The 138,423-nt window shown below is 39.0% G+C and overlaps 1 protein-coding gene and 1 pseudogene across 6 annotated transcripts; both read right to left on the bottom strand.

The window, feature by feature from the left end:
* Positions 1 to 34,122: 34,122 nt before the first annotated feature.
* TMEM38B (transmembrane protein 38B) lies at positions 34,123 to 113,182 on the bottom strand. Of its 6 annotated transcripts, none has more exons than XR_012424486.1 (7): positions 112,949 to 113,182; positions 95,914 to 96,070; positions 82,104 to 82,288; positions 81,190 to 81,277; positions 64,728 to 64,868; positions 59,641 to 59,758; positions 34,123 to 36,070 (listed from the first exon to the last, which is right to left on the bottom strand). XR_012424486.1 is itself a non-coding variant. In XM_015436895.3 (7 exons), exons 3-7 carry the CDS (start codon positions 96,018 to 96,020, stop codon positions 35,855 to 35,857), a joined length of 714 nt encoding a protein of 237 aa, XP_015292381.1. In that variant the 5' UTR covers positions 96,021 to 96,070; positions 97,921 to 98,037; positions 112,949 to 113,182; the 3' UTR covers positions 34,123 to 35,854. The 6 variants fall into 6 exon arrangements, 3 of the variants coding, with proteins under 3 accessions (XP_015292381.1, XP_005581186.1, XP_073873036.1); XR_012424487.1 differs by having other exon boundaries at positions 58,319 to 59,758; XM_015436895.3 differs by lacking the exon at positions 64,728 to 64,868 and adding an exon at positions 97,921 to 98,037.
* On the bottom strand, positions 46,748 to 49,380 carry LOC141408621 (DEP domain-containing protein 1A pseudogene; annotated as a pseudogene).
* Positions 113,183 to 138,423: the final 25,241 nt, after the last annotated feature.

Raw genomic sequence — 138,423 nt, forward strand, 5'->3', positions numbered from 1 at the left:
GATTTTAGGTCTAACATTTAAGTCTCTAATCCACCTTGAATTAATTTTCGTATAAGGAGTAAGGAAAGGATCAAGTTTCAGCTTTCTACTTAAATTCAACAGCCCTTCATGCTAAAAACTCTCAATAAATTTGGTATTGATGGAACATATCTCAAAATAATAAGAGCTATTTATTACAAACCCACAGCCAATATCATATGGAATGGGCAAAAACTGGAAGCATTCCCTTTGAAAACTGGCACAAGACAGGGATGCCCTCTCACACCACTCCTATTCAACATAGTGTTGGAAGTTCTGGCCAGGGCAATCAGGCAAGAGAAAGAAATAAAGGGTATTCAATTAGGAAAAGAAGAAGTCAAATTGTCCCTGTTTGCAGATGACATGATTGTACATTTAGAAAACTCCATCATCTCAGCTCAAAATCTCCTTAAGCTGATAAGCAACTTCAGCAAAGTCTCAGGATACAAAATTAATGTGCAAAAATCACAAACATTCTTATACACCAGTGACAGACAAACAGAGAGCCAAATCATGAATGAACTCCCATTCACAATTGCTTCAAAGAGAATAAAATACCTAGGAATCCAACTTACAAGGGATATGAAGGATCTCTTCAAGGAGAACTACAAACCACTGCTCAGTGAAATAAAAGATACATGGAAGAACATACCATGCTCATGGATAGGAAGAATCAATATGAAAATGGCCATACTGCCCAAGGTTATTTATAGATTCAATGCCATCCCCATTAAGCTACCAATGACTTTCTTCACAGAATTGGAAAAAACTGCTTTAAAGTTCATATGGAACTAAAAAAGAGTCTGCATTGCCAAGACAATCCTAAGCCAACAGAACAAAGCTGGAGGCATCACGCTACCTGACTTCAAACTATACTACAAGGCTACAGTAACCAAAACAGCATGGTACTTGTACCAAAACAGAGATATAGACCAATGGAACAGAACAGAGCCCTCAGAAATAATACCACACATCTACAGCCATCTGATCTTTGACAAACCTGACAAAAACAAGAAATGGGGAAAAGATTCCCTATTTAATAAATGGTGCAGACTACTACTCTTTACTCCTACTTGGGGACCTTAGTAAATGACACTACCATTGTGCCACAGAAAGTAACCATACGTAGGGATCAATTGAAAACAGTAGATGACTTTCAAAAATTACTAGGGGACATTAATTGGATACGACCTGCTCTAGGCATTCTTACCTATGCCATGAGTAATATATTTTGTATCCTTAGAGGAGATCCTAGTCTCACTAACCCTCAGCAATTAACAAAAGAAGCTGAGACAGAGCTGCAACTAATCAAAAAGCAGGTCCATAAATCTCAAATAAATAGACTAAATCAGAGAAGGCTCTATATTTGCTAATTTTCCCAACACAGCATTTGCCTACTGGTGTTATTGTCCAAGAGCAGGACTTAGTAGAATGGCTTTTTCTCCCACATACTGATTCATGGACTCTAACTCCTTATTTGGATCAAATCACTATTGTGATAGGAAATGGGAGAACTTGAATTATTGCATTACATGGATATGATCCTGGAAAAATTATTGTCCCTCTCACGAAGGCACAAATATAGCAAGCTTTTATAAATAGTCTTACTTGGCAAACCCATTTAGCTGACTTTGTGGGTATTCTTGATAAGCATTTTCCTAAAATGAAACTGTTTCAATGTTTGAAATTAACTGATTGGATTCTTCCTAATATTACTAAATTTAAACCAATTGAAGGTGCTGAAAATGTCTTTACAGATGGGTCTAGTAATGGTAAAACTTCTTATTCTGGATCAAAAGGTAAAGTTTTTTAGACGCCCAATACTTCAGCTCAAAAAGCAGAGCTTGTTGCTGTAATTGAGGTATTGACTGCTTTTAATATGCCTCTGGTCTCAATTGCAGGTACAACATTACCCGGAAAGAAGCTAAAGCTATCATCCAGTGGTGCCCAATTTGCCAAATGGTACATTCCTCATCTTTTACAGGAGGAGTTAGTCCTCGAGGATTGGAACCTAATTCTCTTTGGCAAATGGTTATCACGCATGTTCCCTCATTTGGGAGACTAGCTTATGTACATGTATGTGTGGACATCTTTTCTCACTTTGTCTGGGCTACATGCCAATCAGGAGTCTTCTGCCTGTGTTAAATGTCACTTTTTGCAGTGTTTTGCAGTAATGGGCATTCCAGCTTCTATTAAAAGAGATAATGCCCCAGGCTATACTAGCCAATCTCTAGCTACATTTTTCTCTATATGGAATATTAAACACATTACTGGTATCCCATATAATTCTTAAGGACAAGCCATAGTGAAAAGAATGAATCTCCCCCTGAAACAGCAGTTGCAAAAGCAGAGGGGGAAAAAGAGGGACTATGGGATACCATATGCACAATTGAATATAGCATTATTAACTTTAAATTTTTTGAGCCTGCCTAAAGGCCAGATGTTAGGAGCAGCTGAACAGCATCTACAGAAACTAGCTGCAAAGGCAGAAGCAGAACAACTGGTTTGGTGGGAGATCCAATAACAAAAAGTCGGGAAATAGGTAAAATAATAACTTGGGGTACAGATTATGCTTGTGTTTCTCCAGAGCCAAATCAACAGCTGATTTGGATACCATCAAGACACCTGAAACCTTACCGTGAGCCATATGCTGAGGAAGAGATCCCAGGAGGATCGCAAGGACCCCCAGTTGCAGCCATGTTGAGACTGATGCTGAGGAGGATGTCAACTGTCAGGAGCAACACCCGTCAAACACAGCCACCTACTTGGGGACAGATCAAGAAGCTGTCACAGATGGCAGAAGAAAACCTGAGGAAAGCGGGACAACCAGTCTCAATGAGTAATTTAATGGTAGCTATAATAGCAGTGATCACCATTGCCATGAGTATTCCTTCAACAGCAGCTGAAACAGAGAACAATTATACTTATTGGACATGTTTATCAATCTTAGCTGGCAATAATGCCTGGATGTAATCACTCTATGACACAGTTACAAATGCTTTCTGATCTCAGTACTTACCATAATAAATCTGCTCCTATAATTGAGGCATACTGCCCTCAAAAACCTATTTCTAAAAAAAATTGAACCTGGCCAGAAAAGATGAACATCCTTATTTAGGAAGATTGCATTGCAGAGCAGGCAGAGGTGCTGCACAATGATTCCTATGGAATCATTATTAATTGGTCCCCTAAGGGGATGTTTAGCTTGAATTGTACCTCTCAGTCTGTGTGCCAGGGCAGCACTGTGTTCAGCTGGTCTGAACAAAATGGTCAGATGGTAGAAATGATAAGAAATATGGCAAGAGTTCCTATTATCTGGAACCATGGCGGTATAGTGGTACCTCAACCTCAAATGACGTGGCCTGTTGTAGGAGCTAAACATAAGGGTTTGTGGAAACTGTTAATAGCTCTTAATAAGATCAAAATTTGGGAAAGAATAAAAAAGCATCTAGAAGGACACTCTACAAACTTGTCTTTGGATATTGCAAAATTAAAAGAACAAATATTTAAAGCATCCCAGGCACACCTGACTTTAATGTCAGGAAATGGAGAGCTTGAAGGAGCTGCAGACAGATTGGCAGCTAGTAACCCATTAAAATGGATAAAAACACTTGGAAGCTCTGTGATTTCAATGATGATTGGTTATTAATCTGTGTTGTTTGTCTTTGCATAGTCTGCAGATGCGGATCCTGACTCCTGCAAGAAGTAGCTCACCATGACAAAGCTGCCTTTGCTTTATCACTTTCCAAAACAAAGAAGGGGGACATGTTACGAACAGGCCCCAAAATCTGGCCATAAACTGGCTCCAAAACTGGCCATAAACAAAATCTCTGCAGCACTGTGACATGCTCATGATGACCTTAACGCCCACACTGGAAGGCTGTCAGTTTACCGGAATGAGGGCAAGGAACACCTGGCCCACCCAGGGCAGAAAACTGCTTAAGGCGTTCTTAAAGCACAAACAATAGCATGAGTGATCTGTGCCTTAAGGACATGCTCATGCTGTAGATAACTAGCCAGAGCCCATCCCTTTATTTCGGCCCATCCCTTTATTTCTCGTAAGGAATACTTTGAGTAAACCTTATGACTGGCTTGCCGTCAATAAATATGTGGGTAAACCTCTGTTCAGGGCTCTCAGCTCTGAAGGCTGTGAGACCCCTGATTTCCCACTCCACATTCTATATTTCTGTGTAGGTGTCTTTAATTCCTGTAGCACTGCTGGGTTAGTATCTCCCTGACCAAGCTAGTCTCAGCATCCCATCATGGATATTAAGAACAATATCACAGGTGAGGTGTACACCCCTTGCGATATTGAGAGTAATATTATGCTCTCCTGTTCAGAATATTAGGAACAATATCCCAGGAGGTGTGCAAAACCCCCCACAATATTGGCAGTAATATCATCCTTTCCCCTCTGAATATAAGAAACAATATAGCAGGAGGATGTACACCCCCTGTGATATTGGGAGTCATTTCATTTTCTCCCCCTTTGAATATTCAAAATGATATCACGGGGGGGGTGTGTACACCCCCTGCGATATTGCCCCTAGTATCATCGCCTCCCTCCCAGGATATAAGGAACAATATCACAAGGAGGTGTATACCCCCTGCAATATTGGGAGTAATATCTTCCTCTTTCCCACTGGCTATTAGAAACAATGTCACAGAAGGTGTACACCCCCTGCGATATTGGGAGTAAAATCATTCTCTACTTTCCTGGATATTACAAACAATATCACAGAAGGGGAACACCCCTTGAGATATTGGGAGTAATATCATCCTTCCCATACTGTATATTATCAAAAATATCACAAAGGGTTATACACATCTGCAATATTCAAAGTAATATCATCCTCTCCTCCCCGGATATAACAAACGATATCACGGTGGAGTGTTCACTTCCTGAGATATTGACAGGAATATCATCCTCTCCCCATCTAGGTATTATGAAGAATATCTCATGGGAGTGGACACCCTCTGTGATATTGGAAGTAGTATCATTCTCTCCCCACTGGACATTACAAACAATGTCATAGTTGGGTGTACACCCCTGTGATATTGTGAGTAATATCATCCTCTCCCTTCCTGGATATTATGAACAATATCACAGGAAAATGTACACCCCCTGTGATATTGGGAGTAATGTTATTCTCTCCCCCTTAGATAATATGAACAATATCACAGGGGGTTGTACACCTGCTCCAATATGGGGAGTAATATCATCCTCTCCCCTTCTGGATATTATGAGCAATATCACGGGGAAGTAATATCACCCTCTCTCCTTCTGTATATTTTGAACAAAATCACAGGGGGGTGTACACCCCCTGTGATATGCGGAGTAATATTATCCTCTCCTCTTCTGGACATTATGAACAATATCACAGGAGGGTGTATACCCCCTTCAATATGGGGAGTTAAATCCACCTTGTCACACTTAGATATTATGAACAATATCACAGGGGGGGTGTACATCCCCTGCAATATGGGGGGTAATATCGTCCTCTTTTTCCCTGGATATTACAAACAATATCAAAGGGTGGTGTGCACCCCCTGAGATATGGGGAGTAATGTTATTCTTTTCCCCCCTGGATATTATAAACAATGTCACTGGAGGGTGTACATGCCCCATGATATGGGAAGTAATATTTTCCTCTCCCCCCAGATATTATGAACAATATCACTGGAGTGTGTAAACCTCCTGTGATATGGAGAGTAATATCATCTTCTCCCCCCTGGATATTACAAACAATATCATTGGGGGTGTACACCCCCTGTGATTATGGGGAATAATATTTTCTTCTCCTACCCCAGTTGTTATGAACAATATCACAGAAGGGTGTACACCCTCTGCGATATGAGGAGTAATATTATCCTCTCCCCTCCTGGATATTAAGAACAATATCACTGGGAAGTCTACACCCTCTGCAATATGAGGAGTAATATCATTTCCCGCTCCATTGGATATTATGAACAGTATCACAGGGGGGTGTACACCTCTGCTATATGAAGTGTAATATCATCCTTCCCCACCTGAATATTAGGAACAATATCACAAAGGGGTGTACACCTTCTGCAATATGAGAAGTAATATTATCTTCTCTACCCCTGGATATTACAAACAATATCACAGACGTTGTACACACATGGTGTTTACAATATCAAAAATAATATCATCTTTTTCCCTGAATATTATGAACAATATCACAGGGCAGTGCACACTCCCTGTGATATTGTTCATAATATCCAAGGGGAGAGAGGATGATGTTACTTCCAATATTGCAGGGGGTGTATGCCTTCCTTGTAATATTGTTCCTAATATCACAGGGGAGATGTACACCTCCAATATTGGGGGTAATAGAGATATTACCCCCAAAAGCTCAGGAGATGTACACTCCCCCCCTGTGATATTGTTCCTAATATCAAGGTAGGGAGAGAATATTACTCTTAATATCACAGGGTGTGTATACCACTCCTTTTTATAGTTCCTAATATCAATGGGTGAAAGGATGATATAACTTCTAATATCGCAGAGAGTGTACACCCCTTCTGTGATATTGTTTCTAATATCCAAGGGGGCAGAGAAAGATATTACTACCAATATCACAGGGGGTGTACACCCTTTCTGTGATATTGTTTTTAATATTTAGCGGGGAGAGAATGATATTACTCTCAATATCGCAGGGAATGTACACACACTCTATGATATTGTTCCCAATATCCAGCTGGGAAGAGGATGATATTACACCCAATATCTTAGGAGGTGTACACCCCCCTGTAATATTGTTAGTAATATCCAGGTGGGGAGAGGATGATAGTACTCCCAATATCGAAGAGGGTGTATGCCTCCCTTGTGATTTTTTTTATAATATCCAAGGAGGGAGAAGATTATATTACTGTCAATATCGGGGGGGCATACACCCCCATGATATTGTTCCTAATATGCGAGGGTGGAGGAAGGGGATGTTACTCTTACTATTGCAGGAGGTGTAAACCTTTCATGTAATATTGCTTCTATTAATCAGAAGGGAGAGAATGATATTACTCTCAATATCGCAGGAGGTGTAAACCCCCTCTGTAATATTGTTCCAACTGCCTGGGGCGTGGGGGGAGAAGTTGATGTTACTCCCAATATTGCAGGGAATGTACATCGCCCCTGTGATATTGTTTGTAATATCCAGGTTGGAAGAGGGTTATATTATGCTCAATATCGCTGGGAGTGTACACTGCCACTGTAATATTGTTCCTAATATTTAGCGGGGGAGAGGATATTACTCCCAGTATCACAGGGGTTATACACACCCCCTGAGATATTGTTCCTAATATACAGAGGGTGAGAGGATGATATTACTACCAATAGCGCAGGAAGTGTACACCTTCCTCTGATATTGTTCCTAATTTCCATGGGGAGAGAGGAAGATATTATTTCCAATATGGCAGAGGGGGTAAACCCCATCTGCGTTACTGTTTCTAGTATCGAGTGGGGGAGAGGATGATATTATTCTCAATATCAGAGAGGCTGTACAGTTCTTCTGTGATATATTTCAAGATATACAGGGGGCGACAAGATGACATTACTTCCAATATCGCAGGGGGTGTACAACCGCCACCTCGTGATATTGTTTATAATATCCAGAGGGAGAATAATGATATTAATTCCAATATCCCAGGGTTGTATACCCATTTTGTAATATTGTTCCTAATATCCATGGCAGGAGACAACAATATTACCCCCAATAGCGCAGGAGATGTACACCCCCTCTGTGATATTGTTCCTAATATCCAGGGGCAGAGAGGATGACATTACTCCCAGTATCGCAAGGGGTTTACAGATCTCTGTAATAATGTTGCTAGTATCCTATGGGTGAGAGGGTAATATTCCCAATATCGTGGGGCATGTACACCCTCCCTGTGATATTGTTCCTAATATCGAGGGGGCCAGAGGATAATATTATTCCCAATATTGCAGGATGTGTATACCCTCTTTGTGATATTGCTCTTAATATCCAGGGTGGAAGATGACAATATTACTGCCAAAATCGCAGGGGGTTGTATAGGATGATATTATTCCCGACATCTCAGGGGGTGTACACGTCCCTGTGATGCTTTTCCTAGTATCAAGTGAGGAAGAAAATAATATTATTCCCAATATCACAGAGAGTGTACATCCCCCTCGTGTATTGTTCCTAATATTAAAAATGGAGAGTATAATATTACTCACTATATCGCACGGAGTGTAAATCCCACTTGTGATATTGGTATTTTTCAATGTGGGAAATGACGATATTACTGTAAATATCACAGGGGGTTTACACCTACCCTGTGATATTGCTCCCAATATTCAGTGGAAGAGAGAATGATATTAATACCAATATCAAAGGGAGTGTAAACCTCACCTCAGGTTTTTAATATCCAGGCATGCATTATTCCCAATATAGTAGGGAGTGTTCACCCCCCTTTGTTGATATGGTTCCTAATACCCAGGAGGGGAGAGTATGATATTACTCCCAATATCACAGGAGTGTACATTCCCTTTGTGATATTCTTTTTTATATCCAGGAAGTAGAGGATGATGTTACTCCCATCTCATAGGGGGTGTACACACCCCCTGTGATATTTTTCCTAATATCCAGGTTGGAAGGGGATGATACATGATATTGTTCCTAATATCCAGATGGGGAGAAAATAATATTTCTCTCAATGGAGCAGAGAGTGTACTCCCTTTGTGATATTGCTCCTAATATCCTGGAGAAGAGCAAATGATATTATCTCTAATATCACAAGTGGTGTACAACCCCCAGTGAAATTGTTTCTAATATTCAGGGGGTAGAGAATGATATCATTCCCAATATCGCATTTGGTGTACACCTCACCTGTAATATTATTTCTAATATTCAGTAGGGGAGAAAAAGATATCGTTCTTAACATACCTGGAATTGTACACCCTTTCTGTGATATTGTTCCTAATATCCAGAGGGGGAGAGGATGATATTACTCCCAATGCCGAGGAAGTGTACACCTCCCCGGTTATATGGTTCCTAATATTTATGGGGGAAGAGGATGATATTACTCACAGTATCACAGGGAGTGTACACCCCCCGTGATATTGTTTTTAATATCCAGGGGAGAGAGGATGATATTATTCCCAGGATGATATTATTCCCAATACCCCAGAAAGTGTACACACCACTTGTGATATTCTACCTAATATCCAGAGGAGAAGAGGATGATATTACTTTCAATATCACAGGGGCTGTAGACCCCCTTTGTGATATTGTGATATTGTTCTTAATATTTAGGGGCTAGAAGATGATATTACTTCCAATATCGATGGGGGTGTACTGACCCCTGTGATATTGTTTCTAATATCCAGCTGGGGAGAAGTTGATATTACTTCCAATATTGAAGGTGGGGTACACACCCCCTGTGGTATTACTCCTAATATCCAAGGGGTAAAGGATGACATTACTCCCAATATCACAGGGATTGTGCATTCCCTTTGTGATATTGCTCCCAATATTTAGGGGTGAGAGGCTGATACTACTACTAATATCACATCGGGTGTACACCCTTTTGTGATATTTTTCCAAATATCTCAGGAGGGAGAGGAAGATATTCCTCCTAATATCACAGGGGGCATACACCCCCTTGTAATGTTGTTCCTAATATTTAAGGGGGGAAACTATGATATTACTGTCAGTATCACAGGTGGTGTATGATGCCCTGTGATACTCTTCCTAATATCCTGAGGTAGAGAAAATGATATTACTAGCTATATTGAAGAGGGTGTACACTCCTCCGTGATATTGTTCCTAATATCCAGTTGGGGACAGGATGATATTATTCCCAGTATCACAAGAGGTGTACACACTGCCTGTGATATTGTTCCTAATAACCACTGGAAAAGAGGATGATGTTACTTCCAATATGGCAGGTGGTGTACACCTTAAATGTGATACTGTTCCTAATATCCAGGGGGGAGGATGATCCTACTCCCAATATCACAAAAAACCCTGTCTTATAGTTCCTACTCTCCAATGGGGGAGAGGATGCTTTTACTCCCAATATTGCAGAAGGTGTACACCTCCCTTTTGACATTGTTCCTACTATCCAGGTTTGGAGAGGGTGATACTATGCCCATTATTGCAGGGGGTGGACATACCTTCTATGACATTTTTTCTAATATCCAGGTAGGAGAGGATAATGTTACTCCCAATATAGCAAGTGGTGTGCATTCCTGAAAATATTATTTCTAATATCCAAGGGGAGAACAGATGATATTACTTCCAGTATTGCAGGGGGTGTACACTTTTTTGTGCTATTGTTCCTAATATAGAGGTTGAAAGAATATGATATTACTCCCAATATCTCAGGGGGTGCACACATCCCTGTGATATTGTTCCTAATATCCATGTGGGGAGAAAATGATATTACTCCCAATATCACAGGGTGTGTACACCCTCTTTGGGATATTGTTCCTAATATTTAGGGGGGAGAGAATGACACTACTCCCAGTATTGCAGGGGTGTACACCATCCCTATGATATAGTTTCTAATATTTAGGAGGAGAGATGATATTACTCCCAATATTGCAGGGGATATACACCCCTTTTATGATATTGTTCCTAATATCAAAGCAGGGAGACGATGATCTTGCTATCAATATTGCAGAGGGTGTACCCTTCCGCTTGATACTGTTCCTATTTAGAGGGGCAGAGGATGATATAACTCCCAATGTTGCAGGGGCTATACATCCCCCCTGTGATATTGTTTCTAATATTCAGAGGAAGGCAGGATGATACTACTCTCAATATCGCAGGGAGTGTACACCGCTCCTGTGATACTGTTTCTAATTTTCAGGTGGGGAGAGCATGATATTATTTCAATATTGCAGGAGGTGTACCTTCCCCCTGTGATATTGTTCCTAATGTCCAGAGGGGAGAAGGATGATATTATTCCCAATTTCACAGGGGTGTACACACGCTGTGATATTGTGCCTAATATGCCTGGGGGGAGAGGATGATATTACTCCCAATATCTCATAGGGGTACACACTTCCTGTGCTATTGTTTTTAATATCCAGGGAGGAGAGGATGATATTACTCCCAATATCGCAGATGGTGTACACACCCCTGTGATATTATTCCTAATATCCATGGGGGGAACGAATGACATTACTTTTAATATTGCAGGGGGTGTATTCATCAATGTGATATATTGTTCCTAATATCCAGGAGGGGAGAGGATGATATTACTCTAAATATTACGGGGGTGTACACCCACCCTGTGATATTCTTCCTCCTATCCAGGGGGAGAGAGAGAAGATGATATTAATCCCAGAATTGCGGGGGTGTACACCCACCTGTAATATTGTTTCTAATATCCTGGGTGGGAGGAGGATGATACTACTCCCCATACGGCAGGGGATGTGCACCTCCCCTGTGATATTGTGCCTAATAGCCAGGGTGGGAGAAGATGATATTACTCCCCGCATCGCATAAGGTGTAACCAACCCCTGTGATATTGTTCCCAATATGCAGGGAGGGAGAAGATAACATTACTCCCAATATCTCAGAGTGTGTACACTCCCCCTGTGATATTGTTCCTAATATTCAAGGGAGGAGAGGATGATATTACTTCCAATATTGCAGGGAGTGTACGAACCCCTGGCATATTGTTCCTAATAGTCAAATGGGGAGAAGATTATATTACTTTCAATATCACAGAGGATGTACACCCCCCAGGCGATATTGTTTTTAATATTTAGAGGGGTAAAAATGGTATTACCCCATTTTCACAGGGGGTGTACATGCCTTCTGTATATTGTTCCTAACATTCAGAGGAGAAGATGATATTACTCCCAATATTGCAGGGGTTGTACACTCCCCTGTGGTATTGTTTCTTATGTCCATGGGAAGACAGGATGACATTACTTTTAATATTGCAGGGGGTGTACAACTTTTCTGGTGATATTTTTCCTAATATGCAGTTGGGGGAGAAGATAATATTACTTCCAATATTGCAGGGGATGTACAACTCGGTGTGATATTGTTCCTAATATCCACGGTGGGAAAGGATAATATTACACCCAATATTGAAGGAAGTATACACTTCCCCTGTGATATAGTTCTTAATATCCAGGTGGAAATAGGATGCTATTGCTCCCAATATCGCTGTGTGTGTACACACTCTCTGTGATATTGGTCCTAATATCCAGAAGGGAAGAGGTTGATATTACTCCCAATATTGCAGGGGATGTTCACACCCCTTGTGGTATTTTTCCTAATATCCAGAGGGGAGAGTATGAGATGACTCCCAATATCGCAGGGGTGTACAAACTCTTTGGGATATTGTTCCTAATATTTACGAGGAATAAATGATATTACTCCGAATATTGCAGGGGGAGTATGTTAACCCTGTGATATTGTCCTAATATCCAGGGAAGGAGAGGATGATATTACTCACTATATCGAAGAGGATGTACACCCCCCTTGTGATGTTGTTCCTAGCCCAAAGGGGGAGAGGATGATATTATTGTCAATATCGCAGTGAGTGTACACTTATCCTGTGATATTGTTCCTGCTCTTCAGGGGGGACAGAATGATATTACTCCAATAACGCAGGAGGTGTACAACCCTCCTATGATACTGTTCCTAATATCCACAGGGGAAGAAGATGATATTACCCCCTGTGATTTCATCCCTAATATCCAGCGGGTGAGAGGAGGATATTACTCTCAATATCACAGGAAGGTTTCACACATCCCGTGACATTGTTTTTAATATCCATGGAAGAGAGGATGATATTACTCCCAATATCACAGAAGGTGTACACCGCCTGTGATCTTCTTCCTAATATCCAGGGGGGAAGAGGATGATATTATTTTCAATATCATAAAGAATGTGCATATCAATGTAATATTGCTCCTACTATTTAGAGGGTGAGAGGATTATATTACTCCTAATATCGCAGTAGGTGTACACCCATCCTGTGATATTCTTCCTCATATCCAGGTGGAGATAAGATATTATTACTCTTAATATTGCAAGGGGTGTACACGCCCCTGTGATATTGTTCCTAATATCAAGATGGAAGGGGATGCTATTACTACCAATATAGCAGGGGATGTACATCTCCCTTGTGATACTGTTTTTAATATCCAAGTTGGAAGAGGATGATATTATTCCAAATATCACAGAAGGTGTGCACCCACCCCTGTGATATTACTTTTAATATTCATGGAGGAAGAAGAAAATATTACTCCCAATATCACAGTGGGTGTACACCCCCCGTGTAATGTTCCTAATATCCAGAATGAAAAAGAATGATCTTACTCCCAATATCGCAGAGGGTGTGCACTCTCCTTGTGATATAGTTTGTAATATCTGGGGGCAAAGAAGATAATATTACCACCAATATCAGAGGGTGTGTACACCCTTTTGTGATATTGTTCCAAATATCCAGGGGGGAGAAGATAATATTACTCCCAATATAGCAGAAGGTGTACACCCTCGTGAGATATTGTTCCTAATATCCAGGGAGAAGAGGATGACATAACTCCCAATATCACAGGGGGTGTATACACCCTTTGTGATATTGTTCCCAATATTTAGGGGGAAGAGGATTATATCACTCTCAATATCAAAGTGGGTGTACACCACCCCTGTGATATTATTTCTAATATCCAGGTGGAAAGAGGTTGACATTACTTCCAATATTGCTGATGGTGTACACACCTCCTGTGGTATTGTTCCTAATATTTAGGGGGTAGAGAATGACATTACTCCCAATATCTCAGGGAGTGTACACCCACTTTATAATTTTGTACCTAATATTTGAGGGTGAGATGATGATACTACTATCAATATCACAGGGGATATACACCACTCTGTGATATTTTATCTAGCATTCCAGGGAGAGAGGATGATACTATTCCCAATATCACAGGGGATATACACCACCCCTGGGGGGGTACACACTTCCTGTGATATTGTTTTTAATATCCAGGGAAGAGAGGATGATATTACTTCCAATATCGCAGAGGTTGTACACATCCCTGTGATATTCCTCTTAATATCCAGCAGGGGAAAGGATGATATTACTTTCAATATAGCAAAGGGTATACACACCAATGTGATATTGTCCCTAATATCCGAGGGTGTTGATATTACTCCAAATATCCCAGGGGATGTTCATCAACTATTGCGAGATCTGGCCAGTAGCCCACGATGCAACAGAGCTCTCTCTTTGCTCCCAGGTGGATCAACAGGTCAAGAAATAATAGACACACAGAAGATAGTGAAAGCTGGGTCCAGGGGGGTCACAGTCTTCTGGTCCTGTGGTGCCAACAATGCACTGGATATGCCAGCATTTATTATTAAGTTTAGTGAGGGTGGGGGTAGGTTAGTGAAGGATTTAGGGTTATTTGATTGTGAGGTGAGATGGTCACATGGGGATTAAGTAATTCTTTAACATAACATCTGTATGCAGAAGTACAGTATACATAGGTAAGAATTTACAATATAGTGTGTGCATCAGTAATTTCTAACAGAGCCTTAAAACAGAAACACAGTCTATCCATAACCTATGATTAGCAAGATATTAATCAGCAGTAACAGTTGCAGCAAAAGCTGGTTACAGACAATCCATAGGAACAGGACGTGAAGCTAGACAACCGGTTAGAACAGAAATTCTCAGAAGGGAGTATGCTTTAACCTTAAAGAGGCCTAGAAGAGCTGTGGCAAGATGAGAGCGTTTATAGCCCTATCTTATCCATATGGACAGGCATGCCCCCACATGCGTCCGTTTATAGGCTCTCCACGAGGGTCGCATTCCATTCCCAGAGTTATGAACACCTGCTTTTCTGGGTTAGGAATCTTGGTGCTGTGAAACTTCCCTGACTGCACGTCCATTCATAGGCTCTCTGCAGGGGGAAGCACATTAGGTGCTGTTGGCTCATTCAGGCAGTCCAACCTGGCATTGTCTTTACACAATCCTGCATGTAATTTTGTATTTACAATAATCAAGAGCATTTCATCTTTTATTCCGTAGTAACAGTTTCAGGGGGTCTCCCTACAATCAACCCTGTGATAATCTTCCTCATATCCAGGGGGAGAGAAGAGAATATTATTCCCAACATTGCAAAAGGTGTACACCTCCCTGAATGTGATATTGTTCCTAATATCCAGGTGGGGAGAGGATGTTATTACTCCCAATATCGCAGGGGTGTACACCTCCCCTGTGATATTGTTGTTAATATCCAGGTTAAAAGAGGATGATATTACTCCAAATACAGCAGAAAATGTACACCACCTCTGTGATATTGTTCCTAATATCCAGGGAAAGAGAAGATGATATTACTCCCAACATCGCAGAGGGTGTACACCACCCCCATGATATTGTTTATAATATACTGGGGGCAGAAGGTGATATTACTCCCAATATCACAGGTGTGTACACCACCTTTAATATTGTTCCTAATACCAAGTGGTAGACAAGATAATGTTACTCCCAATATCGCAGGGGGTGTAAACCCCCTGATATTTTTCCTAATATCCAGGTAAGGAAAGGTTGATATTACTTCCAATATTCCAGGTGGTGTGCACACTTCCTGTGAAATTGTGCCTAGGGGGTGTACACCCCTCTGTGATATTTTTCCTAATATCCCAGGGGGAAGAGGATGATATTACTTCCAATATCATAAGGGATGTACACCCCTTTTGTGATATTGTTCCTAATATTCAAGGGGGGAGACGATATTATGACTGTCAATATCACAAAGGATGTACACCTCCCTGTGATACTGTTTCTGATATCCCAGGGGGAAAGGATGAAATTCCTCCCAGTGTTGAACAGGGTGTACACCCTCCCATGATATAGTTTCAAATATCCAGGTGGGGACAGGTTGATATTATTCCCAATATCGCAAGAGGTGTACACACCACCTAATATATTGTTCCTAATAACCATGGGAAGAGAATGATGTTACTTCCAATATTGTAGGGGATGTACACCCCAAATGTGATATTGTTCCTAATATTCAGGGGAGAGAGGATGTTATTACCCCCATTATCAGAGGGAGTGTACACCCCCCTGTCATATAGATTCTCCTGTCCAGGGAGAAAGAGGATGATATTACTACCAATAACGCAGGGGGTGTACACCCACCGTGTGATATTGTGCCTAATATCCAGGTTCAGAAAAAGTGATATTACCCCCAATATCACTGAATGTGTACACCCCATCTGTGACATTTTTTCTAATATACAGGGGGGTAAAGAATGACATTAACGTTACTCCCAATATTGCAGAGGCTGTGCACCCCCCTGAGATATTCTTTTTAATATCTGGGGAGGGAGAGGATAATATTACTCCCAATGTAGCAGAGAGTCTACACCTCCTATGTGATATAGATCCTAATATCGAGGTTGAAAGTATATAATATTACTCATAATATCACGGGGTGTACACCCCCTCTGCGATATTGTTTTTAATATCCAGTAAGGGAGATGATATTAATTATGATATTGCAGTGGGTGTACATGCTTCCTGTGATATTGTTCCTAATATACAGGGAAGGAAAGAATGATATTACACCCAATATCACAGGAAGGTTACACCCCGCCTTTGGGATATTGTTCCTATATCGACAATGAAAGAGGATAATATTACTTCGAATATCGCAGGGGGTGTACACCTCCCCTGTTATATTGTTTCTTATATCCATTCGGGGAGAAAATGATATTACTCTCAATCGCACAGAAGGTGTACACCTTTCCTGTGATACTGTTCTTAATATCCAGAGGCATAAAGGATAATATTACACCCAATATCACAGGATGTGTCCACTCCCCGATATTGTTCCTAATATCCAGGGGGTAGAGGATGATATTACGTCTAATATTGCCGTTGGTGTACACTTCCCCTGTGATATTGTTCCTAATATCCAGGTGGGGAGAGAATGATATTACTCTTTATATCACAGGTTGTGTACATTGCTCCTTTAATATAGTTCCTAATACTTAGAAGAGGAGAGGATGATATTACTCCCAGTATCACAAAAGGTGTACATCCCTTCTGTGATATTGTTTCTAATATCAAGTAGGGGAGAGAATTATATTACTACCAATATCGAAGGGGGTGTACACACCCCCTGTCATATTCTTTTTAATATCCAAACGGGAAAAGGTGATATTGCTCTCAATATCACAGAAGGTGTACGTCCCCCGTGTGATGTTCTTCTTAATTATTCATGGGGGGAGAAGATGATACTACTTTCAGTGTCACAATGGGTGTACACATATCTGTGATATTGTTTCTAATATCCAGGGGGAGAGAGGATAATATTACACCCAATATTGAAGGGGTTGTACACCCGCCCTGTGGTATTTTTCCTAATATCCAAGTGGGGAGAGGATATTACTCCCCATATCACAGGGAGTGTACATCCCCCCTGTGATACTGTTTTTAATATCCAGGTTGGGATGCTATTCCTCCCAATATTGCAGTTTGTAAACCCCCCTTGTGATATTGTTCCTAATATTAAAGGATGGAGAAAATCGTATTACTGTCAATATCACAAAAGGGTATACACCACCCCGTGATATTGTTTCTAATCCCCAGGGTGGGAAAAAGAATGATATCACTCCCAATATTGCAGGATGTGTACACCCCCATGTGGTATTGCTCTTAATATCTAGAAGGTGGAGTAATATATTACTCCCAATTTTGCAGGGGTGTACACACCCACCCTGCAGTATTGTTCCTACAGTCCAGTGTGGGGAGAAGGTGATACTACTCCCAATATCACACATGGCGTACCTCCTTCCTGTGGTATTTTTTTCTAATATTCAAATTGGGAAAGGGTTATATTACGCTCAATATCTCAGGGAGTGTACACTCCCCCTGTGATGTTGTTCTAAATTCCAGGGTGAAAGAGGATGACATTACTCTTAGTATTGCAGGGGTTGTACCCACCCCACCCCCCGGGATATTGTTCCTAATATCCAGGGAGCAAGAGGATGCTATTACTCCCAACCCAATAGCCAAGAGGGTGTACACCTTCCTGTGATACTGTTCCTAGTATCCAGTGGGGGAGAAGATGATATTACTACCAATATCGCGGGTGGGGGTGTACACCCACCTGTGATATTGTTTCGAATATTGAGCAGTGGAGAGGATGATATTACTTCCAGTTTCCAAGAAGGTATACACTTCTTCTGTGATATAGTTCCTAATATTTAGGAAAGGAGAGGATGACATTACTTCCAATATCACGGCAGGTGTACACCTTTTCTGCGATATTGTTCCTAATATCCAGGGGGAAAGGATGATATTACTTCCAATATCACAGGAGGTGTACACCCCCCCTTGTGATAATGTTCCTAATATCCAATGGGGGAAACGATTATATTACTGTGAATACCACAAAGGTTGTACACCTCCCCTCCATGATATCGTTCCTAATATCCAGGTTGGGAGAGGTTGTGACATCATATTGCAAAGTTTGTACACCCCTTTGTGATACTGTTCTTAATATCCAATGGGTAAGATGTTATCACTCCCAATATCGCAGGGGTGGTACGCACCCCCTGAAATATTGTTTTTAATATCCAAGGGGAAAGAGGATGATATTACTCCCAATAGCCCTGCAGCTGCACCCTCCTCCCATGATATTGTTTTTTATATTCACAGGGGGAGAGGTTGATATTACTCCCAAGAGCAGAGGCTGTGCACACCACCATTGTGATATTGTTCCTATTATCCAGGGGTGGAAGAGGATGATATTACTCCCAATATCGCAGTGGTTGTACACCCCCTGCATGATATTGTTCCTAATATCCAGGGAAAGAGAGGGTGACATTACATTCAATATCGCAGGGGGTGTACACCCCCTCCCATAATATTGTTCTTAATACCCAGGGAAAAAGAATATATTATTGTAAATATCGCAGAAAGTGTACAACCCCCTGTGAAATTGTTTTTAATATTCAGGGTGGAGAAGATGATATTACTCCCAGTATCACAGAGGATGTACACACACCCCTGCAATATTCTTCCTAACATACAGGGAAGGAAAGGATGCTATTACTTACAACATCCAAGGGGTTATACACATCCCTGTGACTTGTAATTAATAATCAAGGTAAGGGAGAGTGGATGTTATTACTTTCAATATTGCAAGGGGTGTACACCACCCCAAAGATATTGTTCCTAATATTTAGGTAAGGACAGGATGACATTAATTTCAATATTGCAGCGGGTGTAAACCACCTCTGTGATATTGTTGCTAATATCCGGGGGGAAATGATATTACCCCCAATAACACCGGGGGTGTACACCCCACCTGTAATATTACACTTAATATTCAAAAAGAGAGACGAGGATAATATTAGTGCCAAAATTGTGGGGTGTGTACACCCCACCTGCTATATGGTTTGTAATATCAAGTGGTGGAGAGGGAGGTGATGTTATTCCCAATATCGCAGGGTAAATTCCACCCACCGCCATATGGGGAGTAATATCACCCCCCTCTCCCCACCCAGAGTATTACAAGCCATATGCCAGGGGGCTGTCCGCTCCCTGCCATATGCAGAGTAATATCACGCCTCTCCCCCTCCATGGGTATTACGAGCCATATGCCAGGGGGGTGTCCACCCCCCACCATATGGGGAGTAATATCACCCCCCTCTCACCCCTGGGTATTACAAGCCATATGGCAGAGAAGTGTACACCTCTCACCATATGGGGAGTAATATCACTCCCTCTCCCCTTCTGGGTATTACAAGCCATATGCCAGGGGGGTGTCCACTCCCCTCCGTATGGAGAGTAATATCACCCCTCTCTCCCCACCCTGGTTATTGTGAGCCATATGGCAGGGGGGGTGCCTACATCCCTGCCATATGGGGAGTAATGTCACCCTTCTCTCCCCCTAGATATTATGTGCCATATTAAAAGGGGGTATCCACCCCCCACCACATGAGCAATAATACCCCCTGGATAAGACGCATGTCTACACAGCGTGTTTACAATATTTAGAATAATATCATATTTCTCTTTTTAAATTACAAACATTATCACAGGAAAGTGTACAGCAACCTGCGATATTGGGAGTAATATTATTCTCTCCCTTCCTTAGATACTAGGAAAAATATCACAAAAGGTGTGTACACCCCCTGTGATATTGGGAGTAATATCATTCTCCCCATGACTCGATATTAGGAACAATATCACGGGGAATTGTACACTCCCTGCGATATTATTAGTAATATTATTCTCTCCCCTGCTGGATACTATGAACAATATCACAGGGGTTATACATCCCTTTGATATTAAGAGTAATGTCATCTTCTCCCCCCTGGATATTACAAACAATATTACAGGGGGGTGTACATTCCCTGCGATATTGGGAGTAATATTATTGTCTTCCCTACAGAATATTATGAAGAATATCACAGGGATGTGGACACGCCCTGCAATATTGGGAGTAATTTTATCCTCTTCCCCCACCGATATTTCCAACAATTTCAGAGGAAGGTGTCCACCCCCTGCGATATTGGCATTTATATCATCCTCTTCTCTCCTGGATATTGTGAATAATATCACAGGGGGCTGTACACCTTCTGCAATATTAGGAGTATTATTATCCTCTTCCCTTTTGGATATTACAAACAATATTATACGAGTGTTGTACACCCTTTGTGATATTGGGAGTAATATCATTCTATTCCTCCTGGATATTAGAAACAATATTACATGGAGTGGTGTACGGCCCCCGTGATATTGGGCATACTATTATGCTCTTCCCGCTTGGATATTAGGAACAATATCACAAGGAGTTGTACACTTCCTGCAATATTGGAAGTAATATCATCCTCTCTAACACTGGATGTCATGAATAATATCCAAAAAGGGTTTACACTTCCTGCGATATTGGGAGTAGTATAATCCTCTCCCCCCATGAATATTAGGAACAACATCACAAAGAAGGTGTTCACCCTTTGCAATATTCAGAATAATATCACCCTCTCCCTTTCTGTATCTTAGAAACAATATCGCAGAAGAGGTGTACACCCGCTGCAATATTGAAAGTGATATCTTACTCTCCTATCCTAGATATAATAAACAATATCACGGGGGGGTGTACCACTCGTGTGATATTGAAAGTAGTATCATCCTCTCCCCACTTGGATATTAGGAACAATATCACAGCAGGGTGTACACCCCATGCGATATTGAGAGTCATATCAGCCACTCCTCTCGATATTAGGAAAAATATCACAGGGGGTGTACACATGCGGGGTGTACATTTCCTGTGCTATTGGAAGTAATATCACCTTCTCCCCTACTTGATATTAGGAACAGTATCTAGGCGGGGGGGGTGTAAACTCTTCTCGATATTGGAAGTAATATCATCCTCTACTACTCTGAAGATTAGGAACAATATCAAAGTGGGGTTGTACCCCTCCTGCGATATTGGGCGTAATATCATCCTCTCCCAGCCTGGATATTAGAAACAATATCACAGGGAGGCTGTACACCCCATGAGACATTGGGAGTAATATCATATCTTCCCGCTTTGGATAACAGGAAAAATATCACGGGGGGAACTGTACATTCCGTGCGATATTGGGATTAATACTATCTTCTTCCAAACTGGACATTAAGAACAATATCACAGGGAGGATATACATTCCCAGTGATATTGGGAGTAATTCATCCTCTCTTCCCGTAGATAATAGAAACAATATTTCAAAAATGGCGTACACACCCTGCGATGTTGGAAGTAATATCCTCTGCTTTCCTGGATATTAGAAACAATATTAGAGGGTGGGTGTAAACCCCCTGTGATATTGAGAGTAATATCCTCTCCCCTCCTGAATATTACAAACAAAATTACAGGAGGGTTTACACCCCCTGCAATATTGGGAGTAATATCATTCTCTTTCTTCCTGGATATTACAAACAATACCACAGGAGGGTGTACACCCCCTGTGATATTGGAAGTAGTATTATCTTCCCCCACTCCTTGATATTACAAACAATATCACAGAGGAGTGGACATTCCCTATGATATTGGGAGTAATATCATTTTCTCTCCCTCAGATATTACGGACATTATCACAGGGGGGTGCACACACAAGGTGTGTATGATATTGGAATTGATACCATCCTCTCCCCTTCCCTTCCATCTGTACACCCCATTCGATATTAGGAGTAATATTATCCTCTCCCTCCTGGGTATTACGAACAATATCACAGGGGAGTGTACACCCCCTGCAATATTGGGAGAAATATCGTCCTCTTTTCTTCTGGGCATTACAAACTATAACACAGGGGATGTACACCCCCTGCGATATTTGCAGTAATATCATCCTCTTCCTCTCTGGATATTACAAATAACGTCACAGGAGGGTGTAAGTTCCCTGGGATATTGGGAGTAATATTATCCTCTTTCTCCTTGGATATTATGAACAATATCATAGGGAGTGTACACCTGCAGCAATATTGGGAATAATATCATCCACTACCATCCTGGATATTGTGAACAATGTAACAGGCGGGTTTACACCTGCTGCGGTATTGGGAGTAATATCATCCTTTTCCCGACTGGATATTATGAACAATATCACAGGGAAGTGTACACCCCTTCGATGTTGGGAGTAATGTCTTCATCTTCCTCCCTGGATATTACGAACAATATCACAGGGGAATGAATACAGAAAGCGATATTGGGAGTAATATTATCCTCTCTTCCATTGAATATCACAGGGCCGGTGTACACCCTCTGCGTTATTAGGAGTAATTTTATCCTCTTCCCCCTTGGATATTTCGAACAATATCACAGGAATGTGACCACACCCTGTGACATTGGCATTTATATCAACCTCTTCACCCCTGGATATTACGAACAATATCACAAGGGGGAGTACACCCCTTGCGATATTAGGAGTAATATCATCCTTTTCTCTCTTGAAAATTACAAACCATATTACAGGGGTGGTGTACACTCCTTGCGATATTGAAAGTAATATAATCCTCTCCCTTCTGGATATTCGGAACAATATCACAGGGAGGGGCTTACACCCCCTGCGATGTTGGGATTAATATTATCCTCTCCCCATTTGGATATTAGGAACAAAATCACAAGGGGGTACACACTTCCTGTGATATTGGAAGTAATATCATCCTCTCCTACCCTAGATATCAGGTACAACATTGCAAGAGGTGTGTACACCTTCTCTGATATTGGTAGCAATATCATCGTCTTTACCTCTGGATACTAGGAAAAATACCACAAAAAAGCTGGTCACCCCCAGGGATATTGGGAGTAATATCACCTTCTCTTCTCTATATATTAGGAAAAATATCACAGGGGTGGTGGACACCTGCTGTGATATTGAGAGTAATATCATCCTCTCCCTCCCTAGATGTTAAAAACAATATCATGGGGGGTGGAGGTGTAAATCCCCTCTTCTTTTCGGAGTAATATCATTTTTCCCCCTCCCGGATATTAGAAACCATATCTCATGGGGGTGTACACCCCCTGCAATATTGGGAGTAATATCACCCTCTCCCCATTTGGATGTTAAGAACAATATGACAGGGGGGTATCAACCCCCTGCAATATTGGGATTAATATCATCCTCTCCACCCCTGAATATTAGGAACAATATCACGGGGGTGTACACTCTCTGTGATATTGGGGGTAATATTGTCCTTTCCATTCCTGGATATTAGGAACAATATCACAGGGGAATTGTACTCTCTCTGCGATTTTGGAAGTAATGTTATCCTCTCCCCAGTCTGGATATTAGGAATAATATCACAGAAGGGGTGTACACTTTCTGCGATATTAGGAGTCATATTACTTAGGAACAATATCACAGGAAGGTTATACACTCCCTGCAATATTGGGAGTAACATCATTTTCTCCCCCCCCCCACCCCGCTGAATATTAGGAACAATATCATGGGGGCGTGTACACCCCTTTCCATATTGGGTTTAATATACCCCTGGATATTAGGAACAATATCACCAAAGGGGTGTACACCCCCTGAGACATTGGGAGTAATATCCTCTTCCCCCCTGGATATTAGGAACAACATCAAAAGGGGACTGTACAACCCCCGCGATATTTGGGTAATATCATCCTCTTCCCTTCTGAATATTAGCAGCAATATCACAGGGAGATGTACACTCCCTGCGAAATTGAGAGAGATATCGCAGATATAACTGGATATTAGGAACAATATCTCGGGGGGGTAAACACCTTCTGCAATATTGGGAGTAATGTCATCTTTCTTCACTCTGGATAGTAGGAAAAATATCACAGTGCGGGGGTTGACCAGTTATGATATTGGGAGTAATATCATCCTCTCTCTTCCTGGATATTAGGTACAATAACACAAGGGGGTTGTATCCCCCTGCGATATTGGGAGTAATATCATTCTTTTTCCCCCTGGTGATATGAGCCATATCACACTGTGATATTACTATCAATATCGCAGAGGGTGTACACTCCCACTTTGATATTGTTCCTGCTATTTAGGAGGGCAGAGGATGATATTACTCCCAATATTGTAGTGGCTGTTCATCCCCCCATGATATTGTTTCTAATATCCAGAGAAAGGGAGGATGATTGCTCTCAGTATCGCAGGGGGTGTACACCCCTCCTATGATACTGTTTCTAATATTCAGGTGGGGAGAGCATGATATTACTCCAATAATGCAGGAAGTGACATTTCCCCTGTGATATTGTTTCTAATATCCAGAGGGGAGAAAGATGATATTACTCCCAATTTCACAGGGAGTGTACACACACTGTGATATTGTCCCTAATATGCCTGGGGGGAGAGGATGATATTACTCCCAATATCGCATAGGGGTACACACTTCCTGTGCTATTGTTTTTAATATCCAGAGAGGAGAGGATATTACTCCCAGTATCGCAGACGGTGTACACAACCCTGTGACATTCTTCCTAATATCCATGGGGGAAAAGAATAATATTAATTTCAATATCCCAGGGAGTGTACTCATCAATGTGATATTGTTCCTAATATCCAGGAGGGGAGAGGATGATATTATTCCAAATATCACAGGGGGTGTACACCCAACCTGTGATATTCTCTCTCGTATCCAGAGGGAGAGAGAGAAGATATTACTCTCAATATTGCAGGGGTGTACACCCACTTGTAATATTGTTCCTAATATCCAGGGTGGGAGAGGATGATATTACTCTCAATATAGCAGAAGGTGTACACAATCCCTGCAAAATTGTTTTCAATAAGCAGGGAGGGAGAAGATAATATTACTCCCAATATCTCAGGGTGTGTACGCCCACCGTGTGATATTGTTCCTAACATTCAAGGGGGAAGATGATGATATTACTTTCAATATCACAGGCAGCATACAAACTTCTGTGATACTGTTACTAATATTCAAATGGGGAGGGGGGATATTACTCCCAATATCGCAGAGGATGTACACCCCCCAGTGATATTGTTTTTAGAATTTAGGTGGTAGAAAATGATATTACCCCCAATATCCCAGCGGGTGGACATGCCCTCCGTGATATTGTTTCTAATATCCAGGGGGGAAGAAGATGATATTATTCCCAATATTGCAGGAGTTGTACGCCCCCTTGTGATATTGTTTTTTATATCCAGGGCAAGAGAGGATGACGTTACTTTTAATATTGCAGGGGGTGTACATCCCCCCCATGATATTGTTCCTAATATGCAGGCAGGGGAGAAGATATTACTCCCAATATCGCAGGGGGTGTACAACCCCATGCAATACTGTTCCTAATAGTATATTAGAGGATATTACACCTAATATTGAAGGGCGTGTACACTTCCCCTGTTATATGGTTCTTAATATCCGAGTGAAAATAGGATGACTTTACTCCCAATATCGCAGTGTGTGTACGCATGCTCTGTAATGTTGGTCCTAATATCCAGAAGAAAAGAGGTTGGCATTACTCTCAGTATTGCATGGGGTGTTCACACCCCTTTTGGTGTTGTTCCTAATATCCAGAGGGGAGAATATGAGATGATTCCCAATATCGCAGAGGGCTTGCACCCCGCTGTGATACTCACCCTAATATCCAGGAGGGAAGAGGATGATATTACTTTTAATATCACAAAAGGTGTACACATCAATGTACTATTTACTGTTCCTAATATCCGGGGGAGGAGAGGATTATATTACTCCTAATATCGCAGTAGGTGTACACTCACCCTGTGATATTCTTCCACATATCCAGGTGGAGATGTTATTATTCTTAATATTGCAAGGGGTGTACACCCCCCTGTGATATTGTTCCTAATATCAGGGTGGAAAGGGATGCTATTACTCCCAATATGGCAGAGGGTGTACACCTCCCTTGTGATACTGTTTTTAATATCCAAGTTAGGAGAGAATGATATTATTCCAAATATCGCAGAAGGTGTACACCACCCCTGTGGTATTCTTTTTAATATCCAAAGAAGAAGAAGATAATATTACTCCCAATATCGCAAGGGGTGTACATCCCCCCTTTAATATTGTCCCCAATATCCAGAATGGAAGAGGATGATCTTACTCCCAGTATCACAGAGTACCCCCTTTGTGATATTGTTCATAATATCCGGGGGCAGAGAATGTGATATTACCACCAATATCGCAGGGTGTGTACACCTTTTTGCGATAGTGTTCCAAATATCCAGGGTGGGGGAAGATAATATTACTCCCAATATCAGAGGGGGTGTACACCCTCGTGAGATATTGTTCCTGATACACAGGGAGGAGAGGATGACGTTACTCCCAATATCGCAGGGGGTGTACACACACTTTGTGATACTGTTCCTAATATTTAGGGGGGAGAAGATATTACTCTCAATATCGAAGTGGGTCTATACCCCCCGTGATATTGTTTCTCATATCCAGATGGAAAGAGGTTGACATACTGCCAATATTGCAGGTGGTGTACACACTCCCTGTCGTATTGTCCCTAATATTTAGGGGGTAGAGAATGACATTATTCCCAATATCACAGGGGGTGTACACCCACTTTATAATATTGTTCCTATTATTTAGGGGTGAGAGGATGATACTACTACCAATATCTCAGGGTGTATACACCCGTCTGTGATATTGTGTCTAGTATCCTAGGGGAAGAGGATATTATTCCCAATATCGCAGGGTATGTACACCCCTCCATGATATTGTCCCTAATATCCAGGGGGGAAGAGGATGGTATTACTCCCAGTATCACAGGGAGTACACACTTCCTGTGATACTGTTTTTAACATCCAGGGAAGAGAGTATGATATTACTCCCAATATTGCAGAGGTTGTACACACCCCTGTGATATTCCTCACATGGGATGAAACTATGTTTGATATTACTTTCAACATTTCAGGGGGTGTACACACCAATGTGATATTGTTCCTAATATCCGGGGGTGTGGCTATTACTTCAAATATCAGAGGGGGTGCTCACCAACCCTGTGATAATCTTCCTCATATCCAGGGGGAGAGAAGAGGATATTATTCCCAACATTGCAAAAAGTGTACACCCCACTGTAATATTGTGATATTGTTCCTAATATCCAGGTGGGGAGAGTATAGTATTACTCCCAATATCAGAGGGCTGTACATCTCTGCTGTGATATTGTTTTTAATATCCAGGTTAAAAGAGGATGATATTACTCCAAATATCACAGAAGGTGTACACCACCTCTGTGATATTGTTCCTAACATCCAGGGAAAGAGAAGATGATATTACTCCCAACATCACACAGAGTGTACACCCCCCTCGTTATATTGTTCATAATATCCAGGGGGGAGTGAAGGTGATATCACTCCCAATATCGCAGGGTGTGTACACCACCTTTGACATTGTTCCTAATATCAAGTGGTGGAGAAGATGATATTACCCAAAATATAGCAGGGAGTGTACACCCCCTGACATTTTTTCCTAATAGTCAGGTAAGGAAAGGTTGATATTACTTGCAATATTCCAGGTGGTGTGCACACTTTCTGTGAAATTTTTGCTAATATCTAGGTGGTAGAAGTTGACATTACTCCCAATATCCCAGGGGTGTACACCCCCTTTGCGGTATTGTTTCTAATATTTAGGGTGAAAGGATACTACTACCAGTATCACACGGCGTGTACACCCACCCCTCTTTGATAGTCTTCCTAATATCCCGGGGGGAGAGAGAATATTACTTCCAATATCATAGGGGGCGTACACCCCCTTGTGATATTGTTCCTAATATTCAAGGGGGGGAGATGATATTACTGTCAATATTGCAAAACATGTACACCTTTCTGTGATATTGTTTCTAATATCCTGGGGTGGGGGGGAGAATGATACTCCTCCCAAAATTGAAGAGGTTCTACACTCCCCCTTTGATATTATTTCTAATATCCAGGTAGGGACAGGATGATATTATTCCCAATATCGCAGGCGTACACAATGCCTGAGATATTGATCCTAATAACCATGGAAAGAGAGGATGATGTTACTTCCAATAAGGCAGGGGGTTTTCCCCCCCCAATGTGATATTGTTCCTAATATTCAGGGGGAAGAGGATGATCCTATCCCCAATCACAGGGGGTATACACCCCCCTGTCATATTGCTCCTACTGTCCAGGGAGAAAGAGGATATTACTACCAATATCGCAGCAGGTGTATACCCCCCTTGTGATATTGCTCCTAATGTCCAGGTTCGGAGAAAGTTATTAGCCCCAATATCGCAGGTTGTGAACACCCCATCTGTGATATTTTTTCTAATATACAGATACTTGTGATACTGCTCCTAATATCCAGAACGTAGAGGAATATATTACTCCCAATATCGCAGATATTGTTCCTACAGTCCAGGAAGGGGGAAGAAGATGATATCACTCCCAATATCACACAGGGTGTACACTCCCCTGTGATATTATTCCTAATATCCAGGGTGAAAGAGGATGACTTTATTCTTTTTTTTTTTTTGAGAAGGAGTCTCGCTCTGTCGCCCTGGCTGGAGTGCAGTGGCACCATCTCTGCTCACTGCAAGCTCCGCCTCCCGGATTCACGCCATTCTCCTGCCACAGCCTCCCAAGTAGCTGGGACTACAGGCGCTCGCCACCACACCCGGCTAATTTTTTGTATTTTTTAGTAGAGACGGGTTTCACTGTGTTAGCCAGGATGGTCTCGATCTCCTGACCTTGTGATCCGCCCGCCTCAGCCTCCGAAAGTGCTGGGATTACAGGAGTGAGCCACCGCACCCGGCCGAGGATGACTTTACTCTTAATATCGCAGGGGTTGTACACAGCTTCCCCCGCCCCACCCCGGGATATTGTTCCTACTATCCAGGGAGCAAGAGGATGATATTACTCCCAATAGTGAAGGGGTGTACACCTTCCTGTGATATTGTTCCTAATATCCGGGGGGGAAGAAGATGGTATTACTCCTAAAATTGCAGGGGCTGTACACCCCTGCTCCACGATACTGTTCCTAACATTGAGCAGTGACGAGGATGATGTTATTCCCAATTTCCGAGAAGGTGTACACTTCTTCTGTGATATGGTTTCTAATATTTAGGAAAGGAGAGGATTATATTACTTCCAATAGGTGTATTTCTGTGATATTTTTCCTAATATCAATGGGGGAAAAGGATGATATTACTCCCAATATCACAGGAGGTGTACATCTTCCTTGTGATATTGTTCCTAATATCCAATGGGGGAGACAATGATATTACTGTGAATGCCACAAGGAGTATTCCTTCTGAAACTATTCCAAAAAAAAAATGAGAATGAGGGACTCCTCCCTTACTCATTCTATGAGGCAAGCATCATTCTGATACCAAAACCCACCATAGACAAAACAAAAAAGAAAACTTTACATCAATATCTGTGATGAACATAGATACAAAAATCCTCAACAAAACACTAGCGATTGGAATCCAGCAGCACATCAAAAAGCTAATCCACCACAATCAAGTAGGCTTTATTCCACAGACGCAAGGTTGGTTCAGTATAAACAAATCAATAAATGTGATTCGTCACATAAACAGAACTTTAAAAACACATGATCGTCTAAATAGACACAGAAAAGGCTTTCAATAAAATTCAGTATAACTTCATGCTAAAAATCCTCAACAAACTAGGCATCAAAAAAACACCTCAAAATAACAAAAGCCATCTATGACAAACCCACAGCCAACATCACACTAACAGACAAAAGCTAGAAGCATTCCCCTTGAGAACCAAACAAGACAAGGATGCTTGCTCTCACCATTCCTATTCAACATAGTACTGGAAGTCCTAGCCAGAGCAATCAGGCAAAAGAAAGAAATAAAAGACATTTGAATAGGGAAAGAAGCCAAACTATCTCTCTTTGCAGATGATATGATTTTATACCTAGAAAACCTCAGAGTCTCTGCCCAAAGGCTCCTAGATCTGATAAACAATTTCAGGAAAGTTTCAGGAAACAAAATCGATGTACAAAACTCAGTGGCATTTCTATATGACAATAACGTCCAAGTGAGAGCCAAATCAAGAATTCAATCCCATTTGCAATAGCCACAAAATAACAATAATAAATAATACCTAGGAATACAGCTAATCAGGAAGGCAAAAGATGTCTACAGTGAGAATTACAAAACACTGCTGAAAGAAATCAGAGACAACACAAATGGAAAAACATTCCATGATCATGGATAGGAAGAATCAATATGGTAAAATAGCCATGTTGCCCAGAGCAATTTGCAGATTCAATGCTATTCCTATCAAACTACCAACAACATTTTTCACAGCATTAGAAAAAAGTATTCTAAAATTCATATGGAACCAAAAGAGAGCCCAAATAGCCAAAGCAATCCTAAGCAAAAACAACAAACCTGGAGGCATCACACTATCCAATTTCAAACTATACTACAAAGCTATAGTAACCAAAACAGCATGATACTAGTACAAAAACAGACACACAGACCAATGGAACACATTGGAGAACTCAGAAATAAAGGTGCACACCTACATCCATCTAATCCTAGACAAAGTTGACAAAAACAAACAACAGGGAAAGGACTCCCTATTTAATAAATGGTGTCAGGATAACTGGTTAGCCATATCCTAAAGATTAAAACTGGACTCCTTCCTTCTACCACATACAAAACTCAACTCAAGGTGGACTAAAGAAGTAAACGTAAAACTGAAAACTATAAAAACTCTGGAAGATAATCTAGGAAACACCATTCTGGACATCTGCCTTGGGAAACAAAAGAAATTATCAAGAGAGTAAACAGACAACCTACAGAATGAGAAAAAATATCTGCAAACTATGCATCTGACAAAGGTCTAACATTCAGAATCTACAAGGAACTTAAATTGACAAGCAAAAAACAAACAACCCCATTAAAAAATGGCCAAAGGGTTGGGTGGGCGGTGGCTCACACCTGTAATCCCAGCACTTTGGGAGGCCGAGGTGGGTGGATTGCTTGAGCCCAGGAGTTCAAGACCAGCCTGGGCAACATGGCGAAACCATGTCTCTACTAAAAATACAAAAATTAGCCAGGCATGGTGGTGCATGCCTGTAATTGCAGCTACTCAGGAGGCTGAGGCCCAAGAATCACTTGAACTCAAGAGGCAGAAGTTGCAGTGAGCAAAAATTGTGCCACTGCACCACTGCACTACAGCCTGGGCCACAGAGTATGACTCAGTCTAAAAAAAAGGGGGGGGAGGGGTGGTGGCAAAGAACATCAACACTTTTCAAAAGAAGACATACACGTGGCAACAAGCATATGAAAAAATGCCCAACATCACTAACCATTAGAGAAATAGAAATCAAACCCATAGTGAGATACCATCTCACATCAGTCAGAAAGGCAATTATTGGATGGGCATGCTGGCTCACGCCTGTAATCACAGCACTTTGGGAGGCCGAGGTGGGTGAATCATCTGAGGTCAGGAGTTCGAGACCAGCCTGGCCAACATGGTGAAACCCCGTTTCTATTAAAAATACAAAATTAGCCAGGGGTGGTGACACACCCTCTAATCCCAGCTATTTGGGAGGCTGAGGCAGGAGAATTGCTTGAACCTGGGAGGCGGAGGTTGCAGTGAGCAGAGATTGTGCCATTGCATTCCAGCCTGGGTGACAGAGTGTGACTCCATTTCAAAAAAAAAAAGGCAATTATTAAAAAGTAAAAAAATAACAGATGCTGGTGAGGCTGCAGAGAAAAGAGAACACTTATACACTGCTGGTAGGAATGTATATTACTTCATTGTGGAAAGCAGTTTGGAGATTTCTCAAAGAACTTATAACTACCATTCAATCCAGCAATCTCATTACTGGGCATATGCCCAAAGGAATCTAAATCATTCACCAAAATGTTCACCAAAAACTTATACAAAAATATTCAGAGTAGCTTATTCAGAAAACTCCAAACAAGAAACAGTACTGATGTGCACCAATAGGATAAAAACTGTGGTATACCCATATAGTAAAACTACTAAGCAATTATAAAGGAATGAACTACTGATAAATGCAACAAGATGGATGATTTCAAAGACATTATGCTGAGTTGTAAAAAAGTCTACACAAAAGAAAACATATTGTATGACTCAGTTTTATTAAGTTGAGTTGTAGGGGAGTTAACTGGAAAGGAACTTTCAGAAGTGCTAGTAACATGTCTAAGCAGAAGTTTAGGTTATAAATTTGTATACATTTTTCAAAACTCATGGTATGTACACTTACTATTTGTGCATTTTATTGTATGCAAACCTTACCTCAAGAAACAAAAACTGTAAAAAATAGTTTAAGAGGTATGGTCTGTTACAAACTACAGAGTAAAATTGTTCTTAAAAAGAAAAATAAATTCAATTATTTGGGGGGAATATATGCTTCAAATCAAGTATATGAAGGATCAGTATGGACCTTACACTTATCCACAAGTCTACATAGTTTGCTCCCTCATGTCCTTCGGGTCTCTGTGAAAATGCAATTTTAATAGAAAGGCCTAGCAGTCCTGTAACAAACAATCCCATTCCCCTCACTTTCTATCCCTATGTCCTATTTAATATTTACTTGTAACTTTTATTACCACTACAAGAACACATTTGTTTATTATGTCTCTCCACCACCGGAATATAAACTCCAAGGGAGAAAGCATTTTTCTTGTTTTCTGTTATCTTCAGAGCCTGGGACAATGATTGACCCATCACTGGTACTCAATATTTGTTGAATAAACAACTGAATGAATATTACCAAGGATGTGAATTGCACCTGGGGCAAACACTATAAAGGGCTTTACCATGGGAAAGGGAGAGCATTCTGAACACATTATTCCATTTACAACATGCAATGTTCCACTCAATTATCATCAACTTGTGATGTGGATTTTAATGGAAATGTGTCCGGGCTTTAAGGGACAAAAAAAAAAATATATATATATATACACACACACACACACACACACACACACACACTAACCAGAGTCTCCCTTCTTCTCTCATCTCTCTACCTTTTGGTCTCTACCCACAGGGAGGCTATCATTTCCACTGAAACCCGCCTACTCCACATATCTTGTCTCTCTCCAGCCCTTACTTGATACTCCCTCAGTAAGGAAGAGTGACGAATCTGATAAATCACTTTGATATTCATTTGGCCATGTTTTACTTGAGAGTGAGATCACCGAGGGAAGCTTGCTCATGTTCTTGCCAGCTTTTTGTCTTTTTTTTTTTTTTTTTTTTAAGGAGACCTATTAGGACTTGACTTTCTCAGTGCCACCTCTGATTAGCTGTGTGAGGCAGGTCTATAGGCCTTATTCACACTTCACATTGGGTAAGGAGTCTAACCTTTGCAAATCCAAGTCAAGACTCTACAGGTGACCTGAACAGATTCAGGATGGGGGTTTCAGGCCTAAGTCATGTTCTCCCGTACATTGTTTTACATTAAGAGCCTTGAATTGAGGATTATAGGATACTTGCATAGATTAATAAAGTTTCTACCAATGTCCCATTTGGACAGTAATCACTGAATATATACCATATTAGTCAAAACACTAGATGAGTTCTGAAACTCTACCTCAAGAAAAATATAAAAGAAACATAAAAATAATGTAATACTCCATTGGTGCTAAATAACTTATTTTAATAAATTTGTCTTTAATACAAGTGTAAAACAAGAGTCCTTTCATTTCAACTATAGTTAAACCCAAACTTTAAAACCAGTCAATAATTAACAATGTATTAATTTTGAAAAGTTTTTAACTGTAAGAGTATCAAATATAATACAGAGCTCTTAAATACTTAATGCTTTCTGTCACAATATTAAAAATAAACTTAACATTCCAAGACTATGAAAAGTGCCCCCTCCCAATGTTTTTGAACAAGTAAAAGTATAGTACCTGCTGGTGTTTACATTTGTTAAAAATTTAAAATAACAACAACAACTTGAATGTGATTTGAGTACTTCTAAACCATCCAAAATACCTGATACGGGTAGTAGGTTCATGGTTTTGGTAAAAGAAACTAGGTCAGAGTTTTAATGTTATAACTGGACTTTTAAATCATAAAGAAAGAAAATCTGATGTCATTTAGTATCTTTTCTTGTTTATTTTTAATTTTGCTAAGAAGGAACCAGATTTTATATCATCATTCTTCATCTGAATGGACTGCCATATGAAGTTCTGGTTTCTCCGTTTCTTCTTGGTTAGCTGGTTACTACCAAATGCCTGAGGACAATTCTCAGAGCATTTCCACATGAAGGTGATTAGTTTTCATTTAAAATAAAATTAATAACACATGTACATGTAGATGAAAATATAACAAAACCATATGAAAGCTTGTCAGAGACATTCAACTAGAAACTAAAACGGTAGCCACTAGAAAGAAGACATAGTGGAAAAATTTTTAAACTGAGATACTTTTTGTTGAATAATTACAGTAACTACTACCAATATATTCAGACCAATGAAGATTAGAAAGAACATGCAAAATGCTGAGAAAAGTAATTTCCCCTACAATTAAAACAAACGTGTTTTAATGAGAGATAAAAAAATCAGTCAAGCTCTTAAAATGAAAATTACAAAACAAAACATGGGATTAACAATTTATTAAAAATTACACCCTTGATTTTCTTGAGGGAAAAAAACAGTAGTTTTTTTTATAACAAGGGCATGAGAAAGACTTCAGATTAAGACTCATACTCTGTTCTAAATGAAAAGTAGTAAAATTACTTCTAGTAGAAAATATCTGCTATGGAAAAAAACTTTCAGGTATTTTCCATTTGATGTAGGTATTAATAAAAAATATGATGTTTATATCTAAAATATAAAGCAGCAATTTATTTTCATTTATAATATAAAGTGTTTTAGGAAAAGTTTACTCTTCTCAGTGTTCAAAACAAAATGGCAATTGTTTTCCATACCCAGCAATTTTAATGATAATGTAAAGTAAAAATTTAATCCTGCTGAACTAAAGCTCAATAGATTCAAATTTTAAAAATATGAAAATATCTACATTTTTAAAAGTTTAAAATTTTTGTTACTTTGCAATGACAGATCTGCTTTTTCTAACATTGAAAAAATTTTGCCTTCTTTTATTAATATAAAACTATTCAAATAATCACAACACAATCCCTTATACCAGAAAAGCATAATCACATGATACACTCATAACACTCAAGAATTACAATCCAGAAAGGGGAAGTCTTCCTCAAACAAAGAATTTCTTTCTTTCTGTCACCTCCATTCCATATATATAGTCTTCATTTCACATCACATACATAGAAAAATTATCACAATCTAACAGGTAGATAAGAAAAAAATTTTTTTTGGCCTTGTAGAGCTCATCAAGTAAATTTATTCATTCTTCTTAGTATGTTTCTTTTTAACATTATCTGAAGCAACATCTACAGGCTTTGAGGCCAATGAACCAACACCATTGGAAGGTGATTTTGCTTCACTTTTCTTCTCACATGATGAAAACGGCTGCTGCCAGCCAAAGAGCATCCGACTCAATGTATCCTCAAAAGGAGCAAATGTCATAGTAGAAGTCTGTGTAGTCATCATGGTTATCTGGGGGAAAAAAGTTCAATTTTGAATTTAAATACAAATGCTTTTTGTTTCTCAAGAGAGAAAAACAAAGGAAAAAAATCAAAATGCATTAATGTAAACTGCAGGAAAAGCAATTTAAGCTACATTCTGGTAAAATCTCTGTTCTCCACGAGATTATACTTAATGGAAAAGAACACAACTCATTAAAAATAATACAAGGTACCATATTTTGGGGTGCCAAATGATCAGAATAACCACTTTCACAAAAATGCATTTAGTATTCAAAGGAAGTAAGATAAAATATCAACATTACCATGCACTTGTGTCAGAGCTAAGATAAGTGCTTTACATTGTCATTCTCTTTCATTTTAACCCAACAACTACTCTATTATTATCCTTATCAGTGAGATGTGGAACCAAGGCTCTGAGAGGTTAAATAACTTGCCCAAAGTCACAAAGCTAATAAGTGGTAAAGAAGTTTGCAATATCCAGATTTTGAGTTCAATTACTAAATAAACTGACTATCATCATCTAAAGTCACAGACTTTTAGTGAATTGCAGAATTCCACCCTCAACAGATTGTAGAAAGTCTCTATCCCCCAATTTTTTCCATATATATTTTTATATAAAGGAACCAAGACCTCAAAGGGTAGAGAGTGCTCCCATTCCTTTATGTGGCAAAATGCACAGTGTTCACAGATGTTTAGATACACTCAAGAAATTAGACTGATGCCAACATAAATCTGGGAGGAGAACTTTCAAGTCTAGAATAGCTCCAAAGAATCCAGGAATTTCCCCAAGAGTCAATTCCTCCAGAATACAGATAATGACTCAAACTAGAAATTTTGGGTATCAAATTTCCAAAGAAGACCCCTACATAACCTACCTGCTTGGGGAAAATGGTATCAAGAATAAATTCTTACTAGTTGCAATACAGTAGGGGGAGTTGGAAGAAAAGTATATGTTCATTACAAAAGGAATAGGTACGTTAAATGCATACTATGCAATAGTTAGACTAGAAAAGAAAAAGCAAAAAATTCTTAGAACATACTGTTAGGTGAAAATGAGACACAAAACAAGAGCCAGAGTGTACTATAATTTATATAAATTAAAAACACATCGACACACAACATTGTGAGAGTACTAAAGATCACCGAAATGTATATTTTAAAACAGCTAATTTTATGTGAATTTGAACTCAATTAAAAAAATTTTTTTAAATACAAGCCCATGGACTTCAGGCCAGTCATGATTAAATAGCTTCTATCAGGACTCAGTCTCTCACCAAAATCAACAAAAGACAGAAGTACATAAAGTAACTGCTAAAAGACACTGACAAACAACTGAAATAGGCAGAACCTGATGGTGCTACTATCCAAGAGAAAAAAAGCTGAGCAGACACTTTAGCAGCCAGCTGCTTGGTACTGGGAAGATAAGTTGGAACTCAAGGTCAGACAAGGTGAAATTGCCCAGGGATATACTTCAGGCTTAAAGTAAGACCCCAAAAGGGTTACACTGTAGAAGGGCAAACTGAAATGCAATACAGCACTAAGTCTAAAACTAACAATATGATTAAAATATTCTGCTTGTGCATTAACATTAACAATTGTCTTCCAGAAGATGTTAAATGTAGTCCCTGCCCTCAAGGAGCTTACCTACTAGTCAGAGATAGGCAAGTAAATCAGTAATTGCCAAACAGTAAAGAAGAGTAAGGGCAGTAATGGAGATTTCCCAGGAACATTTAAACAATGGATATAGATCTGGAAATCGTTTATCACACAAGTGAAAGGTAAACGCATAAATATGAGTGTACACACCTGGAGAGAATGTAAAATGAGGAGTCTAAATATAACATTAACCTCCAAGTTTATGCCATTATTGGGTAAGATCTAAGGACTTTTTTATATTAAATTATTCCTTAGAATAAACAGTTACAATGAGATACACTAGCATAATCACCTTGGTCATAGCTTGACTTAAGGAACTGCAAATAAAAGATAATAGAAGTCAAATAAAAAACAATGGTCTACTGTCAGGAAAACAGCAATGTCTTTTTTTTTTTTTTTTTTTTTTTTTTTTACAAAATCCAAAAGAGAAGAGTGTCAGGATTTAAAATATTTTCTGAGAACATGAACTATAATAAGTATTTTTCAAAGTCGAGTGTTTTAATAGAATCTCCACTCCCAAAAGACTCATCACTCAGTTGAGAAGTATTGCTGGCATCAGAAATTACTGCTGAGATAGACATATGAGGTTCAAGGACAAAATTCTGTGAATTCAGCCTCTTATCAGACCTTGATTTAACAAGGTGACAAATATAATTGTGACAAATAGAATAAATCCTTATTCTTTTACAAATAAAATATAAAACTGTCTCCTTATTTAGCAAACTATTAAAATAAAAAGCATATTACCTAAAATAAACAGTATTTGGCTTCATAGTCTCTTACTTAAAAAGGAGAGGAAACAAAAGAAAATAGAAGCCCTAAAAATATTTTGGTATTTTCAACATATCCTAAAATATAAATTAATTCAGGTAAAGAAATTGTTTATATGCTATCTCAAGTTACACCATTTCAAAATGTCCAGTAAAATGTGACACACAATATAAGTACAAATGGCACTTACATCTACTTTTATATTCTCTGTAGTGCTTAGCATTGAGAATACACTGAATGAATAAATATAACATCTACTTCATAGCATTAATTCAAAGGATACCTTAATATATCTATATAAGAAAAATTTGCACAATTAATCTCTCTTTTCATCCAGAACATACTTCTTCCTGTCTCTACCTGCCCAAATTCAAATAATCCTTTGCAGTGCAACTTGTGTCTATTCCAATAGGCCCTTATCAGTGTCTTCCAATGAAAGTCACTTGGCCCTAAAATGAATCCCTAATGGCACATGGCATATTCAAGTAGGTTTTCTGATCACTCTATGCTTTCTCCATAGATTATATCATTCCCTCAGACTTTGCTAATTATTAACGTGAATGATTCAAATAAATTAAAATCATAGGGTTTATATTTTTACAAATGTAAAAAAAGCTAGGCGAATGAACTGTTCATTTTCGGTATATATCTTTAAGTGTGCAATAATTAGAGACCTGTGAAAGAGCATTTTGACCATTTACTAGTGAACAAATACATATTAAAAATCAACTATATACACTAGACTCAATGCTAACGATGCAGTGATGAATACTGCAAACTTAGTACCTCTCCTCATAAAGTTTAAAAAGTTGAGTTAGCATATCTCATGTTCCTTTTTAGACAATAGTATCTTAAGAATAGGGTTTGGGTCTTATTCAATGTTTATATAATCACTTATATCCCCCAAAGCACCTAAGAACAGTGTCCCTCATTCATGTATCCAACAATACATTATACCTTATTCAATGCATCAATGAATAAAATATATACATTACACCTTATTCAATGTATATATGATCATTTGGATCCCCAAAAGGGCCTAAGAACAGTGTCTGTCATTCATGTATTAAACAACACATTACCTGAAGACACTTCTCATCAGTATTCAGCACATCTACACTCCTTAAAACCATCTCCTCCTCCTTAAAACTCTCATCAACCACTCCTTTTCCATTTCCCATTCTAGATTTCCCTTCTCTAAATATTAGAGAACTTTAAGGCTCTGTCCTCACTCCTGTCTCATTCCATGCTTGTCTTCCTATAACTGCCTCCCTAAATTAGCTTATAAATTGCAATAAACAATAAACACAATTGCAATAAAAATAACATGGTTTTTTACAGAGCTAGACAAATTGCTATTAAAGTTCATACCAATAAACAAGAATAGCTAAAAATATATTGAAAAAACACAAACATAGAAGAAATCCAGAAAACACTGAAAAAGAACATTTGCAGGAGTGCCTGATTCTCCACAGCCTCATCAACAGAATGTGTAGCCAGACTTTCAAACTTTTAGTTTGTGGGAAGGTTGCTTGAGTCCAAGTTTGAGACCAGCCTGGGCAATAGAGTGAAACCAAAATTGTACAAAAAATACAAAAATTAGCCAGGCATGGTGGCACACACCTGTAGTCCCAACTACACTCAGGTGGCTGAGGTGGGAAGATTGCTTGGGCCTGGGAAGTCAAGGCTGCAGTGAGCCATGATCATGCCACTTCACTCCAGCCTGAGCGACAGAGCAAGACCCTGTCTCAAAAGTAAAATAAAATAAAAATTTAAAATTTTGTGCCAGTTTGATGAATGATAAATGGTATCTCAAGTGTTATTTTAATTAATGTTTCTCAAGTACGAGTTCTACATTTTTCAATATGTTTGAGGAACATTTCCCGATCTTTTCTGTGTGAACTGTCTGTTGATAACTTTAACTTTTCCATCAGGTTTTGGTCCTTTATCCCTTAATTTTTAAGAGGCTGTTATATATCAGGCATACCAGCCCTCTGATATATGTTGTAAGTATTTTATCACAGTTATTTGATAGCTATATTTTGACTTTGTCCACAGTGGCTTTTGCCATGCAACTTTAAAAAACAATTTATGGAGTCAAATTTATCAATCTTTTCTTTATACTGAAGGAAGAACCAAGTACACCCCAAAGTAAACAGAAGGAAGGATATAATAAAGACCTGAAATTAATGAAATCTAAAACAGAAAAACCAATGAAACCAAAAGCTGGGTCTTTGACACAAATCCATGAAATTGACGAACCTCTAGGCAGAGTGCTTTTAAAAGAGAGAAAAAGAAAACACAGATTACCAATATCAGGAATGAAAGGAGAGACATTACCACAAATTCCACAGACATTAAAGGGATAACAAAAAACTATTATGAACAATTTCATGCCAACAATAAAAAACTTAAGTGAAATGGCAAATTCCTTAATAAATACAACTTAGTAAAACAGACACAAGTAAATCTGCATAGCCCTGTATCTATGTAAGAAACTGTTATCAAAAACCTTCCTTTAAAGAAAATTCTAGGCCCAAATGACTTCATTAGTGAATCTATCAAACATTTACCAATAAATAATATCAAACCTACATAAATTCAGAGAATACAGAAATTCTTTTCCATTTATTTAAAAAGTCCAGTTTTATGTTAGTACAAAAAAGAGAAAAAAATTACAGAGAAAACTACAAACCAATATCCATTAACACACAGGAAAAAAAAATCCTTGAAAATATTTTAAAAAATGGATTCAGTAATATCCATGACTGATAAACACATCATGACTAAATGGGGTTTATCACAGAAATGAAAGATTTATGTAACATTTTAATAATCAATCAATGTAATCCACTATACTAACAGAATATAGGAGAAAACCCCTATGATTATTTTAACTGATACAGAACAAAGCATTTGACAAAATCCCACACCCATTCATGATAAACTTTCAGCAAACTAGAAATAAAAGAGAACTTCCTCAACCTCATAAAGGACATCTATAAGATGCTTAATAGCTAACATCATATTTAAGGTAAAAGGCTGAATGTTTTTCCACTAAGGTCACAAACAAAACAAAGATGTCTACTCTCACCATTTTTCTTTCACATTGTACAGGCCATTCTAGCCAATACAATAAGGCAAGGAAAAAAAAAAAAAAAACCAAATTGAAAAGGAAAAAGTAAAACTATCTTTATCATAGACAAGACCATATATATAGACAATGCTAAGGAATCTACACAGAAGCTACCAGAACCAACAGGCAAATTTAGCAAGGTCACAGGATACAAGAACAATGTGTAAGAATTAACTATATATTTAAATACAAGCAACGTAAAATTCCAAATTGAAATTTGAAAAACTACTATTTCTAAAGGCATCCAAAAATATGAACTACTTCAGGATAAATTTAAATTTAACAAGATACATTTAAAACAATGAAAACCACTAAATAGTACTCCAAAAATTTAAAGAAGGCCTAAATACATGGAGAAACATGTATCAACAGACTAAATCTTTTTAAGACCTGACTTCTTCTCTATAGACACAATCTCAAAAACAATTCCAGAAGGCCTTTTTTCCATAGAAAGTGACAACTTAATCAGAAAACTTATTTAGAAATATAAAAGATGTAGACTATCCTAAGAAATAGTGAAAAAAGAATAAAGTTGGAGAAACTGTACTACTTGATTTTAAGACTTACTATAAAGTTATGGTAATTAAAACAGTTTAGTATTGGCTAGAGATAGACATATAAATCAATAGAACAGAATATACTCCAGAAATAGAACCACATAGGTCAAGCCAACTGATTTTCAACAAAGGTGGCAAGATCATTCAATGAGGGAAAGAACTGTCTTTTCAACAGTGTTGTAACAACTTCATATTCATATGGAAAAAAAAAAAAAAAACACCTGACCCTTACCTCATAGGACTCGTAAAACTTATTTTGAAATGGTTCACAGATTCTAAAAGTAAAAAGGATGAGTTCATGTCCTTTGTAGGAACATGGATGAAGCTGGAAACCATCAATCGCAAAGACAGAAAACCAAACACTGCATGTTTTCACTCATAGGTGGGAATTGAACAATGAGAACAACTGGACACAGGGTGGGGAACACCACACACCAGGGCCTGTTGTGGGGTGGGGGGAGGGGGGAGGGATAACATTAGGAGATATACCTAATGTAAATGACGAGTTAATGGGTGCAGCACACCAACATGGCATATGTATACATATGTAAAAAACCTGCATGTTGTGCACATGTACCCTAGAATTTAAAGTATAATTTAAAAAAAAAAAGAAAAAAAATCAAAAATTATAAAACTTTTAGAAGAAATAGGTGAAAACTCTTCAAAACCTTGAGGAATAAAATAATTTCTTAAATAGGACACAAAAAGAAGGACCATGAAAGGAAAATCTAGTAAAGTAAACTTCATCAAAATTTAAAACTTCAGCTCTTCTAAAGACAACACTAAAGAAATAAAAAGGAACAGCATAAACTGGGAGAAAATTATTTGCAATACATATACCTCACCAAGGATTGACATCCTGAATATACAGAGAACTGTTACAACTCAATAATAATACAATTTTTAATAGACAAAATATTTAAATAGACACTATTCAAAAGATGATATATGAATGGCCAGTAAACACATGAAAAGACGCTCAAGTCTCTAGCCACCAGAGAAATGCAAAATAAAACTACAATGCGATATCACCTCATACTTATAAAATGCTAAAATTAAAATGACTGATAATACCAAATAATTAATAAGGATCTAGGACAATCAGAAGTCTCATACATTGCTGGTGGGAAAGTAAAATGATACAACCATTTTGAAAAATAGTGTGGCAGTTTCTTAAAAAGATAAACATATGCTTTTCAGATGACCTAGCAATTCTACTCCTAGTTATTAAGTGAAATGAAAATACATATCTGGCCAGGCACAGTGGCTCATGCCTGTAATTCCAGCACTTTGGAAGGCCGAGGCAGGCGGATCATGAGGTCAGGAGATCGAGACCATCCTGGCTAACATGGTGAAACTCCTTCTCCACTAAAAATACAAAAAATTAGCCAGGCATGGTGGCACACACCTATATTCCCAGCTACTTGAGAGGCTGAGGCAGGAGAATCACTTGAACCCTGGAGGCGGAGGTTGCAGTGAGCCAAGATTACACCACTGCACTCCAGCCTGGGCAACAGAGCAAGACTCTGTCTCAAAAAAATACAAAAAAGAAGACAAAGAAAATACATGTCTATGTATAGACATATATGTACACATATTCCTAGCAGCTTTATTTATAACAACCTTATTCAAATAATCAAAAGCTGGAAATACACCAAAACCCATCAACAGATAACTGGAAAAACAAATTGTGGTACCTAATATTGTTGCGGGAAGTCAGGGACCCCGAACGGAGGGACCAGCTGAAGCCGCAGCAGAAGAATATAAATTGTGAAGATTTCATGGACATTTATTAGTTCCCCAAATTAATACTTTTATAATTTCTTATGCCTATCTTTACTGTAATCTCTGAACATAAATTGTGAAGATTTCATGGACACTTATCACTTCCCCAATGAATATCCTTGTGATTTCCTATGCCTGTCTTTACTTTAATCTCTTAATCCCGTCATCTTCTTTGTAAACTGAGGAGGATGAATGTCGCCTCACAACCCCGTGATTGTATCAACCGCACAAATTGTTTGTAGAACATGTGTGTTTGAACAATATGAAATCTGGGCATCTTAAAATTCACTGATGGCTCCAGTAATGGCAATGCTGGCTATGTAGGTCCTACCAGACAAGCTTATTTCTACACCACTGCACTCCAGCCTGGGCAACACAGCAAGACTCTGTCTCAAAAAAAATAAGAAGACAAAGAAAATACATGTCTATGTATAGACATATATGCACACATATTCATAGCAGCTTTATTTATAACAACCTTATTCAAATAATCAAAAGCTGGAAATACACCAAAACCCATCAATAGATAACTGGAAAAACAAACTGTGGTACCTAATACTACTTAGGAATATGTAATTATATGGGTAAATCTCAAAAACAAAATGAGTACATACTATATGACTCTATATGAAACTACAGAAAAGACAACTCTAATCTGTAGTGATATAAAGTGGATAAATGGTATACTGGGGCTATGGATAGTGGCTGGGATTTATCAGAGCAAGGTACAAGGGAATGCTCCGAAGTGATAGAAATGTTTCATACACTGACTGTGGTAGTGGTTACACAGGTATACAAATTTGTCAAAACTCATCAAAATGTACTCCTAGACTGATTGTACTTTATTATCCATGAATACAGTTTATTATGCATCAATTATACTTCTAAAAAGTTGACTTTTAAAAATTTTTAAAGGAGCTCATTTCTAATAATTTCATAAATAAATATTAAACGCTACTTTGCTAAAGCATTTTTCAAAATTGTTACAAAACCCAAAATAATTTTAATATCAATTTGCAATATAACCCACATTTTACATATCTATAAACAAAGAAAGTTTTAGCATACTAACGCCTTAGAAAGAATTCAATTTGGTCCAATAATTTTATAGCCAGAGTTTCTAGGATAAAGTCATATTTATAATTCTCTGTCCAGATTTTTAATAAAAATCAGTAATGTTAAATGGAACACTATCATTTTATAGAGAAATAGTATGAAATTATATTGAGAAATTAGAATAGTCATTAAACATTAAGATTTTATTACAACCCAGGCATTATATATTTCTTTACACTTAAGGAATAGATATCAAACAATCTTGGAGTAAAAAATAGAAGGCAACTTGCTTCAAGTTTGTACCAAGTCAATCAAGCAGAAACCTGAAGAACCTTGTTTTAAGATGAGAGGCATTTATACTTGGCAGGCATTTTCTTCCAATGAAAAAATAAAGTCAATGTGCCACTACCTTGACACTTATAAACATGTTTAAAAAAAGCATTGAGGACATTGATTCTCACAGTTGGCTGAATACTGGAATCACCTAGATTAAAAAAAATACTAATCCCTATACAACATCCCTAAAATTCAGATTTAATTAGTGTAAGTTAGGCCCTAGGCATATAGGCTGTTTTAAAACTCCTCGGGTGAGTCTAATGTGCACTAATTTGAAAATCACTAGCTTAGAGACCTGTTCCATCATCATAGAAGTCAGTCGTGAGCTGAATGATTATATATGCCCTGATTTCAGTGGGTAGTGTTGTTATTTTAAGCATCTGATAAGTGTATCTCCCTTGATTAAAAATAAATACCTTATAGAAGAGATTATATGTTTTATTTATCATTGTCTCCACATATCTGGAACAATGAAGGCACATAGCAGTTGCTAAATAAGTATCTTTTGAATGAATATATGATTGCCTTATACTTCTTTTATATCCCCATCTTGTAATAGACTATGCAAATTAGAATTCAAAATATATATATTGAACAAATTAATGACTGAAGCAATTGGGGATAATATTTAAGGCAAAACCAAATCTGATAAAATATACACATATTTTAAAAACACACACATATATATAAGTAGATCAAAAGTGGAAAAAGGATATACAAAAGAGTGCAACATTTGGCAGCTGAGAATTATTTCATTGAGTTTTCAAATATTCTTCACATTCTTATACTTAGAAACAAAGAAGTAACCCCAAATAACTAATTCATTAGCTAATATCTCAGAACTTGTACATATGCAGATAAATTTTCTTTTAAAAACAGAATTACAGTTTAATCTTGATGAACACAGCTCAGGTTTCAAAATTCAAGTAAATAAAATTTTAGTACACATCATGATAGTCTTACTGCATAGCTGCGTTAAAAACAAAAAGTGGCCGGGCGCGGTGGCTCAAGCCTGTAATCCCAGCACTTTGGGAGGCCGAGGCGGGCGGATCACGAGGTCAGGAGATCGAGACCATCCTGGCTAACACGGTGAAACCCCGTCTCTACTAAAAATACAAAAAACTAGCCGGGCGCCGTGGCGGGCGCCTGTAGTCCCAGCTACTCGGGAGGCTGAGGCAGGAGAATGGCGTAAACCCGGGAGGCGGAGCTTGCAGTGAGCTGAGATCCGGCCACTGCACTCCAGCCTGGGTGACAGAGCAAGACTCCGTCTCAAAAAAAAAAAAAAAAAAAAAAAAAAAAAAAAAGTATTTGGTATCACCTATTGTTATGTGCTCTCAGTTGAGATCTAGTTAGTTTCCTAGGAGTCTCACATTGATAAACAACTATTTTGGTACTTCCTTACATAATGTGTTTATTTAGAAATACCTTATTAATAACAGACTTCCTTTTGATTAGCTACATTCTCAGATATGGCTTCATTTATAAAAGTTCCACAACTATTACATGATTTTTAATTCAGTTAGTATCTTAGACTACAGAACTTCGGTTTTCTTAAAATCAGCATTGGTTGCTTGATTGTAGGTTTGTCACCAAAAAGTGCTGCTTCACTCTCCGTGGTTGGAAATCTTTTCTGATGTATCAAGGGATATTCATTCTGAAACTGTTTTAGCTTTTTTCTTTTCTCCTTTAGAGGTAAATTCTTGTTTTTAATAATATTTTCTAAAAGTTCTGCAATTGCAGCTTGAGAGGTAGAAACTTTTTGCTCATCAAAGTCCTGAGCACTAATCTGCTTACAGTATGAATAAGTTGGCAAACGAACAAACAGTCCATCTCCAGGATTTTCAATATGTCCCTTTTTTAAGTAGTCAAGATGTTTTTCCGCTGCAGTCTGTAAGTAAGAGGGTACTTGAAGAATTTCCTGATGATGATCCGGTAAGAAAGAAACTAATCTTCCAGCAAGAAGCTCATCAAGATCCACTTCTTTAGCACAGCATAGCACACACCAAGAAAAGGTATGTATCCTCAGTGATCTTGTGCCCAATGCATCATGAAGTTTAGGCATATCAACATTTTGACTCATTTGGGAAATCATACGCATTAAAAGTTGAAGCTTTCTATAAATTGCTGGGGGAAGTAACAAACAACATAACTGTACAGCATCGATGGCAACCCTCTCTAAATGACGTTGCAGGAAACTCTGTGTGCCAGTCAACACAGAAGAAGCTGGAAGTAAAGAATTTTCTGAAAATTCTATTGAACTTTTGCAGAGTCTTTTATTGATTGTGGCACTAGACTCTCCAAGTTCACTTTCCATAGCTGTTTGCACACTTTTGCTGCCTTGTCCAACATTTGCTTTCATGATAATTTCAGCCACTGGTGTATTGATATAACTATTCCTTCTTGTACTACTTCTTAAAAGCAAACTCTGAGACCTACAAAGCTGTTTTGACTTGCATTTCCCATGACACAACTTCTCTTGGTCTTGAGCAGTCAAAGTAGTGGTTCTCTTAAAACCAGCACAGAATGGCTTTTGAATATTTTCCTCTGAATGAAGATTCAACAGGAATTCCTCTTTGGGCTTAGACTCTAAAAACAGTTTATTATTTTGTCCTTCTATGTTTGGAAAAGATAGATGAAACACACTGGATGCCTCTTATTTGAATTCCCTGACACATCTACAATACCTTCCAAAGAACAACAGCTTGGTTTGCTGTTAGAGGATAGATCATGCATACCACTTAACCCTATTAAATTATGACAGCTTCCTCCCATTATGTCATTAGCACTCACTCTTCTGTTTCTTAAATTAACTAGCTGCATTTTCTTAGCAAATCTTTCTTGAAATCCTGGATTGCTTATCTGTAGTCTCTCAGAATAATCTGATTCTTCTTTTTTCTCTATGAAGCAGACTGAGAAGAAGGTACTCAGTTGATTTGAAGGAATTCAAATTGTTTAAGTGAAGGAATTTTTAAGACTGTGGATCATCTTGGATTCTATGTATCCCACTGGATCTATCTGAAACTATCACATAGCCACAAATAACCAAAATGTTCACAAATAATTTGTAATATTCAAAAGTAAGTAGAGGTTCAGGGAGATCTAGAAAATAATCTGTGATTGTTCTGAACACATCTTGTTCAAATCCAACATTAGTTGAATTATTCATATCATCAGTTCTTGGCCAATCTGCCAGGCCTCATGGCAGATAATACCCAGTGAGGGAGGTCATCCGATTTGTTTTGTAGTATGACTACCCCATGTTTACTTGTATTGGCCATGTTGTACATTACATATTGGGGAATTACTTGTTTTGGATTTATGACTTCTTCTAGGGATGGCACACCTAAAATGGTTTGCAGGTAGATCAGAATAACATATCTCGAAATTTCTTAAACATCTTCCTGGCTTAGTTCTCTATTATCAACTGCATTTTCTTGATCTTCACTGATTATTTCATGCTTTATTTTCTCAGCATTTTCCTCAGATAAATGTATTCCATGCTTTTTAGGAGTTCTACGAGATAAGTTTCATCATTTAAAAATGCTATCTTTATCTTTGGAAAAGTTCTCTATGTTGTTTTTTCTCAATTCTGGATGCCTTCGTGGCAGAGTTTTAAGTGGCGAAGTAGCAGGAAATCTGAAGAGCTGCTTATTATCGTCAACATTTTCTGATCCCCACCTGCCTTTGATATCTTCAATTACATGATTCTTAAGAAATATCCTCAACAGTTGGATAGTCTGTTGACTTGTAACTTTGGGACCAAAATTGCTATTATTTCTTAATAGGTCACAAAGCCAATCCACTGCTTCTCCTGCTGTGAAACAATTGCCATATTTTTTAAAGTGTTGTCTATGTTTTCTTAGAGGCATTCCTGCTCGAAAAGATGTGGTAACTTCATTCCATAAGTAGCAGAATCCATTTAAGATGGCCATACCAGGAAGATCTGAATTCTAGCTCTGCCACTTGCTGTAGATGTGACTTTAGAAGGCCTCTAACGTCTGTGAGCCTCAGTGTCCACATTGGTAAAGTAGGACTAATAACACATGCCTGCCTGAAGGGCATTCCAGCTTGGTGGCCCAATAAGGCCCAAGAGGCACACCCAGACTCTCCATAGGTCTGTCAGCGCCCGGTGGCGTCCATGGCGGCGAAGGCAACACTCAGGCCCAGTGGCCCGGGCAGTGACGAGTCTCAGCACAACCATCAGCCCCGCCGCCAATTTGAATAGCATCTGCTAAAGCATTTTTTAAAGCGATCCTGATAAAGTTGGGCCCTGTACCATACCTTGGGAAACACTGCTGTTGGTTATACCTAGAAACAGAGTGAACAGGTCACAAGGTACGTGAATTTTCACCCTCGTCAGATATTGCCAAAATGCTCTCCCAAGTTTTATTCCTGTTTATACTCCCTCCAAATCCCTTTAAAATAGTTTATACTCTTCATCTTCACTTTTTTATTCACCTCAGTTGATTACAATCATTTTTCTATCCCTTACCAGTCCACTGAAATTGCTTTTACTAAGGTCACCAAATATCTCTTAATTTCAAAACCCAACAGCCTCTTTTCAGTTTTAGTCATTCTTTACCATTTCTTCTGCTTTATTTCACAACAGCTCTATTTCACAATTACTCCTTATAGAGCCAATTTTTATTTTTAAATATTTTTAAAACATTGATGTAGATGTGGTGAAAAGGGAACACGTTTACACTGCTGGTGGGAATATAAACTAGTACAACCACTATGGAAAACAGTATGGAGATTCTTCAAAGAACTAAAAGTAGAACTACCATTTGATCCAGTAATCCCACAACTGGGTACCTCCACAGAGCAAAAGAAGTCATTATATGGAAAAGACACTTGCAAACTCATGTTTATAGCAGCACAATTAGCAATTGCAAAAATATGAAACCAGCCTAAATGCCCATCAAGCAACAAGTGGATAAAGAAAAGGTGGTACGTATACACCAAGGAATTCTAATCAGCCATAAAAAGGAACAAAATAATTGGATTTGCAGCAACCTGGATGGAGCTGAAGACCATTATTCTAAGTGAAGTAACTCAGAAATGAAAAACCAAATATCGTATGTTCTCACTTATAAGTGGGAGCTAAGCTGTGAGGATGCAAAGGCATAAGAATGATACAATGAACTTTGAGGACTTGAGGGGAAGGGTGGGAGAGAGATGAAGGACAAAAGACTACACATTGGGTATAGTATACACTGCTTAGGTGTACCAAAATCTCAGAAATTACCACTAAAGAACTTATCCATGTAACCAAAAAAACACCTGTTCTCCAAAAACTATTGAAATAAAATTTAAAAGATAAAAAAAATGATTAAGATTATGAAATATATTATCAGTTTCAATAAACTCTAAATGGGATTTGGGCAAATGAATTAGTTTAAAATGAACATTCTATTTAGAAACTGGTGGATATACTTTCTAATTAGGAAAATGTTGAGAAATATTATAAAAGAAGTTCAGCATTGTATGTTTTCCTATTTTTAAATATCTTTATTATTATTACATTGCAGTATGGTGTTTAAGTTTGGGTGTTAAAATATAGAACTTTACATCCAGGAACAATTGTAAGAAAAATTATCATTTTTATTCCACAAATTAGGTCATGAACAAAAGCTGATCCTGTAACTCAAGAAAATGTAAGATATCAGTGCTATTTATTTATTCTTACCAAACCCACAATATACATTCATTTTCTTTAAAGATTAAAGTTAGAAACTCGAAAATAATACAGCTCCCACCCATTCAGCAAACTAGGAGTAGAAAGGAATTAACTTCCTACTCTGCTAAAAGGCATCTAGGAAAAACCCATAGCCAACATTATGCTTAATAGTGAAATACCAAATGCTTTCTCTCTAAGACGAAGAAAAAGACAAGAATGTTCATTCTCTCCATTTCTATCAACACTATACTGGAGGTTCTAGCCAGGATAACTGGGCAAGAAAATTAAAGACATGCAGATTGAAAAGTAAAGAGTAAAATCATCTCTATTTGCAGATGACATGATCCTGCATATAGAAAATCCTAAGGAATCTATCTTCTATTTTATTATTTATTTATTTATTTTATTATTATTATTTTTTGAGATGGAGTCTGGCTCTGTTGCCCAGGCTGGAGTGCAGTGGCACAATCTTGGCTCACTGAAACCTCCGTTTTTGTATTTTTAGTAGAGACAGGATTTCATCATGTTGGCCAGACTGGTCTCAAACTCCTGACCTCAAGTGATCTGCCAACCTTGGCTTCTCAAAGTCCTAGGATTACAGGCATGACCCACCATGCCCAGCCAGGAATCTACCTTTTAAAACATTTATTAGAACTAATAAATGAGTTCAGCAAGGTTGCAGGATACAAAATCAATATACAAATATCAATTGTATTTCTACATATTTGTAATAAACAACCTGGAAGTGATATTTTAAAACAATTGTATTTAGCATAAAATCAAAAAAGAATAAAATACTTAGGAATAAATTTAACAAAAAAAGTGTAAGACGTGTATATTGAAAACAAAGATGGCCAAACTAAATCAAAAGAACTCCTGTGTTGATGAATTGGAAACCTTACTGTTAAGATGGCAATTATTCTCAAATCAATTTACAGATTTAAAGCAATCCCTATCAAAATAAGTGCTGGCTTCTTTGCAGAAATTGTAAAGTTGATCCCAAAGTTCATATGGCAATGCTAGTGACCCAGAATAGTCAAACAATTCTGAAAAAGAATAACACACAAATTCACAGGTGTCACACTTTTTTTTATTATTTATTTTTCTTTATTCTTCAACTTTCATTTAAGATCAGGGGTACATGTACAGGATGTGCAGGTTTGTTACACAGCTAAATGTGTGCCATGGTGGACTGCTGCACAGATCATTCCATAACATAGGTATTAAGCCCAGCATTCATTAGCTATTCTTCCTGATGCTCTCCCTCCCTCCACCTCCCCCTGACAGGCCCCAGTGTATGTTAGGGAGGAGGTCTCTCCTTTTCAATATTTTGGACTAGATTCAGTAGAATGGTACCAGCAATTCTTGGTACCTCTGGTAGAATTCAGCTGTGAATTCATCTGGTCCTGGGCTTTTTTTGGTTGGTAGGCTATTTATTACTGCCTCAATTTAATAACTCCTTACTGGTCTATTTGGGGATTCAACTTCTTCCTGGTTCAGTCTTGCAAGGGTGTATGTGTCCAGGAACTTATCCATTTCTTCTAGATTTTCTAGTTTATTTGCACAGAGGTGTTTCTATTATTCTCTGTTTATAGTATAGTTTATAGTATACTGTTCTTTATACAGACGGTTGTTTGTATTTCTGTGGGGTCAGTGGTGATATCCCCCTTATCATTTCTGATTGTGTTGGATTCTTCTCTGTTTTTCTTTATTAGTCTAGCCAGCAGTCTATTTATAAATGTTTTCCAAAAACCAGCTCATGGATTTGTTGATTTTTTTTTTTTTAAGGGTTTTTCATGTCTCTATCTCCTTCAGTTCAGCTCTGATCTTGATTATTTCTTGTCTTCTGCTAGCTTTGGGGTTTCCTCTTTGTTCTCCAGTTCTTTCAGTTGAGGTGATAGGTTGTTAACTTGAGATCTTTCTAGGTTTTTATGTGGGCATTTAGTGCTGTAAATTTCCCTCTTAACACTGCCTTAGCTGCATCCCAGAGATTCTGGTATGCTGTCTCTTTGTTCTCATTAGTTTCAAAGAACTTCTTGATTTCTGCCTTAATTTCATTATTTACCCAAGAGTCATTCAGGAGCAGGTTGTTCAATTTCCATGTAGTTGTCTGGTTTTGAGTGCATTTATTAATCTTGAGTTCTAATTTGATTGTGCTGTGGTCTAAGAGACTGTTATTATTTCAGTTCTTTTACATTTGCTGAGGAGTGTTTTACTTCCAATTATGTGGTCAATTTTATATTAAGTGTGTGTGGCAATGAGAAGAATATACATTCTGTTGTTTTTGAGCAGAGAGTTCTGTAGCTATCTATCAGGTCTGCTTGATCCAGAGCTGAGGTCAGGTCCTAAATATCTCTGTTAATTTTCTGTCTCAATGATCTGTCTAATATTGTCAGTAGGGTGTTAAAGTCTCCCACTATTATTGTGTGGAAGTCTAGGTCTCTTTGTAGATCTCTAAGAACTTGCTTTATGAATCTGGGTGCTCCTGTATTGGGTTTACATATATTTAGAATAGTTAGCTCCTCTTGTTGAATTAAACCCTTTACCATTATGTAATGCACTTGTCATTTTTTATCTTCATTGGTTTTAAAGTGTGTTTTGTCTGAAACTAGGATTGCAATCCTGCCTTTTTTCTCTGTTTTCCATTTGCTTGGTAAATTCTCCTCCATCCCTTTATTTTGAGCCTATGTGTGTCTTTGCGCAGAACATGGGTCTCTTGAAGACAGAATACTGATGGGTCTTGGCTGTTTATCCAGCCTGCCATTCTGTGTCTTTAAATTGGGGCATCTAGCCCATTTATATTTAAGGTTAGTATTGTTGTTATATGAATTTGATCCTATCATCATGATGCTAGCTGGTTATCTGCAGACTTGTTTACGTGGTTGCTTCACAGTGTTACTGGTCTGTGCTTCAGTGTGTTTTTGTAGTGGCTGGTAATGGTTTTGCCTTTCCATATTTAGTGCTTCCTTCAGGACCTCTTGCAAGGCAGGCCTGGTGGTGATAAATTCTCTCAGCATTTGCTTGTCTGAAAAGGATCTTATTTCTCCTTCAATTATGAAGCTTATTTTGGCTGGACATGAAATTCTGGTTTGGAAATTCTTTCCTTTAAGAATATTGAATATTGGCCCCCAGTCTCTTCTGGCTTGTAGGGTTTCCACTGAAAGGTCTGCTGTTAGTCTGCTGGGCTTCCCTTTGATGCTGACCTGGTCTGTCTCTCTGGCTGCCCTTAACATGTTTTCTTTCATTTCAACCTTGGAGAATCTGATGATTATGCATCTTGGGGTTGATCTTCTCGTGGAGTATCTTACTGGGGTTCCCTGGATTTCCTAAACTTGAATGTTCGCTTGTCTTGTTAGGTGGGGGAAGTTCTCCTGGATGATATCCTGAAGTATGTTTTCCAGCTTCGTTCCATTCTCCTCGTGTCTTTCAAGTACTCCAATCACAGGTTAAGTCTCTTTACATAATCCCCTATTTCTCAGAGGTTTTGTTCATTCTTTTTCACTATTTTTTCTCAATTTTTGTCTACCTGTCTCATTTCAGAAAGATAGTCTTCAAGCTCTGAGCTGCTTTCCTCTGCTTCAGGTATTCTGCTGTTGATACTTGTGACTGCATTGTGAAGTTCTCATGTTGTGTTTTTCAGTTCCATCGGGTCAATTATGTTCCTCTCTAAACTGACTATTCTGGCTATCATCTCCTTTATTATCATGATTCTTAGCTTCTTTGCATTGGGTTAGAACATGCTCCTTTAGCTCAGTGAAGTTCATTATTACTCACCTTCTGAAGCCTACTTTTGTCAAGTCAGGCATCTCAGCCTCAGCCTAGTTCCATGCCCTTGCTGCAGAGATGTTGCCATCATTTGGGGAAGAAAAGACACTCTGGCTTTTTGAGTTTTCACCATTTTTGCGTTCTTTCTCATCTTTGTGGGTTTATCTACCTTTGATCTTTGAGGTTGCTGACTTTCGAATGGGATTTTTATGGGGTCTTTTTTGTTTATGTTGTTGTTGTTTTCTGTTTGTTTTTAACAGTCAGGCCAGTCTATCATAGGGCTGCTGTGGTTTGCTGAGGGTCCACTCCAGACCCTAGATACCTTGGTTTTTCCCAAACCTGGAGGTATCATCAGTGAAGGCTATGAAACAGCAAAGATGGCAGTCAGCTCCTTCTCTGGAAGCTCTGCCCCAGGTGGGTACTGACCTGCTGCCGGACCGAATGCACCTGTAGGAGGTGGCTGGAGATCCCTATTGGGAGGTCTCGCCCAGTCAGGAGGAACAGAATCAGGGACCTGCTTTACAAAGCAGTCTGGCTGCTTTTTGGTAGAGAAGGTGTGCTGCACTGGAGGGGACCTTCCTTGTCCAAACCATTTGGGCACTCCAAAGCCAGCAGCCTAGAATGGATGAGTCAACTGAGTCACAGAGATGGTGACTGGCCCTCCCTCCGGGAGTTCCATCCCAGGGAGAGATGGAGAACCCTGGCTGGAATGGATGAAGTCCCTGCAGGGAGGTCCTGTCCAGTGAAGAGGAATGGATCAGGGTCCGGCTTAAAAAAGCAGTCTGGTAACGATCTAGTAAAGCAGCTGTGTTGCACTGTGGGGAAACCCTTTCTCATCTGTAACATTTGTATTCTCCAAAGCCAGCAGACTACAGTGGCTAAGTCTGCCAAACCACAGAGACGGTGGCCGCTCCTCCCCCTAAGAGCTACGTCCCAATAGAACCCTTTTGAAGTGGCTGAAGGCCCCACAGGAAGGTCCCGCCCAGTGAGGAGGAATGAATCAGGGTCCTGCTTAAAGAAGCAGTCTGGCCATGATCTACCAAGGGAGCTGTCCTGCATTGTGGAGGACCCTTCCTCATCTGGACTGTTCATATTCTCCAAAGCCGGCAGGCTGGAACGGCTAAGTCTACCAAACCGCATAGATGCCAGCCGCCCCTCCCCCCAGGAACTCAGACCTGTCTCAGGCAGATTCCAGCACGTTGCCGATGGCAGGCTGGAACCCAAGCCAGTGGGTCTTAGATTGTGAGGTGCCATGGAAGTGAGGCCTGCAGCACGATGCTGCTTGGTTCCCTGGATTCAGCCCCCTTCCTAGGAATATGTACGGATGGATTTCCTCACTTGCTGGGGACCCCAGGGCCACAGTATGTAAACTCCTGTGTCTCTGTGTGCGCCTGAGTGGCTGCTCTGCCAAAACTCCACACAGCTCTGTGCATCAGACCCAAGACCCTGGTGACATGGGTTCACGAGGGGATCTCCTGATCCACGGGTTGCAAAGGTCCATGAGAGAAGCGTGGATCCCTGGGCAAGTTGCATAATCACTCACTGCTTCCCTTGGCTGGCAGTGGGGGTTCCTTTGGCTCCATGCTGTTCCCAGCTGTAGGAAGTGGTTGGAGATCCCTATCGAGAGGTCTCACCCAGTCAGGAGGAACAGAATGAGGGACCCGCTTAAAAAAGCAGTCTGGCTGCTTTTTGGTAGAGGAGGTGTGCTGCACTGGAGGGGACCTTCCTTGTCCAAACCATTTGGGCATTCCAAAGCCCAAGGTCCCTTACCCTACATGAGCTGTTTGCCTAGACAGTCCCACTGCAAGGTGGGTATTTCAGTTGAAGGTGCTGAATTCACTTGCCCCTTTTCACTCCTTTCCATGAGTGCCATGGACCACAGCTGCTTCTAATCAGCCATCTTGGATCCTACCACAGTCACACGTCTTGATTTCAAAACTAACTACAATGCTACAACAATTAAGACATAGTAGTAATAGCACAAGGACGGGCACACATATGGATGGAATAACATTGAGAATCCAGAAATAAACCCTCAAATTTACAGTCAACTGATTTTTGACAAGATTGTAAAGGCAATTCACAAAGGAAAAGAATTGTTTTTACAATAAATAGTGCTGGAACAACTAGATATCCACATGAAAAAACTTGGACTGTTCATCATACCATACACAAAACTTAATTCAAAACAGATCATAAAAACCAAATACAAGAGCTAAAACTATAAAACTCTTGAAGAAGATATAGAGGTAAATCTTTATGATCTTAGATTTGGCAATGGTTTCCTAGTTATGACATACAAAGAACACATAATAAAAGAGAAAATAGGTAAATTGGACTCATAAAAAAAAGTGTTGTTGGGTTTTTTTTGTTTGTATTTTTTTTTTCTGTTCAGAGAACAGTCTTTCTCTGTTGCCCAGGCTTGAGTGCAGTGGCACAATCTCGTCTCACTGCAACCTCTGTCTCCCTGGTTCAAGTGATTCTACTGCCTCAGCCTCCTGAGTAGCTTGGATTATAGGCACCCACAACTAATTTTTATATATTTATATTTTTAGTAGAGACGGGGTTTCACCATGTTGGCTAGCCTGGTCTCAAACTCCTGACCTCAGGTGATCTGCCCACCTCAGCCTCCCAAAGTGCTGGGATTACAGGCGTGAGCCACTGAGTCTGGCCTTCATCAAAATTTTACCAATTTGTGCTTCTAAGGGCACTATCAGTGAAGAAAAAACCTTACAGAATGGAAAAAATATCTGCAAATCATTAAGTCTGATAGGGTTCTAGTATCCAAAATATGAAAAGAATTTTACAACTCAACATTAAAACAAAATATAAATTAAAAATGAGCAAATAATCTGACTAGATATTTTTTCCAAAGAAGATATACAAATACCTAACAAGCACAAAAAAGATACTCAGCATCATTAGTCATCAGGAAAATGTACATCAAAACCACAATGGGATGCCACTTCACACCCACTAGGGTGCCTGTAACAAAAAATACAATACTATGCACTAGTAATGGTGTGGTGAAATTGGAAATCTCATACATTGCTGATGGGAATATAAAAAGATAAAGCTACTTTGTAAAACAATCTGTCAGTTCCTCAAAAGGATAAACAGAATTAACATATGGCCTAAAAATTCCATTCATAGATGATATACTCAAGAGAAATGAATCACATGTCCACACAAAAATATTTACATGAGTGTTCACAGCTTATTATTCATTTTAGCCAAAAAGTGAGACAATCAAACTATCCATCAACTGATGAGTGGATAAATAAAATGGCCTATAGCTGGAAGTATTGGGGAAAATGTGAAATGACTTCTAAAGAATACAATGTTTCTTTTTTGGAGTGATAAAAATGTTCTAATACTGATTTGTAGTGATAATTGCACAACTCCATGAATACACTAAAAAAACTATTCAATTGTACACTTTAAGTGAACTGTATGATATATGATATGGCTTGGCTCAAACCATACATCACTCATATCTCCACACTCAAATCTCACTTTGAATTGTACAAGGGAGGGGCCAGATGAAGGTGACTCAATCATGAGGGTCTTTCCCGTGCTGTTCTTGGGATAGTGAGTAAGTCTCACGAAATCTGATGGTTTTATAAATGGGAGTTCCCCTGCATAAGCTCTCTTGCCTGCTGCCATGTCAGATGTGCCTTGGCTCCTCCTCCGTCTTCCGCCATGATGGTGAGGCCTCCCCAGTCATGTGGAAATGTGAGTCCATTAAACTTCTTTTTCTTTATAAATTACCCAGTATCAGGTATGTCTTTATTAGCAGCATGAGAACAGACTAACACAGTATGGAAAATATATCTCTATAAGGCCGTTAGAAAAAATATATACAGCTCAAAATTTGAGGACTGGAAGAGACTACATGTGAAGACATTTTGCCTCCAATATTTGTTACTTGATTACAGCCACAGACCATCTCCATTTCAGAGACTACTGAAACAAAAATGAATGATTCATACAGTGACTTCATTCTAAGACACATATTAGCTATCCTGTTTTCCTTTTAAAAATCCCAAAGATAAGTTTTTAGCCAAAAATATCGAATCTAAAATAGAGGTGGCCATAAAATTTTCTAGACTTAAATAACAATTTTATTATAAAATCAATTGTCTATTTGTGAACAGGGAACAATACTTATTCATGGTATGAATAGTCAGAATTAGCCTCATGATACAGCTGCAAATAAAATTCATAAGATACGTCACATACAGTGACAGAAAGACATGCATCCTCTCTAATCCTCAACAACTGTACAATGAAGACGAGAAAATTAGGATTCAGCGACATAAGTGGCTTGCCTACTCAAGGATTAGCCAGCAAAGCTGGGATTTGAACCCAAGACTGCCTGTCTCTAACCTATCTTCAAGAAGGAATAAAGCTTCCACCCAGGCAATATTAATAGAAAAGAATGACCACAAATATGTCCTATATAAAATATTTGAAATGTTAGAGCTTAAAGGAAACTCAGAGAATATCTATCTCAAGTATCTCATTTTACAAATGAGACACTATCATCTTTGCAGTCTCTGATCAGCATTGGCTATTTCTACTACTCTCTCTTCTCCAATATACTACTAGGCTATCTGCAAGTGTTTCCTGATAGCCCTAGCATAAAGCAAATAAGAAATCACAGAAAAGTTAAGTTTCAGAAAGTCATGGATGTACTGAGTAAACCTCCCCAAATTCTTCCTCTTAGATAATAACAATAAATAAATGTTTCTCTTACTTGCCCAGTATGCAGAATTGTATCAAAGGGGAATGGTTATACAGGATTTGTAATAATTATAGGTACTTTGAATTCTTACCTTTGTGGCCACAATAAAGATGGTATAAAGGAACATAAGATTATGCTTTGATATTGCCAGATGCTGGGTGTGCTGGAATGTGAAGATAACTGACCCCAGAAGGGTTACCTTGGAAGGGCTGAAAATAAAACACATTTTAAATCAGCAAGTAAGAAATATGACATATCTCCATCGTTTTCAAAGAGTGCTCTGCAAAACATTAACTTAGTGGGTTATTAATAGATGTAATGCAAAGATGAGTTTTGTTAATACACTTTAAAAAGTGTTGAAAATGCTGAGTTATACAAAGTTAAATACCTTTTTTCACATCATAAACTACAGATTTTAGAATAACCATACATATTCTGACTCTCCAACAAAAAGAGTACATTTCTACATGCAATATTTCTGAAACATATTTGGCCATATAACAATTTTTTCATAAAGGATTTCAAAGTTCCACATTGTACAGCATGATTTGGAATTAGTCATTAAAAACCTTACAGTGCTAAAAAGCTCACAGAGTGGAGTCAAGGAAAAGAAAGGCCAGATTTTTAGCATTTGCCCATTTCCATGATGTAAATACTCCCATCATGGCCAATGTCAGGCTGCTGCATGGAAGAGGAGAGATGTACACAACTGGTTCTCATAAAACGATAAAAGCCATCTCCAGCCTATCATTTAGCTAACTCCAGCACAGCATATTAGTTTTAGCTAATATATTAATGCTTAGATTGTAAAGTCTAAAATAAGATGCTAATTTACCAAATAAGAAGCATTACTTTATGTTATATATTTGCCGCATATTTAAAGTATATTTCAGTAACGAATCATTGCCTAGCTCTCTATCTTACAAGTAAAAAAGATAAATGGTAAACTCTAAGAATGCCACACTGCAAAACAGGACAAATCTAAAGGTTCCTATAAGTCATTTTATTACTTTATTTATTTAATTATTACAAGCAAAGGACTGAGTTCAAAACAGGGTGAAGTTTGGACAACAGACCAAACCTGAATTACTTTCCTGTGGCTACTGTAATAAATTACAACAAATTCAGTGGCTTGAAACAGAAAAATGTAAAATCAGTATCACTCAGTTAAAATCAAAGTGTCAGTAGGGCCATACTACCTCTAGAGACTCTAAGAAAGAATCCACTCTGTCTTTTTCCGGTTCTGGATCTTGCTTAACAATATGATTGAGTAACAGTCATGTTTTATTTTATTGTTTTATTTTATTTTATTGTTTTCTTCTTTTTTTTTTCTTTAGTCCCCATATCTGTTCCATCCAAACACTGTTGAAGAAAGAAACAGATCTGCGGGACCACCAAATGCACTGCCAACAGTCATGTTTTGGAACAGTAGTCTAAATCTTTTTGATTGTACATCCCTATTGGTTAAAAAAAAAAAAAGTTTTACAGCATTCCCAAATTATGGCTATCAATTAATTTGGAAATTATATATAACTGTACACAAAATTAAAAATTTAAAAGGATAAGATAAAAACATGGAATTATATCTGTTTTAAGGTTATTTTGTTTCTCTTTCTTTCTCACTGTTTGTTTTCTGCACCACGGTGGCTCATTATGAGCATTGCCTTGGCATACACATCTACCATTTTGGATTGTATTATCTTAAGGGTTGAATCTAAGGAATAAGGATTTCATAGACAATGCATTGGGGCAAGGCATTGGAGAAGGTCTTAAATTTAGGAAAAAGTCCATTTTAAATTGGAGTATGAGATTTGTTTAAAAGATTAGAATGCATTTAGAAAATCCTTATGCTTACTATATTAGTTTCCTCTGAAACTAGCAAACAAGTTATCTGCTTCCAAAATGCAATGATGAAATAAGCACTGAATAACAGTTAAAGATATTGCCATTCCAAAAGGGAGAAAAGAGGAGGAAAAAGGTTCAACAGTCCCAAGCCATTTTGAAATCCAGAAGGGCAAATTCCATTAGGATTCAAGGCCTGGGAATAATCTTCTGTGGCTTGAACCTCTACGTTGGTGGTTCTGGCCTCTGCACCTGAATCCAGCCTATGGGCCTGGCCTCAGGCCTCTGGGCCTGTAGCTCCTACCATGAAGTCATTTTTCCTTTTCCTTCCTTTTTTAAGCATATGTTTGCAGGTGAGCAGTTTTATCAGCCTGATTCTGGTCTGCAGAATTTTAAAAGTCTGACAGCCTTCTTTCATTTAATCCTGTTTTTCTCCTTTCAGTCCAAGCTGGCAGTGTTCCTTCTGATTTAATATTTCCAAATCCCCATTGGGTCTCCTGTGTATGCACACCAATCCATGTCACTAGGCAAAGAGAGTCTTCCACAGATCTTTCTTGGATAACCTCCTCTCTATCCCTGGCTTCTGCTATAATGATTGAATGGATCCATGAGTCAAACATCCAATCCCTTCAACACTAGGAAAAGTTGTTCAGTCACACCCTCACTTCTCTCCAGAGTGAATCTCAGTTTTATCAACTTTGCAGTCTCAATAGGCTGAAAATTTCCCAAATGATAGAGTCCTGGTTTTGAGGGGTTTTATTTGTTTGTTTGGTTAGTAGCATTCATTCCCTCAATTTAACTCTTTCCTCTTGCACTCTACTATAAGCATCAGGAAGAAACCAGGCTGTACCTGGAACACTTTGCCTGGAAATTTCCTCAGCAAAAATATCCACGTTTACTGATTACAAGTTATGGTTTCCACACAACTGTGGCAAACAATTGTGCAGCTAAGTTTCCACCACTATATAACAAGGATAACCTTTCTCCAGTTCCCAATATCAGGTTCCTCATTTCCTTCCAAGTCTTCACCAGCACTTTTAACAACATTCCTACCAACATTTTGCTTCTAACAATATATGTATTCTCTAAGACTATATATTTATAGACTCTCTCTAATATGGCTCCTCACTTCCTTCAGATCCCTCACCAGAAGTGCCTTTAACATCCATAGTTGTACTGCACACTTCAAAATTCCTCTAGCCTCCACCAATTATCTAATCCCAGGTGTCTGTTACAGCAGCACACCACATCGTGTATCAAAATCTCTATTACTTTCCTGTGGCTACTGTAATAAATTACAATAAATTCAGTGGCTTAAAACAGAGAAATTTAAAATCAGTATCACTCAGTCAAAATCAAAGTGTCAGTAGTGCCACACTACCTCTGGAGACACTAGGAAAGAATCCATTCCTTGTCTTTTTCAGCTTCTGGGAGCTACCAGCATTCCTTGGCTTGTGGCTATATCATTCTAATCTCTGAGATGTGTGGTCAAATCTCCCTCTGTTTTCCTCTTATAAGGATATATGTGACTGCATTCAGTCCCACCAGAAATCCACGACGATCTCTTCATCTCAAGATTTTTAATTTGCAAATATGGAAAGAGTGTGTTCCCATATTGGTAACATTTCAGGTTCCAGGGGTTGAAAACTATTAGAACTTTAGAAACCATTATTCAGTTTTACTGCATTTATTTACTGTAAAAATATGTTTATGCAGAAAAATACAGAAATATACTGACACATTAACAGAAATTGTCACTAAACAATGTATTAGAAGTTTCTTTTATGTTAATATTTTCCCAAATTTTCCACAATACGTATATTTTACTTCTTAAAACTTGGGGTAGAGAAGGAAAAGAAGGAAAACACTCTAAAAGAGTTACTGTGGGGCCAAGGGACAACTTGACTTTGTTTTTGGCAGGACTAGATTTTTTTATTAAATGAACTGGCAGCAATAAGCAATATGAAGGCAATTAAGAAACAATTCCACATACTAGCATTTAAAGAATACCTACGGGTCAGGTGTGGTGGCTTATGCTTGTAATTCCAGCACTTTGGGAGGCTGAAGAGGGTGGATGGCTTGATCCCAGGAGTTTGAGACCAGCCTGGCCAACATGGTGAAACCCTGTCTCTACTAAAAATACAAAAACTAGCTGGGTGTGGTGGTGTGCACCTGTAATCCCAGCTACTCGGGATGCTGAGGCAGGAGAATCACTAGAACCCAGGAGGCAGAGGGTGCAGTGAGCCAACATCACACCCCTGCACTCCAGCCCAGGTGACAGAGCAAGACTCTGTCTCAAAAAAAAAAAAAAAAAAAAAAAAAAAGTTTAATAAGATCTAATTAAATAGAAAGCTATCTGATGTTCATACATTGGAAGACTTAAAACTGGACAGGCACGGTGGCTCATGCCCATAATCCCAACATTTTGGGAGGTCACGGTAGGCAGATCACTTGATGTCAGGAGTTCAAGACCAGCCTGGCCAACATGGTGAAACCCTGTCTCTACTAAAAATACAAAAATTAGCCTGGTGTGGTGGCATGCACCTGTAATCCCAGTTACTTAGGAGGCTGAGGCAGGAGAATCACTTGAACCCAGGAGGTAGAGGTTGCAGTGAGTTGAAATCATGCCACTGTACTCCAGCCTAGGGGACACAGTGAGACTCTGTCTAAAAAAAGAAAAAGGAACACTTAATATTGTTATAAGAGAGCAACAATTCCCAAAGCGATCTACGGGGTCAATGTTATCTCTATCAAAATTCCATCACTGTTTTTGTTTTTTGTTTGATTACTTTTTTTTTGTTTTGCAGAAATGGAAAAAATTACCTAGGATTTTTAAGGAAGCCTCATGTTCACATGAAATTGCTAGGGACCCTGAATGGCCAAAACAATCTTGGGAAAAAAAAAAAAAAAGAACCAAGTTAAAGGACACACACTGCCCAATTTGGAACTTAACTAAAAAGCTACAGTAATCAAAACGGTATGGTACTAGCACAATGATAAACATATAGACAATGGAATAGAACAGACAGTCTAGAAATAAACCCATACATCTATGTTCAACTGATTTTCTACTAGGGTGCCAAGTCTATTCAGTGGGAAAATAATTCAATAAATGGTGCTGGGACAACTATATATCCACATACAAAAGAATGAAGGTGAACCCCTAATTCATATGATATATAAAAATTAACTCAGGCCAGGGACAGTGACTCATGCCTATAATCCTAGCACTTTGGGAGACCTAGGCAGGAGTATCGCTTGCATCCAGTAGTTTGAGACTAGCCTGGGTGACATAGTAAGACTCCATCTCTACAAAAAATAAAAGATAAAAATTACCTGGGTGTGGCAATATATGCCTGTAGTCCCAGCTACTCAGGAGGCTGAGATGGGGGCATTGCTTGAGGCTGGGAAGTTGAGGCTGCAGTGAGCTGTGACAGTGCCACTGCACTCAGCCTGGGTGACGGAGTGAGATCTTGTCTCAAAAAAAGAAAAGAAATTAACTCAAATGGATCTGTGAGCTTCTTTTAAGATAACTCTTTAAAGAAAACACAGGGGAAAATCTTCATGACCTTAGATTTGGCAATGGATTCTTAGTGATGTCAAAAGCATAAGAAACAAGAAAATAGAGTGATGTTAGCAAGGTGGCCAACTACAAGTTCCTAGCCCTGCCCTCCACCCCAAAACAAACAAACAAAACAATAAATAACAACTACATTTTGATGAAAATAACTAAAGGAGAGTACCAGAATACAGCAAAGGAGCAGAAGCAACTCCATAGAGCACAAAAACACAGTATGGCCACATAGAGAAGGGAAGAAAAGTCCTTGTCTCCACCACTACTTCCCCTGAGAGGGTCAGCTTGAAACCAGGAGGGACTTCTCCCTTCCAAGAAAAGGTAAACAACAGAACCCCAACAACCATCATCACTACCATGAACACCCACAGTCTTCACCACTGTGGACTTCTGCAGCCCTCATAGGTACTGAACCCAGCTGAGGGAATTGCCCAGAGTCCATATGGCTGTGCTCACCCCAAAGAAGAATCCTACACCTCCCTCATCTTCTATAGCCCTACCTGCTACTGTGCTATACCATTTTGAAAGCAGAGCCTCTCTGGGAGTGCATCCTGCTCTGTACATAAATAGTTACTGTACCCTTCCATCCCTGAGGTTTTGTTGTCACTGTAAAAAGCCTGTCTAGTGACCTGCCATCCTCAAGCCTACCTGCTACAATGCCCTACCCTTGGGGTCAAGCTGCTATGGAGCCATTCCATCCCCTATATCCCAGTTGTTTCTGTGTCCTACTCCTCAGGGTCTAAGCTAATGCAGCACTTCACCTTCTGAGAAATAAGGGCTTTGGCCAAGCAGAGCAGTCACACCTCTGGCACCTGAGCCAAAGCAGCACCAGAGCTGACATGGCACCCCACCTCCCAGGCAACCTGTGCACTGGTCTAGCCAAGCAGTTGATCCCCGTTGGCAACTGAAACAGGCAGGGCCCCGTATCCCGGGGAAATAAGAGCATTGGTTGAGTTGAACCACCCTGTCTTCCAGGTGGAACAGATGCAACACCCTATCCATAGAACCAGACTAGTCCCCAGAGTCTACACTGCTGAAGCATCCCACCTCCTCAGACAGTAGAGTCATCCTTGTGCTACTCCTTGCCCTCCAGGGCCCAAGACACAGCTGTGCTCCACCATTACCGGGTAACTATTGTTGCTGCACCTGGCCTCACAAAACTTAGGCCTCTGCTGTGTACTACCAGCCTAGGGTCCAGAGTCCCCACTGCAGAGTGCCTCATGCCCCAGGGCCTGAGTTTCTGGTGTGTACTCTTGACTCTGGGACTCTTGCTCCCTGGGGCTCAGGCCGTTGGAGCACCCCTTCTTCTCCAGAACTATGCCAGTTCTGTGCCCTGCCCCCAGGATCAGAGTCACAGCTACGTCCCTGCCCCATGAGAACAAGCTGCTGTGGTAAACCTCAGCGTCACAGACCCTAATTTTGTGGCTAATCTGCATCTACTCAGACCTCATAGAGTAAATGTGCAGCCCAAGTCCCAGGTGCTACAGTAGTTTCAATGACCCTGAGCTCAGCACACTGTATCCACAGCTAATCCAAGCATGCACCCTGCAGCCCAGCACTGCTGTGACTGCCTGTGGGCCATGTCAGATCAGACACCAAAAAGGATCCCCTCAGTTAGGATCGCTCCCATTGTTGGGAAAACAAGAACTCGAGGACCCCAAAGTCCTTGCAACTGAGGATCCTAACAACTCATGCTGCCAGTACTGCTGCAACAAACTCTTAAAGCTTAAGCTACTTAGGCACCCAAAGTCATCAATGACACTGATTATAGTTAAAGAAGCTGCACAGAAACTACCAGTGTGCCCACTCAGAATAAGAGCCACCATACCCTGTCCAATTGGTACATACAGGTGAAAGCCTTTCCCTATGAAAACCACTATGTAAAGTTTGGAAGAGGTGATTGTTCCACCAGATGTGCAGATATAAATGCTGGGTAGGACACAAAATACAAAAAAGCAAGGAAATGTGACACCACAAAAGAAACACAGTAATTCTCCAGTAACTGACCCCAAAGAAATGAAAAGTTATAAACTGCCTAAAAAAGAATTCAAAATAATGATCTTAAGGAAACTCAGTGAGACACAAGAGAATACAGACAGATAATTCAACAAAACCAGGAAAATGATTAGAGATCTGAATGAGAAACTCAACGGAGACAGAAATCATTTAAAAACAACCAATCAAAACTCCTGAAGCTGAAGAATCCAATGAATGAAATAAAAAAAAAAAAATAGAGCTTCAACAGCAGATTAGAAAAGTAGAAAAAGAATTTGTGACTTCAGAAGAAGTTTTTGAAATCAGCCAGTCAGGAGAAAAAAAGGAAAAAGAATGAAAAAGAGTAAAGAAAGCCTATGGGACTTATGGGACACCATCTGGCAAACAAATTTTCACATTATGAAAGCCACGGAAGCAGAGGAGACAGTAAAAGGACAGAAAGCTTATTTAATAAAATAATCCACATATGTAATCCCAGCATTCTGGAAGGCCAAAATGAGAGGGTCGCTTGAGGCCAGGAGTTCAGAACAAGCCAGGGCAACACAGTGAGACCCTATCTCTACCAAAAACAAATGTGTTTTAGTTAGCCAGGCATGGTGGAACAATCTCTAATACCAGCTATTTTTGAGAGGCTGAGGTGGGGAAGATCATTTGACCCAAGGAGTTCAAGGTTGCAGTGAGCTATGTCCAAGACACTGCACTCCAGCTTGGGCAACAGGGCAAGACTCTGTCTCTAAAAAAATTTTTTTTTAATAAATCAAATTTGCTGAAAACTTCCCAAGTCTTAGTTGAAACACTGATATCCAGATCCAGGAAGCTCAAAAGTCCCCAAACAGGTTCAACCCAAAGACATCTTTACCAAGATGCATAATCACCAAATTGTCAAAAGTAAAAGGCAAGGAGAAAATTCTAAAAACATCAAGAGAAAACTGACATGTCACATACAAGGGAATCTCCATTAGATAATCAGTACACTTCTCAACAGAAATCTTACAGGTCAAGAGAAAATGGGATGACATATTCAGACAGCTGAAAGAAAACAAGTGTCAGCCAAAAATACTATACCCAGCAAAGCTATTCTTCAGATATTAAGGTTACATAAAGACCTTCCCAGATAAGAAAAAGCTGAGGGAATTCATCACCACTAGACCAGCCTTACAAGAAATGCTCACGAGTGCCACAACTGAAAGCAAAGGGACAACAATTACTATCAAGAAAGTATGTGAAAGTATATAATTCACCAGTAGATAACTTCGAAATCAAACTCAGAATACCATAGTGCTGTAATGGTGCTATATAAATCTTTCAATCTTGTAGTATAAACATAAAAAACCAAAATGGTCAAAAACAGCTATAATTCAAAGTTAAGGAACACACAAAAGATAAAGTAAATTAAGGCAACAAAAATATAAATGAAGAATAGGGAAAATATCTAGAGTACTTTTATGTGAATAAAGTTAAGCTGTTACCAGCTTGAAATAGTCTGCTTTAACTACAAGATTCTTAAAGTCAGCCCAATGGTAACCACACAAAAAAAATACAGTGAATATGCAAATTAGAAAGAGAAATGAAATAGACCTAGGTAAATAACAAGAGGAAGAAAGGAACAAAGGATCTACAAAACAAACAGAAAACAATTAACAAAATGGCAGGAGAAAAGTCCTTTCCTAGGATGAACGTAAACGGATTAAATTCCCTAAAAAAGATACATAATGGTTGAACTGATTTAAAAAAAAAAAAGATCCAACTATATATGCTGTCTACAAGGAACTCACTTTAGCTTTAAGGACGCACACAAACTGAAAGTAAAGGAATGAAAAATATATTCCATGCAAATGATAACCAAAAAAGAGCAGAGGTGAGTATACATACAGCAGATAAAACAGACGTCAAGTCAAAAACTTTCAGAAAAGACAAAGAGGGTCAGTATTTAATGGCAAAAAAGTCCATTCATCAAGAGAACATAATAATTGTAAATATGTATGTGCACAACATTGGACGAACTAAATATATGAAGCAAATATTAATAGACAGGAAGGGATGAAACAGCAATACAATAATAAACATCTATAGAATGTTCCATCCAACAACAGCAAAATACACATTCTTCTCTAGTGCACATGAAACATTCTTTAGGATAGACCACATGTTAGGCTGCAAAACAAGTCCTAACAAATGTAATAACATTAAAATCACATCGTGTCATTTTGATCACAACAGTATCAAACTAGAAATCAACAACAGGAACAATTTTGGAAAATTCAAAAATACGTGAAAATTACACAGGATGCTCCAGGGCAACCAATGGGTCAAAGAAGAAATCAAAAAGGAAATTTAAAAATATTATGAAACAAATGATAGTGGAAACAAAACATACCAATACTTACATGATGCAGCAAAAGTGGGTCTAAGAGGGAAGTTTATAGCAATAAATACCCACATTAAAAAAGAAATATTTCAAATAAATAACTAACATTATGTATCAAGGAAATAAAAAAAGAACAAAGAAAACCGAAAATTAGCACTAGGAAGGAAAAAATACAGAAATAAATCAAATAGAAAAAACATAGGGGAAAAAAATCAATCAAACTGAGTTAGTTTTTTGAAAATCTAAACAAAATTGACAAATGCTTAGCTACACTAAGCAAAACAAGATAGAAGACTTAAATAAAACCAGAAATAAAAGTAGAGACATTTCAACAGACACCAAAGAAATAAAAATAATAATAAGCGACTACTATGAACAATTACATGCCAACAAACTGGATAACCTAGAGTAAGCGAATAAATTCCTAAAAAATATAACCAACCAAGATTAAAGCAGGAAGAAGTAGAAAGCCTGCACAGGTCAATTACAAACAGAGACTGGAATATAAACTTAAAGTCTCCCAAGGGACTAAAAAGCCCAGAACTAGATGGCTTCACAGCTGACTTCTACCAACTTTCAAAAAAGAATTAATACCAGTACTTCTTAAACTCTTCCAAGGAAATAGAGCTAGAGGGAATGTGCCTAACACATTTTCAGAGGCCAACATCAGCTCATGCCTAATCCAAAGACGCCACAAAAAAAAAAAAAAAAAAAAAGAAAGAAAGAAAAAGAAAACTACAGGCCAATCTCTCTGATGTAAAAAATATTAGTAAACCGAATTCAAATAGCCAAGATAGGAGAACTACCTAAGTGTACATCAACAGATGGCTGTTTGTGTTACTATAAAGAAATACATGAGGCCCAGAGCTGAGCAGAACTAATAGAAATCTACAGTACTCTCCACCCCAAATCAAGAGAATATATATTCTTCTCAGCACCATATAGCACTTATCCTAAAATTGACCACATAATTGGAAGTAAAACACTCCTCAGCAAATGTAAAAGAACAGAAATCACAACAAACTGCCTCTCAGACCACAGTGCAATCAAATTAGAACTCAGGATTAAGACACTCACTGAAAATCGCACAACTACATGGAGACTGAACAACCTGCTGCTGAATGACTACTGGGTAAATAATGAAATGAAGGCAGAAATAAAAATGTTCTTTGAACAGTCCATGCTCATGGATAGGAAGAATCAATATTATGAAAATGGCCATACGGCCCGAGGTAATTTATAGATTCAATCTATAATTTATATATCAAGCTACCAATGACTTTCTTCACAGAATTCGAAAAAACAATTTGAACGTTCGTATGGAACCAAAAAAGAGCCCACATTGCCAAGACAGTCCTAAGCAAAAAGAACAAAGCTGGAGGCATCAAGCTACCTGACTTCAAACTATACTACAAGGTTACAGTAACCAAAACAGCATGGTACTGGTACCAAAACAGAGATATAGACCAATGGAACAGAACAGAGGCCTCAGAAATAACACCACACAGCTACAACCATCTGATCTTTGACAAATCTGACAAAAACAAGAAATGGGGAAAGAATTCCCTGTTTAATAAATGGTGCTGGGAAAACTAACTAGCTATATGTAGAAAGCTGAAACTGGATCCCTTCCTTACACCTTATACAAAAATTAATTCAAGATGGATTAAAGACTGAAATGTTAGACCTAAAACCATAAAAACCTTATAAGAAAACCTAGGCAATATCATCCAGGACATAGGTATGGGCATAGACTTCATGACTAAAACACCAAAAGCAATGGCAACAAAACCCAAAATAAACACATGGGATCTAATTAAACTAAAGAGCCTCTGCACAGCAAAAGAAACTACCATCAGAGTGAACAGGCAACCTACAGAATGGGAGAAAATGTTTGCAATCTACCAATCTGACAAAGGGCTAATATCCGGAATCTACAAAGCACTTAAACAAATTTACAAGAAAAAAATCAAACAACCCCATCAAAAAGTGGGCAAAGGATATGAACAGACACTTCTCAAAAGAAGACATTTCTGCACCCAACAAACACATGAAAAAATGCTTATCATCAATGGTCATCAGAGAAATGCAAATCAAAACCACAATGAGATACCATCTCAAACCAGTTAGAATGGCCATCATTAAAAAGTCAGGAAACAACAGGTGCTGGAGAGGATGTGGAGAAATAGGAACACTTTTACACTGTTGGTGGGAGTGCAAACTAGTTCAACCATTGTGGAAGACAGTGTGACAATTCATCAAGGATCTAGAACTAGAAATACCATTTGACCCAGCCATCCCACTACTGGGTATATACCCAAAGGATTATAAATCATGCTACTATAAAGACACATGCACATATATGTTTATTGCGGCACTATTCACAATAGCAAAGACTTGGAACCAACCCAAATGTCCATCAATAACAGACTGGATAAAGAAAATGTGGCACATACACACCATGGAATACTATGCAGCCATAAAAGAGTATGAGTTCATGTCCTTTGTAGGGACATGGACGAAGCTGGAAACCATCATTCTGAGCAAGCTATTGCAAGGACAGAAAACCAAACACCGCATGTTCTCACTCATAGGTGGGAAATGAACAATGAGAACACTTGGACACAGGGCGGGGAACATCACACACTGGGGCCTGTCGTGGGGTAGGGGGATGGGGGAGGGATAGTATTAAGAGAAAAACCTAATGTAAATGATGAGTTAATGGGTGCAGCACACCAACATAACACATGTATACATATGTAACAAACCTCAACGTTGTGCACATGTACCCTAGAACTTAAAGTATGATAATAAAAAAAAAAAAAGGTGTTCTTTGAAAACAATGAGAACAAAGCTACAATTTACCAGAATCTCTGGGGCACATTTAAAGTAGTTTGTAGAGGGAAATGTAGAGCACTAAATGCCCACAAGAGAAAGCAGGCAAGATCTAAAATCAACACCCTAACATCTCAATTGAAAGAACTAGAGAAGCAAGAGCAAACAAATTCAAAAGCTAGCAGAAGGCAAAAAATAACTAAGATCAGAGCAGAACTGAAGAAGATAGAGACACAAAAAATCAATGAATCCAGGAGCTGTTTTTTCTTTAAAGATAACAAAATAGACCGCTAGCAAGACTAATAAAGAAGAAAAGAGAGAAGAATCAAATAGACGAAATAAAAAATGATAAAGGGGATATCAACACCGATCCCACAGAAATAGAAATTACCATCAGAGAATACTATAAACACCTCTACTTAAATAAACTAGAATTTCTAGAAGAAACAGATAAATTCCTGGACACATACACCCTCCCAAGACTAAACCAGGAAGAAGTTGAATCTCTGAATAGACCAATAACAGGTTCTGAAATTGAGGCAATAATTAATAGGCTACTAACCAAAAAAAGCCCAGGACCAGACAGATTCACAGCTGAATTCTACTGGAAGTACAAACAGGAGCTAGTACCATTTCTTCTGAAACTATTCCAATCAATAGAAAAAGAGGGAATACTCTCTAACTCATTTTATGAGGCCAGCATCATCCTGATACCAAAGGCTGGCAGAGACACAACAAAAAAAAAAAGAGACTTTCAGGCCAGTATCCCTGATGAACACTGATGCAAAAATCGTCAATAAAATACTGGCAAATTGAATCCAGCAGCACATCAAAAAGTTTATCCACCACGATCAAGTTGGCTTCATCCCTGGGATGTAAGGCTGGTTCAACATATGCAAATCAATAAATGTAATCCATCACATAAACAGAGCCAACGACCAAAACCACGTGATTATCTCAATAGATGCAGAAAAAGCCTTAGACAAAATTCAACTAACTTTCATGCTAAAAACTCTCAATAAACTAGGTATTGTTGAAACGTATCTCAAAATAACAAGAGCTATTTATGACAAACCCACAGCCAGTATCATACTGAATGGGCAAAAACTGGAAGCATTCCCTTTGAAAACCTGCACAAGACAAGGATGCCCTCTCTCACCACTCCTATTCAACATAGTTATTGGAAGCTCTGGTCAGGGCAAAGAGGCAAGAGAAAGAAATAAAGCGTATTCAAATAGGAAGAGAGGAAGTCAAACTGTCTCTGTTTGCAGATGACATGATTGTATATTTAGAAAACCCCATCTTCTCAGCCCAAAATCTCCTTAAGCTGATAAGCAACTTCAGCAAAGTCTCAGGATACAAAACCAATGTGCAAAAATCACAAGCATTCCTATACACCAAGAACAGACAAACAGAGAGCCAAATCATGAATGAACTCCCATTCACAATTGCTTCAAAGAGAATAAAATACCTAAGAATCCAACTTACAAGGGATGTGAAGGACCTCTTTAAGGAGAACTACAAACCACTACTCAACAAAATAAAAGAGGACACAAACAAATGGAAGAACATTCCATGCTCATGGATAGGCAGAATCAATATCGTGAAAATGGCCATACTGCCCAAGGTAATTTATAGATTCAATGCTATCCCCATCAAGCTACCACTGACTTTTTTCACAGAGTTGGAAAAAACTACTTTAAAGTTTATATGGAACCAAAAAAAGGGCCTGTATAGCCGAGACAATCTTTAGCAAAAAGAACAAAGCTGGAGGCATCAAGCTACCTGACTTCAAACTATAAGGCTACAGTATGGTACTGGTGCCAAAACAGAGAGATAGACCAATGGAACAGAACAGAGGCCTCAGAAATAACACCACACAGCTACAACCATCTGATCTTTGACAAACCTGACAAAAAAAAGCAATGGGGAAAGAATTCCCTATTTAATAAATGGTGCTGGGAAAACTGGCTAGCCATAAATAGAAAGCTGAAACTGCATCCCTTCCTTACACCTTATACAAAAATTAATTCAAGATGGATTAAAGACTGAAATGTTAGACCTAAAACCGTAAAAACCCTAGAAGAAAACCTAGGCAATATCATCCAGGACATAGGCATGGGCAAAGACTTCATGACTAAAACACCAACAGCGATGGCAACAAAACCCAAAATAAACACACGGGATCTAATTAAACTAAAGAGCCTCTGCACAGCAAAAGAAACTACCATCAGAGTGAACAGGCAACCTACAGAATGGGAGAAAATGTTTGCAATCTACCAATCTGACAAAGGGCTAATATCCAGAATCTACAAAGAACTTAAACAATTGTACAAGAAAAAAGCAAACAACCACAACAAAAAGTGGGCAAAGGATATGAACAGACACTTCTCAAAAGAAGACATTTAGGCAGCCAACAGACATATGAAAAAATGCTCATTATCACTGGTCATCAGAGAAATGCAAATCAAAACCACAATGAGATACCATCTCATACCACTTAGAACGGCGATCATTAAGAAGTCAGGAAACAACAGATGCTGGAGAGGATGTGGAGAAACAGGAATACTTTTACACTGTTGGTGGGAATGTAAACTAGTTCAACCATTGTGGAAGACAGTGTGGTGATTCCTCAAGGATCTAGAACTAGAAATACCATTTGACCCAGCCATCCCACTACTGGGTATATACCCAAAGGATTATAAATCATGCTACTATAAAGATACATGCACACATTTGTTTATTGCAGCACTATTCACAATAGCAAAGACTTGGAACCAACCCAAATGTCCATCAATAATAGACTGGATAAAGAAAATGTGGCACATATGCACCATGGAATACTAGACAGCCATAAAAAAGGATGAGTTCATGTCTTTACAGGGACATGGATGAAGCTGTAAGCCATTATTTTCAGCAAACTATCACGAGAACAGAAAACCAAACACTGTATGTTCTCACTCATAAGTAGAAGTTGAACAATGAGAACACATGGACACAGGGAGAGAAGCTTCACACACCAGGGCCTGTTGGGGGTTGGGGGGCTGGGGGAGAAGTAGCGTTAGGAGAAATACCTAATGTAAATGACAAGTTGATAGGTGCAGCAAACCAACATGGCACATGTATACCTATGTAACAAACCTGCATGTTGTACACATGTACCCTAGAACTTAAAGTATAATATCAATAATTTTTTAAAAAAGAAATATGTGAGGCTTGGCAATTTATAAAGAAAAGTGGCTTAATTGGCTCACAGTTCTGCAGGAGGTAAAAGCGTAGCACCAAAATCTGCCCAGCTTCTAGTGAGAACCTTAGGAAACTCACAACCATGGCAGAAGACAAAAAGGGAGCACATCACATGGTGAGACTGGGAACAAGAGAACAAGGAGGGAAAGGAACCAGACTTTTAAACAACTAGATCTTGTGAGAACTCAGTGAACAAGAACTCACTTATCACAAGAGGATGGTGCTAAATCATTCATGAGGGATCCACCCCCGTGATCTAATCACCTCCCACCAGCCCCCACCTCCAACACTGGGAATCACATTTCAACATGAGAGCTGAAGGAGACAAAGACCAAACCATATCAACGGATGAATGGATAAAGAAACTGTGATATATACAGGTTGAGCACCCCTAATCCAAAAATCTGAAATTCTAAATCTTCTAAAATACAAAACTTTAGGAGTACCAACATGATCAAAAGAAATACTCATTGGAACATTTTGGTCTTCAGGTTTTTGAATTTGGGACGCTCAACCAAGTAAGTATATAATACAAATATTCCAAAATCCAAAAATATCTGAAATCCACAACACTTCTGGTCCTAACCACTTCAAAGAAGAGATAGTCACCTTGTATATACAATGGAATACTATTTAGCCTTATAAAGGGAGATCCTGCCATTTGCCACAACATGGATGAATCTAGAGGACACTATGCTGAATGAAATAAATCAGACACAGAAAGAAAATTACTGCATGATCTCACTTATACATGGGATCTCGGGGAAAGAAAAGTCAAATATACAAGGACAGAGAATAAAACAGCAATTACCAATGGGCAGGGCTGGGGGAGGAAATGCAAAATATAGGTCAATGGATACAAAGGAGCACACATGTACGATGAACAAGTCTAAAGATCTAATGTATAACACAAGGACTACAGCTAATTATAGTGTAATGTATTCAGGATTTTTGTTAAATGGGTAGACTTTTAACAAAGTCTATGTATGGCTGCTCTTGCTGCATACATAAAAATGAGAAACTACGTGAGATGATGGATATGAAGCAGTACAATGTTCTCAGTAGTCTATGAAAAATTGAAAATATAATTGCTGGTACAACCAGTAAAAATAATAATTCAAAGAGGTATAGCTAATAAGCCAAAAAGTAAATTAAAGTGGAATTCCTACAAATATTATCTTGGAATCAAGAGAAGGCAAAAAGAAGGACTAGAGGAAACAATAAATAATAAAATCATAGACTTAAATGCAACCATATCCATAAATATGTTATTTGAATATAACTTATATATAGTCATATATTTTATTACCCCAAGTTACAAATTAATTGGACTAAACCCTCCAATTAAAAGGTAGAGATTGCAACAGCCTCCCATAGTACTAGGATTACAGACATGAGCCACTGTACCTGGCCTCTTTCTATTACTTATTTATTTATTTTTTAAGTGAACCGTAAAACAGCCTCAGTCAGATCCTTCAGGAAATATTCCAGAAGAAGGCACTGTTATTATAGGAGACGAAAGCTCCATGTGCATTATTGCCCCTAAGACCTTCAAGTGGGACAAGATGTGGAGGTGGAAGATGATGATATGGATGATCCTGACCCTGTGTAGGCCAAGGCTAATGTGTGTGTTTGTGTCTTCATTTTTAACAAAAAAAAGCTTAAACAGTAAAAAACAAATCTTAAAAATAGAAAAACACTTATAGAATAAGAATACAAAGAAAGAAAATACTTTTTTACAACTGTATAATGTGTTTGTGTTTAAGCTAAGTGTTACTACGAAAGCTTCAAAAAGTTTTTAAAAATTTAAAGTTTATCAAGTAAAAATATTAGTTAGGTAGAAGGAATAAGATCTAGTATTTGGTAGCATAATAGTACAATATAGTTAGCAATAATTTATTGTACGTTTCAAAATAACTAAAAGAGTGGAATCAGAATGTTCCTAATACAAAGAAATGATAAATGCTTGAAGTGATGGATATCCCAATTACCCTGACGTCATTACACATTGTATGCCTGGCTGAAAATATCACATGTACCCCATAAATATGTACAATTATGTATCCATAATACTTAAAAATAAAAAATTTTAAAAATAAGTAAAGGGAATGTTTTAAAAAAGAAAAAAGTTACCATAAGACAAGGTTAGTTTATTATTAAAGAAAAATTTTTTCTATACATTTAGTGTTGCCTAAGTGTACAGTGTTTATAAAGTCTACAGTAGTGTATACTAATGTCCTAGGTCTTCACTTACCATTTGCTCAATGGCTCACAGAGAGCAACTTCCAGTCCTGCCACCTTCATTCTTGGTAAGTACCCTCTACAGGTGTATCATTTTTTATCTTTCAGACCATATTTTTATCACACCTTTTCTGTTTAGATATATTTAGATATACAAATACCTACCACTATGTTACAATTGTCAATAGTATTCACTACAGTAACATGCTGTAAAGGTTTGTAGCCTAAGAGAAATGGGCTAAACCATATAGCCTAGGTGTGTAGTAGACTATACCATCTAGGTTTATGTAAGTACACTTGATAACATTCACACAATGATGAAATGACACATTTCTTAGAACATATCTCCATTGTTAAGCAACACATGACTATATACATAAGCACAAACCATCATAATGAACCAGTGATCTATCTCACTTGACCCAGTTGTTGATAATTCATATAGTCATCTAGTATGTATTATCTACTATGTGCTAGGTGCTTGGGACACAAGAGCATTCAAAAGAGACAAAAATCTCTGTCCCTGGCATTTTATATTCTTTGAAAGGTGGGGAGAGGAGCCAAGGGGAGGGGAGAATAAATATAATGATTAAGTAAATTATATAACACGTTAGAAGGTGATAAATGTAGAAAAAAGTAAAATAGAAGGCGGTGTTGCAATTTTAAGCAGGGTAGTCTTCACTGAGAAGGAAGCATTGAGAAAATACTTTGAGCAAAGTAGATAAGGGAGTTAGCCATCTAAGAAAAATCATTCTAGGTAGTGATAAAAGCTAGTGCTAAACCAGACCACACTTGACTTGCTCAAGCATGGAGTAAAGCGAGCAAGGGAGATAATACCAAGAGATGAAATCAAAGCAAACTGGAAAGGAGGAAAGGCACATTTGGAGGGCCTTATAGGCCATTTGGAGGATGCAAGGTTTCTGAACAAAGTAGAAACATAATTTCATTTTGGTTATAAAAGCCCAAAAAAATGTTTTATGGAAGGTGCTTCAAGGCATATAATCAAAATGAGAAAAATCTCCCCTGAATATCAAGAATATCTTATTTATAACTTATCATTAATCAAAGCCTCCTTTGTTCTATTTCTAAACTATTTCATTCAAATTTAAAGGGGTATTTTCCAAGTTAAATATCCTGAAATTTGTTAGTTCACACAAATGTACTTCATCACTCGTACTGCCTTTAGACTTTCTTTTTTTTTTTTTTTGGAGACAGAGTCTTGCTCTGTCACCCAGGCTGGAATACAGTGGTACGATCTCGGCTCACTGCAACCTCCACCTCCCAGGTTCAAGTGATTCTCGTACCTCAGCCTCCTGAGTAGCTGGGATTATAGGTATATGCCATCATGCCCAGTAAGTTTTTGTATTTTTAGTAGAGACGGGGTTTCACCATGTTGCCCAGGTTGGTATCGAACTCCTGAGCTCAGGCGATCTGCCTGCCTCGGCGTCCCAAAGTGCTAGGATTACAGGCATGTGCCACTGTGCCCAGCCCTCAACCTTCATTTTTAATTCATTATAATCTATTTTTAATCCAATTTAAATTAGAAAATGAGCTTATTTTTACATGAAGTCTTTCCTCACCTTCCTTCTTATAGCCACCATTCTCTAAGTCTTTTCCTTCTTGAATTATGGGAACAGTAACTATATTTCTCTACTTCATTTTTAGGTACATCAGAAACATATCTGTGACTTATTTAAGACTGAGTCTGGGCCAGGTGCAGTGGCTCAAGCCTACAATCCCAGCACTTTGGGAGGTCAAGGTGGGTGGATCACCTGAGGGCAGGAGTTTGAGGTCAGCCTGGCCAACATGGTGAAACCCCATCTCTACTAAAAATACAAAACTTAGCCGGGCATAGTGGGGCACGCCCGTAATCCCAGCTACTTAGGAGGCTGAGGCAGAAGAACTGCTTGAACCTGGGTGGCGGAGGTTGCAGTGAGCCAAGACCATGCCATTGCACTCTGGCCTGGCATGTGAAACTCCGACTCAAAAAACAAAAAAGACTGAGTCCAGCCTGGCACAGTGGCTCATGCCTGTAATCCCTGACCCTTGGGAGGCCAAGGAAGGAAGATCACTTGAGGCAAAAGTTAAGACCAGCCTGGGCAACATAGCAAGACCCCATCTCTACAAAAATAAAAATAATGGCTGGGTATGGTGCTTCACATCTGTAATCCCAGCACTTTTGGAGGCCAAGGTACAAGGATCGTTTGAGCCCAGGAATTCAAGAGCAGCCAAGGCAACATAGTGAGATGAGACCCTGTATCCACAAAAATTTTAAAAAGTAGCAAGGCATGGTGGCAGATGCCTGTAGTCCCAACTTCTCAGGAGGCTGAGATGGAAGGATCACTTGAACCTAAGAGATCAAGACTGCAGTGACATACCACTGCACTCCAGCCTGGGTGACAAAATAAGACCCTGTCTCAAAAAAAAAAAAAAATACAAATACAAAAATTAGCCAGGCATGATAGCACACACCTGTAGTCCCAACTAGTAATACTTGGGAGGCTGAAGTGAGAGGATTGTTGGAGCCTAAGAGGTCTAGGCTGCAGTCAGCTATGACTACACGATTGCACTCCAGCCTGAACAACAGAAAGAGAATCTGTCTCTTTAAAAAATTAATTAATAAGACTAAGTCAGTGTCTTCAGAGAATAGATTATCTTAAATAGATGCAAAAGGCAGTTTGTATCACACAATGGGTTATTTCTATAATCTTTCTCTTATTTTTATCTGTAATTAAGCCCAACTGACATTTTTTAAAGCCACTCAAAGGGCTTTATAACGTATTGATTTGATCCCACAAACTTGACATTTTACTATCAGAACTATGTATATAGCCTGAAATCTGGATGATGTCATAGTCATTAATGAAAATGCCAAAAGCCTATCACCTATTCATTTCCATCCAGAGTAGTCTATTCCTACATAGCTTTCACTTCATAAATATATACTCTTCCCACAATTCTACAATTATCTAGAGGTTTTTGTTTGGTTTTGTTTTCTAAAGAGAGAAACCCACAGAGAAGGAAAACATATATTTTAAACTACATTTGAGAAAGCAGACTTTTTAAAAGAATAAAATTTGCTAGTTCTCTTCCCATTATCATTACTATTTATTTTTTCAGCTATATTCCACCCACATTTAAAGTCCCTAAAATGTTCTTAAAAAGAAATTTGGTGGCCGGGCGCGGTGGCTCACGCCTGTAACCCCAGCACTTCGGGAGGCTGAGACGGGCCGATCACGAGGTCAGGAGATTGAGACCACCCTGGCTAACACGGTGAAATCCCTTCTCTACTGAAAATACAAAAAAATTAGCCGGGCACGGTGGTGGGCGCCTGTAGTCCCAGCTATTCCGGAGGCTGAGGCAGAAGAATGGCGTGAACCCCGGAGGCGGAGCTTGCAGTGAGTGGAAATCGCGCCACTAAACTCCAGCCTGGGCGACAGAGTGAGACTCCGTCTCAAAAAAATAAAAAATAAAAAAAAGAAATTTGGTAAGATCTAAGGATAAACATCTAGGTCTCAGTATAATTTATACCAACTTACTATGACATCTTCAGCCATTCATCACCTTCTGGTTTCCAATCTCCTTTTACCAACCTCTCAAAATTCGTTATAATGGTACCACCTGCACCTAAAAATATGAAAATAAAACAAAAACATTTAGCCAAATTTTCTTGAAAAACATATTTAAAGGGAGCCATAATTCTATCACCTGATAAAAAAATTCCAAGAGGATTCCCAAAATATAATTCTTGGGAAGAAGAAAAAAGTTGCCTTGTATATTTAGGGTACCAAAACAACTGCAATTCTTCTCTTTCACCAGCATGGCAAGTGTCTATTGTACTGTAATTAAGGTTAAACTGGGGCCTCGGGCACAAAGATATGGTTAGAGGTTTGTTTCAGAACTGAAAAATAAAATCCTCTGCTTTATACATTTCCTTTCCTGATATGACCAGTTTTAGGTGCAGTATATTGTAAAAAGAAGTTAGAGAGATGTGTTCAATTCCTACATACAAAACAAAAAGGCAAATGATGCAAAGTTCAGTGATCATGAACCCATAGTCAATCATATTTACTATTTCTAGTAATTCTGAATGAAAAAAACACAGAAAAGACAGAGCAGTATTTTTTGTCCACATGTACCACATAATTTCTTATGTAAACTTATTTTATTTACAGTGGCACTATACTTTAATTAACTATAAATCTTTCTGGTTCTGGGGATCTTAAACCAATCATAAAAATTTTCTATCATAAGACGATCTCAAAATAATGGCTTATGACTAGTACTAGTTTTGAATTAACTTTACTAGCCAACAGAAACAAGGTTTTTACCTTCCAAAAAGTGTCTGTTATTAAAGTATGTGATCCATTAATATAACTAGAGAACTGTTCAGTAATGGTATTAATAATACACCAATAAGAGAATATTTATGAACACATATTGTTAATATTACCTCGGGCCCATCCAATAGCTATCATGACGATCCAGCCATTTTTGTAATAGCTATTAGCATGTGTGACTCCACCTACTATTTTCCAAGTTCTGGTCACTTCCTTCATTCCTGAAGCCAGCAGTTGAACAGGTAGATATGAATAGCCCTGGCAAACTAGGTCATACGGGCAAAAAAATGTAATATACCTGAAAATAAAATGTACACATTTTAATATATGAATGGAATCAGAAGAACAGAAATTAAAATCCAACCTAACAGCAGTAACAATTTGGCAAAACACAACAAATGAAATTTTCCATATAAACATTTAACTTGATTTCAATAAAAGCACAACTTGGGTAGGGAGTCAATATTTTAAATCACATGAAACATATGTCATCTGCCAAAAAGTCATGATCAGAGGAGAATGTAAATTGTGGACTTCTGAATACTTTATAGATAATATGAAATATTTAGTGAGTTCTTAATTTGTGCCTATATTGTTCTAGAAGCTAAGTGCTGAATCCAGTAACAAAACAAATGCATCATCATTTCCAGGGATAGGGAATCCTACACAGTGTCTTTGTCCTCTGGGAAAATGAATTAGAGAAAGGGCCCTTTGGTAACAGCAAGGGCTACATTTCAATCCCAACTAACATATTCACCTGTGCCCCACTGTGCAGGACATAAACTACAATCTATACAAAGGTACATGACAGCTCACAAGAAGGCAGATTAATATTAAGTAAAAACACATTTCTACACAACTGAAAGAATATGAAGCTTGTTCTTTAATTTAGTTCACTAAGCTTAAGTTTTAACCAAATTAAATTGTGATGAAAAATAATTCAACCCATCTCTGGTAAATTATTTTTTTAAACTTCATTTGTTCTAAGCATCTGTTCAAATACTAGCAGTAAGATCTATCGGAAAACATACTGCTTTTTTCTCGCCATTCTCCAAATACTCTGGCAGACAATTTTGTGCTTAAAGTAGAACATATCTTCTTTCTACTGGGATGAATAAAAGACATGGCATGAAAGAATATCATACCTCTTTTAAAAGAAGCTATTAATCCTATTGTAATTCATGATTTATAAAGTCAGAATTCTTCAATGTTCATGAAATATGAAATGCTTGCCAAAATACTGCTTCAGCGACTAAATAAAAAGATACAATAGTCTGTTTAGCCTAAAGCACCCTTTCTTCTTTATCTCCACTTACCAATTCCTTCCTATTCTTCAAGGTGCCACTCAAATATTACCATAGTCATTGACTTTGGGATTCTTGTTTTATTTCATCATCTCAGCTGAGATCACATTCTGATGGCTCTGTAAAACTAAACCAATTGGTTCCTATGCCTAAAAATAGCTCTTTATACATTTTTCTTTATAGTATAAAATAAAGGCTATAATGCTCATAATGAACTATAATAGTTCTCAGATGACAGGAATCATTCATGTTACCCTCTAACCTAAAATTCAGCATGACGAAAAGTAGCCCTGAATTAAATCATTTATTAGCAATCAATCTAGAGACAAAATACAAAATATAGCAAATCAAAGCATTACTTGATAATTAAAAGTTTGAGAAAAAAGAATAAACTATCTGAGAGTAGTAAAAAGATTTCTGAAAACCATTTGTATGGCTTTAAAATTTTACATGTTCATATAAGAATTTTAAAAACAACCAGTATGATTTAAAATTTTTACACATTCATAGAATATTTGAAAAGTCTCTGTATACTTCTCTCTTTGAATATAGAACTAAATTTCTAAGAAGTTGGTTAGGTAATGGGGGAAAGTATACACATTTAATTTTTAAATGTATTTTTAATAAAACAAAAATATTTTTGTATCTATTACAGATTACATTAAGGGGGATTTGTTTTCACCTTAGCAGTAATTAGCACCCAAAAGTAAAATATTAAAAAAAAACAACCAAAAGAATATTACAAATGACCCATTTTCATTCCTTACACTAAGCCTGACTTTAACATGAGTTAAAAACTTATACTATTACAATAGCAATCTTGGACTTTTATATTCAACTATGAGACATCATAGTATAACACAAAAAAATTTGCAATTATTGCAACTCTTCATTTAATCAGATCTTTCTAAAGCACAACTACAATAAGCTAACATTTTAAATAAAAAAACTACTTTCATTTGAGAGTTAAGTAGCCACAGGGCAAAAGAACAATTGTTTATTGTGCTCAGTAGACTTACAAGTAAACATATCAGACTAATGGCACCCTCAACAACCATTCCTGCTCTCTAACAAATTAGCTTTTTAAAATTCTTTTAATAGATCCCTCAACCAACACTTATTAGGTAATAACCTTGTAACCCCTTCTGTAAACATAATTTCACCTTTAACTAAAATTATCACATCTAAGGTAACTTTAACTTGTAAAGTGCCTAAAGAAAACGCATCGCAAAAAGAGAGAAGAAGTGAAATGAGAAAACAATTGACTTATCATACATTTAACTTGTAGAGGTTAAGTTAATGGAGAGAAAAAAGTAACGAAAACATAAAAGTCTCAAACGGGATACAAACAAGATCCTAGACCACTAACAAATGAAATCTCAACCAGTTTAAGAAAAAATGAGAGTAGAATTTAGGTTAATACAAAAAGTTAGGCAGAGAGAAGCTTCCCAGGCTTAGTCACTGAGAACTCTGTTTTCACTCTACTATCAATTCCACTCCTCTATGGAAGACAATATCACTTAACTAAGACAAAACACAATGATAAATTAAATACAGTTCATGTTAGTCCAATATGACAGCTTTGTTCTTGCTCTTATCACCCCAACAAATTGCCAATTTTTTGTACATGCTTTGAAAAGTATAGACAGAATGACACCCATAAAATGATACCTTTTTGTTGTATTTTTCCTCATCTAAATGTAGTCTCGGTTACACAAATGTGCCATATGTAAGTAATTGATACTTGCAGTTTTAAGAAAAATGTACTAGGAAACAAAAATAAACATACTAAAAAATTATAAAATATTTATTTCCCCCGGAAACAGCTTTTCAAAACAAATAAAACCTATGAAAGTGTACACTGTCTTCCAAACAATACTATGACATACCAAGTTATTGTTTCTCTTTGCCAGTAGATGGTGCTGATTTCCAGATGTATACACTATGAGCTACTGTACTAAAGATTACCTTGCTTGCTTGTTTAAAAACATTTCTAACATCATTTTATCTCTCAAATTAAAATCAAATGGGCCAGGCACGGTGGCTCACACCTGTAATCTCAGCAGTTTGGGAGGCCAAGGCAGCCGGATCATAAGGTCAGGAGTTCAAGATCAGCCTGACAAAACATAGAGAAACCCATCTCTACTAAAAAATACAAAAATTAGTCAGCATGGCAGCGGGTGCCTATAATCCCAGCTACTTGGGAGGCTGAGGCAGGAGAATCACTTGAACCCAGGAGGCAGAGGTTGCAGTGAGCCGAGATCGTGCCATTGCACTCCAGCCTGGACAACAAGAGCAAGACTCGTCTCAAAAAAACAACACCTCAAATGAAGCAAAGATTACAAATTTGTTCTAAATATGAAAACTTTATAAAAGAAAATAGTAAAATACACTATGTCTTTAAGCCATAAATTTTTTATATTTAAGGATCTCTGAAGACAAAGATAACATTCCTGTTTCCAGAGCACAAAACAATATACTGTGTAAGTAAAGATTAAAGGACTAGATACCCCAGATTGGAATCCCAGCTTCAACTACTCAGTAACTGTGACACCTCAGGCAAGTTAGTAACCCCTCCATGTCTCAATCACATGCTTTTTAACATGTAATTGAATAAAATAATACCTACATCACAGGGTTCTTGTCAGGTTTAAGTGAGATAATGTAAGTAAAACACTTAGAAAACTGAGACCCATTGTGCACATGTACCCTAGAACTTAAAGTATAATAATAATTTTTAAAAATGAAAAAAAAAGAAAACTGAGACACAGTAAATGCTGTGTAAGTACTTGCTATTATTGTTGTTTTGTAATGCCTAACAAAATACCTAGAACCAATAAAACTGCCATCAACAAAAGAATAAAATACAGATATTAATATAATGGACTATATAGCAGGGGGAAGGTATGTTCTACAGCTACATACAAACACACAGATGAATCTTAGTAACATAATATTGAATACAAATCTTAGCTTTTTTATGTAGTTTTAGCATGTTTATATCCATAAACAATATATTTTTCTTTTTTTTTTTTGAGACGGAGTCTCGCTCTGTCGCCCAGGCTGGAGTGCAGTGGCCGGATCTCAGCTCACTGCAAGCTCCGCCTCCCGGGTTTACGCCATTCTCCTGCCTCAGCCTCCCGAGTAGCTGGGACTACAGGCGCCCGCCACCTTGCCTGGCTAGTTTTTTGTATTTTTAGTAGAGACGGGGTTTCACCATGTTAGCCAGGATGGTCTCGATCTCCTGACCTTGTGATCCGCCCGTCTCGGCCTCCCAAAGTGCTGGGATTACAGGCTTGAGCCACCGCGCCCGGCCAATCATATGTATTTTTCTGTTTAAGTTCTATTCCTGAGATTTTTTCTTATTGTGTGTGGTTATAATTACTAATTTTCACCAGTATTTACCATAACAGAATTAATGTGCCATAATTTATCGATTCATTTCTCTGCTGACAGAGTTGTTCCTAGTTTTCCCTATTATAAACAGTGTTTCTAAAAACATTCTTGCATATATCTGTACATAAGCAACATTTTCTCTTGTTTTATGCTTAAGAGATTTATTTTAGGAAAGTGATTCTTAAACTCTATTGGATAATGCCATTATGTTAACATCTGTATTTTTTCTTCTGTGGATGAGCATTTTTATTGCTTCTAGTTATTTCACTGGACATCACGAAGTTGAAGATAACCTCTGAAGGTGGAAGAAAAGAGATGGAATGGGAGGAGACCACAGAAGGGACATAAAAACTAATGGTAAGGGTTCTGAGAAGATGGTAGTGGCTGCATACATTTTGATCTCTTCAAATTCCCATAAAAACATACAGAGAAATAAGACAGGAAAACCAAAATCCCTTGCACAATAGTTGACTCTTGAACAACATGGGGGTTAGGGATGCCAACCCCTATGCAGTCAACAATCCACACATAACTTCTGACTCTCCAAAATCTGACTATTAATATCTTACTGTTGACCAGAAGCCTTACCAATAATACGAACAGGTGATTAACATATATTTTTTATATTATATGTATAACTTTTTCACTGTCACCTATCTGTCCCAGATGTATTCTTATAATTAAGCCACAGAAAATGTTATTAAGAAAATTTTAAGAGGTAATGTATTTATTATTCATTAAGTGGAAGCAGATCATCATAAAAGTCTCCATTCTTCTTCATCTTCACAAAGAGTAGGCTGACGAGGAGGAGGGGTTGGTCTTGCTATCTCAGGGGTGGCAGAGGCAGAAGAAAACTGCATATAAATGGATCCACACAGTTCAAATTCATGTTGTTCAAGGGTCAACTGTACTTACAACAAAACTATGTAACAAGATATCCCCTCAAATCCCAAAATGCAAGTGGATAGAGAAAAATCACCAACATCCACAACACTGTACTACTTGGCAGAAAGAAGAAAGCAACAAGGTGGCAACTGATGAACTTAAGACCAAAATAATACCAAAACAGCTAATGGATATTCACTGGAAAGCAGAGCAGACTAATTTGGAAACACACACAAACACACACACACACAAATGCTACAACTGACAGGGGTTCTGGCATCTCTAATACCAGATAAGACAAAGAGTCCATGATAAGAAGTTCTGAAAGGGTTGGAATAATTTAGTCCCTCTGAGCTTCAAGCTTTTGAAACTGATCCACCAGGGCTCTCTTCTATAACAAGCCCCACACTGAGAAGAAACTGAGAAGAATCGAACCTGAGCTCCCCACAATGAGAAGAAACTGGGAAGAATCAAACCTGAGCAGAATAGAAGAAAGAAAAGGCCCAGACCAAGCCAAGGAAGGCAAGAGACCCAAGAAATATCAAAAAGCAGGTCCTCATCTTTTGAACACTACATAAAAACAAAAGCAGGAGCTCTGTGAAGTCAAAAAAATATTTCCACCACATTCTGCAAGTTTATGAAAGCCAATTTCATATAAAAATGACCAAAAGTATCATGATCAAATCCTATACAAAGTTATTACAAGAAAAAAATAAGCAGAATAAATCCTTACAGACAATGTAAGCACTCAGGAAAATGTCCCCACAAAACAGATCAAAACTGTAAACTATTTCAAAACAAGCTAAAGACATTAAGAAAGTCATGTAAGACATAAAAGAACACACATAAGAATAAGCAAAACTGAGAACCAAAGATTCAACACTCAGGAGAAAAAAAGAGATAAAAGAAAAAAAAATCACTTCCAAAATAAAAAACAAACCAGAAAACACAAAGAGAAATAAACATAACAGACAGTGTCTTCAAAGAAACAGCAGGTGAAAAGAGAAAAGAGAAAAACAGATGAAAAGCAGGTTAATTTTTTTAGAAATACAGATTTTTTAAAAATCCTTGAAGAAAGGCAAAGAAGAGCCAATATACCAATAATAAGAGTTCGTAACCAATGCAAAGGAAGAATACAAACACTAGTATTACTTTCTCAATTAAAAAAAAAAGTGTAGGTACCAAAAAGAACACACCATGTACAAGTGAATACTGTTGCACAACAACCAACACCAAGATATTTTATTTAAATGACTGGACTTTAATGAAAAAATAAATCTTTAGGGATCTAGAAAAAAAAAGATCTTAAAAGAGAAAGAAAATTAAAAGATCACCAGACTTTCACAGCAGTGCTTTAAGCCAGAAGAAAATGGAGTAATATATATTTAAAATGACAGTGTAAAATAGTACATTTATTGTTAAAATGGGAGAATGAATAGAATATATGCAATAATAATTTCTGTAATCATTTCCTTGGTAGTCTTTGAACATTACTCTAAGACTACTGTGTGCATAATACAGAAAAAAATCAGTAATGTTAGAATATATTAATTGAATCACATCCTATGTCCTTAAGAATCCAAATTCTTAGGGTACAAGAAAGGAGACATATATGTAATAGGGAAAAAATAAATAAAAGCTATATGGTCCTGAATTTGAATTAGAAATATGAATATGAACTCATGAGTTATTTTATCTTCATTTTTCCTAGCTCTGTTCACTAAAAAGGCGGAGACATAATGATCAACCCAGTAACAATGAGCAGATGAAGTCTCTAGCACTCAAGTCGTGGTATTGAAATGCCATTGTTCACCAAAAGAAACCAGAACATCTTAGAGAAACAAGTGATTCCAGAAGAAAAGCACAAGATGAATCTTACAACACCAGGTAGAAAGTAAGCTAATTCAAAATCTGTCTCAGGAGTCAACCTAAAGAGGCTTCCACTGGCTGAAGATGGGATAATTTGAGCTTCAATATGAAAATAACTGAAATTTTATTAAAACCAATGAAATACGGTTAGTCCATGGGCTCGTAATTATTTTCTTTAAGCTAGTATCTTTAGAGGATGACAGAGATCTAGTTCATTACACTGAAAATTGGTAAATGAAGGGAAAGAAGCAAGCATTACCTTTCCAGTATGAACTGTATAGCTGGTTTCCAAATAGATGATAAATAGGAAGTATCTATTTGTATTTTGGGATCTTTGGGATATCACTTTTCTGGGCAGAAACCTCTGTGGCTGGTGGCACCCTTGACCAAGCTCTTGTCCTGCATCCAGGAAGAATGAAGTACGCAGACAAGTGGAGGGTGAGCAAGACAAAGAGAACCTTTGTTTAGTGTTAGAGCAGCTCAGAGAAGACCCACAGTGGGTAGCTCCTCTTTGTAGGCAGGTCATCCTGTTGAGTGTGTAGCTCTCAGCAAAGAGGAGGGTGGGTGGCTCTTCTCTGCAAGCAGGTCCTCCCATTGTCTCTGCAGCTCTTAGCAGGGAGGAGGCTCCTCTCTGTGGTTTGCAGGCAGGTCATCCCATCAAGTGCTCGGCTCTCAACAGAGAGGGTAGCTCCTCTCTGCAGCTGGTCATCCCCACATCTGCAGCTCTCAGCAAAGAGGAGGCCCTGCAGAGAGGGTGGGGCTACTGCCTACTCCTGGCTCCCAAGAGCACAGGGGTGCCTGAGTTGCAGCCATGACTTGGGCAGCTACACTTGCACCTGGGGAGCTCCAGCCCCACCAACTTGGAAGGGGCAGGGCTCCCACATGTCCCCAGCTCCCTCCGCTCCGTGGGGCATGGCACTGGGCTGAGTCTCCTCACTGTCTAGGGTGGGTGCTCCAGGTCCTCACAGGGCCTGGGCTGGCATCCGGGGCAGGGGTAACATTGCCGTGCAAGCTCTCTTTGTGGCCCCAAAGCTCAGGGGCGACCTGAAGCTCCCCCTCGGCCCATGCAGGAACCAGCCTGGCCCAGTCCCATCATGGAGGCCCCAAGGGTGGCTGGTGGGCTGTGGGGGATGGGGGGCTGTCCACCTTCTCCCTGTGCCCTCCCTGAAGCAGCTGGCATGATGGCAGCAGCCACACCAGATGGCCTGCGGCTGTTATCATTTATAGTAATATTCCAACTAATAAATAAGAAGAAAAGATAAAACTAGACTATCTTCACTTTGCAATTCCTAATAGACACTACGTGTAAAAGGGTGCTAATGTCACAAAACAGGACCTCTTAGAAGTCTTGCTAAAGGAATCTAGCCTAATCTGATTTGGATTCTGCATCAATCTTCCAACTGTAAGGAAACACAAAGAACAGAAGAATATAATGATCTATACCATGATTATGCAATCAGCAAACTCTGGACTATGGAAAACTTTACGGATTGACTGGCTCTGGTTCTTCAACAGATAAAGTTTAAGGAAAAGAAAGAAATGAAGGCATAACTTTTTTTTTTTTTTAATTAAGAAACATACGAAATTTTTAAATAGGCATGACTAAACTATAGTATCTAAGGATAAACATTGAGTTATAAAATTATTAAAATATTCAAAGAAGTGATTACCATAAAAGTCAAGATACTGGTATGTTATCATAATGGTTATCTAAAGTAGGAAGTGGGTCGGGCACAGTGACTCACGCCTGTAATCCCAGCACCTTGGGAGGCCAATGCAGGCGGGTCACTTGAGCTCAGGAATTCGAGACCAGCATGGCCAACATGGTGAAACCTCAGCTGTACTAAAAATACAAAAATTAGTTGGGCATAGTGTCATGCACTTGTAGTCCCAGCTACTCAGGAGGCTGAGGCAGGAGAACTGCTTGAACCCGGGAGGCAGAGATTGCAGTGAGCCAAGAGCCACTCCACTCCGACCTGGGCGACAGAGCAAGACTCCATCTCCAAAAAAAAGACAGAGAAGGGGGTTATGATTGGAATGGGACACACAGAAAGCACTTCTAAGATAAGTGGAGATTGCAGTGAGCCAAGAGCCACTCCACTCCGACCTGGGCAACAGAGCAAGACTCCATCTCCAAAAAAAAAGAGAGAGAAGGGGGTCTGCATTTATTTACTTGTACACCACATGCAGTTTACATCTTCCTTAACTACTCTCCTTCCCAGGTAAATTCCAATTATATTCGACATCCAGCTAAGCGGGCCCATCGCTTCTCACCTCTATCCTAGTCGGTATGTTCAGCAAATATTTATTGAGTGCTTACTGTGGGCAAAACATTGTACTGGATAATTGAGGAGAAAAATAGATAATTCCCTTATTCAGTAAATGTCTACTGAGCACAATCTAGTGAATCATTACAGTATGGCCTCATTGTTTTGTTTGAGGTGTATTATTCATAACAATATTTTATACCATTCATATCTTAATACAATTATAGAACCCAACATACTACCAAAGATAAGTAATTGTGTGGTTATATGCCATTTAAAAGTATCCAGTGTTTGATCCCATTATTACAAATAATGAAAAAATGATTTGTTTTAATCTGTAATAAACTGATTTATTGTGCAGTGACTGTAATATACTAGAGTTATATTAAATTGTTTACTCAGCCTTACGAAACACATACTAGGAAATAACCCCCAAAATAAGTATTTAACTTTGCATTAGATATAAAGGAGACTGGGTGCTATAATTAGATTATTTAAAGGCAGATAGTTGTTATCCCAACTGATTTAGTATGTTCTGTAATTGAGAATATGTTCACCAAATTTTACTTTTTAGTGATTTATATGTACATTTTATAGGGGACATGTTCTACGTATACTGAATAAAAAACTTTTATAGTAAAAAAAAAAAAAAATAGCCAATGTGGGAAACATAGTGTGAGACCTCATCTCAACAAATATAAAAATTTTAAAAATGAGCCAGGGGCCAGGCATGGTGGCTCACTCTCTGATGGGCTATTATTCCAGTACAGTTAAAACAACATTTTTTTTAAAAAATCAACAGATAACATGTTGGATAGCAATAATTCTAAGAGGAAAAATAAAGAAACATGATGTGATAGTCATGGAAGAGGAGGTGCTACTTTAGTCAGTGAAGGCCTCTCTGATAAAACAAAATATGACACTTCTGAGGAAAAAAGATTACAAAGAGAAGAAAGCAAGTACAAAGGCACTGAGGTTGAAGAATACCTTACATTTGAACATTCAAGAAATTGCAAAGCTCTAGCAAAGCTCATGTGACTAGAGAAAAGTGAGCAAGAATAGAGTTGTAAAACATTACATGAAAGAAAGTGAAAGAGAATATTTTGTAGGATTTTACAGGCCATGGTAAAAGTTTGGGATATTGTTCTTTTTTATTTTTTATACTTTAAGTTCTAGGGTACATGTGCACAACATGCAGGTTTGTTACATATGTATACATGTGCCATTTTGGCGTGCTACACCCATTAACTCGTCATTTACATTAGGTATATCTCCTAATGCTATCCCTCCCATCTCCCCCAACTCCACAACAGGCCCCAGTGTGTGATGTTCCCCTTCCTGCGTCCAAGTGTTCTCATTGTTCAATTCCCACCTATGAGTGAGAACGTGTGGTGTTTGGTTTTTTTGTCCTTGTGATCGTTCTTAATAAGATAAGAAATTACTGAGCACATAAGTGACATGTTCTAATTTAAGTTGTCCCTCAGTATCTGTGGGGGACTGGTTTCAGGATTCTCCCTCAAAATCTGTGAATGTGAGAGTCCCTATATAAAGTAGCAGAGTATTTGCACATAACCTACACACATCCTCCGCTATATTTGAAATCATCTCTAGATCATTTATAATACCTAATACAGTGTAAATACTATATAAATTGTTGTTACACATTTTTTTATTTGCATTATTTTTATTCTTGCATTATTTTTTATTGGATTTTTTCCCAAATATTTCTGATCTGCAGCTGGTTGAATTCAAGCATGCAAAACCCATGGGTATAGAAGGCCAACTGTAATAATTTTGTCTGCTCTGTGAAGAATAAAGAATAGACTCAAAGGGATAATCAAAGGAGCAGCAAGACCACTTAGGAAGCTCCTGCAATCATCCAGAAGGTTAGTATTATAGGAACAGAAACAGAAATAACAGAAAGTATCAAATTCTGGATATCTTCCTTTTTGTATAGTTGCAGCATCTATACACATCAAAAAATTCTTCCAAAATGCTAATAACTTTGAAAAATATTGTTATAGAAATAAAAGTCTTTGGGAAAGTTTTTTAAAACACATAGCAACTGGAACACTACACTTTAAGAGACGGTTAAACAAATCTGTGAGAGATAGTGGCTATAAAGTGGGAAGACTCTAAAGTTAAAAACTTTGTGTTTTGATTCTAGCTCAACCACTTACTAGACAAGAAAATTATAGCAGCATTCCCTATGCCTCAATTTTATCATTTGTCAAATGGAAATAATAATAGCTACCTTACGGTACTCCTGTGATTAAATATGACAATGAATATAAAGAGCTTAACTGACATATGGTAACAACTCAACACTGCCATAGGTTCCCAGGATTACTTTTTCCCATAGTTATTATTTGTAATATCCCATATTCATTTTAAAATTATCACAATAAAAATGAACTGTAAGTGTTCCCGTTATATATTTAATGATATGGTTTTTAATAGAAAACACAGTTTCTGCTTTATATATAAAAAAGCACTATAATTTGTATTACAGATTTTTTTAAACTTGATGGATCAATCCTCTTAAGGATAACAAATTTGGATGTGCAAGAATTCAAAGCAATTCCGGGTAACATTTTTTTCTTCACTTCAAAATTATAAAATTTAAAGATCTCATAAAATCAACAGAGTATGAGAAGAATAATATGAGCCATAACTGTTTGGACTTTTTGGTTAGTTTCAGTTGGTCACATACATGATTTTATCATGTTGGATACCTGCATGTATCAGTTAGGTTCACAAGATAAACTCTAGGGCCAAATACTTAATGCCCTTTCATATTGGAAATGCTTCTATTAAAGACACATAAGAGGCTGGGCATGGTGGCTCATGCCTGTAATCTCAGCACTTTGGGAGGCTGAGACGGGCAGACCACTTGAGGTCAGGAGTTTGAGAATAGCCTGGCCAACATGGTGAAACCCCGTCTCTACTAAAAATACAAAAATTAGCCAGACGTGGTGGTGCATGCCTGTAATCTCAGTCACTCGGGAGGCTGAGACAGGAGAATCACTTGAATCCAGGAGGTGGAGGTTGCAGTGAGCCTGTAATAAGGGTTAAAAACAAAACAAACAAACAAAAAAAAACAAGTTTTCCTCTGCTTAGCAGCTCACTTCAAGGACAGTTATAAGATAACACTGTCCAAAAAGCCAAGGCCAAAGGAATGGGCTCCAGACACCCCTACCCCCTCCAGAGCAAGGTTAAGAAAAAAAAAAGAGAAAGACAAATTCCTTTACTGTTACTCCTTTCCCTTGCGTCTTAAGCATAACTATGTTTTACAAATATCTGTATTTAGCCAGTTCTTGTTTTTCTTTTGACACAGCTACAAGGCCACCAGCTATGTAAGGCCACAAGTTATACACTATATGATTAACTACTTTTGTTTTGCTCTTATAAGCCCACTTATAAAAACCTCGCTCTGTCTTTGTTCAAGGCCTAGCTTTTTGGAAGTAAATCCACTGAGCCGGTGCATACCTCAAAATAAATATCCTCCTGTATTCACCCATTCTGGTCTCTCTAATCCTCTGCATCCCTCAACAAGCCAAGAGTGCGCCACTGCACTTGCAGTCTTGCACATAGCAAGACTATGCTCAAAAAAAAAAAAAAAAAAGTACATAAGACAATGGCAGACAATAATTGCTTCTGGGAGAAGATAAGGGGAGACGAAAAAGAAAGAGACATACTTTGCACTTAAAGACTTTGGCATGGCTGGGCATGGTGGCTCACGCCTGTAATCCCAGCACTTTGGGAGGCCAAGGCAGGCAGATCACCTGAGGTCAGGAGTTCAAGACCAGCCTGGCCAACATGGTGAAACCCCGTCTCTACAAAAATACAAAAATTAGCTGGGCATGGGGGCTGGTACCTGTAATCCCAGCTACTCCAAAGGTTGAGGTGGAAGAATCACTTGAACCCAGGAGGTAGAGGCTGTAGTGAGCTGAGATCATGCCACTGCACTTCAGCCTGGGCAACAGAGCGAGACTCCATCTCAAAAAAAAACAAACAAAACAAAACAAAACAAAACAAAACAAAACAAAAAAAACCTTTGGCATTATTTGGGTTCCTCCCTTGCAGATGCATTAACTTCTCAAGCACATAAAATATTGTTCAAAGAAAAAAAAATTCATTTTACTAACAATTTACAACACAATTGTTTAAATGTCACATAGGTCACCATAATGGCAGCTTACCAGATTGAAGATGCCAGTAATATGTTAGTGTTGTTTGCGAGAAACTTCAATGGAGGCTCTGCAAGCAGTAGACAGGATAAAATTCCTCCACCAAAGCAGTGGAGCATAGCAGTAAACCAGCTTGAAATAGGATTCTTCCATGCCAGTGCAGCTGCTCCTGAAATGGTAAAGTAAAATATGGTCTGCGATCATTATATATTTATTAAACAAGCCCCAAAGTACAAGTTGCACTAAACAAATAAACTTCTTAAATTCATAATTTTCAACAACTATTATTCATAGTTGTACCAATCAAAATCATTAAAAACCATATCTTTTATTCTTTAAAGCAAGACTGGAAACATTTTGTTAATGGGTGATTTTTGGCACTTTGGCACCTTTAAAATATGCTGTTCTGTTTAGGCTGTCATTGCCAGTTTCCTAGTAATGGATTATTATAAACAATATTCTCACTTATTGTCTCCTTTCATCCCAAACCCTAAAGTAAGTACTCCCAGACAGTATGTCAAAGTGATTAAATAAGAAAAATTTATAATCTTAAGTATATTAGAAAATAAAGAAGCTGAAATAAACAAACTAAGCTTTCAACATGACAGGTGAGAAACAGAGTAACAAAATAAACCTAAAGGTGAAAGGTTTCTTAGGAATATATATTTATACTACCTCAACATGAGTCTTAACTAATTACTTATTAATTGTAGAGGGAAATAATAACTTCTGAGTGGGGGAAACCTTGCAGACATCACTGTAAATAACATCAAATGACTGCTGATATGATGCACTGAGAACACATCATCACTTCTGTGGTATCTCTTTTTTTTTTTTTTTTAAGACAGAGTCTCGCTCTGTTCCCCAGGCTGGAGTGCAGTGGTACGATCTTGGCTCACCACAACCTCCACCTCCTGAGTTCAAGCAATTCTCCTGCCTCAGCCTCCTGAGTAGCTGGGACTACAGGTGCCTGCCACCATGCCCAGCTAATTTTTGTATTTTTGGTAGAGACGGGGTTTCACTATGTTGGCCAGGCTGGTCTCGAACTCCTGACCTCATGATCCACCCACCTCAGCCTCCCAAAGTGCTGGAATTATAAGCATGAGCCACTGAGCCCGGCCACTTCTATGGTATTTCTAACAAAAATATACAACCTGAACTAATTGAATCAGACAAACCCAAACTGAGGGCTCCTGAGAAAACAAAAACAAAAAACAAACAACAACAACTGGCTTATATTTTTTAAATGTCAAAAACACCCAAAAAAAGGCCAATAAAACATTCTACATATGAACAATGTCTTTAACTCAAATTGTATTTATTTATTTACTTAATTACTTATTTATTTATTTTTGAGACAGGGTCTCGCTCTGTCGCCCAGGCTGGAGTGCAGTGGAGTGATCTCGGCTCACTGTAACCTCAGCATCCTGAATTCAAGCGAGTCTCGTGCCTCAGTCTCCCAAGTCGCTTGGATTACAGGCAGGTGCCACCATGTCAGGCTAATTTCTGTATTTTTAGTAGAGACAGGGTTCTGCCATGTTGGCCAGGCTGGTCTGGAACTCCTGGGCCTCAAGTGATTCACCCGCCTCAGCCTCCCAAAGTGCTGGGATTACAGGCGTGAGCCACCACACCTGGCTTCCAACTCAAATCATTTTATTTTTAATGTACTGGCATTTAGAAGAGAAAAAAAAAATTTCTCTGTCCTACATTAAGATGTTTGAAATATGCTATCAATAGAATGATTTTCCCCAAAATTCTTAGCAACATTTGTCACACTGAGACCTAAATCTAATTCCAAATATAAGATGTTTAAAATGCAAATAATTACATATGAACTTTAATATCAAAATACTTTCAGCCAGGCATGGTGGCTCACACCTGTAATCACAACACTTTGGTTTGGGAGGCCGAGCTGGCAGGATTGCTTGAGTCCAGGAGGTCAAGACCAGCTTGAGCAACATAGCAAGACCCCCCATCTCTACAAAATATAAAAAATTAGCCAGGCTTGATAGTACACACCTGTAGTCCCAGCTACTCAGGAGGCTAAAGTGGAAGAATCACTTGAGCCCAGGAGTTCCAGGCTGCAGTGAGCCATGACAGTGCCAATGCACTCAGCCTGGACACCAGAGTGAGACCCTGTATCGAAAATAAATAAATAAATAAATACCTTCATCATGAAATGAAAGCTACAAAGAAAAATAAAGTCATGCTCTACTTCCATAAATGCACTTAAAATCACATCTACATAATAATCCCAAATTCTGGCAAAATGAATCATTAAACTATGCTTAAAACAGTTTTATGAACTTACAGTTATAACAAAACTTAGAAATATATTTTGTTAATGCACTACATACATGACTTCTTTATTTTGTTGTACTCAGTCTATTTTAGTTCTCGAGTGTGTCCCTGTTTTTAAGAACTAGTTGCATTGTAGTTATTTTCAAAACAGTTGACATTCAACTTGCTAGGGGCTGACATAACTTCTAGAAAGAAGCATGGGAATGTTCTAACCTTCTCAAAGCTTCAACTCTACATATTAAGTATTTTTAAATTGCATATTAGTTTACTTTTGATTTAGTCTTTCCCCTTTATAGATTTATCTTCTTTTTAAAAAGAGAGAAAAATGAACAACCCATATGCCTCAAGTATGCTTTTTCATCAAAATTATTTAAAAATAATCACGTAGGCAACAGAGGCTTACAGATTATCTATGACACAATTCAAGGAGTTTTAGATCAAGCTGGGGGGATGTTTTTGGTTTTTACATTTTTAAAATTTTTTCAGGGACAGGGTCTCACTATGTCGGCCAGGCTGGTCTCAAACTCCCGGCCTCAAGTGATCTTCCTGCCTCAGCTCCCAAAGTGCTGGGATTATAGTGTGAGCCACTGCGCCCAGCCTTAGATCAAGTTTGAATCATAGTGGACCAGGTAGATCCACATACTCACCTTGTAGTTATTCCCCAGTTCCTTAATGAGTAATTAGAACCGACATACTTGGCAACTGATTCAATGCCCATATAGATTCTTTGATTTATGGCATGAGGATCAATATGGTAGAATGGATCACATAGAAGCCCTAGAGATTCCTCTCCTCACCAACAAAGTAACCAAAAACAATACCACAAAAATTGGTGCCAAAACCAAAGATGAAAAGGTGGCTATCACATTCTACTAACTTAACTGTTTGATCTAAATATAAGACAGATGGATCTTGGAGAATAGCTAGGAATTATAAACACAGAAAGGTCATGACTGTAATTGCAGCTAGTATTCAAGATGTAGTATTTTTACGGGGTCAAATCAACACAATTCTTACAACTTGGAAGCAAATGCTTTTTTCTTCCTATTAATTTGCAAAAAATCCCAGAAGCACTTTGTGCTTTGTTCAACCATTACAGTCTTGCTTCAGGTCTATGTTAACACTCTTGCTCTCTAAAATAGTCCAGAGATTTTGATCACATTGAGAGATCACACATCACACTGATCTGCACTGATGACATTATACTGGCTGGGTCTGATGAGTGGCAAGTAGCAAGTACTTTAGTTATCTTAATAAGATATATGCAAACCAGAAAGTAGGAAGTTCAAACCCTGCTCCTGGGTTTCTGTTCAGTCCGGAGATAGAAAACACTATTATTTAAATAGAACTCAGTAGGTATAAAATTGTTCACTAGGTTACTGAAAAGGCAAAAAGTAAATACTATGTTATCACAGAGTTCAGTTCCAGAAAGCAGTTACTACTCTGGGGGAGCAAAAATAGACTGAAATTATTAAAATTTAGAAACTTGGTAGAGGAACTCTTTAGAGCCCAAACTGAGACCCCTGTGGAGGAAACACTGCTCAGGTGGTGTTCTAGACAGCTCATTTATTACACAAATAAAATACTGAGTTTAAGTTCTTATCCCAAGCTACCTAGCCCATTACTGATACACTCTAAACTATATGCAGGTCTCCTGACTTTATGAGCTCTTTCTACTACAACATACTTCCTGATTAATATTTTTTGACAGGTCACCCAAATATTCTAACTTTTCTTTCACTTAAAAAATATTAAATAAATTTAAGCAAAATTCTTTAAACTCATAGAAGTAAATTATGAACTGTCATTTCTGAAACATACTGGAGTCAAACCTGGCTTTCTTTTTTCTTTTTTCTTTTTTTTTAAGATAGGGTCTAGTTCTGTCACCCAGGCTGGAGTGCAGTGGCATGATCTCGGCTCACTGCAAACCTCCACCTCCAAGTTCAAGCAATTCTTGTGCCTTAGCCTCCTGAGTAGCTGGGATTACAGGCGCGTGCCACCATGCCCTGTCAATTTTTGTATTTTTAGTAGAGGCAGGGTTTCACCATGTTGGCCAGGCTGGTCTCGAACTCCTGGACTCAAGAGATCCACCCGCCACAGCCTCCCAAAGTGCTGGGATTACAGGCATGAACCCCTGCACATGGCCTTTGGTGCTTCAAATCATGTAACAAAGGGGCAAAGCTTTGGGGAGGGTCATAAATGTTCTCTATTTATCTGCATATTGATTGTGGGTGTGTCTGAAAATCCATTGAGCCGGACATTGATAACTTTTGCACTTTTCCCTGTTTTTACATGGAGATTCATAAAGACATTGCAAAACTGGGCTGCCACCACTGCTGCCACCTTTCCAGGATGCCCAGAACTGATAAATTCTAGATCTATAAACTTGCATCTCCCACAAATTAGAGGAAAGGAACAATGACAAACTTTATTCCAGGATTTAATTCATAGAAATGACAGAAATCATTGGAGAAAATAACCATGTCAAATGATACCTTATTGAGAAATTGCTAATTATTGAAACCAAGAATATTAAATGGGTATGCAAAGGTAAGGCACAGAATAGTAAGAAATTTTGGAATTAACCAGATCTGGAGTCAAGAACTAGCTCCATAACTATAAACTATATGACTTAAGGAAGGTTATTTTATCCCTTTAAACTACTCCTCATCTATAAAATGAGTTAAATAATACCTACCTTACAGGAATACATGAGGAACAGAATATACTGAAATGTTCTCCCAGTATCTAAAATCAATCATGCCTACTATTACTGTGTAGAAGGCGCGGTGGCTCACGCCTGTAATCCCAGCACTTTGGGAGGCCGAGGCGGACAGATCACAAGGTCAGGAGATCGAGACCACGGTGAAACCCCGTCTCTACTAAAATACAAAAAATTAGCCGGGCGCGGTGGCGGGCGTCTGTAGTCCCAGCTACTTAGGAGGCGCCTGTCGTCCCAGCTACTCATTCCCAGCTACGCAGGAGAATGGCGTGAACCCGGGAGGCGGAGCTTGCAGTGAGCCGAGATCGCGCCACTGCACTCCAGCCTGGGCGACAGAGCGAGACTCCGTCTCAAAAAAAAAAAAAGAAAAGAAAAGAAAAGGTAGTGCAACCTTATGTGACACTATCAAAAATAAAGAAAAAGCACCAATAAGTCTCTTTAGCGCTATAACAGCATCTTTCATTGTGGTATCCTCAACATCTAATATAATGCCCAATACAGAGTTTCAATGAATATTTGCTAAAATTAATTATGCATGATTTGAGAGAGGCTAGCAGAATAGTCACATCAGAATTTAGAGTAAAACAATACATTTTGTGTGTAACAGAAATTACTGTAGTCAGGAAGTCTTATACAAAACGGTGGTTTGATGTGAATGTTGGATTGAAAATGTATTTATTTTAATGAAGACTTAAGAGACATTTAAAATGTAAGATAAGATAGATTAAAATTAATGATGTAAACTTTCCATTAAAATGGTTTCTCACTAGCAACCACCAAAACAGCATATTCCAACTTCCTAATAAAATGCCCAGGAGACGGAGAAAAGAAAAAACAGCACCAAGATGGCCGAATAGGAATAGCTCCAGCCTCCAGCTCCCAGTGTGAGTGACACAGAAGACGGGTGATTTCTGCATTTCCAACTGAGGTACCAGGTTCATCTCACTGGGGTGTGTTGGACTGTGGAGGCAGGACAGTGGGCGTAGCCCAACAAGTGAGAGCCAAAGCGGGGCGAGGCATCGCCTCACCAGGGAAGCACAAGAGGGAAGGGAATTCCCTTCCCTAGCCAAGGGAAACTGTGACACACAACACCTGGAAAATCGGGTTGCTCCCACCCTAATACTACGCTCTACCAAGGGTCTTAGCAAAGGGCACATCAGGAGATTATATCCTACACCTGGCTCGGAGGGTCCGGCGCCCACGGAGCCTCCCTCATTGCTAGCACAGCAGTCTGAGATCTAACTGCAAGGTGGCAGGGAGGCTGGGGGAGGGGCGCCCGCCGTTAGTGAGGCTTAAGTAGGTAAACAAAGCCTCCAGGAAGCTGGAACTGGGTGGGGCCCACCAAAGCTCAAGGAGGCTGGCCTGCCTCTGTAGACTCCACCTCTGGGGACAGGGCATTGCCAAACAAAAGGCAATAGAAACCTCTGCAATTGTAAATGTCCCTGTCTGACAGCTTTGAAGAAAGTAGTGGTTTTCCCAGCACGGAGTTTGAGATCTGAGAACGGACAGATTGTTGAGTCTCAGGACTCAAGTGGGTCCCTGACCGCTGAGTAGCCTAACTGGGAGACATCCCCCACTAGTGGCAGACTCACACCTCACACCTCACATGGCCGGGTACACCTCTGAGATGAAGCTTCCAGAGGACCAATCAGACAGCAACATTTGCTGTTCAGCAATATTCACTCTTCTGCAGCCTCCATTGCTGATACCCAGGCAAACAGGGTCTGGAGTGGACCTGGAGCAAACTCCAACAGACCTGCAGCTGAGGGTCCTGACTGTTAGAAGGAAAAATAACAAACAGAAAGGACATCCACACCAAAACCCCATCTGTATGTCACAATCATCAAAGACCAAAGGTACATAAAACCACAAAGATGGGGAAAAGCAGCACAGAAAAGCTGGAAATTCTAAAAATCGCAGCACGTCTCCCCCTCCAAAGGAACACAGCTCCTCGCCAGCATTGGAACAAAGCTGGACAGAGAATGACCTTGACGAGTTGAGAGAAGAAGACTTCAAACAATCAAACTTCTCCGAGCTAAAGGAGGAATTATGAATCCAGCGCAAAGAAACTACAAACCTTGAAAAAAGATTTGACGAATGGCTAACTAGAATAACCAATGCAGAGAAGTCCATAAACGAACTGATAGAGATGAAAACCATGACATGAGAACTACGTGACAAATGCACAAGCTTCAGTAACCGAATCGATCAACTGGAAGAAAGGGTATCAGTGATTGAAGATCAAATGAATGAAATGAAATGAGAAGAGAAGTTTAGAGGAAAAAGAGTAAAAATAAATGAACAAAGCCTCCAAGAAATATGGGACTATGTGAAAAGACCAAATCTACGCCTGATTGGTGTACCTGAAAGTGGCGGGGAGAACGGAACCAAGTTGGAAAACACTCTGCAGGATATCATCCAGGAGAATTTTCCCAACCTAGCAAGGCAGGCCAACATTCAAATTCAGGAAACACAGCGAACGCCACAAAGATACTCCTTGAGAAGTACAACTCCAAGGCACATAATTGTCAGATTCACCAAAGTTGAAATGAAGCAAAAAATGTTAAGGGCAGCCAGAGAGAAAGGTTGGGTTACCCACAAAGGGAAGCCCATCAGACTAACAGCGGATCTCTCAGCAGAAACTCTACAAGCCAAAAGAGAGTACGGGCCAATATTCAACATTCTTAAGAATTTTCAACCCAGAATTTCATATCCAGCCAAACTAAGTTTCGTGAGTAAAGGAGAAATAAAATCCTTTGCAGAGAAGCAAATGCTTAGAGATTTTGTCACCACCTGGCCTGCCCTACAAGAGCTCCTGAAGGAAGCACTAAACATGGAAAGGAACAACCGGTACCAGCCACTGCAAAAACATGCCAAAATGTAAAGACCATCGATGCTAGGAAGAAACTGCATCAACTAACAAGCAAAATAACCAGCTAACATCATAATGACAGGATCAAATTCACACATAACAATATTAACCTTAAATGTAAATGGGCTAAATGCTCCAATTAAAACACACAGGTTGGCAAATTGGAAAAAGAGTCAAGACCCATCAATTTGCCGTATCCAGGAAACCCATCTCACGTGCAGACACACATAGGCTCAAAATAAAGGGATGGAAGAGGATTTACCAAGCAAATGGAAAACAAAAAAAGGCAGGGATTACAATCCTAGTCTCTGACAAAACAGACTTTAAACCAACAAAGATCAAAAGAGACAAACAAGGCCATTACATAATGGTAAAGGGATCAATTCAACAAGAAGAGCTAACTATCCTAAATATATATGCACCCAATACAGGAGCACCCAGATTCATAAAGCAAGTCCTTAGAGACTTACAAAGAGACTTAGACTCCCACACAGTAATACTGGGAGACTTTAACACCCCACTGTCAACATTAGACAGATCAACAAGACAGAAAGTTAACAAGGATATCCAGGGATTGAACTCAACTCTGCAGCAAGCAGACCTAATAGACATCTACAGAACTCTCCACCCTAAATCAACAGAATATACATTCTTCTCAGCAACACGTCACACTTATTCCAAAATTGACCACATAGTTGGAAGTAAAGCACACCTCAGCAAATGTCAAAGAACAGAAATTACAACAAACTGTCTCTCAGACCACAGTGCAATCAAACTAGAACTCAGGATTAAGAAACTCAATCAAAACCGCTCAACTACATGGAATCTGAACAACCTGCTCCTGAATGACTACTGGGCACGTAACAAAATGAAGGCAGAAATAAAGATGTTCTCTGAAACCAATGAGAACAAAGATACAACATACCAGAATCTCTGGGACACAATTAAAGCAGTGTGTAGTGGGAAATTTATAGCACTAAATGCCCACAAGAGAAAGCAGGAAAGATCTAAAATTGACACCCTAACATCACAATTAAAAGAACTGGAGAAGCAAGAGCAAACACATTCAAAAGCTAGCAGAAGGCAAGAAATAACTAAGATCAGAGCAGAACTGAAGAAGATAGAGACACAAAAAACCCTTCAAAAAAAATCAATGAATCCAGGAGCTGGTTTTTTGAAAAGATCAACAAAATTGATAGACCGCCAGCAAGACTAATAAAGAAGAAAAGAGAGAAGAATCAAATAGACTCAACAAAAAAATGATAAAGGGGATATAACCACCGACCCCAAAGCAATACAAACTACCATCAGAGAATACTATAAACACCTCTATGCAAATAAACTAGAAAACCTAGAAGAAATGGATAAATTCCTGGACACATACACTCTCCCAAGACTAAACCAGGAAGAAGTTGAATCCCTGAACAGACCAATAACAGGCTCTGAAATTGAGGCAGTAATTAACAGCCTACCAACCAAAAAAAAGTCCAGGACCAGACTGATTCACAGCTGAATTCTACCAGAGGTACAAGGAGAAGCTGGTACCATTCCTTCTGAAATTATTCCAATCAATAGAAAAAGAGGAAATCCTCCCTAACTCATTTTATGATACCAACATCATCCTGATACCAAAGCCTGGCAGAGACACAACAAAAAAAGAGAATTTTAGATCAATATCCCTGATGAACATCAATGCAAAAATCCTCAATAAAATACTGGCAACCCGATTCTAGCAGCATATCAAAAAGCTTATCCACCATGATCAAGTGGGCTTCATTCCTGGGATGCAAGGCTGGTTCAACATACGCAAATCAATAAACGTAATCCATCATATAAACAGAACCAAAGACAAAAACTACATGATTATCTCAATAGATGCAGAGAAGGCCTTTGACAAAATTCAACAGCCCTTCATGCTAAAAACTCTCAATAAATTCGGTATTGATGGAACATATCTCAAAATAATAAGAGCTATTTATGGCAAACCCACAGCCAATATCATACTGAATGGGCAAAAACTGGAAGCATTCCCCTTGAAAACTGGCACAAGACAGGGATGCCCTCTCACCACTCTTATTCAACAGTGTTGGAAGTTCTGGCCAGGGAAATCAGGCAAGAGAAAGAAATAAAGGGTATTCAGTTAGGAAAAGAGGAAGTCAAATTGTCCCTGTTTGCAGATGACATGAGGGTATATTTAGAAAACCCCATCATCTCAGCCCAAAATCTCCTTAAGCTGATAAGCAACTTCAGCAAAGTCTCAGGATACAAAATCAATGTGCAAAAGTCACTAGCATTCTTATACACCAATAACAGACAGACAGAGAGCCAAATCATGAGTGAACTCCCATTCACAATTGCTTCAAAGAGAATATAATACCTAGGAATCCAACTTACAAGGGATGTGAAGGACCTCTTCAAGGAGAACTACAAACCACTGCTCAACGAAATAAAAGAGGACACAAACAAATGGAATAACATTCCACGCTCGTGGATAGGAAGAATCAATATCGTGAAAATGGCCATACTGCCCAAGGTAATTTATAAATTCAATGCCATCCCCATTAAGCTACCAATGACTTTCTTCACAGAATTGGAAAAAACTGCTTTAAAGTTCATATGGAACCAAAAAAGAGCCCACGTTGCCAAGACAGTCCCAAGTCAAAAGAACAAAGCTGGAGGCATCACACTGCCTGACTTCAAACTATACTACAAGGCTACAGTAACCAAAACAGCACGGTACTGGTACCAAAGCAGAGATATAGACCAATGGAACACAACAGAGCTCTCAGAAATAATACCACACATCTACAACCATCTGATCTTTGACAAACCTGACAAAAACAAGAAATGGGGAAAGGATTCTCTATTTAATAAATGGTGCTGGGAAAACTAGCTAGCTATATGTAGAAAGCTGAAACTGGATCCCTTCCTTACACCGTATATAAAAATTAATTCAAGATGGATTAGAGACATAAATGTTAGACCTAAAACCATACAAACCCTAGAAGAAAACCAAGGCAATACCATTCAGGATATAGGCATGGGCAAGGACTTCATGTCTAAAACACCAAAAGCAATGGTAACAAAAGCCAAAATTGACAAATGGGATCTAATTAAACTAAAGAGCTTCTGCACAGCAAAAGAAACTACCATCAGAGTGAACAGGTAACCTACAGAATGGGAGAAAATGTTTGCAATCTACTCATCTGACAAAGGGCTAATATCCAGAACCTACAAAGAACTCAAACACATTTACAAGAAAAAAAAAAAAACATCAAAAAGTGGGCAAAGGATATGAACAGACACTTCTCAAAAGAAGACATTTATGCAGCCAACAGACACATGAAAAAATGCTCATCATCACTAGCCATTAGAGAAATGCAAATCAAAACCACAATGAGATACCATCTCACACCAGTTAGAATGGCCATCATTAAAAAGTCAGGAAACAACAGGTGCTGGAGAGGATGTGGAGAAATAGGAACACTTTTACACTGTTGGTGGGAGGGTAAACTAGTTCAACCATTGTGGAAGACAGTGTGACGATTCATCAAGGATCTAGAACTAAAAATACCATTTGACCCAGCCATCCCACTACTGGGTATATACCCAAAGGATTATAAATCATGCTACTATAAAGACACATGCACACGTATGTTTATTGCGGCACTATTCACAATAGCAAAGACTTGGAATCAACCCAATTGTCCATCAGTGACAGATTGGATTAAGAAAATGTGGCACATATGCACCATGGAATACTATTCAGCCATAAAAAAAGGATGATTTCATGTCCTTTGTAGGGACATGGATGCAGCTGGAAACGATCATTCTGAGCAAACTATCACAAGAACAGAAAACCAAACACCGCATGTTCTCACTCATAGGTGGGAATTGAACAATGAGAACACTTGGACACAGGAAGGGGAACATCTCACGCCGGGGCCTCTTGTGGGGTAGGGGGAGAGGGGAGCAATAGCATTAGGACATATACCTAATGTAAATGACGAGTTAATGGGTGCAGCACACCAACATGGCACATGTATACATATGTAACAAACCTGCACATTGTGCACATGTGCCCTAGAACTTAAAGTATAATAAAAAAGAACAAACAAACAAACAAACAAGAAAACTTACACTATTAGCCCAGACTGAAAACTATAGCCAATCACACGCCAGGGTTCAGGAGGATTCACATGTTTGTTCACAAGACAAATGGAAGTAAACAAAGAAAAAATTAATCCCACTTGTTACATTACCTGATGTCTTTTATGTCTTTGCTTATGAAGCAAAAGTTACAGAGAAGGGTGGAGGAGTATTATCTTTCCTGGGATTTTAAAGCCTAAAACCTGAACCAAACAAAAATGGGATGCAGTCCTTCACACCTTAGGCAGAAAAGAGTTAATCCCCTTTCTCATTTTTCCTCCGGTGGCATTTTTTAAGATCTAGGCAGACAGTACAAATGATCCGATATAAATGGTGGGAAAGTAGGGGGTGAGGTACTGGCAGTGGTAGAGTACATACCAAAACAAAGTCTCAAGGAGTAACACGTCTGAGAGGGTAAAGATATGAAGAACTCCGGTAGTAGTATATATATGAATTATAGTTTACTGTAGGTGTGAGTTCTAGAGAATCAATCACTGGGGGGACAGGAAAAAGTTGCCAATTAAGTAACGCATACATATTCTACATAAAAATCTAAAAGAAATGGTGTTGGAATAGGAGGAATACACACATATTAGCTTCAGTTCTGAATATGAAAAAGGAATGCTGACCACATAAATAGAGAGTAATACAAGCTACTCACTCCATCTACTGACAGCCTGAACAAATGTATCTTATTCAAAATGAGTTAGAAGAAAAAAAGACATATATGGGGTGTAAAAAAATTACTATAGGACATAAAGTGATTAAGATTCAGAAGATTCAAGTGAAATAGATAACATTTAAGAATTAGCTACTAGAGAATCCAGAGAAATTTTCTACAATATAATGTAAACATTTACTCCAATAGATTTGGAAGTCTAAAAGAAATAGATGATTCCTGAGAGAGATATAAATTACCAAAACGACTTAAGTCTGGATTGGAAAAAAAATAAGATTTACCCATTAAAATATACCAAGAAACATAAAACTACATAGTTGAAGTCTACCAAATATCAAAGAACAAGCAATACCTATTAAATAAACCATCCCAAGCTTAAAAAATGGAAAGCTTCCCATTCTATTTTACAAAAACAGCATAACCTTGGGCCCAAACTGAGGGTCACACAATAAAATAACCTAATAGGCTCATTTCTATTATAAACATAAATGCAAAAATTTTACATGAAGTACTGCCAAATCAAAATCCCTAATGAATTAAAATAATGTATCAAGTAGTTTAGTCCAAGAATATAAGGATGATTCATCATTTTTAAAAAATGTAATACTGTAATTCACTATATTACATTTTTAAATGGGAAACACAATATGATCTCAATAGATTTTGAAAAAAAAAAAATAGCACTTGATAAACTATGTCACCTTCACCAGATGGTATAAAGATATAGGGATAATCCTAGAAAGTTGGGAATAAAGAAAAACTTCCTTAAAAGTGTCCTTCATAAAAACCTATAGCAAACATCACTCTTGAGAAAACTTTAAAAGCTTTCTCTTTAAATTCAGGAATATCAGGAGTAAGACAAAGTCACCCACTATCATTAGTATTCAACAAAACACACTTCAATATAAAGAGGCTAGAAAAAAAAATAGAACTCGGGTTCTTGGCTACAAGCAACAAAAACCAACAAACTTAAGCCATAAATAATTCATTGGAAGGATTTCAGTAGCTCACAGAAAAAAAATAAATAAATAAAAATAAGAGGCTAATGAAAACAAACAAGAACTAAGGACACTCAAGAGGTCTATGCAGGAGGGATGATCTTAGTAAAGGTCGAGAGCAGAACCAGTTCAGTGAGCTTAGAGCCTACTCTGTTGAGACCACTGAGTTCCAACTGTTCTATCCAGCCATGATCATACTTGCAAAGGAACATCTATACAACAGAAAATACTGCAGATAGATTAAGAACCTATACTTTTTTAGAACTATAGAATTTTAAAAAAAAAAAAGATCAAGGAGGAGTATTTTTATAACCTTAGGCCTGAGAAAGCCCTTCTTAAAATACACAAATCCCAATAGTGACATAGGAGAAAAAAATTAATAGATTTTTTATGAAAAAGTAAAAATACTATGAAATTGTTTAAACTTCTGCCATAAAAGACAATATAAACAAAGCTAAAAGATAGCAAGAGTTATGCGGAAAAAGGACTACGGACATAAACAGAATTAATATCCATGATCCACAAAGAGAGTCAACAGAAGACAACAGCCTACAGCCCAATAAGAAAATGGACAAAAAAAAATCAAGCAATTTACAGGAAATACAAATGACCAATAAGAGGCACAAACTCATCAGTACCATGACAAATGTAAATGAAAAATTGTTTTCTGATCATCAGAATGGCAAGATATTGAAGACCAATAATAGAACTGTCAAAGGAAATGGGCAGTCTAACACACTTCAGGTAAAAGGCTAAACAGGTACACTGTTCACTCTTGCGTCTGAATTCTATCATTTTTACCTCTTTACAAGTACTGGTACTGTCTGATACTATATTAGTATTCAATAATCACGTGGTTCTCAATTTTTGGAATCTCAGGAGCCCTCTACATCCCTAAAAATTAGCAAACAGATTAATGGTTGCCAAGGATGGGGGACAGCTTACACAAAAGTGCAGGAAGGAATTTGGGGTGGGTGAGGAAACTGTTCAGTATCTTGATTGTGATGGTGGTTAAATGACTGTATGTGTCTGTCCAAAAACACAGAACTTTGTATTAAAAATGGTGAATAGACTCTATGTAAATTATATCTTTTAAACAATCTGACTTAAATTCTTTGAGAACCCCAAAGGGTTTTATGTTGGTTACAAGTATCAATACTTAGCATCTTAGGAATTATAACTGAGAAAATTTTGAATAGTTGTGGAGGCTAAAGCAACTCCAACATCCGCCATGTTGACTTATGATTAACCCCAGTTCTGGGATTGCTTCTAAGATTTATATTTATCTACTGTTCCTTGTGTAAAAGTATATACTTACCAATCTTGCCCTTAGGTCAAACAACCTTAACGCTATTTCACTTACCATAAATTCTGCCCTTAAGCAACTGTCCTACACATCCCTGGTTGGGGGTTGGGGGTCGGGTAATGGGGGTGATCCACCATCTTCTTGGGGCCACCCAAGACATGGCTTCTGTTCTTAAGTCCCTTTCAAAGGTTTCTTTCTGAGAAACTGAATTCCTCAGCCTCTCAGCTTCCTTAGCCTTTGCGGGTAGGACTGCATAGACCTGTCCACTATGCAACAATTGTTTTCCATGTTTTCATTTTTTAAAAAGTACATGTATTAAATGTTAACATAAATAATGTGTTCTTTCAGCCTGGCCAACATGGCGAAACCCCGTCTCAACTACTAAAAATACAAAAATTAGCCGAACGTGGTGGCAGGCGACTATAATCCCAGCTACTCGGGAGGCTGAGGCAGGGAGCATTGCTTGAACCCGGGAGGCAGAGGTTGCAGCAGGGAGCCAAGATCGCGCCACTGCGCTTCTGCCTGGGCGACAGAGAGGCTCTGTCTCAAAAACAGTAATAATAATTATTATAATGTATTCCTTATGAAAAATAACTTTTCTAAAACAAAAAACATTTAGTGAGAAGAATCACACTGTTGTACATTTTAACAAATGTCTGGCTTCAAATAGAAAACTGTTAGATTCTCATATCTACTTCCTTATGTTACAGTATCACAACTCAGCCTCTGGAAAACTCCACTGTACACTTTTGGAAAAATGAGAGTGACAAAGGTAACATCTGCATATTATTATAAAAGTAATTTTAAACTGGTAGTGTCAGAGAATCCCATGGGTCCCTGGACCACAATTTGAACATCTGATTCAGCCTATACCAAAAAAAATTTTTTTTAATCAAATTCTGAACATGTAGTAGCAACAAAACTTTTTTTTCAAATCAAGGAAATAATATCTTATGCAGATAATGTGTTCTACTTTAATACAGTAATACCATCCTTACCCAGGTCAAAATTTGTATCGATGATTTAAACTGAGCTACAAACTTCAACGTAAATGAAAAATATTTCTGAGGTCTAATGAGTTTTTAAAACCAGTAAGCAGTCCATAAAAAAGGTACAGCATCATCCTCCAGATCTCACTCATCAACTATCTGTAGGGCAAGGCGACGAAAGACAGCAAGAACACAAAGAAAGTAGGCAAAGAAATGCCTGACCTCAAAGAAAGAAGAGGTCCATACAACTAAAAGGACAGTAGAATGACTACAAAAGTAAAGCAGTATTAGAGCAAACGCACCCTGGTGTAAAATCCAATAAAATACAACTACTGTCCCTTGATCGCATTGCTGAAAGAACTCAAAATGCTGTTTCAAGGATATATCCCCGTTCTGCAGATAGTCAAGCTATGCCAGGTAACTCTTACTTGTACTGTGTTCGTAGTGACTGGGAAAAGGGGAACGCACTCGCTTCTCACATGCTAGGCAGGATGTCAGGACACTGCGTGAAGGGGAATCCTGGTCTGGCTACAGGAGGCTTTTTGTTTCAGTGCTTGTACAACTTTCGTAACTGGAGAGTAGTCCGCAACCATCTATTACTCCAAGAGACTAAGTCAGAAACCTGCTGTCTCCTCCCGTGACTTTCAAACACTGTGCGAGCGAGTGGCGGTACGGCCAGGAGGCCGCGCAAGCCCTGGGCTGGCGCGGGTAACTATGGTTCCGAAACGCGGCGGCGGCTTCTGTCAGTCCTGGGACTTCTGCTGGCGGTTGGCAGGGTCCACCCCGCTCGTCCCGGCTGCGGGGTCGCGGACCCCAGGTCACGCCTCCTTTGACAAGTACTAGAGCCTCCGTCCTCCCCGGCCCGTTTCCCCATCTGCACTCAGGAAGTCGGACCTACCGGCCCTTGGCGCCCCTCCAACTCTACCATCGAACTGTCTGGGCTAGCGGCCACTCAGCCGCCCACCCGACTTAGACGGTCCTCGCCGTCAGGGGCACTCTGAGGGGCCCGGCCCGCGGCGCCCCGCACTCACCCGGCTGACGTTTCACCGCCATCACTGACACTAGATAGTGCGCGATGTCAAAAAAGGGAAACATGGACGTGCGGGAGAAGGCCAAAGCCAAGTCGTCCCATGGAGAGTCCATAACGACCACCGACCGCGGCAACCGAAGCAGCCCCGGCGACTGGTTCCCCGCGCGCGCGCACAGTGAAGGGTAGCAGAGCGGACACCCACAGCCGGCAGCACCTCCGCGCCGGCTCCAGCCCTGCGCGTGCGCCCTGGCGCCGGGGTGGGGGGGGGGCGGGGCGGGGCCGCTCGTCGCGGGAGCCGCATGCTCACTGGCGCCAGGCGGGTGGGCGGGGCGAGCGGGTTCCCGGCAGCTGCAGCAGGCTCGGCCTGGGTTCTCCTAATGAGGGTCCAGCGTCTTCCCCATCCTGGGCGCGGCGCAGGACCTGAAGAGCATGCAAATGAACAAAACACGGTCCTCAAGGGGAGACGCTCAGAGTTGGATTTATTTCTGTAAATTGATGTCATTCACCTAACATTTATCGAGCAACCACAGTGCAAGTCACACTGACTTACTGGAGATATAAAAATAAAACAGTAATATCCTGCCCTCAAGAACTATGCCTTCCCTGAAAGATATTTTTTATAAAAAGAGATAAAACGCACATAATGGTACAAAAGCAGGTACTGAGAGGTAAAGCTGCGGTGCGAGAGCAGTTCCGAGACGAAGATTACAATTCTAGGAAGTGGGTAAAGTGACATGTGAGCCGGACTTTAAAAGTTAAGTGAGAAGCAAAAGCTAGGTGGGAGATGGAGGCGGGTGTTTTGGGTTGACTACGAAGTGAGAAATGAGGTTGGGAAAAGTCCCCGAATGGCAGACAAAGCCAGGCAGTTTGGCTCCAGAGGTTAAATTCTTGATCAATCAATATGTTATGCGCAGAGCCAGAATCCCTTCTCCTAATCATTACGCTAACCGGTTTGTTTGGTGGAGGATGAGGTTGTGGAGGTGCAACCAAGCAACAAGATTAAGAATAGATTGATGAGAAGCGACTGACAACGGAAAATCGGAGGGTATTCACTGGTCCAACCAAAAGGTAGTGGAGGCTGTGGCAGCAGAAATTGAGACCAATTGTGGGAAACATGGGTAGAAGCAAAATACCGTCAGTGAGTGTCAGTCTGTACAGGCCGGAAAGGCAGCATTTGTCAAAGAAAATGAGGAACAGGAGGGTAGGAGGATTGTGGTTGCATTCTGATAAATAGGAAACAAGAAGGAGTAGGTTTGGGTAAGAAAAAAACTAGCTTGGCACACTTTTATTTGATGTGTGAACAGAACATGCTGGCACCAGGAAATTGGAGAAACGTGATTAGCTGCTAGGTAGGCGAGGCAGCTTCACAGGAGTATGCACTACAAGAGGAGAATTTTTTTATCTGAATATTTATTCATTAATTTTAATTCATTTAACAAAATGTTTTTTGCGTGCCTACTATGTAGCCAGCATTTTGCTGGATGTCAGAAGTACTGCCCTAACACTAAGTGTTTAAAACGCAAGAAAATTGTAGTAAATCTCTACACTTCATTACTTATCAAGAAAGAATAGATTTGTTCAAATATTTTCACTTGTGGTTTTCTAAGCAAGCACTTCCTGTAGAGAAAAGTCTTTAGACCGGTAGCACACTTTCTAGCAAAACTAAGGGGGAAAAAAAAACACCTGTGAATATTTATACTTTCCTGTTTAAGTCTGTTCTTTCCATACTTTTTACACAGTCCCTTATTTTTGGAATTTTAGTTTTGTGAATTTAGGCTCAGAGTTTGGATATTACTTCTTTTTTCTTTTGTTTCCTTTTTTTTTTTTTTTTTTTTTTTTTTTTTTGCTATGTAGTCTCACTCTGTCGCCAGGCTGGAGTGCAGTGGCGCAATCTCGGCTCACTGCAACCCCCAACTCGCTGATTCAAGCGATTCTCCTGCCTCAGCCTCCCGAGTAGCTGGTTACAGGCACACGCCACCACGTTTTTTTGTATTTTTAGTAGAGACGGGGTTTCTTCATGTTGGCCAGGATGGTTTGGAACTCCTGACCTCGTGATCCGCCCACCTTGGTCTTCTAACGTGCTGGGATTACAGGCGTGAGCCACCACGCCCGGCCTGGATATTATTTCTTTAAATATTTTACATTTTAACAGTCTTTAATTTTGAAAAATATATGGTTAGTCTTTGGGCTTAAAAAAATACTTAATATGATGTAATCCTTAAGACATCACTGAGTTATGTGTCTTTACCGGTGTTATTCTGGGGTACCATTAAATCCATTATTAACACCGATAGGGCAAAAGTGAATAATCACTGATTAAAAAAAAAAAAAAAATCAGAGGTTTTATGAAGAAAGTAAATCAAGCACTTTACTTCCTTAAACAGAATAATTCCAATAGAAAGGAATTAATTATCTCAGATCTACAGATAATTTGAAAATTGTTGCATTTCAAAACAGTAAGAATAAACTTGGTCCTATCTGCCTAGAGCCTAAAGAAATTTCCTTATAAAGTTCTAGGGGAAATTGAATGCTAATCTCACAAAAAGACAAGTTCCATCTACATTTAAATGTGCTCACCATATTTGCTTCTGGTCAGTGGTTGACTTATGTAGTCTACGAGCATCATAGGAGGAAATGGAGGATGGAAAGACCCCTTTCCTTCTTACCTTTAAATTACCATGCTATTGAACTTTTTGAAGTACCTTAAAGTCCACAATTAGGAAGTTTTATATTAAAGGGACCAATTGCATTTTAATTACCAATTACCTTTAAATTGGTAAGAAGGAAAGGCAAGATTTGGGAAAATTACATGTGAAAATTCAAAGTCTTTCTGACTTTTGGAAGGGGTATACAAAATTACATAATTATTGGTGACAAAGTGAATCCGAATTACAAAGTATAGCTTATTCATTAGGAAGCCAAACTGGTCTAATTGTATTAATATCCGAAAAAGAGTTTCGTGGGGTGTTTTTTCGTTTTGTTTTGTTTGTTTGTTTGTTTGTTTGTTTGTTTGTTTGAGACTGAGTTGCGCTCTTGTTGCCCAGGCTGGAGTGCAGTGGTGCGATCATGACTCACTGCAAACCCCACCTCCCAGGTTCAAGCAATTCTCCTGCCTCAGCCTCCAGAGTAGCTGGGATTACAGGCGCCCACCACCACACCTGGCTAATTTTTTGCATTTTTAGTAGAGACAGGTTTTTACCATGTTGGCCAGGCTACCCAGGCTGGTTGAACTCCTGAACTCAGGTGATCCACCCGCCTCAGCCTCCCAGTGTGCTGGGATTACATGCATGAGCCACCACGCTCGGCCTGAAAAAGAGTTTTGACTAAATCTGTTGGAGGCACTTTTTAGTTAAAAAATAGTGAATCTAATTTTTATAAGCCAGGTTTTGCAGCACCAGCATGATGAACATTTGGGGCTAAACAATACTTTGTCATGGTGGATTGTGCTTGCATTGTATGACGTTTAGCAGCATCACTGGTACTAGATGTCAGAGCCACGTGCATGCACACACACACACTCTCTCCACTTGTGACAATCAAAAACGTCTCAGCTTTGCCAAATGTCTTCTGGGGCGGGGGCAGGGGTTGGGGGGCACAAGATCACCCCTGGTTCAGAACTAGTGTTGTAAATGAATAAATGCTTTCTTCAGCAATATAAGCCTCTATTAATACAAACAATATGGTCATGTCACTAATGTTAATTATCTCTTTAATTCTAGAAAAATCCATATAACCCTTCTTAGTCTCAGTTTACACATCCATCTTCCTGGGTCAAACTGACAATATCCTGAAACCCAGTGTCATACATGCAATCCTAGCTGTTTCTTCCCTGTAATACTGCTTTCTACCCACTAAGTGGCATGCCTTTCACTTTGGGAAATCTATAATAATAACTTTTTATTTTTTATTAATACATCATACTTGCACATATTTATGGGGTACATGTGATATTTTGATATATGCATACAACGTGTTATGATCAAATCAGGGCATTTAGCCTATCCACCACCTCGAACATTTATCATTTCTTTGTGTTGGGAACACTTCAAATCATCTTTTTTGTTTTTCTCTTTTGAATCTTAAAGGACTATGAATCAGATCATCTCTTCTAGCCATTTTGAAATAAACAATATATTATTGTTAACTATAGTCACCCTACCATGCTATTGAACTTGTTAAATTACCTTAGAGTCCACGATATGGAAGTTTCATATTAAAGGAACCAATTGCACTCCTAAACCTTAGTATCTTGGTCAGGCATGTTCATTCTAAAGTTATTTTGATAAGCACTTGATAGCCACACTGTATCAAATGATAGTGATATGTGACATTTAAGACAAAGTATATGTAATTTGAATTCAACCTTTTTAACTATTCAGGATTATCAAGGAGAATTAGCTAGAGAGCACCAATTGCCCTCAAAATACCCGCTGAGTTCAATCAGTATAATTAGATGCCAGTGCATGAGACTGAAGTAAAACCAATTTAAGTATACACTCAACTCTTTAGACTCAGCATGTATCTAATAATAGTGCCTTTGATATTGTGTCTTGGAAAAGCTGACATGGCTCACTCACTTATTGCACTGGAAACTAAAATCCTTTTCTATAATCGTCATTTGTACCACTAATATAAACTAGTAAACTAAAAATGTTCTCCGTGTATAACAAGTACAAACCTACCTGATTAAAAGCCTGATGTTATTATGGGAATATCTCTAACTTTCTTCAGCGTAAGGACCACCAAAACTGTAGTCACCCACCAATGCCATAGCTGTCAGTTATCTGTGGTCATTAACACTTAAGTTCAACATATTCCTCTTCAACATCTCTGTTCAAGAGTAACAGGTACCATTAAATCATAGAATAAACGAGTTTCGGAAGTTGAATGGACCCCCCAAAAAATAGTAACATGGAGTACAAGTAATAGAAAACCGTTTTGTGCAGCTTAAGCAAAATGAATAACTTGCCAAAAATCTACTAGGGAATCTCATGAAAGCCAAGAAAAGTTGAGCTCAAGAAGAGCAAGAAGCAGAGCATTTCTGGGCCCAGCAGCAACAGGTGGGTGTGCACTTCTCTCAGTCACTGATGATACTCAATGCCAACATCTCTTTGTCTCTGGGTCCCCCTATTGAATGTTGTCAGGAGGGAGACCCTGTCCTGACCTGGGACAGCTGTACACTCCTGGTTAATCGCTTCTGATGAGAGGCTGGGTCATGTGATTCAGATCTGAAGCATCCCTCCATATCAGAGGCAATTTCCTGAAAAAGGAGGGAGCGGCTAGTCACAGTGGTTCGACCTGTAATCCCAGGACTTTGAGAGGCCAAGGCAGGAGGATCGCTTGAGCCCAGGAGTTTGAGACCACCCTGAGGAACATAGTGAGACACTGTCTCAAAAAAAATAAAGAGAAAGGAGGGAGCTAGGCAGACATCCCAAGAGATGTCTAGTATAATCATTTTCTTTAACCCATTTGTTTTATTTTTTAATTTTTTTTTTAATTTGAGAGCAAGTCTTGCTCTGCTGCCCAAGCTGGAGTGCAGTGTGGCGTGATCTCAGCTCACTGTAACCTCTGCCTCCTGGGTTCAAGCAATTCCGTGCCTCTGCCTCCCGAGTAGCTGAGATTACAGGCACCTGCCATCACGCCTGGCTAATTTTTGTATTTTTAGTAGAGATGGGGTTTCACCATGTTGTCCAGGCTGGTCTCCAACTCCTGACCTCAAGTGATCCGCCCACCTCGGCCTCCCAAAGTGCTAGGATTACAGGTGTGAGTCACAGCACTTGGCCAACCCATTTATTTTAAAGTAGGAAACTAAGTGCTAGAAAGGTCACCACCAGCAGTGACAGACCAAAATTTGTTACTATTCTGTTACAATCAGTCTTCCTATGTACTCCTACTAGGTTTTCTCCTGTCCAACAGAACCCAAATACTTCTTTTAAAGTTTTCCTTTACGGATAGATTCAGCATCCCTACAGCAATGAAAAGGTTACCCACCGGATAAGGGCCAGGAAGACCAATTAGTAATCATTAGTAACCTCATACCATTCTTTGACATTATCTCAGCAGATCCCATTGCTTTGTTGTCATTTAAGATTTCTTTTTCTTTTTCTTTTTTTTTTTTTTGAAACGGAGTCTCGCTCTGTTGCTCTGGCTGGAGTGCAGTGGTGGGATCTTGGCTCACTGCAACCTCTGCCTTCCGGGTTCAAGTGATTCTCCTGCCTCAGCCTCCCAGATAGCTGGGATTACAGGTGCCTGCCGCCATTCCCAGCTAACTTAAGATATTTTTAAAATAAAATAAAAAGTCCAGTCCAGCTACAACATCCATCTTACATGCAATACAGAACTTCTTTCCTCCCATTTGCTCAGGACTGCCTGTCTCAGAGACTTTGATGGGGGAATGGGCATGGTGGAGCCCTCCAACCTTTCTTCATCTTCTGTTCCTTTCATCTTCTGTGTCTTCTAGGGTTAGAGCAGTGAGGAGGGAAATTAGAGAAAAGGAAGAGAAGACTTTCTAGTTGGCAAATGTTGGTCATAGTTTTTGTTTTTTGGTTTCTTGGTCTTGGTTTGCTTTTGGCTATTGATATTCTTCTCTATGGCAGGCTCTCAATGCAGACTCATGCATGGGGTGTATTTGTGGGTTTCCCAATGATGCCATGGAGCTCACATAGCAAGATCTCCTAACCTCTACAGTTATGGCAGACACCATTGGTTGAATCACCCAGCACACGTATTCAACTCTGTGTATCAGGTTAAAACATTAGATATAGTTTGTTCAGCCTCTCAGCAAGGCGTGAACTTGTGTTAGGATATTGGCAAATAAAACTTCAGGGGACCTAGGTTGACATGCTTCTGAAAACAAAGTAAGGAAAAACAAAGTTGGAAGACTGACACCGTCCAGCCTCAATATTTACTACAAAGCTACAGTGATAATCAAGACATATGATATTGGTGAAAAAATAAAAAAATAGATCAATGAAAATATGTGGCTTCTCTGATAAAAGGGACCTATGCCCTTGACATTGGCCCTTCTCCTTGTCTTTCTGCCTAGAGCTGGGGCAGCCATGTTGTGACCATGAGAGAAAATAGCAGATCATCAAAATTATCAATTATCCTTCTCAGACTTCCTGTTATGTGAAAAAATAATTTCTTATCTGTTTAAACAGAGTCTGAATTGGCTCAGGGAAAGTTAGCACCTCTTTCTTCACGGGAAGAGGAGTAGGAAAGCAAAGCCTCTAGCCTACTGAATTCCCTTCCATGAATTTCCCTTCAAATTCTTGACCTCTTACATTGTTGAAAGTGAAGTTCTCTGGACCAGTTGTTATATTTTATTAAGTCCTGCATAGACAGGGCTTAATTGTCTTTTCAGAATGTAGAAGTAACATCTTTTGTCTTAGGGGCTCTAATGGAATTTCACGATAAATTAGCATCTTGTTATACTAGACGACAGGCAAAGGAAGGAGATTAGAAAACGGGGTGGATGATGCTGGGTGTGGTAGTTGATGCTTACAATCCCAGCACTTTGGGAGGCCAAGGTGGGAGGATATCTTGAGGATAGAAGTTTGAGACCAGCCTGGGCAACATAATGAGACCCCATCTCCACAAAATTTTAAAAAAAAATAGCCCGGGGTGGTGAGGTGCACCGGGTCCCAGCTACTCGAGAGGCTTAGGCAGAAGGATCACTTGAGCCCAGGAGTTTGAGGCTACCGTAAGTTATGATCGTACCACTGCACACCAGCCTGGGCAACACAGCAAGACTCTGTCTCAAAAAAGAATGAGATGGATGGGTGAGGTTTGAAAGGAAGTGCACATGGCTGCAGCTGGGAACCTACAAAGTGTCAGTTATCTGAATAGATGGGTTGATCAAACCAAAACACTAGCAATGAGAATACACCATGTACTTGATGTATGGGCAAATAAAAAGAATCATACCCAGGGATTTATAAATGTGTCCAAATACCAGAGCATGCATGGTCAGGAGGGTCCATAAATACAGAGAGAGCAAATACAGTTGCAGGTGGATTAACAATCACAGAGAGAAATTATTCCAATGTAAGCTGTTTCCATGTGACAATTGACAATAAATACAGACTTCATTGGTTGAGTCCAAACTTGTCTAGCTTTCATACAGAATGTGTCTACATTACATATATTTTCAGGACTATTGTTAAAGATAATGGTCAATTAGTGGAATTGTATATGTATGGATAGAATGTATAGTCCAAGGACTGTTTCAATCACTGTATGTGCTTTAAATAACCATAAATCACGTAAGATATAAAATCCGTAAAATGTAAAAATCTACCAGTATTCTATTTTTTATCTATGAAGCTGGATATTCTTATAGTTTTGCATACAAAAATTGGTAATGCTTCCTCAATCCAAAATAAACTAAGGAGAATATTTTTACTATTAATAACAGCAGAGCTTTTCATAGGCATTATGATTATCTAAGAAGGGGATAATATCCCACAGTAATTTAACCTTGGAAACAATTTTTTCCCTGCAAGTAGTTCATAAAACTGGAAATTCATCTTGGAGAACCCCATGTAAAACCTTTCTGATCTCTGCTGTTTCAACTGGACTATCAGGTTATTTATAGTGTTTATTCACTCAGTAAATATGTATCCCATTTTTCAGATAGGAACCATCAGATTATGATAGCAAAGGTTTTTCTTCCACTTCTTTTCTTTTTTCTTTATATTTTACTTTAAGTTCTGGGATACATGTGCAGGACGTGCAGGTTTGTTACATAGGCATACATGTGCCATGGTGGTTTGCTGCACTTATCAACCCACCATCTAAGTTTTAAGCCCCACTTGCATTAGGTATTTGTCCTAATGCTCTCCCTCCCCTAGCCCCCCACCCCCCAACAGGCCCTGGTGTGTGATGTTCCCCTCCCTGTGTCTATGTGTTCTCATTGTTCAATTCCCACTTATGAGTGAGAACATGTGGTGTTGGTTTTTCTGTTCCTGTATTAGTTTGCTGAGAATGATGGCTTCCAGCTTCATCCACATCCCTGCAAAGGACATGAACTCATTCTTTTTTATGACTGCATCTTCCACCTCTTTGGCTACTTTTCTGTTAGGCTTAACTAGCCGCTAGCAGTATATCAAATTACATCCTTGACTACATCTTGAGTTCGTTTGAGAAATATTCTCATCTTGGGAGGCAGTGTAGTATGGTGGTAACATAAAAACATACAGGCCTTAAAGTCAGACACTCCACTCATTGTGTAACTTCACAGAAAGTAGTTGCTAGGCTGGGTGCGGTGGCTGGCTGAGCGCAGTGGCTCACACCTGTAATCCCAGCACTTTGGGAGGCCAAGGCGGGCGGATCGTGAGGTCAAGAGATCAAGACCATTCTGGCCAAAAAGGTGAAACCCCGTCTCCACCAAAAATACAAAAGTTAGCTGGGCATGGTGGCACACGCCTATAATCCCAGCTACTCGGGAGGCTGAGGCAGGAGAATCGTTTGAACCCGGGAGGCAGAAGTTGCAGTGAGCTGAGATCATGCCACTGCACTCAAGCCTGGCAACAGAATGAGACTCCATCTCAAAAAAGAAAAAGTTGCTAAATCTCTATAAGCCTGTGTCTTCATCTTTAACATAAGAATAACAGTACTTACTTCACAGTGTTGTTTTCAAAATTAAGAGATCAGGTACATAAATTGCTTTCACAAGTGCCTGCCACAAGGTAAGTGCTTAATAAATCTTAACTATTACTCTTCTTCTAGACTATTCAGATCTCCAGATCTCTTAGTAGGAATTTGGAAGTTCCTTTCCTACTGCTTTCTTTATTATTATTATTATTATTATTATACTTTAAGTTCTAGGGTACATGTGCATAACGTGCAGGTTTGTTACATATGTATACTTGTGCCATGTTGGTGTGCTTTCTTAACTACTAACATTGTATAGAATATATTGATTTTAGAGGCTCAGTGATTAAGACTGCAGGTGATGAGGCCAGACATCCTCAGTCAAAGCCTGGCCCTGCTAGTTGCTAGTTGAAGTACTTTAGGCAAGTTTCTTTGTACGTGTTTTCTCATTCATAGGATGACAAAAATAAAAATCTGGACTTCATGGGTTTTTTTGTAAATATTAAATATATCAACACACGTAAAGAACAGTGTCCAGCACACAGAAAGCCCTCAATAAAGGTTGGTTATTATTATTCAAAATTTATTTTCCAAATATCGTAATGACTTTTTGAATAATTTTCTCTTGTCATGAATAGAATTTAATTTGGATCTAATTTCATAAAAATTACCTACTGCATAAAAGCAGTCAAATTTGTGTTCTAGTGTGCTGATCTGTTTGACCTAATTGAAATGAACAGAATTATCAGTGTGCAATAAAAAAGGTTAGGTTACAGACTTCAGAAAGTTAAGAAAAATTGCAACATTCCAAGAAAAATGTGTGGGAATTTTTTCTTTCTTTTTCTCCCTTTTGGTTTGTGTTTTGTTTTTTAGTTTTATATCCTTTTTTAAGTATTATATATGTATAATAACATATGCCCAAGTAGAAATAACAGTAATGCTTCCTTTAATATACAAAGATGATGTTATTGCTTTGACTAAAGCCATGTTCTCGAGTTTTTCTAGTCTGTTTTCACATCCTCCCAGCTACAAGTCCTCTATATTGAAATATACTAGTTCAGTTTGGAATAGTTTTCAATAGGGCCTCTCTGGTCCTCTAAATTCACCTAAGCTTGAGATGCCAAAATAAAAATACCGTTAGCCAGGACATGGTCTAAATAAAGGCTGGGAATGTTCCCTACTAGACTGAGGTTAGGACAACTGGGCTGACAGCTGCTGCAAATCCATAATCAGAAGAGAGGCTGAAGATAAAATTAGATAAAAGGAGGTTGAGACTGGCTAATTAGACTGGGTGGTTGGCAAGTTTGGTCAGTCAGATCATAGCTCAGACTAAGGAATCCAACCTAAGGACAGATGAGGTATAGTCAGCTGGCATCAATGTTACCAGAGCAAAAAGGTTAGGTGAGAAAAATTCAATGAGGTAAGAAGACACGTCAGGGACATTGTGGATGACCAGCCACATAAACCTATTGATGCCAGCACTGGCAGAGGCCAAACAAGGATTTCTCCCAGGCAGGTGAAGAGTTGCATCAAAAAAGATTTGCCATCCAAAAGACACTTTCTCACAAAAAGCCCTAATCAGAGAACAAAACACTGATAAATAGGATTACATTAACATTGAAAAATTCCAGTTACCAAAAGACACTTTAAGAGAGTAAAAAGGGGCCTGGCGCAGTGGCTCCCTCCTGTAATCCCAGCACTTTGAGAGGCCGAGGCAGGTGGATCCCTTGAGCCCAGGAGTTCGAGACCAGCCTAAGCAACATGGCAAAACCTGGTCTCTACAAAAAAAAAAAAAAAAAAAAAAAAATTAGCCAGGCATATTGGTGCTTGCCTGTAATCCCAGCTACTGGGAAAGCTGAGGTGGGAGGATCGCTTGAGCCCAGGCTATCGAGGCTGCAATGAGCTGAGATCACACCACTGCACTCCAGCCTGGGTGACGGAGTGAGACCGTATCTCAAAAAAAAAAAAAAAAAAAAAAGAGTAAAAAGGCAAGAAAAGAAGATACTTGTTATATGCACACACACATACCCAAACACACACACATATCCATCTCCAACAATAGACTCTTACCAGAAAATATAAAGAACTTGTATAAATCAATAAATGAAATGCAACTAATTTTTTAAGAAAGTTCAATACAAAAATAGTCAAAAGCCTTTACAGGTAATTCAGAAAAGAGGATATCTAAATAATCAGTAAACTTCTGAAGACGTGCTTAATTTCAATAGTCATCATGGAAATACTAATGAAAATGTTAAATAAACAACAGTAAGATATGCTTATAAAAACGGCTAAAATGAAAAAAAAAAAAAGGTAATACCAAGTGCTGGTGAGGATGCTAGGCAACTTGAACTGTCTCACACCGTTGGTGAGAATATAAACTGGTATAACCACTTTGGAAAACTAGTGATATATGTTAAAAGTGAACACATACATGTCCTCAGACCCAGCAATTCCACTTCTAAAGGGGGCATATGTTCACCAAAAACATCTACACAAGTGTTCATAGCAGCAATATTTATAATAGCCCCAACACAAATGTTCCATTAAAAGTAGTACAAATGAATAAATCTTGGTTTAGACTTGCAATATATGTACAATTTTCTCTATAGCAATTAGGATGAATAAAATAATGCTACCTGCATCAAAATCAATAAATCGGACAAATGTGGTATTAAAAGAAGCCAGAGACTTAAAAAAAATACGTTCTGCGTGATTCCATTTATATAGAGTTCAAAAACAGGCAAAACCAACTTATGAAATTAGAAGTCCAGATCATGTTTGCTGTTGGATGCAGGAAAGGGGTTCTGGAGTTTGGGTTCTGTTTTGTGGGCTTGGGGTGTTCACTTTGTGAAAATTCATAGAGCTGCATTTTTATGGTTTGTGTACCATAAAATTTTTTATGGTTTGTGTACCATAAAATTTCAATAGGCCTGGCGCAGTGGCTCATGCCTGTAATCCCAGCACTCTGGGAGGCAGAGGCAGGCAGATCACATGAGGCCAGGAGTTGGGGACCAGCCTGGGCAATATAGCAAAACCCCATATCTACTAAAGATACAAAAAATTAGCTGGGTGTGGTGGCACGCGCATGTAATCGCAGCTACTCAGGAGGCTGAGGTGGGAGAACTGACTGAGCCCAGGAGGTTGAGGCTGCAGTGAGCAGAGATCGTGCCACTGCTCTCCAGCCTGGGCGACAGAGTGAGACTGTCTCAAAAAAAAAAAAAAAAAATTCAATAAAGTGGGTAAAATGATATCTTCTAACAAATATACAAGGCAACTTGGGACCTAGTAAGCGGTTTGGCTCTGTTTAGGTTTTCTGTCTCTCCAGAGACGTGGGAGTAGCATGGTGAACTAACGGATAAGAGCCTAGCCGAGCCGAGCCTAGCCTAACTCACGTAAGTGTTTGTCAGAGGCATTGCTGTGTCATCAGCTCAGTCAGAGGTTCCTTCTGGAACCCTGAGACATAACAGCTAAACTGTATACAATTTCCTTAATCCCATGCTTCCCTGAGGTCTGTTTTTCAAAGAATTACTTCCAGGGCAGATGAAGTTAATAACTCCAGGTTAATCATCCAAGATCATCTTTAGGTGCCAGTAATCTAAGGACTTAAAAATGATTGGCTTTTCATGTCATTTACTTCTTCATTTATTTATTTTTAAATTCAGAGGTAGAGCTGCTTAAAAAGCAGATAGAGTGGCAGATTCCATGTCTACTGTGGGGCTCAATTATATGCCTCTGCATACTACAAGGGCCCTCCTCTCCTTCCTGAAAGGAAGTAATTTTACCTAAGTAGGGGTAAGATTCTTGTATTGCGTTATCGCTTGAACAAACATATAATTTGGGCTGCAGACACATGCAAATATTATGAGGCTCTTGGAGGTGCCTGGCCAGGAGCTAATAATATGGGTCATTCCCCTAGAATTCAGAGCTCAGTGGCAAGGATACCTGAAATCAGCCTCGAAATTCATTAAGCAGCTGTTCTCTACTGGCTGCTAGATCCTGAGTCACTGAGGATAGAGATGAGAATACACCAATTTCCCTAAAGACTGCCATTCAGGAGAAGAGGAATGGTGAATGCTTCAATAGTTATTTGAAAAAATGACCACCACCATCACTGCCTACACTGGACTCTTGGAAGATATTTATGACAAAATTCCCAAAGGCTGGTCATGCATCTAATCAACTGTATGTCCAGATAAAGAACATCTCCAGGCTTTCAGGAAGCTTTGCTTTAATAGCACACAAATAAATGAACAAAGATTGTATGGCATAATAAATGCTGTAACAGCAGGAAACACAAGGTATTGTGACAGCTCTTGGAAGTTGAGCTGCTGACTCAAACTAGAGAGGTTAAGAAAGTCTGGGAACTAGCTGGCTGTCGAATGCTCTAGAATCATAACCCCATTTTGTATACTATAGTGTTTTGTCTGCCCTCCCTGAATTTAAAACAAGGTATTTCTTTCAGAAGGGACCTAGTCAATCACATGGCAGCAAATTAGGCCACTAAAGAGCAGACATTCTCCCAGATCTTGAGTCACAGTGTGCCCAGCTTGAAAGTTGATTAGGACTCTGGTCTCCAAGTTTGGGGTCCAAGGAGAACCCCTGAAGCTTTGCTGAAAATCACTGACACGAGGCAGAAGGCAAGTTAGAGTAATATTTTTAGGTTTTATGGCTAGCTTTGGGGAAAACGGGTTCTGATTACTACTAATTTAACCCATCCTGGGGAAGAGGGAGTCTATTGGGTTGGTGCAAAAGTAATTGTGGTTTTTGCCATTACTTGTAATACCTTCTATGGCTAGCCTCAGGGGAGAATGGGACTGAGAGACAGGACAGCAGGAAAAGATCAAAGAAAAACTTTTGCTCTTAAGGCTGACTCTGAGGCCTTCATTTTGAGGTATTGTTTTCTGAGCCCCAACATCCACAATAGCCGTCTCCTAGAAGCTGAAATCCAAGTCCATGAACTGATGCAAACATTTCTGCATTAAGTAGGTGGAAGAACAGGTGTCGTGCAGGCAAGGTGGCCACCATATGAAGGACTACTCCTTAGAACAGTCTCCTTCTCTTGTTTCTGTTTATATATCTAACCACAAAAGCATGGGCTCAAGCACCCCAAATATCCCCTCCCCCAGCATCATATTGGGAATCTCTGAGGCCCACCGCTATATTCATTGGTATACTGGCCCCTGGTCCATGGCATATGCATCTACCAAAGACTAGGCTCAGAAAGCAGATAAACTTTTATATTTTTCAGAATGAGGAAGAAAGAGCTCAAGGACTCCCTCTGACATCAGGGCAATTGCAGTGTTTGGTGGGTGGGGATTGGGAGCTGGGGAAAAGGTCAATGAGTGAAACTGAAAAGTTGCCCCCCCCACTTCTGCAATACCTCAAACATGTGGCATCTTTCCACAGCCACCTTCCTGCAAAGTCCAAAGACTAGCACTACTCTGACTAGACACCTAGTACAAAGTTGGGAGAAAGAATGCCATAGTGGGAAGCCACTGTCACACACCAGTCCAGAGAGCTGTGTCATTATAAATAATGAAGGACAGTCACAGAGATGATACCCCATGTCTTTATAAGAAGCCCCAATAAACCAGACCACTGGATCTGGTAACTGTCTGGTCTTTTCTGTTTGTTAACTTTCTCTGGCTTTAATCCCAGAGGTGACAGTGGACTTTGATTCTTACGTTGCATTTGTATGTGGGAATTCCTGTTGTGCTACCCTAGAAACTGATCCGAGGCAAAACACCCAAAGCTATTTGGGCTTGGTTTTTGGCATCCTGCCTATTCTAGCCCGACATATAACTCCTTTCCATTCTTCGTTTGGTCTGTATTACACTAACAGTCGCAGCAGCTATTAGAGACTGCACTCTACTGTATAACTGGGGTTCAGAGGATAGTTGACCATGGTATTCTACATCAGGGATCAGCTAGACTCTGCCTATGGAGAATCCTGGAATCTAAACAACACAAAAGGGAAAAAGCTGTCGGTATAGATTCAGTAATACATTTTCTAGCATAATAATAATGTTTATTAGTAGGTCTTACCTAATCTTATACAGTACAAATATTTTCTATTCATCAGGGATTTTTTTAAATGTTAGACAGATTTTTTTAAATCCTCTAGGTTAAAAAAACTGTATCACTACAGTTTTCACAAACAAATCATCTTACTCACACAGCAATGTCTATGATAATTAATTTGAATGTGGTCAAGGTAGTTGGTTTGGCAAATCATCTACACTGCAGCCCACATCCACCCTAACCCTTAGTCCTTAGCCCATTATGATAATTTGGCATGTGGATGGAGCACAAAAATCCAACAGGGCAGCATTACATCAGCAAAAGAAAGCCATCCACAGCAAAATTAACACCAAGGTTAAGGTGTTTAAATATTCATTATTGTTTAGATTGCTAGTAGTAAAAGAAAGTCTGAAATTGATCTGTAATCATTAACCATCTAAGAAAATTGAGTTAAGACTATTAGTGGAAACTTTCCAGACAAGCTACCCTAAGGCAATTGTGAGTTGAATAAGGATATTTTAGTGTTAAGAAATTATTTATTTAAATTTATCTGAAGTCTTCCACCTCCAACCCTCTGCCCTTCCACTTCTCATCCCAAACGAGCAACCGAAGCTGTGAGAATTCATAAGGATGTTCTTTAGCTTTAAAAGGGAGAGGGGGCAGGAATGAAAACAGAGATGAAAAATGCCCTCCTTTTCTTCTGTTGACAGAAACTAATCATTGCTGCATATTTGTTGCTCTCTGCTTAAGCTATTTCAGGGGTGGTGGAAAGGAAGGTGTGGCAAAATGAGCATCTGACCGAGAAGGCCTTAGTAATTCATTAATTTCAGGGTAGTGAATCTTTTCAGCTCTGTAAATGGACTGTGAATTACAAGAGTCTCTCAGATGCGAAGCAGGAGCTCAGTGAGAGACCCAGAGGGAATGAGCCCTCTGCATAAGAGAAAGGCGCGTTCCACTGCCAGCTGTGACAGAGACAGGTGTGTGGCCGACAGTCTCCAGGGAAGATGTCTTCAACTGCTTGGGCCTCATCATCCAAGGGTATAGCCTGCTTAGAAACTAATGAGCAAAAGTACTGAGTGCCAACCACCCAGGACATCAAGAGCCTCATGGGGAAGGGGGTCAGTTCTTCAATTTCACAATGCGTGAAGGCTTCTTAAAGGCTATTAGTGTAAACTTTTTAATGTTTTGTGTACAGTCCTACTCATATGCATGAGAACCAACTTGCTGACCTTGTAAGGTCCCCTCCAGCCTTATGTGAGGTAGCATACTGAGAGGACAGGGAACACTAGCTTTGGAATCAGAAGTCCAATTGGTAACGGGAGGATTTCTCTTGGAGGAGCCACTTAATATCTCGAAGTCTCAGTTTCAAGACTTCAAAATGGGGTTGAAAATACCAGTTTTATTTATCTCATAGTCTATTATGAAAATTACACTATATACTTATATATTTTGATAAAATATAAAGCTTTGTATGAACATACATTATCTTTAAAAACCATCCGTGATGCTGGGTGCAGTGGCTAACACCTGTAATCCCAGCACTTCGGGAGGCCAAGGCAGGAGGATTCCTCGAGCCCAGAAGTTTGAGACCAGCCTGGGCAATATAGCGAGACCCTGTCTCTACAAAAAATAAAAATAAATTAGCTGCACTAGGTGGCACACACTTACAGTCCCAGCTATTAGGAAGGCTGAGGCAGGAGGATTGCCTGAGCCCAGGAATTTGAGGCTGCAGTGAGCCATGATTGTGCCACAGTACTCCAGCCTGGGTGGCAGAGTGAGACCTTGTCTCAAAACAAACAAAACCAAAAAAAAAAGAAAAGAAAAGAAAAGAAAAGAAAAGAAAAAACTAAAAATAATCATCAAAACCATCTGTGGAAGATTATGGAAAATGACTAGCAGAGTTAGCCAACGTGAGGCAGAGAGAATACAGGAATTGCAATCACCCCATTGAGGTGTTTTCTAATTGCTGTACCTAGAAAAAGGATATATCTGATAAGGAAATATCAGAGTATAAATTCTGAAGGGCAAGAACCAAGTCTTAGACAACTTTGCGCATCCCATAGCACCGAGTGTAGTCCTCGACAGGTAGTAGATGCCAATAAATATTTGTTGAATTGTACCACCTGACTTCGGCTTCCAAATTTACGAATTGATTAGCCAAGAGGTGAAAGTCAGTGGCAAGAGGAAGAAGAGGGGCCTTACTTTTTCACAGGGAGAAACAGCCTTGCCATTGTGGTCTTTATTGTGCCTTCGCTGTGCCGCCTTTTCTGTTCTGAACATAGACCGCTCCTGAGCACTCTAAATTGTCAAGAGCTCTGTAGGCTTCCCAGAGGAGCAGCTTTGTGTGGCTAAACACAGGACATACATTCTTTTTGCGCTTTTTCGGGGGTAGGTTTACTGACAAAGTCATTGTCCCTCTCTTCCTGGCCTTAGCCCTCTGCAGATCTAGTTATGCTGTTTAGGTTCATGAAGTACAAATTAGCATAATCCGATTAGATTAGCTGCTGAGGGGCGTCTTTGGTCTGAAAAGCAGAGAAAAGAAAAAAGTGTCTCACAAAGAGGGGAGCCTGGAGGATGGAAGGGGAGGGAGGGCAATCGCTCCTGTGCTGCTGGCCTGAAAGCTTGCACCTGCACAAGCCCTCTTGTAAATAAGGACTCTTAGATGGTATTAAACAGGGGACTGAGGAGTCCGGGGGAGCTCAGGGAGGTAAGCATGGGGAACAGAAAGGCAAGACAGCAGCTCTGCATCCCATTAATTGATTTATCTGGATTGGCAAAGCAGGGGTTGCTGACAGAGAAGAATGTCCGTTTGATTCCTACTCAGCATTGAGAGTGGGTCAGCCTCATAATCTGGTCTATCGAGATAACGTTTTAGAATCTCTGCGAGAGACTGATAAGGGGTTTACTTGCAGGGAATAATGTCCATTGGATGTTTGATTTCAGTACTTTCTGAATGGGACTTCCGTATCTTTCCTTTATTTCTGGAAAAGAAAAAACCAGGCGATGGTAGTTGTTTTAGGCCTTTGGGTAAGGTGTACTTTTAAAACTACCAAAGAAAAACCCAGCAATCCACTTGTTAGAGGAGGTGACACAGGAACATTTTTGACTGGGTGCACCTTTCTCTGCTATAGACAGTTTATGGGTTTGATCAAAGTTTTCATGATAAGAAAGGGACTGTATTTGTGAAGTAAATGTTGCATTTCAAGCAAGTCATTTCTTTTACCATTCTTAATCGAAAAAAGACTATTTCCCCTAACCCCCACCCCCTCCCCCCAAAATATGGAGAAGCCCTGAGACACAGAAGTCCCTGCACTTTCTGAGGACTGAGAATGTTTCCATGATTCTCAGGGAACATAAAATATGTTTAACTCTATGGGACCGAAAGGAAGCCATAGGTTAGGCCTGATCTGTGACAAGATTTACCTCTAAGGTCAGGTGCAGAAGAAAAGGAATCACCTCCAGCTAGAGAAGGCTTGCTTCTGCTGAGATATCTTCCTAAGTGTCATTCAATGTAATTTAAATGCTGCAAGCAACAGACATCCCCATCACTTCTTTTGAATAATTTTTTCCTTATCAAAGAATTCTTCTGGGCAGAAAACTCAGACCGCCAACCAAATTAGTCTATGCATTTTGTTTTCTTTATTTCAATCATTGCCTGCCTGCAGTTAGCATTTATTTCACAGGAGGTTTCTTTCTTAGAGGCAAAAGAATATGTTAAAATAAATTTGACCTTTGCTGAAGGCAGACATGAGCTCAGAGCCTGGCTTGCTGTTGGCTGTGTGATCTGAAGTTTGCCTCTTAAAACTTTTTTAAGCCGCCATTTCCCAAACAGTAAGCTGGAGCAAACACCTCCATTTAATGGTTGTTAGAAGGATTAAAGGTAACTTTTATAAACTATCAGTAATAGGCATGCAGTGAATATGGAACACTTCCTTGAAGTGTTTATATTTTGACTCTTTCCCCAAATAAAACTTGCCATACTCAGATACATGTATGTTGTGTGTACAAAAAGGTGTATCCTGATACCCAAGCACAGTACAAGGTGTTTTCTAGTCCCAAAGGGTGTCTTTGCTCTGTTTCCTCTGCTGTTTTACCAGTTCATCCATCCTTCTCAACTTCTGTGATGGGGCATCTTCCCCCTGGAGCCTAGAGCCATAAAGCCTCTTAGAGAGGGATGAAGGAGACACTGCAAGGTTGTTTTCAGAAGCTCTGGAGCCTAGGGAAGAAATTTAGTCTGGGAAGGCAGGTAGGAAAATGCTTTCTTCTTGTGTTGGTTTTATTTTTTTCTTTAGACGGAGTTTCGCTCTTGTTGCCCAGGCTGGAGTGCAATGGCACCATCTCGGCTCACCGCAACCTCTGCCTCCCGGGTTCAAGCGATTCTCCTGCCTCAGTCTCCTGAGCAGCTGGGACTGTAGGCGTGCACCATCATGCCCAGCTAATTTTTGTATTTTTAGTAGAGATGGGGTTTCACCGTGTTGGTTTCCTATCTGCTAGAAGCCGAGGTGAGCATTCGGAACACCTTCAGTGTGAGATGGGGATCTGGAGGCCTCATATCCAGAGGAAAGGGTAAGAAGCAGGTCAGGGGAAGGCCTAGGAAGCTCATTGACTCTGACAGCCCGTATCTCTGTCAGGCTGCAGGTGGACACATGGTGTTTCATGCATCCTCTTACAGAGACAGAGTGGTGGAATGGCAGTGGCATAAAAGCAAGTGGACAAGCTATCCTTAGTCAGACAAGGCGCTCTGCAGATATAAATTGTTTTTGTGCTTTCCCATATAGATTTTAGTAAAGGTTCATTGTGGAAATGTTTGACTTTTTCAGAAATATTTTATTAAAATGGTTAAGATTTAGATGAGGAACATAATTTTACTGTATATGAAAATAAAATTATACCATGACCAAGTAAGATTTCTCCAAACAATGTAAGAAAATATATTAATATTATATATCATATCCATCTCCATAGCTATCAGAAGGTCTTTCATTAAAATTTATTACCCATCAGGTAGAATGACCTTCAGCAAAAAAGAAAAAAATATATTATCTGGTTCTATTTTGGGGGAGAGGGTAGTGAAGATGCTCTCCCTGCTCTGTGCCCCAGGAGGTTTACCTATACGCACCTCAGCCTCCATCACTCTGGCCTCCCTGCCCTGGTTGGTTGTGGCCAATGTAAGGCAGTGGCAGAACAGCAGGTGGGAGGAGAGAAAGAGGCCACGGTATTTATCCCCCTCCCCATATCTACAACCACAGCTGCTATCAGACAGCCCCTCCCCCTCCCATGGCCACACCTTCGCTGGGTTCCAGTTACCCTGGGGACTAGCAGTGGGTAGCAGGAGACTTCGGCCTCACCTTTATTTACCCAGCAATCTCACTCCGGGGCCACACTTGTCAAGCAGTTGTTGTCAACTGAAACTTTATTTTTTTTGTCGTTTCCTTCCTCTTTGGGATTTTTTTTTTGTTCCAGCCCAAGGGTATGTGTCCTCTTAGCTCAGCCTGCTAAAGGTCAGTGTACAGGGTACTCATCTATCAACACCTAGTGGACCCAGGGTCCTCTCTCTTCCTTGTGTCAGAGTTCCAGGGAGCACGTTTTTGAAACTCCTTTTTTTAGAGCCAAATTTAGAATGTGGTGAGGGAGCAATATTTTTTTCAATTGGAATTTACTTTAAAAATGTAATTTTAAGTTCATAAGAAGTCTTTATTAAAAGAGAGGGAATATTCAGTGTCTCTTGGCCCCCCATTTCTTGCATTAGAAGCCTCAAAGATAGGACCTCACAGCAAGATTTTAAACTGAATCCAGGAAGACAAAAACCTCAGAGTAAAGGAAGACTTTCTAACTACAACTCAAAATCCACAACCATCAAATTGATTAATTGTACTATATTAAAATACAATTTGAATATATGGCACATACCATAAGCAAAGTCATAGGACAAATGAAATATTGGGGGAAAATATTCGTAGCCCACAGCACAGAAAAGGAGTTGATCTCCTTCATAGATAAAGAGCTTTTAGAAATTGGGGAAGAAAAAAAGACCAACAGCCCAGTAGGAACAAAGGGCAAAGGACATTTAAGAGAGTCCACAGAAACAGAAATACAAACAACTCACAAACATGTTAAATCAAGTTTAGCATATTGCTGCCTCCTTACATATTTTAAGTTCAGCCTAAAAGTCTCTCTGTACATTATGAACTATAATAAGTAAACCCATCATAGCCTACACTTGTGCCAATCACCGAGTTTTGGCCAATCAAATGTGGCCAACTGTTCAAACCATGTTCAAATAAGGCAAACGCCCACCTGTAACCAATGCAGCTATTTCTGTACTTCACTTCCCTTTTCTATATGTCACTTTCCTGTTTCTGTCCATAAATATTTCACCACATAGCTGTGCTGGAGCCTCAGAGCCTACTCTGGCTCGGAAGGCTGCCTGGTTTGCAAATTGTTCATTGCTCAATTAAGCTCCTTTAAATTTAATTTGGCTGAAGTTTTTCTTTTATCACATACGATGTCAGCCTCATTCATAATAAGAAAAAGGCAAACTAAAACCACATTGAGATAACATTTTCACCTATCAGATTGGCAAGTATCCCAGCAATTGTCAACATAACCTGAAGGTGAATTTGTGCAGAAACAAGGGCACCCATACATTGCTGCTAAGGTTGCATTCATTCTACAGGTGTACCTACGCACTTGGGAAATCACATGTTACAGGTTATTCATTGCAGCAGCATTAGTATCAGCAAAAGACTGGAAACAACACAATGGACATGATGTAATACATGCAGATATTAAAAAGAATGAGAAAGTCCCCTATGATTTGGGAAGATCTTTAGGTTATAGTGTTACCAGAGAAAAGCAGGCCAGGCATGGTAGCTCAGTACTTTGGGAGGCCAAAGCAGGTGGATCACTTGAGTCCAGGAGTTCAAGGCCAGCCGGGCCAACATGGCGAAACCCCATCTCTACTAAAAATATAAAAATTAGCCGGGTATGGTGGTGCGCACCTATAATCCCAGCTACTTGGGAGGCTGAGGTAGGAGAATCACTTAAGCCCCGGAGGCGGAGGTTGCAGTGAGCCAAGATCACACCACTGCACTCCAGCCTGGTCAACAGAGTAAGACTCTGTCTTAAAAAAAAAAAAGAAAAAAAAGAAAAAGCAAGATGGTGTGAAAAAGAGGAGGACATGAGAATATAGAGTTATACAGATGCTCCTCAATTTAGGATTACATCTTAATAAACCCACTGTAAACTGAAAATATTCTAAGTTGAAAATGCATTTAATGCACTTAACCTACCAAACATCATAACTTAGCCTAGCTTGCCTAAGACATACTCAGGATACTTAACAATAGTGTTGGGCAAAAATCATCTAACACAAAGCCTATTTTAAAATAAAGTGTTGACTATTTATTGAATACTGTACTGAAAGTTCATGTAATTGACTTTACTATGTAATTTACTGAATACTGTACTGAAAGTGAAAAACAAACGTTGTACGGGTCCTCAAAGTACTGTTTCTACTGAATGCATTTCACTTTCTCATCATCTTAAAGTTGAAAAATCCTAATTCAAACCACTGTAAATTGGGAACCATCTGTATTTGCATAAGGAACTACTGAAAGATAATTAAACTCTGAAAAGGGATGGGAGATAGGGTTGATAGATACAAGGTAGAAACAAGACTTTTCAATACTTGTCTTTTAGTATAATTTGGATCCTTATACCATATAAGTAAATTATCTACTCAAAAATATTTTCCAAAAGAAAGAATACTCCTGTTATTAATCCCAGTCTTACTTTTTTTTTTCCTTTAAAAATAGCTTTAGAAAATAACTTTCAATAACCATTTTTTGGGCATATTATCATTTTTCTCTCTCATCTTAATTGTATCTTAAACATTACTTCTAAAATATTTAAATTATAGATCTTAAAACACCATCAACTTATAAAAGATTGCAATTGAATTGAGGCCATTTTAATTTAATATAATTATAACCCACACATGATAAGATGTACAGATTTTTAAATTTTTACACAGTTAGCTCATTGACTTAAACCTGACCAGGTCACACTTATTTTTTTAAACAGGAGTACTTAGGGGAAAAAATTATGTTTACACCTTGAAAGTTTGGTGTTTTTAAAATTTTGCTTAAAAAGACCCCATTTCATACCTAATGTAGATGACGGGTTCATGGGTGCAGCGAATCACTATGGCACATGTGTACCTGTGTAACAAACCTGCACATTCTGCACATGTATCCCAGAACTTGAAGTATAATAATAATTTTAAAAAGACCCCACTTTAAGTATAAATGTGACTGTATTCTGAAAACAAATTTTTACACCTGAGTATTTCACAATGTATTTGCCCAGATTAGGGTTCCAAGGTAAAAACTGATTTTTAGAGGCTTCCTGCCGCAGTTTGGCAAACACGTTGTTTGTTCATTTGTTTACTTGATTGTTTTGTCCTCTGTTGCCCTCTCTCTTCTTCCTTTTCAAATCTACTCATCCAGGGATAATTAGAGCATGTTGGCTCTCCTCCCACATACTGCTGAAAAACTGAGCATGGAGCCAGTTTTTGCAGGGAAAGTTACTGATCCTCAGTCTAGCAGGAGCTGAGGAGGGGGTGTCTCTAGGGTAATATTCCGTCTGTAATATTACCATACCAGGTGATGAGATTGGGAACATCCCCAGAACACGTAGGTTACAGCCCTTGCTCCAGGCTCCTCCTCCCTGCGGGATGTGGCTCATGATGTAGATCTTCTATGCTCTCCACCTCTCTGGCTAGAATGTTAAAGAGAACCCAAGACCCTGGGTCTGAGGCCACCTGAGCCTCATCTCTCACCTTCTCTAGTCATTCACTAGTCCAAACTGAAAGGAGTAAGGGGAATGCCGGTAGCTTTCACTGATATGACATCCCCCACTTTTTCTCACAGACCAGACAATCTCGTGTAACAGACTATCCAGCCCTTCCAGGCATTTTTCAGTCACCATTGTCTTACTGTCAACATCTCTTTCAAAATCCATACTCTGTGTATTGCCAGTAGGAGGTGTGAGGGACACAATTGTACCATCTCTGGTGTACTATAGTCAGCGGAAAGAGAACAGGTGCACACACACAAACATATGTGTATACACACATATATACACACCATAAGGTAAAATCAAATCTTGATTTATTTAGTGAAAGGTTCAAAAAATATGCTTCAGTGATCTGGCTACTGGCGCAGACGCAAGGTATTTCACCACAACATTCCACTTCCTCCAAAGTGGAAAGAGGATCTCAATGGCTATGAGACTATGCACAACGTAGAGTCTTGTTGAATCCAAGAGGCTGTTCTATGCCGTTCTTCAGTCTTTTAAAACCAGGTACTTATATATCACTAGTTAAAAAGAACTGATGCAAAAAGTCTTAAAAATATATGCAGAGAGCAAGAATGCAATTCCATATCTAGTGAACAAAACACTGTCCGTTTCCTTAAACCCTCCTTCCTCCCCAACTCCAGAGGAGCTAAAAGCGAAAGGGGGACAGCAGAAGATGTGGAGGAGTGGATCTCCCACCCTGGGAGTGTGCACCCACCCTGCGCACACACTTGAGACATAGGTCAGGCTTGAGCCAGGGTGGAGTTGGAGGTAGGAAGGAGATGAGATGGACTTTCAGATTGGCCCAGACTAGCCCAACACGTCATGACTGGATGGGAAGGGAAGACTAGGCAGAGCATTGTTAAAGGCAGTGACTGGAAAACAACAAAACCATGTCAAGTTGGCAAGTCACCATGTCCAGACCATGGAACTAACAAGTTGTACCTGCAGGTATCACATTCAAGCCTGGCGCAGTATGACGGTCTTTTCATAGTGTTT

Source organism: Macaca fascicularis, chromosome 15 (assembly GCF_037993035.2).
Source record: "Macaca fascicularis isolate 582-1 chromosome 15, T2T-MFA8v1.1".
Taxonomy (NCBI): Eukaryota; Metazoa; Chordata; class Mammalia; order Primates; family Cercopithecidae; genus Macaca; species Macaca fascicularis.

Excerpts from the sequence above, each read along its gene's own strand:
- TMEM38B (XM_005581129.4), bottom strand. The coding sequence starts at position 113,060 with ATGGACTCTCCATGGGACGACTTGGCTTTGGCCTTCTCCCGCACGTCC. Across the intron at positions 81,278-82,103 it reads AGCTATTGGATGGGCCCGAG|GTGCAGGTGGTACCATTATA; the intron begins GTAATATTAACA and ends TCATATTTTTAG. Across the intron at positions 59,759-81,189 it reads GAATGGCTGAAGATGTCATA|CCCTTCCAAGGTAACCCTTC; the intron begins GTAAGTTGGTAT and ends TTTTATTTTCAG.